The following is a 144,179-nucleotide window of genomic DNA, read 5'->3' as shown; positions in this document are numbered from 1 at the left end:
CAGGTTCAATGTAACAGACAGTCAAGCAAATTCTTCAGTTAAAACAAGAAGGGACGAGCAAGGTTATACGGCGGATATACATGGTGTTTGCAGGCGGTGACTCCATTACTTTCCAGGTCAATGTGGAACCTCTATGCAATCTGTCACTGATGCATGTGCCGTAAGGGTAAAGGTCAGGTCACATGTTGTACTGCTGCAGGATGCACTTTCGTGTGTGCGTTTCTGTGCAAGCAAATGCAGCGTGCTTGTTTGTTTAAGGTAGCACACTTTGATACAATTCTCCCTGGAGTCCTATTTCAAGTCATCCTGTGATCGATTTGTAATAGCTCATTGAAGCGGGGCCAGTGGTCTGTTCACAGCCAAATTGGAATTCTCCACAAGATAAACTTACGCCGCTTAGAAGTAAGGGCAGCTTTCAAAGGCGTATTAAAGATAATAGCGTTGAATACACTGTCACTTGCATTATCAGCACAGATGATGTGTTGTGGGATGCAATGCCTAACTCAGCAAGACATCCCATATTCTGTTGATTTAAGATCATATTTACGTTATGAATGCAACACAGTTTGACATAGATGCATTCTATATGAAATCCTAAACCACAAATCAATTGTAATCATTTATTGAGACGGTTTTAAAATTTGAAAAGGTGCATTTTCTGAAGAGAAATAGTTTGATTGCTGAGAGCAGTATAACACATATGACTACCGTAAATCTGCCTTAAACTGCAAACAAAACTGAATGGAGTTTAATTCTTGGAACACTGAGGTCATTTTCCTCGATTTGACATAATTTCTTAAATTCACCTTTTAAAAGATCAGTTGTAGTAGCCTGCTTAGTTTGATATAAAATCTTTGGCTCATCCTGCTTGATTTTGATAATACCAGCGAAGACTCTTATTAAAGGAATACTTCAACCACAAAATAACCATATGTGTATCAATTTATTATCCTGTGTTACCTTGATTTACTGAAGAAAACATAATTTTTCTCGCATGCCTCCACGGTGAGCGAATTCAAGGTCACAAAATGTGAATAATTGATATGCAAATAGTTATTAGTTGGGTGAAGTATTCCTTTAAGTCATAAGCAGATGTGATGACTAGATTTGTCTTCATTTACAAGCTCTGCATTTGAATACTTATGGCATAATATCACTTTGCATATCCTGAATAGCGTCGTAAAGACCATACGATCTCTTTCATAAAAGGGAATCCACCCCACCATTTTTACTTTGACAGCTATATGGTACATTCCATATTGCATATTGATTTGAACAGTCAATCCAGATGTGTGGACAACAAATCATCCTCCACAAACGGTGGTAGAACTAACATGTTAAAATAATGATATTACCGGTACATAATGTAGTCACTCTACATCTCCGTTTTCACCGACCCTTTGTGTTCATGGCAAATAATTTTAGAGCCGATTGAGCAGACATCCTACACGGTTGGTCATCCCCTTCCACCGTCTCCACCGTCTCCACCGTCTCCACCGTCTCCACCGGGTCACTCCACTACGCCCACTTACCTCTACATGAACTGTCACATTCTCCGGTACAGCGACACCGTGTGATTGTTCACCTCTTCTTTAATTACGTGTGTGCTATGTCAACGTGCAAAAATAATTCCCATATGCTGTTGTCTTTTTCTTTATCTTATTTTGATATGCTTGGCAGGCGATGTTAGGCGAGGGTTCCCATGGTAACTGAATTTGAAACAGGCTCGCCTGATTTCTCTTTGTTAACCATCGTTAGTGGTGACGCTCATCTCTTTGGTGAAATTGATTTAAAAAAATGGAACTGTGCTGCAGGCACAATGTGGTGCCTGTCATTTTCCTGTCATTGTGTTGAAGGCAGAAGCTATGTTTTGTTTTTCTTATTTGACTCTGAAAGCAACGAGGGAAGTGAAGGAATATTCAGTGTGCACACTGTGAGCATGCAGGAGATGCTTTTACTATTGCAATTGGAGAAAGTGGTTGCCCTCGATTTAATTGAGCTTGGCTCTTGTAATAAAGTGTAATAAGCTGGGAGTTGTAGGGCTACATGTCCGTGGATGAATTCAGCTTGATAGACTTATTTTTCTAGTTAATTCCTTATTCAATCCTAATTTATGCAATGCATTGTATTGTGGTCCTCATAATGAACGAGAAACATGGACAATGTACATTTAGGTACTTCCGATACTTTCTTCTTCTGTACTGCTTCCATCTGAAAACATGATGATTACCAGGCTGCTTGAATAGAGAATAACAGCTGCAACTACATGATGTAACACAATAAAGGAAATAGCACTGAAAGAGAAGTAACTCAGATTCTGTTGTGCCAAAGACATGCATGTTCCACTCTATGCTTCAGTGTTAAGGCTGAGAAGTTGTATTATATTGCACTATTTTACTCACTGCACACACTATAGACTGTGTACAAATAAATAGTATGGTATATATAGTCTACAGTCTGCCTTGCTTGTTCATATTGTTGTATTGTTTGTCACAGAGGTTATCAACATGTCAACATGTTTCTGAATCATTGTCATCCAAGACAAGGCAAGGTAAGTTTATTTGTATAGCACACTTCAACAACAAGGCAATTCAAAGTGCTTCACATCCACACTTTTGTCTGTACAGTGATGGTTGCTAGAATAATCATATTTTTGATCGAAAAAATATCGAAATAAGCAATCTAAGTGTACCAATCATGTTCGAGGAAATCAAGTTTCTTCAAGTTGACCTTTAATGCAATGTTCCCAGGCCTTGTTACATATCCTGACACGACCCCTTCAGTAAATAGATGTAAGATTACTTTGTTGTGTAGAATGGAAGAGGTTGGCTTTTCCGCTTGTGTAAACCAATTCATATTTAAGATATTCATCTCATAAATTAAACGATGCATTCTGACAGCTCATTTTGAGAGATTTCACTGCCTGATTTGTTTTAATAAGTGAGGACTAACTCTACAATAACCCCCCTCCTGCTCTAATAATTTTGATATGCACTTTTTTTTTTTACCTTCTATGACTCCAAGCTATAATGGAGCAGACACAGTTTGTAATCACACAATCTGTCTTTTCATATCAGCTCAAGAAGGGGAACTTAGCACTGCAGATGTTGAGGTGTAGAAACTATTTCAACCACTGCAATACCCCTTGCTGTAGTGCAGACCCTTCCCATGAGACAGTGCGTGTACTATGTCGACGCAGATAGCGCAACTTCCTCTGGGCTTGCTTTCTCTTGGGGAGGATGAACTTGCAGCCTCATTGGTTCCCAAGTCGTATCATTTATCTCTGTTGTGGGGTGACATGATTTGCAGCAGACCTAACAGTCGTGCTACGCAATCTGCTTCCAAGACTGCTGAGTGCCAAAGGTTTGGAAAATGTGTGTATGTGGTTTCCCCTAAACAAGGACATCTTGCCACTCCCACTTCCCCAACCCCCACAGTCCTGTACTTGGCTTCCAAGAGCCAGCCTCTGCCCAGCAAACATTGATGGACTGGCTGTGTATTCCATTAGAAGGGAGCACTGATTATAAAGCTGAGATATGGAGAGAGCTGCATGATAAAATGGCAAGGTTCATTGAGAAATGTTCAGTGATTGGCTAATGCAGTGGGTGGCTTCTGTGTATGTCAGTGGACATAACGTCATTTAGCATAATGAAGCTCTAGCGTAAGTTCAGACAGGTAGACGTTACTCTATCACACCTGGGCCTAGAGTTTATTTCTCATACATCTGCCATTCACTCCATATATATGCTCACTCATTATTTCCTTGCTGTTATTGTTCAGGGCCGTCAATCATATCACTGCCCTCATTATATTATACATGTATAGGGTTGGATTACAAATGCAAGTCATTGTATCAGTCGAAACAGCATACAATATTGTATTAACAAGAGTCTACAGCCATACTATGTGTGGCTGTAGGATGTTTCGTGCTAACTTCAGCATACTAACATGCTAATGTCTTCTGGGCTGTGAGCACTGTGGATGTTTGTACCTAATTTCATGGAAATCCATTCTGTAGACAAACAAAAAAGTAAATTCTATAGTGAAGCTAGAGGAAATATCAAGGGATCGCCAAAATCAATAGGATTCATCTTTTGCTAGAGACAAACCTTCCAGTAGTCCAAGAGATATTTCAGTCTGGACTAAAATAGTTGCCCAAATAGACAACCAGTATGGCAATCCTTAGAGCAAGTGTAGCTACTAAATGTACACAATTAGGGTTCAGATAAAACAAAACAAACAATCCCCCATTAGTGGGATTATTAGACATCGTAAAATCAATGTATCAATTTGTGCTTCTCAAAGGGCACCATGGAGAGAGATTAACCTCCAAAAAGTGATATGAATCAATTAGTGCGGCCAACCTGTCTAGTTAACACAAAACATCAAGGATACTTTTACACTTGGCACATAATGAGGAGTCCTCAATCCATATTTATTGTTGATGAGACATATCTCTTCAAACGTTCTGAAAACAGACAGATGGTTTAGTAGGAGCAAACTGTCTTTGTTTCCTCGGGAAAGTAATATCCCTTTAAATCTCAAAATTAATGAACAGCCTAATTAACAGGACTACAGTTTGGATTATGCTCAGTTAATTTTTGTGAATGATGTAGTCTCAAAAGACGTTCTGGTAAAGGAAGAACACTGCCTGGAGATCACAGGAAGCACATTATCTGTGGGCCCTTGTCTGCAGCAGATTACACAGCACTTCTACTACTGCTACCACTACCACTACTTTGGAACACTTTTGTTACAAGATTAGTGTTTTTTCCATATTAGCACTAAATAAAAACAAAGAAAAAGCTTGAATGAGCAAATATTGATGATACAAAATATATTGATATATATTGATAAAAAGCTTTTCTTTACAAATGAGCATTAAATGTGTTATTATAATCCACAACCTACTCTTGTCAGTGAATCTGTTCATACACTGATGCACCTTTATGTAAAAAGCCCTTAAATGTAGTGGACTTAAAATCTATCAAGCTGAGCAAAATCAGTGTCTTTATTAATGGGTCAGTTAACTATAATAACAAAACAACAACAAAACATTACACCATTATCACAACAACACACCCTCATGGCATCTAGCCATGCAGCTTCTCTGTAGCCATATTTTATACCAGTAGCCTCTAAATGGGGATTTTTTTTCTGTAATGTAAGGTAAATTGGCCCTTTAAGCATCATTGTTTTTTTTCTTTCTTATAATAAACGCACTTGGGGAAGCTGCTGGAATCACCAGTTTGTATGAACATGCTTATTGCATTTGCAAATAAGATTAGCAAGTGGAAATAGAAGTAATAATGCAGTGCAGGAAACTAAAACTCTTGGGGGATGTTCTGAGAAATGCTTGAGGGGATAATGCTTTTTTTTACAATAACAGCACATAGCTGTCAAGAAAAGAGTACAAATAGGCTTTGATAAAGCAAGCAGGTCTCACCTATGGCGTTAAAAGCTGCACTTTGATCTAAAAGCTGTAAAATATAGTAATCAGTGGCTACCACAGTGAGAGGGAGAAGGCTTCCTCGCTGATGAGAGCTCTTAAACCTGACACAAAATGTTTGAAAGATATTTTTTTAATCTCGATGGGGTATCATTTAAAGATAACACCGGTTTTCTACCTGAATATAGGCTGGTTTAGAATTGGGATTTATTGTGATACTACCTGCATGTTTAAAACCACTAAACATGGTTACTTCAGATGACAGAATGATCTTGACTTTCCAGATTTTCATCTTTGTGTGAAACCACTTTTCTTACAAAGCTTTAATATTGTGACCAGAGGATGTGCTGATGACACTGTGATTCCTGCTTTCGTCATAGTTTCGCTCTCACACAGTAGACCAGACTTCCTTTCTTCTCCAGTAGGCTGGACCAGTGCCAATTGGTGCGGATTGCCTCCTGTGTTGCTGCTTGCAGCTTTGTCGAGGAGCTCTCATCCAAACAACTTCACACTCAACACTGAGCTTCCCTGGGTCTTGAGCAGTACACCAAGAATGAACAGTTGTTGAGAAAATCTAAGGACATACATACACATATATAGAAAACATACACACACACACACACACACACACATACATACATACATACATACATACATACATAATACATACATACATACATACCTACATACATTGCTAGCACATGTACAATTGGCTGACACCACCCTGTGTTTGCCTGTTGGCAACTGACGCCCACTTGAAGACAGACTCTTTGTTTTAGAGACAGCATGAAAACATATGGGCGGAACTTCGCAATGAATGGTGCATTATGGGCATCAGTTTTCCCTAGATGATCAACCATCATGACTGTTACTATCTGGCAATTTATCTGCGCGGCCCCGCTGCAGACTGCGAGTGTTTTCAGGGGTCACATTGTCTGCATTTTGCTTCCTTTTGTTGAAGAGGCATTGGCGTTCTGCAGTTTGATACCTCTTTCCTCTTGCAGTTGATCCATGCTTACATCAGGACAGCAGAGATGCTCAGTAATCATTACTGTGTATCTGGACTCTGGAAATGTAGAAAGCAGAGAAAATCCTCTCCAGCGACAGAGTGACACGGCGAGGCTGATAGAGTCCTGAATGAGCCGACTCAGTGATAGGGAAGTATATGTGCACCTGTGTGTGGGTTTCATGCAACAAAGAAATTAGGCTGAATCTTGCATATATCTGTGTCTTATCTTAAACTATGTTCACTAGTAGATCAGCTAAACACAGCTAATCGTTTTGATGCCTGTAGTGTTTTGTAACACTCTTGAATCGGCAACACTTCTTATGGAAACAAAGCCCATTAATTTGATTTGAAGATACGATCTGTTCCTTTTGACAGTCGGAGATGCCGCACATCATAGACATTCGATGTATCATCTTTGACAGTAAATATTTCAAACAAAGTGCTATGTGATGAAACATGTTTGAAATATGGAAGTGAAAAAATTGTCGTGGAAGAATACAACTTTGCAGATGTCTCATATTTGAACACAGTATTGGACCATCTGTACACTCTTCTGTGCTTTGACAGTCAGGAGTAAATGACTCATTGCTCCCCCCCATAAAGAATGAATTGCAGGGTTGATGCAGGGGAATTTGCTTAATGTTAAGATGCAGCAAAAAAGATCATGTTGTTTCCACTCTACTCCAGTGGGACCGGTGGGTGCTGGGGTTTTATGCTGCACATGGGGAGACTTAAAGGCAGAACAGTTGAATTTTTTTTTTTTTTAAATGTCTGGTCAAATCTTCAAGGCAATGGAAGGACATGGTATTTGAAAAATCTTCATGTAATGAACATTGTTGAGATCGTCAAAGAGATTCTTCATTTCAGTGGTGATTTATGAGGTGCAATGCAGTCTGACAGTCGACAACTGACTCAGTCAAGATAAAATCATACTGTAGAAGCCTTTAAGCCTCTGAACTCTCACACAGGCGTTTCTATTTGATCTGGCTGATGAGACATCTTCTCAGGACTGTGCGGGCATGTGTAGACTCATTTATTGACATCCTCCTGAGTCCCCTGTGGGCTTTGTTGCACCTGTAAGGGCAGGATAAACTACAAAGTTATCATTCGTATTGGAAAATGGAGATTTGTGACCTCCAAAGTTCCAATCAAAGGTGAGGCCCACCTTCATCCTGAGAAGCAATATGTATTGCAGTTATTCATATCATTGTGCCCTTGCACAATTTCATTTATTGGGATTGAACATTACATAATTTAAGATATTTATGAAGTTGTTCCTGTGTTGGGCAGGGTCAGGAGTAGATCAAACTACCTAAAAACTTGGTTTTGCATTTTAAAGTGGTTACAAGCAATATGTTTTCGTAACAATGAGTCAAATGATAAATGTGTAATGTGATAAGGATGGCTCATAGTGACTAACCCATAGAGAATTGCATTCTACTTTGCAGCTCACCCCATCTCTTCAGAGCTTCTTTCAGTTCATTTTTCGTTTTCCTGTCTGAACTGTGTGGGTTGATCTGATTTGTCTAACAGTGACATCTCCCTGGCAACATAAGCAAACCATCCCACAGCTTCTCAATTCTGATTGGTGCATGTGTGCATGCACATATGAGATATTGCCTCTTTCCAACAGTGCCTCGGCCACTTCTGAACTTCAGAACAGCAAAATATGTGAAGTGAAATGGTTAACATCCTTGTAACTTCAGTTAAAGAGGTTCTCAGGACCTTTAACATAGTTTTTGTGGTCATTCAAACAGTGAGAATTGGCTGCAAAGCTTCCCCTGTTTTTCTATCAATATCACATCGACTCCTTTGTCTTTATGTCTTATGCAATTACCATCATTGATAGTTTGGGACTGATGCGACCTTTGGTTAGTTGTAAATGCAATCCGTTTTCATCAGAACGGAAAAACATTTAAAGCTCACCAGACACACACACACACACACATACACACACACACACACACACACACACACACACACACACACACACACACACACACACACACACACACACACACACGTACAGCACAGTGCCCACACAGACACAAGTAGAGAGGAAGCTGTCTGGGATTATTATGGTTATTTATTACTCAAGCAAATGTTCAAACATGTTGTCGAGGATCACAGTTTTGTTGAGTGTTATGATATTCATCAAATAGATAACCATCCACTATATAAGCGCTGACACTGTTTCCATTTGGGCCATACACTTCTGAAGTATAAATAAAAAGTATTAATAAAAATGTATTTCTGTCTCATAAGCCAACTCATGCAACTATTTTCGGAGGCCTTCAACCCTGCACATAGTTTTCAGAGCATCATCAAACCCGGATGCTGTCATACTTCACAAAGACTTTCCTTAACGTTTGCTCTTTGAAGTTCAAGAACCAAAGGGCCCCAGATGAATTTGTGGAGAAAGACCTTTAATGGAAGTCTGTTTGAAGACAGTGACTGAATGTTGAGTATAAGCAGCCGAAGCAACTCATACTTCTTAGTCTCCATCATCTCCTTCATACAGATGATTAGGTGTGCGGAGACCAGAACTGATGTGAAGCAGGAGTGATTGAATCACAAATTGACCCAAATGAAAGAATTGATCGGCTTCACTATGATGTGTGTGAAAAGAGCGTCCAAACGTGTGTGTGTGTGTGTGTTTGTGGGGTGGGGGGGTTGACATGTGCACTGATATTATAGTGGGCAGATCTGATTTCACAAAAGCAGAATTAAGAAATCCATGATAACAGAACAAGCTATGCTTGACTTAGTCTTGATAAGTGCATCCTTAATTTATACATTTCACGTTGGTCCAGCCAGGTTAGGTTGATGTAAGTAATTCAGATACGTGCCCATTCACAACTTTCTTCAACAGATCACAGAGCTGTACCTGTGTTTTTTTTAATGCTGGTTAATGATTAGGGAAGATTATCCTGCGGAACTGGAAGAGCCCACATACACCCACCCTCACAGAATGGCTTAAACTCATGGCAGAGACAGCTGCCTTTGAAAATATGATCGCCAGGGTAAAAAACAGTTCAAGCCAAACTGACCAAGCATGGAAAAATCAAATGGCTTTTTTAACAAATTAGAGGAATGGCCAAGTAGTCGGATGTATGTACTCGGGAAAATGCAGGTATGCAAATTTACAGGTAAAAGATAATAAAGGGGTGTCGAGGTGATCGTATTCTTATTTTATTTTTTGTTTTGTTATGTCTGTTTGTCTGATGTGTTGTTTTCTTCTTTATTTTCTTTTCTTTTTTCTCTGTGCTTTATTGTTGTTTGACAAACCTCATTTTTGTATTTGTGTGTATTGATAATATATTGAAATGATTAAAAAAGTTAAGTGAAAACAAAAATGCTGGTTAATAAAAATAAGACAAAGTACATACTTAAGCATTCATTATTATTATTATTATTCATCATTTATTAAATAACTTTATTTATTTTTTTAGACTATTTTCATCAATTTCTAATCGTAATTTCTCTTGAAAAATGTATTTTGAAAACAGAATTTTATAAAACAATGCCATTACATTATCATAGCAATACTAAACGATTCCACAAAATGTCGATAATATTTAATATTTTCCCAGCTCTAATGAAATGTGCAGTTTCATTATTGTTCAATGAGTCAACTGGTTCAGTCATCGGGAAGCTCCATGCAGCTTTAAAGTTTAGTTTCACATCTTTTCTGCCTCTTCTGTATCGTATATATGCATTAATGTAAATTGTCTGCGTCCCTTTTCTGACTTTGACATCGTCTCATTGCATAACCGTGAGTTGTATGTATTTTACACATAGAAATCCGCTTTGGAAAATGTAGAAACCTTAATTAGATTTTTTCCACTTAAATAATATACAACCATAATGAGAACATCTTTTGAAATCAATATACGTAATTCTTCATTAATTAGATTAATCAAACAACCCCCAAGCCCTTCAAAGGTGTGGAGGAACACTGTACAGTGTGAGTGTGACATCTGCAGCCTCACTCGTGCCAGACAGCTCGCCTCTTTGATCCAGCTTCCTTATGCAGAGGGAGGCTGACCGATCATGAAAGCTGAGATATGCTGTGCTCCAGCCTCCCAGATTGTAAATACAGTATGTAGTCAAACAGCTGGTTGAGAAAGAAATACCATAATTAGGACCTCTTCTTCGGGGAAATGGAAAAATACCATCATATCTCTTTCTGGTTTACAAACACTTCACTGGCCATTATTTGAACACATTAAGTTTCTGTTTTGCTCCTTCCTAATGACAGTTTTCCCTGGAAGCTTTGTATTTTTTTATTCATTAGGGCTGCATGTTCGTCCTCACTAATTCCTTCTTCTCATTAACTAATATGCTGTTTTTCTAATATTCAGGCTTTAGGGTGTATTATACAAACACCGTCACAGTAAGTGTGATAAGGTAGATATTTAGAGCAGTTGATATATTTTCATTTTGAAATCAACAATGTTATAGTGTAGTTTATATAACAGTTTACTTTGAAGTGAAAAGCTCTTCATGGCTTAAGCCATTTTACATATAGTTAGTCATTAATGAGGCTTTAAATAATATTACACATGCCTTAGGCGGACAAATTTCTTGGAGTTACTTGAGAAGAATTTTTTACATTATACATGTAGAGTTTGAGCGCAACGTTTCTCTTGAGGCTGAAACATGTAGGTCTAAACATTATACTTGAGGAAAGTAACACCTTTTAAAATGTGGTTATTGCCAACGTAAACTTTTGGCTAGGAACATAAAACACACATACAACTCTGAACCACAATCCAGTCCCTCTCAAAATGGTTTGAGTGTAACATTTAAATATCCTATATGTATATAAATATAAAATTCAGTTGACATATAAGGAATATTAAACCTGTGACCTTGAGAGCTCACTTCTCAAAATAAAGCTACTCCCGGATCATTTGTGTCTCTTAGCTTTCCCACCTAATCTGAATGTCAGCTAGTGCACTGTCACCCGCAGAAAGAGCAAAGGGCAGGAGTCCAGCTCGAGTATTAGCAGTGACAAGGCTCATCCAGATACTATATCAGCCTTGTTGTATGTCTCACTCTCCTTTCCCTGGTGTCTCTCTATAACCTCTGGCTTTAATTCAGTTCTACTCATTCTGTCTGCCCCCCCTTCTCCCCTTCCTCTCTCATTCTCTACCCCGGTGTGTCTGCTGTCTTGTGCCATGCCGCAGGGCTCTCTGACTGGTTTAATTTATGCTATCTACTTTGCTAGTGTGAGAGGAGGGCATCATGAAGCCAGCACTCTGCATGAAGAGTGCTCCTATGGGAGTCTGTGAGCCAGCACCGACTGAGCTACCCTCTCTTTCTCTTTCACCATCTCTCCATGCACAGTGCAATTACCATGCGTGTGAAAAAGACATTCAATCTGTATGGCAGTACAGGATAATTACAGATACCACATAGCAGATGTCAGCTGCAAAGAAATATTGCATGTGATAACACAGTTTATTTTATATAGCCCAAAATCACAAATACAAATTTGCCTCAGAGGGCTTTATAATCTGTACACATAACATCCCTGTCCCGGGACCTCACATCGGATCAGGAAAAACTCCCCCAAATAAAGATAGTAAAAACACTTTCACAGGGATAAAAAGGGAAAAAACCTGAGGGAGAGCAACAGAGGAGGATCCCTCTTGCCGTATGGACAGAAGCAATATATGTTACAGCACATTCAATGAATATGACAGAAATTATTAATATAATGAGTAGTATTACATTGCGGTATGCTAACAGGTTAGCGCAGCAACTTAGCCCATAACAGAGCTGCTGCAGCCGGTGAACTGCTGCTGCTGTCATGCGTGTAGCGTCCACACAGACAGCATTGCTACTGTGAGCCCTCAACAGTATCATAATTTGCATTGTCTATTTTTGCTGAGAAAGACCACGCAAGACACATTTCTAGATGAGCAGCTTGCAACTTAAATAAGCATCACGCTCACGGTTCTTGTGTCTGCAAAGATGCATGTGTATCAGAAGTACTGAGCAGACAACTCATATACCACAAGAGTTGTGTGAGAATTTGCAAATGGATATTTTGATGTGGTTTTGCTGTTCATAATTTTCTTCAATAATTCAAAACTCACAGGCTGGGTAATTGATAAACAAATGGTCATTTTTTTGGGATGAAGTGTTCCTTTAAATAAAGATATTGGATTCTGTGTACATTTGCCAATGCTTAGACTGGATTTATGGCAGCAATAAACACTCAACAGGGTTTTTTGTAGCAGGAAAATAGTTGATGTTGACTGAATATGTTTATGTGTGGTTGCAGGACAGCAATACATTTCTATGACAACCGAGACAGCTTTGGCGGGGGAACTGAAGAGCGAAATGGAAGGGGACGCCATGAGAACCAATCAGGTGGGAGTGCTGTTAAACTCACAGCAGCTGTAGATCACTTCACTCAGGCCTTTCAATCACGCAGGGGCATTCAGCATGTTTGATATGCAAGGCAGCTAGTTTCCTCTGCCTGTGCCAGCAACTTAACATTTCAGCATCTTAGAGCAGCAGCTCATACTACATCATGCATTTGATAATTGCCTCACATGATCAAAGATTTGGGATTTAAATCACTTTGAAAAACAAGTACATAATGCCTGTTGAGACTCAGAATTCATACATTTGAATAAAAGTAAAAGCACAGTGTTGAAGTTTACACACTTAGAGGAAGGATTTTCTCTCTCCAAGGTTCCAGAGGACCAGGGGGACATGGATGATAGCTCAGAGAAGACCCCCAGCAAAGCCTCCAAATCCCCCCAGAAAATCACCAAACGGCCCAAGACCGTCCCAATCAAAGTCACTCTACTTGACGGATCCGACTACGAAGCTGGAGTTGAGGTACGCTACTCGCTTTTCATCAGCAAAGGATGGAGAACGTGGCTGATCAATCCATGTGAAAACATGCTGATTATGTGTTTTAAGACAACAAAGGCCTGAAATATATTTATATAATTTTAGCAGTAATATTAACAACAGACCGGCGAGGCATGAGCAGTCAGACAATCGGAGAGGTTTGGACCAAAACAACAGATAAATAATACGTAATAATGTTACCCAAATGTTTTACAGGCTGACTTCCTTGTCCAATTTTGACTCTCAGTACTTGCCGTAGTTGTACTACCACACATATTCATGAGCAATGAGGGATTATTATCAAAATGTTTTATCCTTATAAGTGCATTTCTAACAGCACCTGTATTTTATGCACATTTTTAATTGTTGCATCAGAAAACCTTAGTGGAAAATTAAAAAAGATTGCTAACAATTTTTGCAGTAACTTCAGATGAAATAGTTGATTTGAAGAAAATACAGACTTAAAGATGGAAACAGACTTTGTGACTATATATCATGACATCAATAAAGCCTGCATCACTCAAGCCTTTTTATTGAAGAGATGAAAAATAGCAACAGATGAAAAAATGAAAACTGTAGCTAACGTTCATCAAATGAACACATGAAACAAACTGAAACACCATATTTCCATCATGTTTCCTACATTGTATTCACTGGTTGCAGGTTTGAATGGCGCTCTTTACTTGTGAGGTTTTGTGGCGCCCTCCTCTGTTACAGAAGATGAATTAAGGGTGACTGTGGTTCAGTGGTAGAGCAAGGTCGTCCTTCAATCAGAGGATCGGTGGTTCGATCCTCGTCTCCGCTAGTCCATGTTGATGTCCTTGGGCAAGACACAAATTGCTCAGGCTGTGCCTGCAGTGTATGAATTGTCCTGGTAGGCAGGTGCCTTGCATGGTAGTCCCTGCCCTCAGTGTCTGAATGGGTGTGAATGATGACATGTGTAGTTATAAAAGCACTTTCAGTGTTCGGAAACTAGAAAAGTAAAGTCCATTTACCATTTTATGGAAAATGTGTGCACCAATTGTTTATCTTGACACAGCTGCTAATATTATCATAAAGCAGAGGGATGGAAATGCTTTAATTAGCTTTATTTTTCTTTAAGAAAATATTTGCTCCACCTATGGATGGCACTTTACTACTTAAACGTTTACCACCAGATAAAATGGTTAGATGATCTTGCTGAACTGCTTACTTGTAACCCCGACTCAGGATTTGTATAGTAGCATAATTCACAGATGTGCATGGCTATCTCCAGAAACTCCGGGTATAATGTTAAAAAGAAATCTTTCTTAGCAAACTATAAATTGGGGGAAAAACATCCAGATTGAATTCTGCAGACATAATTACAAATAACAATGTGATAATGTTGTTTTGCAGCGCTATTAAAACACAGTTTGGCTCTTTCTCCACACTAAAATGCACACCGGCTTAAATTTCATATCTCCCTGTGCAGGGTGACCAGGAATATATAAGAAGCTGGTGTACATCGCCCCCATTCAAATAGAGCCCTTGACTCACCACACCGTGGTGTACCTCAGTGGGATTTAGTCTCCCTCGGTAATGCATGCTACTCTGTTGCTATTCTCACAGAGAGGGCGAGTGACGGGCGGAACGAGGTAAGACGAGCTCTGCATTGTGGGGGATGGAAGGCTCAGATGAGCAATCCCCAGCTTTCATAAATCATGACTTTGTAGCCTTTTGTGTTTGTAAACAGATGGGCGTAGCTTTTGGTTTATTTGAATTTCACAGAAGAATTAGATCGTAGAGAATTAATCTGGGGTGGAATGAGGTAGATTTGTGGTTTCACACCAGAGGGATATCCTGGTCAGGATTTACAGAGCAGCGGTGAATCCCATTAAAGCCAACACTGAAACTCCATTGGCTGCTGCTGCTGATGGAGTGTGATGTGTGACAGGAATGATCTTGTTGGCTCAACCTCATTCATGTCACTATTCCTTTTACGGCTTTCTGCCTCTCACGTGACCTCACATATTTTACTTCTGAGTGGAGAAATATGTCATGAGTGACCGAGGCATCACACACACATTCTCCTTCAACTCGACCCCCTGCTCTCTCTCTGTCTTGATTATATGCGGGCATACACGCGCACACATTTCTTGATGTCACCTGGGCAGTGACACTAGAGGTATTGGGCTTTGACAGGAAATCCATACGGTTGACAGATGAGTGCTCTTATGTTTGACCAGGGAGAAAATAGAATGGGAGAAGGAAAGCGGAGGAGGGAAAGATGAAGAAAGTGGGGTAGGGTGAGGATGAGGAGGAGGAGAGAGAGATGGAGCCCTTGCTCGGAGTATGTATGCGACTGTGTATATCATCGTTTGTGCAATGGAGAAACAGAGCGGGGACACGTTGATGAATGCAGTGAAATCATTGCTTTAATGACGGTCATGATGTTCAGCGAGCGAGCGTGCAATGATGATAAAAACACTGAGAAGCAGCCGGAGCCTCCTATTGATGTTTGGCTCACAACATTATAGATATTGATCGAGCTCAGTGCATTTGTCCAGTACTTAACCTAATGCCATACTTTAAAGAAAGATCTTAAGCACCGTGCTTACAAACTCTAGCTATTACTTTTCCTAAAAGACGTCTTGAATGAAACATTTGGCATCTTAATAAATTCCTGAGGAAACCATTGAACCAATATTTTAACTACTTAAACTTTGGCTGAACGTAATTTTCTTTGCAGGTCTATAAATTGCTAATGCTCATTTCCACTCTTCATTTTTTTTCTGCTGGTTAACCACATGACCATGTTTCCACTTTACTGGAGAGGCATGGCTGTTTGGGGTCTGCAAAGCATTCTGGGCCAACAGTTTTTAAGAGCTCAGCTGCTGATGCTGACCAGCTTAGCTATTTAAGAAGTGATTTTTTCACACAGTAATGGTAATAATATATATCTTGTTCTGGCACTGGTAAACTGGTAAGCTGATAAGTTGCTTTTCTTTTGGGATGCAGCAGTAGCAATACACATGCAGTATAAAGTGGGACCACATCTACTGCATGCAAGCACAGAATAAAAGCATTAAACCTTCAGTCCAGAGTGCTCATCATTCTTACATTCAAAGTGTCTCCTGGGAGAAAACCACCAGCTCCATAAATGTGAAGTTATTGTGGTTCACGAGTTAAAGATTCATGACTCTGGGACTAAGCTCGGCCTCCTTAAAGAATGATAACATTACTTTATCTCCAAGATATTCTGTAATCATTTCTCCATTTAGTAGCACCCATCCAACATGTTTCCCTGTAGCATTTAGCTCTCATGCCGTTCATAGCCAACTGCAGACCCGAGCCTCTGAAGGTGAGTGCAGTCTCTCGAACAGGACTTTTATTGTTTCTTTAAAACAAATCTAATATATTTTTGAGGCTTTCTTTTCAAAGTGCTCATGAGCCAATCTTGGTGAACGAGTCATTAAAGCTTTTAATAAAATTACTCTGGAACCAGAATATATTTTGTCCCTCCGACTTCAATACAATTTAAATGTTTATTGCGTTCACATGTTTTTCCACCACAGTAGCCTTGGATGTATTGCTGCTAGATGTAGGCAGTGTGAGGTCTGCAACACTGTTTGCTTACTTCAACTGAAATGTTGCTCTGATGCTTTATTGATTAGTCTTTGTCTGACAAAGTAATTCTAAATCACTATACTCCTCGAACTGCTGAAATTGTTCTGAACAAAGCTGTTGCATCATAAAAGCCACACCGACTCAGACTCACAACATCTTTACAGTTTTGATTTCTAACCCTCTGCTTGCATTTCTTCAAGTGACTTAGTTCAACAGATGTATTTCACGAACACACACGGTCTCTCCTCATCTTGTTTGCATGGGCGAGGCGATCAGCAAAATGGACTTCTAAGATTACACCAATTGGCTTCTAACACAATCAGCGCACAGAAACTAGCTAAATAAATGTGATTGGAGCCAATTGGAGTGACGACTAAATCTCATCAGCAGCTCCGTGCGTGAACTGGTTGTCATGCTTGGGGGACCACCTGAGATGTGTGTTACAATTCAATTTTGTAAGGAAATCCAATACATGCGCTGCAACCCAAAACACAGCTGCATTATTCTCTCACTGCATCAGTGTATACATTATTGAAAGATAGATCACTACATAATGGTTCATTAATTAGTCTTTCTTACATATTTAGAAGGTATGCTGACTGTGGTGGCCTTGTGGTACCCAGAGACGGAGAAAGTGAGAGAGCGCACGCACATACAGAAGGGACCCATTACTTCTGTTTCCATGGTAACAGCTGCTTGGTTGCTTTGTCGCCATAGGAGCCAGGTTTCCCTAGGAGATGAATCTGGCGTGTGTGTTCCTCTACGTGTGTGTCTGTGCATGCGTCTGTGGAGATAGCATTTGGCCAAGGCCGTCTGTGCGTCCCACGGAGGTCTTGTTTTCTGCCCCGAAGGGCTGGATAGAAAATAGGTGTGGTCTGTTGAAACGCCACTGATGCGAGATGCATTTCCTCCCCTTATATGGGCATGCAACGGAGTAGCTCCTCCTGCTCGACAGGGGAGAGGACAGGCTGGAAGCTTCTCTCAGACCACATTTGGGGTGGATTTTTATGTCACAGATTTATTATGTTTTGACCTTTTTATGTTATGAAATATGATTGAAGACTACTAAAATAATAGTAATATATATATATATATATATATATATATATATATATATATATAATAATTTTACTGGATAATTACCACATAATTATAAACCATTTTATTATAAACCATTTGACAAATCTTTACTTTCTCCAAGATTTGCAGCTTGCTAATATGGAGAGCTCTATCTCTCTCTCTTTCTCTCTCTCTCTCTCTCTCTCTCTCTCTCTCTCTCTCTCTCTCTCTCTCTCTCTCTCTCTCGGACGAGGCTCTTGTCCTATACATGCTTATTGACTTGCATTATTACACTCTATCCTCTTCTTGTGGTCTTTTACAGTACATGTTCAGACAAAATACACCTGCACTGTGTCACCTGCCCACTTGCTGTGTGTTCTTATGTTCGTGTGTGTATATGTCTCTGTGTGTGTGTGTGTGTGTGTGTGTGTGTGTGTGTGTGTGTGTGTGTGTGTGTGTGTGTGTGTGTGTGTGTGTAACAGAAATTTGCCAAAGGCCAGACCCTGCTGGACATGGTGTGTGGCCATCTGAACCTGCTGGAGAGGGACTACTTTAGCCTGACTTTCCAGGACACGGACAACGCCAAGGTCAGACACAGAAACACAAAGACACACACACACACACACACACACACACACACACACACACACACACACACACACACACACACATGCAATAAGATATCTTACTTGAGGAAGGTAAATATAATCATCTAAACCTCTGTAGCTCAAGGCAAAATGCAGCTACAATTAAAACAGACACAGGAAACCAATTTTGTACTATCCTGAATCGGCTCGTGTGAATTTACAAATGCGGCTTACAAAAGAGCTCGCACATAGACACAGAGAATGTGCATGCGTGCACTAGGTGTTTATGACATGAAGTTCTTACCCATAAAATTAAAAAAAAATAAAACCCAAAGAATTCTCCTCTATGGTTTACTGGACTGGCAGAGAAGGATACTGTCGAGCATGCATTTTTATTGGTTAACAGTGTGTTTTGTATCCATTATGGTTTGCAGGCATGCTTGTTAATTGTGTAACATTGTATAAAGTGACTTCAGACTTTAGTGCTGATCATCTGTTTAAACGTTTCTTTTGTTCGGGGCTGATCACTCATAATGTTTGGGGGAATTTAGTTCCTTCCGTGGAGAATAGCTTTGTAGAATCCAAGGCCAAATCCATGTGTGGACATTACATTTGCCCTGTTTCTTTATACTTGCTTCTATAGTTTATTTACTACTTTTTGGTCACTGATTTCAGAGCAAATATCCTTTCAGTCAAGCAGCCCATTTAACCAGACTGTTTTTCCAGGTGTCATGAAGCAGTGAGTCTCCAGTTGCCCTTTTCACCGTACTTAACCACTCACAGTCTGAAAGTGGCATACGTGACCTTTAACCTTTTAAAATGTGATTAGACAGTATGGCCTTTTAAAAATGGTGCACAGGGTCTTCAGTGAACCATGAAAGCTCGGGTGACATTAAGCGCAGGGAGCTGGCATTCATAGCCTCAATATTGATGCGTTCAGCATTTATAGAAGCCTTTATCCATTTTCTTGTAGTATAAATATATTTGGCTTTCAACTAGGGAATAGATATAAAAAGATATATAAAAAGAGAAGAGCAGCCACTGCTTTAAAGTTCTTAAAGGGGCACGTAAAATGTGAATATGGATGATTTTGCTGATGTTGAAGTTCTCTAAGGGGATTGTCTCTTTCTTTCGTTATCAGCATTGGTTGGATCCCTCAAAAGAGATTAAGAAGCAAATTCGGGGTAAGTGCAACACGCACATGCACCCACATCCACAAACACACATCCACAAACACAGAGCAGTCCACAAAACAACCTTTCTGGGGATTTGTCCACAGTTGGTTCCTGGATCTTTGGATTTTCTGTCAAGTTCTACCCCCCAGATCCATCTGTGCTAATGGAAGACATCACCAGGTAGGTGTGAATATTATAACAACAACAACAACAACAACAACAACAACACATCTCACAATTGTCTGAAGCTATTGAATTGACTTGTTTTGATGATATTTTTGTTTTGGTTGGATTTATAGAAGGAACATAATCTTTGGATGCAATTGTGCTAGCAACATATTAGCCCTGTGTAATTGCAGAACAACTAAATTAACAAATCACAAAACAACAATCACAATCACAAAAATCTATGATAGATCTATGATGTTAGTTATGTATTTTAGGAGTAGATGAAAGATGCAGTGCAAAATGAGCATGGTGTCATTTCTGATAAGAGGCAGCTTTGTCAGTTAAAATAGCTGCAGGGAGCTGCAGGGAGGATGTTTTTATTTAGGCCAACCCAGAAGTTAGTGTCGCACTGGTTAAAAAGCCAATGGGTTTTTTCCATTGTCTAACGTTATAAATTTAAATTATATTAAAATTTCAGTAACTGAAAAAAAAACAGCACAGACTTCAGTTAATCTTGAACTCGGATATTAGCTAGAGAGAACAAAACCAGTTTTTTTGTACCAGGCTGTAAACGTATTTGTTTCTGCTGTAAAGTTGGGTATTTTAACGTGAGGGTCTATGGAGATTGATTTGCTTTTGGTGCCAGCCTCAAGTGGCCCTTCCGTGAGCTGCAGTTCTTGGCACTTCTTGTTCTTGTCAGTCGATAGTAAGCACACAGGAAGCAGAATTAGGCGCCATCATTTTGCACAGAGATAGGCCGATACACAGTAAATTTGTCAAAGTAAATTTAAATCAAATTGAAAAAAAATGACTCTAGAAAAACATAACATTTGGTCCCAGTCTAAATAGAGTAAAATCTACTCTTGCCTCAGAGTTTTTACTCTATTTAGTGTTCATATTTAACTCTAAATTCAATATAGAATTGGACTCAACTCCTTTCAGCTTTCTATCCCATAAACTGTCAGCTCATTCCAGCATAGCGAGAGGTTTCGTGGTGGGCGTGGTCACGCTGTTTTACTCCAATAGATTTTACTCTGAATATTTGCTCCTACTCTACTGGCTACGGCTAGTAATAATTATGCCTTTAATTACACCTTTAAAAATAATAGTAACTCCGAAAAAAAATACTCCTGTGTGTGCGTATATAGGCTTAATGTCTATTTTCAAGCAGTTATCATTCCCAAAGTGTCAGACAACACAGCTTGGTCATTGCTTCTTGCCGTCTAACACAGAAGCTCATTTACCGTAACAGTACGGAGTTACGCTTGATAATCCACCTTGATTAGATTTCTCTCTATGAAACTGATGTTTTGCAGTTTGTATTTGGGCCCATTTTTATGATGAACATAGAATTCCTTACATCTCTCAGTGAATACGATCTTGAAACCTCAACAAATAACAAATGGAGTAAGAAAAAAACAAACACATTTGGATATTTAAATTAACTACTTTTTATTGTAGGATAGACCAAGATGTAGATTAATTGGCTGGATCTTTGTCCCATGTTACAGATCATCCATCTAATAAATGCATATAATACTTAAGCATGAGGATGACAGGAATGTCATACGATTTTCTGATCTGTTGTGACGCTAAATTAATGTCAAACAGGCTCAGACATTGGCGTCCAAGAGCCGTACCACTGGCATTGCTAAAAACTTGAGTCAACACCAAAAAGGGCTGTGACAGAAACATCTAGCAGTGCTTCTTCCAGATGTTTCCCAGTGATGTAGATGCTTGAAATGTCAGCATCATTTTTGCCTCCACCTCACTCCTTTCCTCAGGTACTACCTGTGCTTGCAGCTGAGGGACGACATCCTGTCCGGCCGTCTGCCCTGCTCATTTGTCACCCACGCTCTTCTGGGCTCCTACACTGTCCAGGCCGAGCTGGGAGACTACGAGCCCGAGGAACATGGCCCAGACTACGTCAACGACTTCCGCTTTGCACCCAACCAGACACGTGAGCTGGAGGAGAGAGTGATGGAGTTGCACCGTAACTACAGGTCGGAGAAAATATGACTCCATTAATGTAATTGAAGGCCATGACGATAATGGCAAATGCTGGTATTCTTGATTTGTTGCACAAATATGAAAGAAGGGACACATTGTGGATGGTATTTTGCCTCGTAGGGGAATGAGTCCAGCAGAGGCAGAGGTGAACTTTCTTGAAAATGGCAAGAAGCTCTCAATGTATGGAGTGGACCTGCATCATGCTAAGGTACAGAGCTAAAACTCCTGTTCATATGGCTGCACACTTTGGTCTGAGTTTTTTTTTTAATGCTCAATGCCTGTGTCAACCAGGATTCAGAAGGAATTGACATAATGCTCGGCGTGAGCGCCAACGGTCTGCTCATCTACCGAGACCGTCTAAGGATCAACCGATTCGCCTGGCCAAAAATCCTCAAGATCTCCTACAAGAGAAGCAACTTCTACATCAAGATCCGCCCAGGAGAGGTAAATCAAATCTCTCCTTATCTTGTCTTTTTCACCTTGCTTGGCGTTCACTGCGCAGTAACTGTCAACATATTCCCACTAGAATAGCTCATGACAGTCATTCTGAAAGAGCAGTGGCAACAGAAATGAGGGATCATTTTTTTCTATTGCATGGTTTCACAGTTGTTAAAATTACATAAGTGTCTCTATTGACTCGACCCAAACTGCATAAATAGTCATTTCATGGTTTGATAAAAGTGTTACTTCTGAGAGTTATCTGCAGCAAACCATGTGACTACTGTCAAGGACATTATTTATAGCCCTCACAGATACTGTTCTTAAAGATTAGGCTGATGGGTCATGTTTTTGTTCCTCTCCTCCTTCTCTCTTCCGCTATGGTGTGATTAGCCAGTCAAGAGGATTTGCACTTCCATCAAGGATTTTACTCGCAAACGTTGGAGCCACATTATGCTCGCTCTGGTTTTCAACTCCTTAAATTATTATAATTTTCTGTTTCCTTCATTCTTTGGCCTTTGGGGTATCTGCAATGTGTTTTACATTTACTGTTAAACTGACATTGACGTCTTTAGTGAATACCAAGGCCATTCTGTGCACACGCTTTGTTCTGCAGATCTATCCTCTTAAGTCAGCTCTCAATTCAAATTGGCCTGGAGGGTTGTCATTGTGTTATAAAACCCTTTGATTCTAAACTGTCCCTACAGATTTTTTTTTTGTCAATGTTTAGAGACCTGTTATATTGCTAATAACCTATTGATTTGAATGCGTCTTCATCTGCTCACACCACTGAACATCTGATGGAGTGAGTGCATGAACGACTAATTTGTAGGTCGGTTAGAGAAGAATCTACCTGACCTGGTTCAAGTTAGAAAAACATCATTGATTCGTCTATTGCTGCGGAGTAAACACAATTCACCATCTTTCCCCGCACTCGCTCCCATCACTCTCTCCTTTTCTTCTTCACCCACCTTCCTCCTCCTCCTCCTCCACACCGACATCACTCCCTTCCCTCACTACTCAGTATGAACAGTTTGAGAGCACCATAGGCTTCAAACTTCCAAACCATCGGGCCTCCAAGCGATTGTGGAAGGTCTGCATTGAGCACCACACCTTCTTCAGGTAGGACCTGATAGTCACAGATACTCAGACAGACACACTTTTCCTGCACCGTGGTCGTTGCACCCTGCATGAACTGTTCAGACTTGGCAAAATAGAGAAATCCTTCAAGTGCAACTCGTTACATACATCTGTGGAGTCCTTTTTACGGTAAAACCTTTTTCTGTATAATTTTCTTGCATAAAACCGACATGATATGTTACTGTAAATCCATAGGAAGGTTGCTGATTCTTGGTAATTTGTTTCTAATTATGGGTTAAATGGGGACAGAGATCAGTTGGTACACTTCTAATGAATTAATTCCTATTAAATCCTATTGTAAGCTAGAGAGGATCTTAGTGCACAGCAGATCAGCTGAACTTGCAAACATGTTGAATTTGTCTCTAGGCAAGCACACAATTCAGCACTTAGTGTAAAAGATTCCAATAATAATGGATTATTTCCTGTATTTCTCCGCTGACGATCTCACATTGACAACAAAACTCAAGGTTGAGGCATTTTGTTTCCATTGAGCAGAACCCAACTAAATGCTCTTTGTCTGTATTGTTCCTATATTTACTACCAAAACACAGAGTGTAATTCTTCTCAGGAAATTATCAGAAATGTATTACCAGTAGAATAGCCTCAAAGACTCTAAACTGTGTAAACAGGTAAAAGATGTCTACAAGGGGCAGAATCTGAGCTCTCAGGTCGATTTACACAACCTATACCTTCCTGCAGGCTGGTTTCCCCAGAGCCGCCTCCCAAGGGCTTTCTAGTGATTGGCTCCAAGTTCCGCTACAGCGGGAGGACCCAAGCCCAGACCAGACAGGCCAGTGCTCTGATTGACCGGCCTGGCCCACAGTTTGACCGGTCTGTTAGCAAGAGGTACCTGCTGCCCCGAAGCATTGATGGAGGTAAGAACCCAGATGAGTTCACCTTCCACACGGAGGGTCACCTATATATCCTGGATTATGTTGTGAGGGGGAAACAGAAATAAAAGCATCTTTCAACTTGTGTATCATGTCAGAACACAGCCTAATGATCTATACATGGCCCTAAGGTGGATCTGCTGTAGATTATGTCATGTAAAAGCTTTATCACTTGAGTCCACACTGCAAAAAAGGAATTTCAAGAAAGTAAAAAAAGCCTTGTATCAAGAAAATAAGTCATATTTGCCCCAAAAAAAAGAATATTAATCTTGTCAAGCATGTTTTGATTAGAAAAAATATCTAATTTTAGGAAAGTATGCCTTACTTTTCTTGATTTTTGGCTTATTTTAAGAAATCTTGTCAAGCAAAAAAATCTGCCAATGGGGTAAGTTTTTTTTGCTTTGATATAGAATGATTTGATTGAATATAAGAATGTTTTGCTTCTTTCTAGAAGGGCTGTTTTTGCAGTGCAGGTGGTTGATGTTTACCTCTCATTGCACTTCACCAGCCTCAGCTCTAGGCTACAGTATGGACCAGCTGTCTCAGCGGAGCTCCAGTGAACGCACACAGTTCATGTCCAGAGAAGACCTGGACCAAGAGGGCAGCCTTGACCTGGACCACGATCAGTACCCTTATCAGGACCAAGACCAGGACCAGTACACGGAGCAGGAGCTGGAGCAGCATGATGGTCAGGACCAAGATCAGGTTCAGAGGCAAACCTGGGGTTCCCACATCTCAACGACCACCAAGACTTTGGAGCTCAAGGTACAAGATAAGAGGATACATTAAAATACACACACACCTGCCTTCATTTAAGCCTCCGCTACCTCAACAATCTATAGCTGTTAAAAGAGGTATGCTAAAAGTTAGTAATGTTAATCAACAAAGTAAATAAAATAAAAATACATATTTTCTCCAAAGAAAAACTACATGGCTTTGCACCAACTCTGAAAAATCCCTCATTCAACTTCTGACTAACAATCCTCATCCTTCCTCTCTCACATTCCTTTTCATTTAAGAGTGTAATCACCATCCTTATTTTTCTCTCCTTGGCCCAATTTTGTCTATTTTCTGCCCCTCTGCGGACTTATAAGACTTCTTAGTATGAGTTTGCTCTCCTCTCCATTTCTTCAGCTGCCCCCCAACACCTAACATGACCTCTTTGCTGACGTTGATATTTTTGTTTTACCCAGAATCCTGCTTCTAACATATCTTCTCTTCTCCCTGCTGCAATGTAACACACTCTGCTATCCTCTGCTCTGCTCCCTGTCGTCCACCTCTTCCTCTCCCGCAGGGTGAGGAGGAAGGCTCGCCTATAGACTCAAAACCAGAGGTATTTTGGCCTTGGACCTTAGTGTCTGTAGTTTTGGTTGTTGTAGGTCATGCACGTGTACTTTGTGTTTGTTAAACACAACCCGTCATTGGTCTTGTTTGTTTGTCTCTGGGGGAAATGTTATTTATTTTCATTCCATGACTTCAAGGATTCCACTGAGTATAATCCATGAAAACTGCATGAATCAACCTTCAGCTGAATAGACATGAAATGTTTAATATGGATTCATTCAGGCTCTGTATTTCCTTTTTTTGCTTCTCTGCCCACTGAATCCAGAGTGACTGAAACATTTGTCAACACATATTTAACAGTATCCCTGTGTGAAATTACAGGGATTGATATTGTTATTAGCAAAATAAACAGATTGTCCTCCAGCTCTGTTGAATTTTCCGTGAATCAGTGGGTCCTTAGTTGACAAATCTCCTGGTACTTCAGCTGAGATGTGTAAAAATTGAATAATTTGTTTTTATTGCTCAAGCCAATCAAGGTTGTGCAGGTAGTAACAAGCGACAAGTAATCCACAAGCGATAGTTCCACCCGGAAACTTTTAACTGTACACCATTAGTGACCGGTTGTGAGGTTTGCACAAGTGGATGGGCCTGTGAGTTAGTCAAATGTAGCGGAGGAGCTGGAAGACCTTCTACGGGTTCCCAGTCAGCTACAAGAGCAACAGTAAAGAGGGAGTTGGCTGACGGTATGTCAGAGTTGCTCCTCCATCGCAGGGTGAATGGAAATGCATCAAACACAGTGACCGTGTTAGTTTTTTTTTCTTCTAGTGTTTGTTCAGTAAGGATATCATACTTTTTCAAGATAACATGTTTTGCTTTTTTCACTGCACAACCTGAATACAAGTAAAGATAAAATAAAAATCACCAGCACCCATGCGCTATTTAATTAATAATGAATTAAATACATTATTTTAATGCAAAATTGGCTTTTGTATGTATACTACTTATTGATATAACTGTTGGTGTTATTCCTGCAGGAATACGTTTGTTAGTGTTTTAACTACTGCAGGAAATATTGGCATTGCATTTGTCACTAAAGGGTCTGCTCTGTCGTGGTTTTTGTAATGCCACCCCACCAAATCTTTGGATGAAGAAGTATGGGAATGATCCCTCCACACTTATGCTCTGTCAATATGTGACTGCATTAATTACCAATTGGCTGACACTGAAATGGATTGTCCCTGTCTTCTTGGCATAACATTAAATGGCTTAACAGTCTTTGTCAAAAGCCCTGGTGGTGTCAACTGTTTGTCTGGCTGTCTGGCCGCCTGCCTTTTTGACTCACCTGCAGCACTTTACCTCTTTGTCTCTGCACGCATCTGTTCTCCACCCCCCCCTCCCCCCCCACCCCCAATCGGCAACCTCCTGCTTTGCTCAAAACCCTTCACTCCATCTCACTTGCCCTACTTCGGATTTGGCCACAAGGATGTGGCCACCCATCGGCACAAACAGGAGGTACTGCTTGTCTCTTTTTGGCATGTGCCGTGTGTGACCCTCACCAGGTGTTTTCTTATCTATAACTATACTTCTCACTTACTGCTGGAACACAGCCAACGGCAACAGCAATGGAGTGTGCATAGTCGTTTGGTGCACCATTTCCTTAAATGCAATAACATGGTTTTTGCATGTCAGTTTCATATTTTCAAAGTATTTGTTGTTATCTGTCCAACCTTTGATCAGTAAATAATTACAAATCTCATGTGCGGGGCTTTGTGCTCGATCTTCCAAAGATTGCCAGGTATTCACTAAGGCAGTGATTCTCAACTGGTGGGCCTTTGCCGCCGCAAAAATAAAAATAATCCAGTGGTTTTATTTCGAAGGGACTTTTTTATGTAGCGGAGTGTCGTTTTTTTGCCGGCTCTGGTTTCAACTTGTTTTGCAGTTGTCCCTCCATGTTTTCAGCAGCGTGTGCCAGGTTGGGTCAAACCATCCTGATATAGGAGGGACTCTGGGTTTTTAGGATAATTAAATTAAACAGCTTACTGAATATAAAATTCACAACTGATGGTGCTGCCTGCATGACAGGAAAAAACTCAGGGGTCGTGAGGAGAATTGAGTGCTGTTTAATTTTCTGTAAAGCACAATGTTTTTCAGTATTTACCTACTGATGAGGTAATCACAAGAAAAGTTAATTTTGTATATATGAATCATTTTAAATTGCACTTGTTTAATTAATTTTGAATTTGTGGAAACGCTGCTCCTCAAGACAGTGACTTGTTCCATAGTAAAGTGTTGGTCATAGAATCAGTGAGTATGTATTCTCAGTTAAAGTTATGTAATTTGAGTCTTTGAAACTACTTCTTAGTTGTTGGACTTTTTTTTGTTTGTGCATGAAAGCTGTTGAGTCTGTTTTAAAAATGGCTGAAGATTCTGAATTGTTATGCATGTTGTAATACCTCGTGTCCTGAAGATGCACTTTTTGTTTTTCAATTCAAATGCAGCTAATTGAGTGTAAAAGGGAATAGTTCCCTCTCTAGCATCGCCATCAGCTGGTCGTTTTAGTTTATCATTAAACTTGTTTTTGTGTTGGCATACATATTCTGTACTATCTCAGGTTCAAACTGGTTCAAACTGCACCATGTTTTCATTAAATTAATTTGAGAAGTTGAGACTGTTCCTCGATTTGGGTTGCGGCTTGTCATTCAGGGGTGATGGTGGGTCCCGGAGCCATACCAGTTGAGAACCACTGCACTAAGGCATTATACCAGGGTATTTTGTTAAGTGCAGCAACAGAAAAATACAATGAGGTCTATGTAGTCATTAAGACCTCTTTTGTCCAACCATCTGTGACAGCCTGTAATTCATCCTACAGCACACAGTCATGCCCTTTTTTTTTTTTTTCCAAACCTCCAGGTTCATTTTCAACTTAAATCTACATTTAGATCAGCTGTTAGAAAGGCTTGTTCTCAAATCTCCAGATCTAGGATTTTAATTTCTATTAATTTGTGTTCCCGATGTGCCCTTTACTGTGTAAGCAGCAATTCTTGGATAAGCCCGAAGATGTTCTTCAAAAGCACCAGGCCAGCATCAATGAGCTGAAGAGGGCTTTGAGGCAGCCGAACAGCAAGATGGCCCAGAGGGAGAAACGCCTCTCCTCAGCTACTCCTCCTGGAGGAACCCCCGAGCGGAAACCAGTAAGAATGGGATCCTATTCCCAAGTTATAATACAATTACTTTCCAACATATTTCGATTTTCTAAATGTTTTTAAGTTTGTCAGATCTTTCCATTCTCTATCAAAAAGAAAGCATCTTGAAATGCATCAAAGTTTGAGGTCCCCCCAGTTAATCACTGTTTTTCTTCCCTAATCACTTCCAGTAATTATGTGGGGTAACAATGCTATCACAAGTGGAAGAGCAGTGTATCGAGCTAGGCTAATGCAACTGTCTACTCTATGTCAACATAGGCGACCGGTGATGGCAAATTGATTGACAAGCAGGATGCTTATGAAGGAGAACTGAATACTTACACTAAAGTGGAAAAGAGTAAGCCCTCTTCTTTGGGAAGAGACATGTTGTCTGTGGCACCTTGGACTGAATCAAAGATAAACAACTGTCAAACAGCAAGGGAGTCATTCAAAAGTCGTCCTGGAACGTCTCCAAATCAAGAAACAGACTTTAGGGCAACTGGACTGATGGATTTGAACCCCGGGGATGATACAGTGGCAACAAATGGACATCACAATTCTATATTAGTGAGGAATGCCATTCAAGAAAATGGATATGGATCTCCACATGACAAACAGAGGAGTGGAATGATCAGCAGAGATATGAAGCATTGCCAATTTGAGCACAACATTCATCAAGAGAGACCAAAGAAATTTGAAACTCCAGCAGCGGTGGAGTCTCTCCCAAAAGGCAACATAGGCGATATTGAGAGTGACGCAAGACATTTTGAGACCTGGGGGAAAAAAGCCCTAAGCCCCATGGGAGAGCAAGATTGCAATAAAACAGGGGACTCGCACTCAGAAGTCAAAATAGTTCCTCTCAAGCCACAAAGGTCAAAGAAGTCTTTGAATAAGGAGAACACAGGTGCTGTAAACACACAAAGTCGGTCTGATAGAGGCAGCTTTGGTGCAACTGCTGATGTGCAGATGACAAAATCAAAAGACGGCTCCTGTGACGCAGGAAGGAGAGAGGATGACAATGCTGTTCTGCAGTCGCCTGCAGATGTTTTTAAGGAAAACACAGGAGCCTCCAAATACCACAGCGAAGCTGCAATGTCATATCAACAGCAAACTCTACTTCATCAACAAATTAAGAAGGAGTCGTTTGGACAGCAGGAGCTCAGAGACTGCAGAGGCACTACAGGACAAAGTCTGTGGACAAGAGGAGGACAGGAGGACCATTTTCAAAACAACTCTGAGTTAAAAGATAATTTCTTCTCAAGCTCCAAATTTCCAACAGCTCCCCCCCGAACTCTCCCACTGAAAATGCAATGGTCCCGAGACAGACCGAGCAACGTGGACAGCAGCCATATCCACTACAGGACGCTCGGCCAAGAAACAGCCAAGTGGAAGCAAGCGGTAAACCCATCTGCCCCCTAAACTGTTTGTCAATCATGGGGAAGTACAGCATTGCATGAGCTTCAGGCGATGTCGTGCAAATCTTGTTTTTACCATCTAAAAACAAAATCACACATACTTCAGAACTCATGTGGCTGTGTATGAGAAAGCAAAAGTTCACGTTCCTTGGCATCGCATCATTGATCGACTCAGTTCAAGTCCATGGTCCAGGAGCATATTGCTTTCCCTTGTTCCCCTTTGCAAAGCAATACATCTGCTTGGCCATTTTAGAATGCCGCGGGCCTTTAAGCAAAGTTCCCTATGCTTAAGCTTTATCCAGCCTTAACTTTTCACGTTCACACCTGGTCTTTCCTTCCAACACCCTCACAGAATAAAGGTGGCTGCTGTTGCAAGGAGCGCAAGACCTTTCCACCATTTTCCTTTGAAAAACTCTTTTTCACATACTTTAAATCCTTTTTGTTAATGGCTGTGAAGGACATTTAAAACAAATGTTTTGCCTTGGCACCTCTGTGGCAGCAGCAGAAAAAGAATCAGGCGATTAGATGTTAAATCAAGCTGCAGAGCTGCCAAACCTCTTCAGGGCTAAGGCATTCATATGCTGCATTTACGATTATGAATACCTCTTTCCTGAAAGGGATTTTTTCAAAATCTAACCTTTCAGTGCATGGCATTACCATTGCACTTGCGGTCATTTCTGATGAACCTGTGAAATATACCCTGTGTGCATGCTTTTGACAATAGCAGTAAGCTTTACAATCTGTTAGAATGATCATATGTGTGTTTATTGTGTAAGTTTAACATAAGCCCTGAAGTTGGTGAATGAGTTAAGTATTTCCATTTTTTTTTTAATGCAAAGAACTATACCTCGTACAAAAACAATTACCTTAAAAGCTGTAAATAGAGAACATTGCAAACATGATTTCTCTAAATATGATAATTAATGCTGTGTGTCGTGCCAAGAATCATGTCAATGCAGTGAAAAACAAAGTCTCTGTTTCAGCTTTCTCCTCTTTTGATGCAATGACAATTGTATCGGTACCATGATTTGTTATTGTCATTTCTATGGCTTGAAGATGTTTTATTCGTTTCATGTTAACATTTTCTTGTTTGTTTTTCCTCTATAGGATACACCTCCCACGCCTGCTATTCATGAAGAACCTTTCAACGAATTTTCAGTGAGTCGTTGCTCAGCTCCACCAGTATATATATATATATATATATATATATATATATATATATATATATATATTTTTTTTTTTTTTTTTTTTTTAAATTAACAGGGAAATCACACCACCACAATTCAAAACACATGATTTAAACTGCTAAAGTTAGACAGTAACTACATCTAATTTATATATTATCGGTAACTATTGGAAAAAGTCTGCAGAGCAACACAAAAATGCATTTTGTCGTTAGCTCATATTCTTTGGTTAAATAAGTAGATGTATTTGTAGTTGACAAGTCTTCTCTGCAGAGGGAACCGTGGGAGAGACGTCTGGGCTCCGTCTCAGAGGATGAACAGGACCCCGAGATCCTGTACCTGAAGGAGACCCACCTGGGCATTGAGCGCAAATGTTCCAGCATCACGGTCAGCTCCACGTCCAGCTTGGAGGCCGAAGTAGATTTCACCATCCTCACGGACCTGCACACGGGCATGGAGGAGTTCTCCAAGGGCATGACGGAGCTTGGGGAGAGGAGTGTGTCACCCGATGTGGGTCTGTGCTTTAGCATGGACTTGCTCCAGCAGCAGGGCCCCTCAGAACATCCTCCATTGGTGTCAGCCCCCCTGTCCAGAGGAGCCAGCAGCAGCCCTCCAGCCAAACACATCCAGGCTGAAGAGGTCCGACCAGAGGTCAAACGGTCCGATGTGCAGGTAGACCAAAGTTTTCACATCAAGTCTGTTTGTTGCTCCTCCTATTTGAGTTTGATTTGCTCAGGCATGTAAGAAGAACCATGCTATTTTTAGGCACCTAAAATGATGTGTCCTCTTTCAATCAAACTGCAGTGCAGTTGAGTATGAACATGAAGGATTTAGAAATGGCCACAAATCATAAAAGTGTTTTATAACTATATCTCCATGTGTTTTTTGTTTTTTAACAAGAACTAAATAAAAAATAATCAGGCACGTGTTTTGCCAAAACAACATGAAGTTGGACTGGATTTCCATCCTTCCCAACCGCCCTCCTCTAAAACCACCATATCCTGTTTTTAGTGCCACCCAAGTTTCCAGCAAAGGGTGATGGCAGGCCATCACATTGGGCTGTTGTTGAGTTGGTGCTAGTTTTGTTTACAAGCCTGTGCTTGGGAAAAAAACAACCCCTGCTGTTACCACACCTGAAGTCTATGTCTGGCTGGGTTTTTATGTTTTGTCAAAAAGCTGTAACATAATAGTCTAAAGTGTGGAAATGTCTTTTGAATATGCATTAACGCTTATAATGCACTGGAATCTATAGCAGATGAAGGACACAGTAATTGGCTGTAATTAAATGTGTTTTGAGTTGAATGCTCTTTATGACGGGTAATGAAGAAAGACCCTTCATTTTATCCTCCCTCTTTTTCTTTCTTTTATCTGAGCACAAAATATATTCATCTTGTTTTACATTACAGCCATTCATGTATGTCTTTCAGCCTGTAGTACCCAAAAAACCCAAAAGGTCCGTGCCGGTGTCATCAGTGGACAGAGAGTCGCACAGAGAAGCCAGCCGCATCACTGCCGTCACGCCGTTGAGCCGAGAGGTCAGCGATGTCATGCCCACACCGACGGTGAGGAAGACGGACGTCCGGACAGAGACTCAGCCCAATGGGTCAGAGGTCACCACGACCATCATGGAGTTCACAGATCAGGTTTGTTTCATATTAAAGCGAGACAAATTGTAGATTAAAAAGAATATTCGGTGCAACTATAAATAAAGTATTACAAGTCACACAATGAATTTGTCTGTTTCAGGATCACTGTATCACGGGCCTCAGTGAAGTTTCTTATTCTTCGAGACAGAGTGTGTCCCCTGTGAGTACAAAGAGAGGGACCTCTCCAATTTTAACTCGACCTGCAGCACTCCCTTCTGCTCTCTCGGGTTTAAACCTACTTACTGTACAAAGACAAAAATAAATACATTCATGAATATAAGCCTGACTGGATGTCCTATCAAAACATATTGAATTCTAATCTGTAATGATTTGTACACATAGCGTGTGTGTTTCAAGTATTTGCTAATGCCACCAGCTGTCTTACTTTCTCAGGTGCATATGAGCAGTTTTGGAAGAGAGATGTCGGGGTCGCCCATCCTCGTCACCGAAAATGTTACCTCAGCAACCACTCACGTCACCAAGGTAAGGAAGGAGAACTATAGGCCCATTTTCAAAATTCATACATGATTGCTGTTGTCAAGACCGCCGAGACCAAGACAAGACCAGGACCAGTGTATCGAGACAAGACCAGGACCAGAGTGTATCGAGACCAAGACCAGAGTGGATCGAGACCAAGACCAGAGTGGATCGAAACCAGGCATTTGAGGGGTTGAGACCTAGACCAGACCAGTGCGAGTCCAACACTGCATGACACACCCACCATGAAATGGGGAACAAATGTGGAACAAATGGGGATTTTGCAAAGGCCCTCTTTTGATCTGAAATTGATCTGAAAGGTCCACATTCCCATAAAAACATCCACAGAAAAGATTCTCCCAATGAGTCCTCTTCACTCACTTCTTTCATTGCCATATGTACTGTCTATGTGTGCATGCATAAGTGTATTGTCAGAACTGTTTTGATAAAATAATCAAAAGGGAAATTTCCTTGTATTGTTTAATGAGCAATCAGTGGAAATCAGGATAGCTGAATACATTTAGACAATGCAAAGACAATTGAGTGACATCCCCAAAGTTGTGGTCTTAAAATCCTCTTTGTCTGAGGACCGATCCGGACTACTACAACACTGCATAACACTCCAAAAATATGAATAAACATTAACAACTACCAAATCCCAAAACTAGTGTGCTAAAACTAAAATGTGTGATGTCATCAAGTATAAAGCGTTGAACCGCTTCATAGACGATAGACCGGATAAGGCATTATAACACCAGAGAACCAAGGGGAATGTTCTGAGTAGATAAGGACATTTTCTATTTCAGAACTGAGAACAATACAAGAGAATAAAGCTCATTTGGGTATAGCAAAGAAAAACAAATATTCTATAATATATTATTCTCTATTCATTGTCTCTGGAGCAGCTCCAGACTTTATACTTTATTACTTGATGAAACAGCATTGACTTCTTTGGTTTCTTGCTTGGCTCATGTTCACAAATATTGACTATTGAAATATTGAATAACTCTCCTTGGCCATGGAAATACATATAGAAAATACAATTCTTAATTCAGGTGTTTCCCTCTTAGAACTTACAAAGTGCGAAATGTAATGTATCATTGTGATAAAGTGGGTCCATCTCTTATGTCTGAATACAGTTAAATAGCTCTACTTCTGAAGGATATTAAAAGAAAAGCCATTGTGTGTTGTAGACGGTGAAAGGAGGATATTCGGAGACCAGGATTGAGAAGAGGATCATAATCACAGGAGACGATGACGTAGACCAGGAGCAGGTGAGCTGACATTAACCGTCTCATCAAAAGAGCCACGTGCATTGTGGTTACTGGTTGTTAGCTTTGGGTGTTTGTAGATGCTGCATATTTCCAGGTATGAAATGCTGTACATTTCTAATTGTCTATTCTGATTATTATTATTATTTATAACCTGTATTTATGGAAGCACTTAATAACCTTTTAAATGTAATCTTCCACCGAGTACATCATCCAGATATACAAGCTTATTTAAATTATTTCATAGATTGAACAAACAATACTACAGGACAAAGAAAAGCATCAGATCCTCACATTTGAGAGGCTGAAACGAGACAATGTTTGGCATTTGTTCACTATTATTGCATGAAAAATGTAGCTCTATTTGCAAGCATAAATATATCTGAAATTGTCTTTCCTAATGTGGAAAAATCACTGTTTCTTGAACTGAATTTGTTTTGTGGGAATTTCAGTTCTATTCTATTATTGAATAAGAAATGTAATAAATCTCTTTCCAAAAGTTATACATTTGTTCCTGTTGTAATTGCATTGTTGCATTGTTGCATCCTTGCAGGCTCTGGCTATTGCGATACAGGAAGCCAAGCAGCAGCATCCAGACATGCAGGTGACCAAGGCAGTTGTTGTCAGGGAAACGGAATCGTCCAGTGAGGATCGACACTGCGCATCAGAGGTACGGTGCCGTCTTGACTCCAAACGATAAGATCTAGCCAGGATTTGGCCTCACGACCATCCATTGAGATTAAGGGATTTAAGGTTGATGATCTCTTCTTTCTTCACCTGCAGTCCTGATTTCTCGAGATGAGAGCACCCCCGTGTGGACAGAAAGCATCAGTGCCCGACCTAAAATTGCCACCTGCCATCCCTTCTGATGGACTACTGCCCGTGGCGCTGAAATGGAGACCCTTGCACACATTCACAAACACACAAAGCTGAAACAAGACTCCTTTTAAATCCTTATGTTTTATCGTTATTCAAGCATTTCACGATTGAAATCATACATCTTCAGCAACGTGATTTGGCAGTCATGCTGGGGGGAAAAAAACAAGAAAAAAAACATAAACATCACTCATGGTCCTTGATTGGTAGACAGTATGCCGCCAGAATTCCAAAAATTTGGAACAATTTAAGATATTGGATCTGAATCCAACTAAATTCCCTGCAAACTTCTCAGGGCCTTTATATTTAAACCACTTGCTTCAGTATTTCTCAAAGGTCAAAGGGACTCTGTGCACTCGTTCACACTGTGGAAGAACACAAGGCCTGGTGCAATGTTGGTACCCATCCCATGCAGAAAGTATTATTTGGAAATAGAGAAAAAAAGATGGTTGTGCACCTAGGAGTGTCCTTTACATGTCTGTGCTGCTGTACTGAATAACAAAAAAATATCAGATTCCTGTTGTAAGTGCTGAAAAAACCTATTGTGTGTGTGTAATTACTCTTAAAAAGAAAAATAATCAATTTCATCTAGCTCCAGGACCGTTAAAGTATCCATTGAAGCAGGGTTTACTGAGAGCAGAGCAAATCCTGCTTTGAGCTTTCACTCTTGCGTAGCCAGTCTAATAAATTAGCTTTGTCCCTCCCCATCTCACCGGCTGATGACAGGCACCGAGTAGAACGGATCATGTCGAGTCAACAAGGTCCTCTGGTGCTGCTTATTCAAGAGTCTGTTACGGACCAAAGCCAGAGCTATAGTTTGATCACTATTCTTCCCTCTGTCTGTGTCACCTTCTGTAGAATGTATTTGACGATGATGTGTGAGTTGCTGCATCATGAGGGACGTTGATTGGACTTTTGGATGATTTTTTGCATCAGTGTCTGGACATTAGAAGCTGTTAATACGCACCAGTTGTATTTATTCCAATGATGACGATGTAGTTTCTGAGCATGCTGATGTTTCAGAATGAGCCCAGTTTCTCCCCTGTACCAGCTTTTAGATATGCTTTCAGAATTCAGCTGGATATAATACCACTTTGGCTATTTTGTGTAATCAATACATAGAGTAGGCTGTTCTGGTTTAACTGATGTGGTTCTGTTCAGTACGTCACAGAACGGGTTGCTGCACCAGTAAAACCAATATCTGAGATAATGTTTGCATGATGATTTTTTTTTTGCATTATTGGATTGTAATTGAGTAATATGGATATTAACTCATAAGAAGGATGGGTCATGATGATCAAGATATCAAGGCCAAATTAATCACAATTGGAAGTTGAATCTGAATTGAAAAAGGAAATTAAGCTTCCCGACAGGAAATGGAGAGTATTCATAAGAAATAGTCGGAAATATCAAACACAATACATTCAGTTTTGTTATTCCCAAAAATGTAATCGCAGCACAGTGACTACAGTTTCTTCCTTCAGTTGCAACCCTTTAGCAGTTTCATCTAATTCAAGCCACTGGTGCTGTTATGTATCTTTATTCCACATATCACTGCTTCTGATTTAATCTCCCCGTAGGAAACATTAAGTAGTGGTGACTGATATTATTTACAGCTATTTATTGTACAACACATATTCATCATCTTTCAACATACTCTGTAGAAATGGTATTATTCATCAACTCTTTTAAGCAAAGTACAGTGTTATGAATAAATATACAATAGGAGCAGAATCTTTGAACTTTTAGTTCTGTGTTATTTGGTACATGAATGTTAGAGGGATGCCAAAGGCATGTAGGGTTCCAGTTAAGGTAGCAGTTAAATTGTACAAACTCTGATTTTATATGACAATATTTGTATGAACAAGCTACTTTTAATTACAGAGATGCTAGGGGGTCAAATGCATAAAATTGACATTGCAATGTTTCCCTTTAAGGTGTCTTTTACATTAGCTGCATCATTTCTCTTTTCTGGCAAGAGTCACATGTCATGTGTAAGTCAATGCAGGCAGCATCACAAGTCATTCAGCAAAATAATGTTTAACTGTCATGTCAGGTTTATGAGGGTGTTATTGCTTTTCAGACATGTAGTGTACTTCCCATTGTATTTCATATTTTGGTTCGAAATCCTTGAAAGTGATGAATCATCATGAATGTGGGTGTCAAACTGGAAGGTGAAAAAAATGCAGCCATGCATACTTTGTACTGTATAGTTGGTGCTGTTTGGTGGATTGTTAAGATGTAAAGTAGTTAATGGCCGTGGGCTTGATTTACACTAGGGGGCACCAGTTACCAAAAAAAAGAGCTTTGCAAAAACATAAAGCATATCCATCGGAAATCCTTCTAAGGGGCAGAATAATCTAAATCATACTTGGATCAACCTGCAAGGTCAAACTTATCTCCCTCTGTCCAGGAAAGACCTGCCCATGGACGTCTGACAAGTAATAACTAGACCATGATTAATCAGACACATCCCAGTGCCAAAGTCTGATTGGACGACCTCTGGCTGACCCTTAAACCGCCCCCTCTCCTCCCCATGCCTCTCCTCAGCAGCTTCACCTCTCCTGCTCTTCGTTGCTTGGTGCCGTATCTTTGCCGTACATTGTACTTGCATTCCTTCGAAATGAATAAAGAACGGAGAAAAAGAGAACAAGATGAGCAGGGAATCCCTGTTTGATCTCCTCCACATGTGTTTCTTTTATTACAGCTGGTGTCCTCTAGGCCCAATGATGATGAACTGCAGCTGCTGAATTCAACCAGGAAATAGTGCAGCTGGGTTTGTTTAAGAAAAACATTCATTTGTTGTACACTTAAGATGCCACATGTTCTAATGGGATTTGTGTTAATTTATTGCTGAATTTAGATTCTTTGAAAGAAGAGGTGGAATTTGAATGTCAAATGTTGGAGCGGCACAGTTATTAGTACAGCAACAAATCCTCTAAAGGGCCAAGGTAGAACAAAACACAGCCATGTTTTCATAATTTTGATAATTAACAAATGGATGAAATGTTATTGACCCACCTCACGGGGGGAAAAAGCAGAATAAAACCACTCTGGAGATGTTGACATTTCCCACCTATTGCTGGATTTAGTTCAAACTGCCCTGATATCTGCCATACACCTCAAAGCACTATGAATATCAAACATATTTATTATAAAACTAGAACCTAGAGGCTTTTTAATACAAAGTTTTCAGACATTTTACACAGACACAGTAAAGCAAAATGTGTAAATATGGTTATCACAAGATGCCTCATGGTAAAATCAAACAGAGCATATATGTTCTCACAGAACGTAGTACTGGACACAGATTCACTGGTATTTATATCATTTGTATTCATTTAATTGGAGCTTTCTGTTGACGTAAGAGTAGTACATTTCTGCAGGATTGGTCACTTTACATGCACATTTTTAAATTGGTGGTAGAGCACCAATAGTCCCAATATAATGACTCTATGCAGGTGAAACACGCTGCTGTCTGTAAACATGTCACTAAACCTGAAGGGTTTCTGGTGACCTGATGAGTGGAATTAGACCGCTGTAGGAGAGTACAAACTCTTGAACTCTTGTGCTGTATTGTATCCCCTGAAGACCTGTTACATGCTCCATAGTGCAGGAGGAAGCATTGAGCATCCTAGTTTATTATGAAATGTACCTCCTCTCTCTTTGTACACAATTTAATCCGTTTGAACCTTTGGGTTTTGTAACATTTGTGTAGCTCTGATGCTACCTTCAGGCCAAACTTCATCACTACTTTATTTTTTTAAATAGCAATATTTTTTTCTCTCTTTTTCCATTAAGTGATCTGTATTCCATATTATTCTAATTTTTTTAAATTCATATTATACCTTTACCACCAGCTGTAGTTTTATTACATGTAATGTTTGTCTTTCAAATTCAAAGCAATGCTTAATGAAATATTGATTCACTGGTTAGCATAGCACGGTAGCAGACTATGCCTTTGAAATTAATTTAAATGAATCTGTGTGCATATGTGTTGAAGGCCTCAGTGCGCTCTCCCTCTCCTCTGAAGCGTTTACAACCTGTCCAAAGTGTTCATCTTCTCAGAACTCATGAATATGTGGGAACGCTTTAACTGGATTGGCTTTTAAAAAGATCTGTTCTTTGCGCTACAAGTCATCCAGATGACTCAGTGTGCATGTTGGTGGAAGAGGTTTGAGCAGCATTGTAGCCACTGTCGGCATTTTTATGACACCTGCGACCGATTCACTGTTTTAAAATCCAAACACATTTTTCTCACTTTTTTGGGAACAGAAAATCCAATATCCCCAAAATCTAAATGTCTATAGTGTTTATGTTGACATTGCTTGTTAAATACACTGAAAATTAGACTCCAGGAAGTCGATGATTTTGACTAAGAAATAGTCCAGCACATAACCCTCATACAACCGCAACTTCTTGCTTTTTTTTTTTTTTTTTGCACAAATTACATTTTAATTGGTGAACTTTAAAGGTCTTGGTTGCATCAATGCATCAATTTACCTTCATGCACGGTGTTCAAGCACTCATGGGGTCCCAAGGCGGGGTTTTGTAATCCGTTGCAGTTGATGATGGAGGAGTGGAGTGTAACAGATGTCTTGGCCACTCGAGGCCATTTGGGGTGCGAGTGATTGATGTAGAAGAGGCCAAATCGTTCTGTAAAGCCAGAGGCCCACGTTGTCCATCAGGGACCATGCTGTGGAACCCCGGATCCCACGTTATCTAGCAAGTAAGCTCGGAGGAGATAATGAACACCTTTTAGGATTGCATATACAGGATATTCAGTATCTTTGTTTGAACAATTATTCAGTGAAAGCCGATCAGCAATTGCTCTTGCACCCCTGAGATCAAATCAGAGAAATGGTCTCAGTTTACAAAAATGAAGGTACATCGTCAGCGTGTAAGCCTTGCTTCTCCCACTTGGTTCCTGTAGGTATGTTTGTACTTTCTCACCTATCGGCATCATAGTGCTGAAGGTTTACATATTTCACAGGGAACGCCAGGACAGTGGTGTAATGGTTGCACCCAAAATAATCATAGGTTCCACTAATGCTCAATTAAGTTACAACAGTGCCTCCTACTGGTTTTAATCCACCACTGTTTCTAGTCTGATTGCTTTCAAAGACCAACATATTCTTTTTCTCCCCTCTTCCGTGTCTCCACCGTCAATCACATGTGCTTGACTGACCTCAACTTATTATAGCCCATGTAGTCCTGCAATAATAGCCCTCCTTTCCTCTTCATATTTCCTACATGAAATTAGGATTTGCTTTGTCTAATTTTCTTGACACTGTTAAAATGACCAGCAGTGTACTATTCGATTAGCTGTGTTTAATTCTTAATCTACTTCTTATAATTTGTATTTCATTTTCAAGTTGTTTTTTTGTCGCACTATCCCAATACTGTTACCACCGTTTCTTCTAAGCTTCTTTGGAGGGGTTTGATGCTTTCTCTGAGACATGTGATCATCTTTGTTTCTTGAGAGCTTTCCTCTCGCTCAAAGAGCTTCGACTTGCGACTGCTGGTTCTTTTTCCTTCCGTCTGCAGTATCCCAAAACAGCCAGTCGATCCCCAGGATGGCAGGTACTCTCTAAACTGAGCATCTGTCATGAGGTGTATGACACTGGAATCAATATACAATGAAGGAATACTTTATTAATTGTAAGTGCATTCAATTGTAACAGTGAACAACCTACATAAGCAGCACCAGATATTTACAAAGCTCCTCTAAACCTTTTTTAATTTTTATTTTATGTTTTAGTGGTAACTGATTATTTCCCTTCAAACACATTCCCCCTCTGATTTTGAAAGTTTAATATTTACTGCCACATATTATCTAGTGATGGCCTCCTTCGCTAACTTTCCCCAAACTGGTTAAATAAATTAGTAAACACTATTTTGTATAGGCTTTCTAGGTCTTGATTTCTGCCTGATCCTATTTTACAGTCTGACTCTGAGTCACGAAGAACAGTATTTCACGAGTTGCCACATCTTCCAACTTCTCTAGTGCTCACCGAACTGGATACACACAGCATACACAAATACTCAAATAATCTGTTATTCTTCTATTGACCCAAGTCTGGTGACTGCTGTGATCATTGGAGGGGGAGTTGAAATGGGACCGTGAGCGTTAGGGCAGGAGAAAGAGTACCAAACGAAGCTCAAGAAGGCAACACATTCACATTTACAGGTAAATATTGTGCAGATATTGATTGCACTTTTGAGTATCTGTTTTTAAATCATTGATCAGGAGCATCCATTTTGGCAGAACACAGAAGAAACCCTGCTCCTTTTCTCTCTAGCTTGTGTGATTTGAAGGTGTTGGGACATTTGGGACACAAGAAAAGTGCTTAAAGAGATTCAAATTTAAATTTTGAATTTACCAAGTCCTGATCTTTAATTGAATGGAATACTGAAGCGTGACCTGAAGTGAGCACTTCATTCAATAAACCCCAAACTTAACAAAGAATTTAATTAGTTATTAAGAGGAGAAATGGGCCGAAAGGATTTTGCATGTCTGAAACATAGCTACAGGATATGTTTGGTTCAAGTCAGTACTCCAGTCTATATTTTCTCTTCTCACCCCAAACTGTGAATGCTTTGTGAATATTCCACACAGGTATGTAACAACTATTATTTCCTTTGTTGAGATTGCACTTAGTTGGTCTGTTATCAGAAAACTGGGCCATGTTGAGTTATTCTCGGGGTTTTACTGACTTCGTTTTACAAATTGTGAATCCGATTAGTAGAAGTTGTTGTAAAGGTTTATGTGCAGTCATACAAACTGAGAGGAACTGTACTTTATGTGTATTTTTGTGTTCATTTTATCATCAAATGTAACCACTCTTTAAAGTATGGTCTTTATGTCAAAGCAATGCAACTGAAAAATCTTACCTCAAAGTCCACTTACTAGCATTTTTTTCAAGCAAACTCTGTCTTCTAAGTAAGACCAAAATAGCTTTACTCTACATAGCATGGCCTGATAAAGCACAGCCTTTCTGTCTCTTTTGGCTGCTTTTGACAGCAAAGAAAGAAATAGGGAAAATGGCATTATGTTTATTAAAAGCAGGTTGATCCATTCAGACATCCTAAGCAACGTAGGTACGTACACTGACCAATCTCATGCCGAACAGCAGCTAAACAGTATTTTACTAGATAGTAAAATACCATCCCTACTTTTTAATAAGCTACATTAGAAAAGTCAGTAATCACTGCCACGTGTACTGTATTACAATGCGCATCATGAAGATTTAGGAGAAAGGCATGTTGTTTCTGAGCCCAAAACGCCCAAAAATATAATCTAAAAAGTAACAAAAGTGAAAAAATCTCAACAAAGCCTACAGCAAGGTCAGTTATTCATCAATTATAGCATGAGTGAGCCAAAATACAATGCAAATAAATAGGAGGAAAATAAATAAAACTCTTTTCAACCATAATAATGTGGATAATAATCATAAGACTTAAGGCTCATTTGGGACCTGAGGATTGCATACATACAGTGAACAACAATGCGGCTCAAAATGCTTAGCGTGCCAGACTTATCATGGATGAGGGAGGAAGGTCAGACATCAATTCATCAACACAAGGCTGCTGTTTATAATGGAAGCCATATTGGGAGTGGAGGCGCTGCATTTCCTCACAAACAACACAACAGGTGGTGTTGAACCAAGTCGGCTTTACCTTTGGTTACAGTCAGTTTCATGGCAACTCTGAGGTTTCGATTTAATGTGGTATAACATAAAAGCCTGAATAAAATCCAGGTAAAGTTACAAAGGTCCCAAATTCTGGTTTGTCATAAAGCAATGAGGTTTAGGTCCCGGCATTTGGCAGGGATTAGTAACAGTTGGTATCCCTTCTTAGACAGGCCAGGAAGCTTTCCAAAGACTATAGTCTCCAGAGAGGGATAAATTCTTCCATTGCTCATCTTAAACCGAACATAAATATAACTTCACTCACATAAATATGAGCCATGTCAGGTCTCCTCCAACCCCAGTTCAGATAAAATCCCAGCATCCAAGAAAAGTCCAGAGGTACATACAATATCTGTTTAAAAGAACCTGCAGAGTCCCACAGAGGAACACATATACACATCCTATTGTGCATCACACATCGCTGGGCCTCCAAGGTTAAAACCATGGGAGAATATCCACTGGTCAGAAGGGAGCAAAGAAAGAAACCTCTTCAAATAGACTGCAGTCGAGTCACGGTGTCCTTTAACTTCTGAAAGAGCCAGTTCCTTTCAGTAACTCTTAGAAAGATGGAGGGACAGATTCTTCCTCACAAAGAGATCTTTGTAGTAGAAAAAAACAGGAAAGACACAGTAGGATAGGGAAGGGAGCAGGTTGAAATGTGGCTGCCAGCCTCTTGTTGTCTCTGACCTGCTGTTTCTCCTTTTACTGTAATGAGCAGCTTTAGTGCCGCCTGGTTGATGCAGATGTTTGTCATAATACAGTCCGGGCTGTGAGGATTAACGCTGCAAGGTTGACCAAGGGAAATGCAGAAGACTTTGGGGCTGCTCCTTTAGCTATGGAGCCTGGAATACAAAAACAAATCAAAATTAATACAAATATTGCTCTTTAAATGTGGTTTAAGTATGAACACTTGACGTAAAGGAAAAATGAAAGAAATATAGCAGGCAAAATATGAAATGTATTCACTACAAAGAACTATAGTGTTGTGTGAGTACACAGATATGTCAATAGATGGCACTGGTACGCTGCTCTCAATTATGGCTCCCAAGAAGATGGCTGTAGCTGCTGCCAATATTCTTTGCATGTCTCAACCCATTTTGTTGTTGATGGCATGAGTATTTCTCAGTCTCTGGATAAGAGACTGTTATTTTACAGCCGAGACAACTGTAAACAAAACATTCATACTTGGCTTCAAAGATAAAAGGCGTATTTGAAGACTCACCATTTTGCACCAACATTTAATGGTTGGGGAAAATACATCATTGAAGTGTCACCGATACCAATTTATCTAAAGACAAGCCGCCTAAAAAGACCATAATGCAATGCAACGACAGAACATGCCGTTTACAGTGCATATTTTTACACTCGCAGTGTAAAAAAGTGATCCGTTTCATTCTGAAAAGTCAGCTTTTTCAAAACTAACATGGCTCAGTTCAAAATTCTGTTTCAAAACAAAACTCCTCATCTCTTCTCTGATTTTGACATCAGATGATTTGCTACCACCGGTCTTTCGATGTAGATAGTAGACAAAATAACCCATAAACTGATGTTTTGAGCATGCGATATATTATTTAGCGTGCTCAAAACACCAGGTTGCAGTTTTTGCAGATAGATTTTTCATGAGACTCAAAACTAACACCTCACAAACGGACACAGGGTTCATTTTCATGTTTCATGTCTCAGCGCTGTCCCAACCTGCTATCTTGGGGATGGTAATCTGGCGGCTGCTGCTGCCTTCCCCTCCCTCACTGAAGGGTTTAATCTGGATAACGTAGTCCTGGTTGACTGGTAGTGACAACTCCAAGGAGGTGGTGTTGGTCTCCACCACACTAGGGTGGCTGTGTTTGTCCTGGCTGTACATCACCTGCAGGAAGCAGAGAGGTACAGATGATGACAGTGTGAGGCATGCCATGAAACCACTTCAGAGACGATGAATCATATGAGGGGTGTCAGAGGAGCGTCCTTGTTGGTGCACTGACAAGAAAATCAAAGTTCCAGCTTGTGTTTCTTTAAGACAGCTCTGTGAGATGTAATGCGCAACCACTGAAACTAACAAGATGAATCTTACTGTAGATAGCTGCGCATGGCTGTGATGGACCACCAGAGTAGAGGGTGCAGCAAAGATAAGGAGAATGTGGAGATGCATCAATCCAGTCAGCTGCAGCTTGACTCTGGGCTGGGGATGGATCTACCCATTTTATATACAGTAAGCCCCACTCTCAGGAGACCCCTTTTATGTAGTGAGAATAATGTGCAGCGACCGCAGGTGACAACATCAATATCATAGTTTGATATTCTCAACCCATGAGACTACAAATTTATGTCTGAACTTTCTTTTTTGGATTGATAAACCAAATGGCACTTCAGGAGAATTCATAACCTCAAATGTAATTTCTGAAGTAATCATTAATATTAGGCATATCATAGTGCCATGGCAAATCAAATGTCCCAATCTGGGAAGATGGCAGTCCATCGACTGTGAATAAAGCACATTTCCTGCAATGACTCCCCTCTTGAGAAACAATTAGAAAAGTTGTGGATCTTTGTCTGTTGCTGAAATCATGTGGCAAAAAAATTATATGATGTGGGCGTTGTGGCTATCAGGGGATTGTTGTTTTTGGAGAGGAGGCAATTTGCGAAGGTCTTCAAAAATTAAATGAATACGCAGCACCCCAACTAACTTTGGTATAAAATAGTTAGAGGCTTGCTGCACTTCCAATGCAGTTAACTTTGCAGTGAGAAGTTTAGATGCCTCCTTAGTTATCAGCAAAATCAAAGTATAGTATCCATAAATGAGTGCAGTCAAAACTGGAAATGGGAAAACAAAAATAAGTGTACTCCTCACATTGCATACATTGAGAAAGTGACTCTTCTGTCATTCTCTTTTATGTTACAATCTATAATACTAGTCACTTGTAAGTCCAAGACTCAAGTCCAGTTAGAGTGCTCTCCAGTGGAGACGTGGAAAACTCTCCACTTCTTACCTTATATCCTGTCACTTCTGACTCATTCTCCAGAGCGTGTACTTGGTCCCACCTCAGGATGACCTTGGAGTTGGAAGTGTTCCACATAATTTTGACCGGGGCTTGACTGGGCGCTGGAGGAGGACGAGAGGAAGAGGAGGATGAGAGGAAGATGAGGGAGTAAAACGACATGCCCTCCCGGTCGATAAACAGTAAAGTCCAGAATCAACTCAGCATGAAGGAGTTTTCTCATTATCAGTCGATCATCTCACTGTTAGGAGTGAGCAGAAACTCTAGGAATATGTGTGTGGGATTGAGTGAGGAGAATGAAGAAGAGACATGCGAGTGTGAAACAAATGAAACTGTGATATTAAATCATTAACCTATATGAAGATATGGTGCTCATCTGTCAGAGCTCTGCTCTGCAAGCACGTGCACAGGTGTACGCTCATTGACATGCAGATGACTAGTGTGAAACAATATAAAGAGGAGATAATTAATGCTTATAGGAAACCTGTCAGCGGAAAACAACATAATTTTCCAGCGAGGCCTGCATGTCAAATCACACAGTGTGACCGGAAATTAAACAGGCACTTACATCAAAGATTTGCCATGTCAATCAAATGACAAGTGAGTGCTACATGATGTCCCTCAGTTTCCCATTGTTCATGTTTGTAAGACGTGTGTGGAGAGAGAGAGAAAGAGAGAGAGAGAGAGAGAGAGAGAGAGGCGTATGACATGCAACACTGGGTTCCACGACTCGATCCGTGGGGTGAGGCAGTAAAATAAATAATGCACTTTATGGTGCTCTTGTGTGGTGACTATTCTCTACTTTCACTCCAATTGGTAAAACATTATTGCTGAAATGAAATATATATATACCACATGGACCGTGCGCCTTTAGCCCGAGGTAAAAAAAACATGCACAAAAAGACAGTCAGTCCCCACACTGTGCTGAGAGCCCTTACGTGGTTTCTTGGTTGTGACATTGACTATGATGCTCTGTGGACCCACTCCAGCGCTGTTATAGGCCCGCAGGGACATGTGATAGGTACTGCTGCCCTCCAGATCCCTGACGAGTACAGACGTTTTATTCCCCACTGTCCTGATCACGCTGGCTGTGTCCTGCTTCTTCCTCTCGCCCCAGTACTGCAACTAAAACCCACACACCAATACACAGAGTATACTTTAACAGCGTGCATCTGATTTGTTACTCAATACTTCCATCTGTAACTGCACCAGTGTGTTCATGAAGCCTTGGGGGCTTCGTAATGCTCATCTACTGTGGTTGACTTCATGCACGAACAATCATATAGACACTAATTCATAAAGGTTATTGTATTGTTATCCAAGATATGCCACTAACTGTTGGCACTATCCACTACATTTAAACAATTCCTATTGTGTGGGTGAATGTTGGTTTGACCTCATAGCCCAGGATGCGTCTGCGGTTGTTGCTCCAAGCCAGCGGCTTCCAGGTCACCTCTACCTCAGACGCTGATACACTCTTTGCCCTCAGCCTGCCTGGAGCTCTGCTGGGCTCTGAAAGGCACGTGTGCAGGATAGTTAGGATAAGGAAGAAGACACAGATTCACTCCACCCACATCTAAGGAATGACTTAAATTGAATATACTATAGCTCCATCCAATCTATCCATATCCCTGTGTGAGTCTGAATACAACATTATAGCCCCTAAAAACTCTTAGTCTTCAAGTATCTCTCAACAGAGAAATCTCATGTGTTTCTCTGTAACATTACATTTTCATGAATAAATGCACAACAATGTAACTGTAAATTCAGAAAAAAAACATAATTTGTTATCATCTAATAAGAGTTTACGTGGTTTGATCAGATTAGATCAAATGTCAATCAGTGAATCCTAATTGGTGCATGAAAATGTGTGACATCACCTTTTTTCATCTGAGCCCAGCCCACTTCAAACCAGTGAAAATAGATCAAACAAAAACACAATGTGAAATAACCCAAATACTAACTTAGGCAGAAATGTTTTATGATCATGTGGAACCACATCAATCACATTATGAAACTGTATGAGGAAATATGTTTTCTTATCCTTTCAAGTTGTTAGAAAACAGGATTTTATGTTACATAGAACATTTTCCATTTGAAATTGATGAATGTTAACTTGACAGTTGTTGGTCCACTTGCTCTAACACATAGTCGGCTGTAAAGTTGTCATCGTACACACCTTCCTCTGCTGAGTGGATGGTGGTCACTGCACTAAAAGGGCCTTCTCCCTTGTTGTTGTAAACCCCGACTTTGACTTGGTAAGGGGAAAAGGGAGGGATGCTCTCATTCTTGAAGACATATCTCGAAGCATCCGGAGATGTGACAGCAGCCTGCATCCAGCCTTGCGCCCCAAGTGGGCGGAACGCCACCACATAGCCGAAACCCGGACCACTCTGCAGCTCCTCTGGAACAGGCTAAGGAGGGATGAGTCAGAGGGATGACTCAGGATGACTGATCTCACAGATAGAACATTAATACCTAAAAGAAATGCAGCTATGCACGGATTAGTGAAGCAATACTGCTGAGGGCGGTACTGTTCTTGCAAGCCTTGCATGAACTCATCTCTCTGTCTAGTTAAGTGGTTTTATACTGAGGAAAAATAAAATAAATCCATTACTGCATGTTTCAATTTCACGTGAAAAGAAATCAATGTAAGAAATATACAAACATTAAGTCTATTATCGTAATGTTTAATAAGTGTGTGTGTTTGTTTGTGTAAATATATATATATATATATATATATATATATATATATATATATATATATATATATATATATATATATATATATATATATATCTCAATACAAGTTTACCTCCCAAGTGATGACCAGCTCTGAACGTCCCCCACCGCCCCCGTTCACTCTGGACGGAGTTACCCTGGGAACTAACAGATCAACCACAGTGTTAGAAGGACCAGTTTGTATATTCAATTACCTGAAATTAGAAATGACAATATGGAGTATTCTGCTGCTCACCAATAAATAAATAACATGAGTGAGGTATTGATGCATGTTCGACATTTTCAAGAATTAGACCTTTCTTAAATTCAGACTGCTCCATCTTTGAGCTTTCAGCTTCAATCAGAGATGAGGAGTGGGCTCCAAAGGTCCGGTGATCTCACTTCTTTCAAATTTCACAACAACATTTATTTTTTCTATAAAAACGCATAGTCTTTAGCCCCAACCAATTGTGCACAGTGACATTACTTAAGGCAATATAATAGATTTAGTGCAGCCTCTGGACCCACAAAACGGTTTATACTTTTTGTTCTTACCTATAGAGTAGAACTCTACAAATCCAGTTAACAGACTATGTGTACAATTTGAATTTGCCTTTTTATGAGCAGCACAGTGGATACAACAACTTAAAATCCAAACATCTTATGAAGCCATAAAGTACTGCCCTGCTCTCAGTTAGAGGGTATTTGTATTGGTTGGTCATTATAAGACAATATATTGCTGTATGTGTGTATATTTATCCATAGAAGTGTTTGTATATGTGTACTTATCTATGCATCTCTATATGTAGGTGTATGCACCTGCAGTTATGTATACAAACTCTGTATGTATGGTTACTAATTTACAAATTCAGGGTGATTAATTTAATTGTATTTTTTTTAATTTGAAAATATCTTCTTAATCTACTCTATTGTCTAGATTTGATTCATTTTGGTTCTCAACCAAATATACTGTATCTATTAGTATTGTATATGCACTGCCCGCTCTCCACACAGACATGGATGAAACTGTGGGACGAGAGCTGCCAGCAGTGGTGGATTGGCCATAGGGAGTACCAGTAGTTTTCCCGGTGGGCCGGTCAGTAATGGGCCGGCAGTGGCTGACCTTTTTTTTTTTTTTTGTATGTAAAGACGCATAAGAGGCCCAGTGGCCCTATGATAGGCCCAGTAGTCCCGCCCACGCATTTTCCAGACCCCCCCCCAATCACCTTTAATGATGAGCTAATGACACATCATTAGCAATCTGTGAGAGAGAAGAGAAAGCAAAAATGGAGAAAAAACGAAAAGGCGGTGCAGAAAAACTGAGGGAAAAGAGAGAAAAAAAGCTCTCGCAACTGATGCTGCTAAGAAAAAATAAATAATAAATAAAATAAACATGTTTGCTGCTGCGGGGGCCGGCGGCGGTGGCGGAGCCTCCGGCTCCGGGGCTTTGGCTGCGCCGGGTCCCTCTCAGGTGTCGTCGGACAGTGAAAGTGAGGCTCCCGCTGCCATGGTGGCACAGTGTAATGAAGTGGAGCTTCTAATGAGCACCAAGACAAGTCTGGTATGAACGACTCACTTTACTGGTGAACTGCAGTATTACAACTGTTAAAGCATTGAGAACGCGTTCTTGCACCCGACATGTATATATTTTCCACACGTAACATCAACATTAGTTAGCGTCAACAAGCACGTATCATTGTACTTTCTGCCTTCAAAGTAAAAGCACTTCCTGTTTCCATCAATGTACTTTCTGCCTTCAAAGTAAAAGCACGTCCTGTTTCCATCATTGTACTTTCTGCCTTCAAAGTAAAAGCACGTCCTGTTTCTATGCTCTTCACAATAAGAGTAAATAATGTAATAAAACAAGTTACAACATACAGGAGGGGGAGGAGGAGATTGGTGGTGGTGATAGCAGGTGAGTGTGCTAGCTAACATGTTGATGTTGTGGATAAACACTCATTCACTAAATGTTCAGAAACGTTGTCTATGAACTTTACTTGACATAATAGATAGCGTGTGGTGTAAATCTAGTTCTAAAATGTTGGAAAATGATATACTGTCCTGATTAATTAACCACTATTTTATGGTGCTGTAGTTTGAGCATGCATATCTGCTTTTTCACAATTTTTATAATTAGAAATCAGGTCACCAGAGTTAAAGTGTTTTAAGTATCAATATACTTTCTCTAAGCTCCAATTTGTTCAAATATGCTTTACCTATTTTTTTCTGTCAGTGTTTATGGTTTATTGTCCATGCTTTTCTTTTTTTTTGAACACTTATTTATGGAAATTTTCAGATTAAATTACATCAAATAAGAGACAAGGAGACAATGACCCATTTCAGTATAGTAGTGTTATTAAGGGCTTGTGTGATTATATGTACAGTACATCAACGGACCGAGTTGGCACAGTATCTGCGCGCGGATTGTGGTGGGTCAGTCTGGACCAAAAAGTCCAGGGCCGAATTTTTGTCCCAGTCCAGGCCTGGCTGCCAGGCATCAACATATTTATTATGTACTTAATTCATTCATGTGTTGTGAGCCCTGAAGAAGCGGAGAATGGTACAATAAAGTTCTTTGAAGGAATCTAATTGCTGTCCTGGGCATAATTTGCCAACAAGTTGTGCCACTGTTGGCAGCAGAGGAAATGTAAGGAGCTTCTGATACGTACGCATGTCTTTGGTGCGGGCCTTTTTGGACGGTTTGCTGGGCTCTCCTGTTCCTATGCCGTTTGTTGCCAGGACTCTGAACTCGTACTCCACCCATGGACTCAAGTCAATGACAGAGGATGACAGCTGCTTCCCCCCGAGCAACTCAGGAACTGAGAGACATCACAGAAATAACCTTTCATCAAAACCCTGCAAGATCTGTCTTTGAAAGTTAGCCAAGCTGATGATGTGTTATTTACCCACTTCATGTGTGGCGTTTGAAAAGGATACCAGTCACATCCCCTTCCCCCTTTTTATCTAATAACTTCACATTCACTCAACCCACAGTCAGACTGTCAGATGAAACCAGCCTACCGGTGGTAACGGTTTGCCACCCGAGAGAGAAGGGAGTTCTGGCCTGGATGGTGTAGCTGGTTATGGGGCTGTGATTGTCCATCCCGGGTCCCCAGGACAGAGAGGCAGTGGTCTCTGTCACCTCAGTCACCTGGCAGCCAACAGGGGGGCCCGGCGGACCTGGAAGGATAATTGGTTAGAGTTTATTTACACGGTAAGATATATACTGTAGAGATTAATGAAGACAAGAGGCGGAACCGAGATACATGGTTGGTGAGCCATAATTAGAGCAGATGTTACAAACTGATTAGAGAAAGTATGTATGTATTAGGAAAGCTGTAAGTGCAGTACTGAACTACCACCAGTCCAAAAATGACATTGTTTACACTAGTAGCAGAAAACAACAAAAAAGGGGAACAAAAGAACACCATTTTTTATTGTAATACAATTAAGGAAATCAAAAAGATCATAGCATGCACTATGGCAGGGGTTCCCCACGTGACTGTTTGCAAGGTGACTCAGAGAGGGTTATCAGGATATGAAGAAAGAAAGAAAATACCTGAACATCATATATTTAAAAGAAATCTCTTTTCTTTGCTTCTTTGTGAATGACTAGATGGTTTAACTTTTTCTGATTAAAAGGAAATAATTGAAGGTTACTGCAAGGGAAAATCACAGATTCACAACTCCTGAACATATGTCAACTTTGATGAGGGGTCATATATGAACCAAAAAGGCCACAGGTTTATGTGGGAGAGAGAAGTTGAATCTTACTGTGTGTCTGCATCGCCGTGCATGGTGCTCCCGCAAACTTTGCCTCATGGGAAATATATGTACAGGCCATATCGTGCTACAACTATATATCACACAGTGACGTTGTTCTTTTGTTCACTTTGTGATATACAGAAAAGTGTTAAAGTGAAGGTTTGTTTGTTTCACTAAGAGACTACTACCATTCAGTTACTCTGACAGATGGTGATATTCTTGGCTACCAGAGGGTTTGTAGTAGAAATCGATTCGCTAAATGTAGCTACATGTAGCGATGTTGCGTGTAAATACTGTGGTTGTGCCATCATCAACACAGAACAACAAATCTGACTTTCAGGTTTGATTTTTTTATTTTTATGTTTGAGTTTGGAGGGCATCCTTACCTCTGACTACCACATCAGTGGCAATAGACACACTGTCCACCTTGGTCTGAACAGCACACGTATATTTCCCAGCATGCCTCAGTTGAATGTTCCGGATCATGATGTCACCAGCCGAGCGCTGTCAGTTAGGAAAAAAGATGACAAAAACAGTAAGAGTAAAGTCAGGGACAGCAGTAACAAGTGCAATGTCACAGTGATTTCTTTTGGCATTCAATGTATTACATTATGGAAGGAGAGAAAGGCAAAGCACAAGTCCAGGGACACAGAAAATGATTGAGTGAAGTTTGTTTTGATCATTTATGAGGATAGCTTTTTGCTGGAAATTAAAAAGCTCTTCTTTCTTCTTTCAGCTCTTTACATTTTATTCCTTCTGATTCAATTTAATCTACAGACAACCATTCAATGCCAAATGCATTATTAGCTTTGAACTTGAACGTTCATTGATGGCTTATCTATGAAAGTAAGGGACTGTGAAACAATATGAGAATCGATAATTACTTTGATGTATCATCAGGGATATTTTATGAATATAAAAATGCAGTTGTTGCAAGCCATTCACTCTTTGAAACTCCCTGCCATCATTAAAATAATATAACTGGAGATGGAGCGGGTCACAGATCTCTCAATTGTAGATGCAGCAGGGGGAAAATAACCTTGAAGCTTACTTATTAAATTAAGTGAGACAGTAAAAAGTCCTGCAAAATACAGTAAATATGTTGTGTGGCTTCTAGACATAGAATAAAAAAGGTAAGTGGCTTTCTCTTTCCATTGCAGGTAAAGTATGTATCTACAAGGCAGTGCTATTGCTATCTGTCAATGCTGACATAATATATTGAATGTTGTAGAAAAACACAGATAATTACAAAGATGTACAGTAACTTTCAGTTTTTTTTAATATTTTTCAACTCAATACTGAAATGGACTGTGTTTCACTGGGGTCTCCCAATGCATCCTTCAGTCAGCCTGGTCGCCTCCCTTTCATTTTAATTAAGTAATATAATCTCATATCAGACCAAAAAAATCTTATTTCTGCTGGAAAGTACACTTCAGTTTTTTCTATACTGCTGTTCTTAAAAATGTCTTCCAATTCCAGATGGACCTTTTTTTCTGAATAGACACCATGAGTCCCATCATGGTATCAATCACAGCCACTGCAGTAGTGTGACTGCAGCTCTGGCAGCAGCAATAAGGTCTACAACATGTGAGGAGCACATCTCTATTTGGAACTGCAAAATGCTGGAGGCAAATCATTTTCATATTCAACACTTGCAGGATACAGTACATTTTCTACCAGCAGACTTCAATTAGGTTGTTGCAGGCTTACTTCAACGTTACTACTCTACTACTATTAATCTTAATAGTAAATTTGAAAATAACATTAGCCCATAATATGTAATTGTGCAAAATATGTTTCAATTTCTGAGCCATCAAGTTTGTTGTGTGATGTTTTCTGAAGGTATGACTCACTCACCTTCTTAAAATTAATATTCTTCAGTTTACTCTGTGTTTGATAGAGAAGGCATATTTCATCTGTTGCAAAGGTTGTAAAAAGTCAATACTGGGATTCATATCTTTAGGGAGCAGACACTTAGATCTTACATTTGCTCCATCGATAATGTCTCCTCACATATAAGCCAATGACTCACTGCTATTGTATGTTCCAAGCTTTAATCTCCTTGAGTTCGCAGCAGACTATCAATCGTGAAAAACATGCCATAGTCTGCTTCAAAAGAAAGTATCTGTACAATGCTGTATTGCCCGCAGCGTTTCCTTATAGATCAGAAACCTTAAAGTAATGTGACCTTATACTATCAATATCTCAATAGTTTCCCTACCTCAACATGTCGACATGGATTTAATGCAAAAGAGTCAAGTGTTTAGATGAACTGCGGGGCTAAATGCAACTATAAAGCTCTTGTTGGCATTATCTTGCCAAATGCAAAAAACAAAAAAAACAAGAGGTGATAAAGAAGCAAAGACCTCATAATTGCTTCTACTAATTAAAAGACAAGAAATATTTGGTGTTCGATGATAAAATGTAATGCATGGCTGGGCATTGCATAATTAATTCCTTGGTTGCTGCATTTGTCAATGGAGGAAGTGTTATTAACAAGCAAAATAGGCAATCGTAGAGACTTCTTGCTCAGTCAAAGAGAAAAATCTAATCTGTATGATTCATCATGAAGTGTTCAATACTTTGCCTCTTAAAAGATGAAGCTGGAATTAAACTGTAGAGGAATGAGACATAAATGTGTTAGCGATTATTTGAATGGAGTTCAAATAGCTTATTTCCTTATGAGTCACTTTAAACCAGGGGGTGTAAAAAATAAGGCCCAAAGGCCAGAACTAGCCCACCAAAAGGTCCAATCTGGCCCACTGAATGACTTTGCAAAGTGTGACAATTGCAGAGGAGTCCGATATTTGTTCACTGGGTGTCCTAATAAGAGTAGCAGGCCCTATCTTAGATACCACATGCTTACATACAGGCTATGTAACGCAACACTGTCAAGACTAGGCATACACAGGCACAGCATATTTCAAAGCTCAAGAATCTAATATTCTGTGCCATTATCAGACTCATGACGAGAAGTACAAGAACTTGCGGGGATAAATGAGTACAAAGAAAGTAGATTAATCGCTGTCAGGTTTAGAGTAACAGCCGTCTGTTGTTAGTCGAAGCCGAGGGATCAGCGAGACATCTCAGGTTGCTCATCATCTGTTTTGCTAATGGATTGTTTATTAATTATGAATGTGATTAGAATATACTTGTACTTTTTAAAACTAAAAGAAAGTGAAACATTTGGAGGGGTTGCTGCATTATGGGTTTTAATGCAATGGTTTTACTGGTTTTACAGCCCAGCTTAGGATCAAACTGGGATGTATGTGGCCCATGAACTGAAATTACTTTGACACCCTGATTTAAACAACTGTATATATGTACAATTTCATCCTGAATAGCATAGTGGGTTGGTAGAGAATTACATTCTGAGTATTGTTCAGGATGTAACTGTTTGTATATGGCTTTTCTTTAAGCCTACCTTCAGATGCTGGAAGCTTTTTTTAAGTCATGAGCAAAGAGTCACCACGCTCAAATAGAAAGCAGAAAGATTGTCAAGACAATAAAGAAGTGTGTGTGTTTTTTATGTGGCCAACACAAGTGTCTGGTGCTTCAAAAGTAATTTTTAATTCTGCCATAATGAAGTGTTCAAAGATAATTCAAACAACTCAATAAAACATATGTATTTAGCTCACAGTTCTCTTGCAACATACCACATTTCCTCTCATATTTTCTTCACCACAACAACATTATTGCACTTACTCCACCAACTTTTTCAAAATACGCCCAGTGGCTTCCAAAGTGGATGAGCTGCTCGTTGAAGAACCAGGTGAACTTGAGGTCCAGCGTGGGGTCATGAGACACCTGGCAGGGCAGCACGATGCTCTCCCCCACGGTCACGTCCAGATGACCTGCTGGACTGGTGATCCCCGTTGGCTCTGAAAACGGAGAGCACCGAGTTAGAAAGGTGGGCTTGTAACAGCGTAGATATCCCTTTTTCAGACTGTCTAGACTGTGTTCTGTATGTAGACTAATGCACTTTTTTTTCAGCGAGCTTGTTCCATACTGCTTTATGTTCCCTGAACATTGAGAAATAATTGCAAAAAAATGCTGCACTCAAAAACAAATCCTGCCCTTTGTTAAATCCTGTCCTGGATGTTAAAATAAACAAGATAAATTACTTTTCAGTCTGCCAGTCAGCCGATATTGCATGTCTTTCTTTGAGTTTAATAAATCAGAGTATGGTCTGATGTACCACTGAACAACGACAGTGAAATAAACAAACAAAAGGAAAAACTCAACCATTACGGCAGGTCAGAGCCGAGTCTATAATTTGGCTCTTTGTGCCGAGACAAAAAGCCATCCTATTTCATCCTCAGCGTGGAGCGCATCAACATAATCTTTGGTCCATCTCGGCTGTATGTCTCATTCAACAGCGGCGCGGTGCACAGAATAGAGCACAGGCTGAGAGGCCCATACACTAGTCCACTGTGAATTATGCATGCATGTCATAAGCAACTAATGGACAGGAAAGCCAATGCAGCTTGTCAGAGGGAGTAAAGGTCTATATTCAGCTCTGTCAAAACAAGCCAGCTTGTTTATCTCACACCCCCAAAGGAGAACCGACTGGTCATGGCAGTGCATTCCAGGTGAGTCTTAAGGAAGTTTGGCACCAGATGCAAAATGAGAGGGGGGAAAACTTTCTGCTTCCGATTGCTAAGCTGTCATGGTCATTTCGTGCTATGACTGGAAGGAAAATCACAAATTGGTGCCCTCATTACCTTCAGTGTATTCCAAGCATGGCCACGTTTTTTATTGTATGGATGGATACATGCAGGATTTTTTAATATTTCCAATTGAATTAGCATATGCATTTCTGGAATGTGTTGCTATGCCCATATACCTGAAATATATGAAATACTTGATTAAAATTGAATCGTAAAAAAAGTAAAAGAATGAAACAATTGAACTTATTCATCTTCAATGGACATACATTTTTCTCAATAATTTGGTTGGTTGATAATAAAACGTTTCAATGTAATATATAATTTTAGATTTTAAAACATGTACTGCTTCCTGCTTATCTAACTTGAGAAATGCCTGATTTAGTCCGTTTCATTGGACGTTGAGGACATTTTATAGACTAAACAATTCAACAATTAATTGAAAAAGAATCCTCAGAGTAATCAAGAATGAAAATATTCTGTAGTTGTAGCCCTAATCGTTTCCTGTCATTAATAATTAACATTATGGATACACTGACATGTAAGCAGAAGGTAACATAATGGTGGCTAGATCAAACTCACAATGACTAACATTTCAGGAGTGTCTTTCTTACAAAGTAATATGCTTTTGCAGTTCCTTGAATTCATACTTAAGTACAGTATTTTAATAAATAATAATTTACCATTCAACTCTAACAATACTATTTATAGATATACATACAAATATACAGTACACTGTATAACAGTACAGTGTACAATGTACATTAAAGCCTCTTTACATGGGATTTTTTTCTTCTATGCAGACCAATTTGCAATTCAAAAAACTTGTGAAGAGGAATCACCAAAAGGCATTTTAATAGAGCACTGTTGTTGACTCTGCTCTTTAGAAAGACCTAGAAAAATGCTTTGCTCTGCAGAAGTGTGTGATTTGAATGGATTGAACTCTTAAACAAACCGAGCATGGCTATGAGCCATGGTGCAAAAAGTATGAATTAAACATAGAGGCGCATGAGCGCAATGAGCTTCATGTCTCGCTTCCTCCAGCCACTGCCAATCAACTAATTGGACTGTATATCTGTCAGTTACGAAGAGGGGAGTCTTTACAGCAACTCTCTTCTTCTGTGTGTGTACATCGAGTGTGCCGTAAGGGTCAGTGCTGGTTCATCTTGAATGCAGCACTGGGCGGTTGTGTCTCACCGCTCTTGTGCAGACGGCCACATCTTTTGTTCAGTGTCCCCCCAAAATACTGGCAAACGTAAATGATGTGTGTGGTGGCGGGGCGGGGTTACGCTCAGCTGCAGAGGGGATTGAGTGAGGGTGTGGTTCAACAGGTGCCGTGATGAGGAAATCAGCCTCAGCTGGGGGCAATTGTGTGTGTGTGTGTGTGTGTGTGTGTGTGTGTGTGTGTGTCCGTTAAAACAGGAGTAGCGTCTGATGAACGGGGAGAGAGCGGGAGCAGAGGCGACGTAGCCAAAACAGCGGAGTCCACGGGACAGAGACAAGCAGGCGGGTGCGCTCAGGTGCGAGGCCGAGAGCGCACACCAGACAGCTGACCAGAACCAATAAAGCATCTTACTAACCGCAAAACAGCAGCGTGTTGCCTTTGTGCCGCCCGAGACTCACGGGGTTAACGCAAAGTCGCTACAGATGTTTTAGTTTATTAAACAGGCTCGATAATAAACCTGCTGTTTCGTATAATAGCAATATTGTCTTAATAGATGGAGATTCTTGTTGTATTATTTACTGTCTCTGAAGTGTAAGAGCAGTTGTTACCAAGGAAACAGCTATTGGGGATAACAAACAATTAACAAGCAATATCTAGCTGCCATTTACAGTAAACCAACAAAGGCAGATATTTGAAACCAAAGTAAAAAAAAAATATATATATATATATTTTACCTTTAACCAAAAGGCTGCCAGCACTGCTCGCCACTCCAAACTGGTTTCTGGCTACACACGTGTAGAGTCCAGCGTCCATTTTAGAAACATTGGAAATCCGTAAGCTGCCATTATCCAACACAGTAACTCTGTGGGTAAAAAAACAAACATATATATATATATATAAACATATATATTACTGTATCAGGCCAACTGATAGTCCACAAGTATTGGGTTGATATATCATTTTATTTTATCCCCTCAAAATGCACAACAAATCTATCTAAAAGAGAGAGTCCTGGTTCTAAAGCATTTCCACTTTGGCCTAAATTTATCTAAGTGAATTTGAATTGGCGTGCTTTAGCGTGACACAAGGAGAAACTCTGTGTGAAGAAGTTACAGTTGGATTTCTCAGCACCGAGTTGACAACAGTGCGGGCTCACTTTGTGGGCGGAAAGTCTCTTTTTGAGTTCAAGGGGATGTCAAGGGGGATTCTAAAAAACTGAATGTTATAGATGTACTCATGCTGTATAAGTGTTACATGTTACATTGCTTCAGCAAATATAAATACACTAAAATGCAATGGAAACATTTCAATGCAATGAGGCTGCTACCTAAGAAACGCTGGTTGTCACATATGCTGTACTTCATGCAAAGGTGTTCATTTGAATACAGTTTCTCCAGCTTTACTGGTGAAATGATGGTGAAGACACCTTACCCGAAATACACCGTTCAGAAAAGAGGTAGCTGCAGCATAATACCCAGTAAAAACAACATTTAACAGAGTTGCAGCCCAAAACAAGACAATTAAACCTTGACTTTTTAAGAAGCAATATACAAAAAATTTAGTTCATACTATTGTTAGGTTCATACATCATGACATGCAATGACCGCTAAAAGGTCACAAGCTGTTAATTTCGAACCTGAACAAGAAAAAAAAGAATGCAAACAAGTACCACTACTAAGATCAACCCAAACAGTTCTTGGATTTAAACCAATAGAGTCTTTCATGTCAGTCAAATTTCCCCAGCAGAGCAACAAGCTTAACCTGCTTGGTTGTGTGGTTATTAGTTGAACCGCTCTTACAGATTGCACCAGACTCTCATTTCATCTATTGGTGTAATCAGTGAAGCCTGACAGATTTCCTCCGACATTGAGAGCACTGCTTCTGCTCACCAGCCAACAAGGTGCTTGAGCGACGAAAAGCCATATGTGAAAGATAGGTCAGCGACAAGGCACTGCTTGAACAAAGTGCTTATGCTTCCAGTCTTTCATGTTTAGATTTCATCTGAAGACTATTATTTCATCTCAGAGCATCAAGCAAATTCATACATGAGTGTAGTTTATTTTCTCCTTTCACTCACTTGAACATAATCACACATTTGAGCTGAAATACTAAACTTTGCAAATGATGATGGCCGCCGTTGAACATTTGGAGGCGGATGAATCCTTAAAAGCGTATCAGCAAGGCCTTGAATAAAGTGCGTACAAAAGAACGTGCGAAGAATACGTAAGGAAAATTACATGACATTAATTTTGCCCTTTTTTAGTACAATCTGAGCCGAGTCAAGGACGGAGGATAAAAGAAGAACATCAGTAAAGCGGAAGTAGTTTGGTGGGAGCCACACACACCTAGTTTATAAAAGGGAAATGAATAGCAGGGCCACAGGTGGAAAACATGCTTTGATTAATTCTATTTACTGTAATGCCAAAAAGCATTCCCTCGCTTTAGTGGAAAACTGGGCACAGCTGTCACGCTGCACATAATGCTTCGATTAAAAGCTAAAAGGATTTATTCAAGCAACAGATCCATTCATTTTGAACCCTTATTCCATCAAGTGATGATCAGATACAAATGATATTAGCTGGTCGTAATGTATCACAAAAGGATTTATCTTTGATACCTGCTCAGGTTTGATCCTTTTGTCTCTCTTGTTATCAAAGCATTTCTGCTCGTTTAGAAAACATGTTATCCTTGTTCTTTCTCTTTTTGTCTCTGTAATTACTGGATGTAATCTATCTCATCCCTTTAAGTTTTTGCTTACATCCTACACTCTCCTCCCGGTGCTTCTATCTGGCTTTGTTGTGGCAGTAATCATTGCATTTCCCATTATCTTGTTCGTCAAAGTAAACAGTCTGAAATAAATACTGACTTAATATGTTTGTCCTGATAAAGAGGTGTCATGATCAAGCTACATATGCTTTGTTAACTGTATTAATTATAGCCGAGGTAGCTGTCTTAATGTGGCTTATCTGTCAACCTGAAAGGGGGTTGATATATAGAAGAAAGGTCCTATAATGCAGTGGTTCTTAATGGGGGTATGTGAAGGCACTCCAGGGGGTACGGGAGATTTTTTTAAATATATATTTAAAATGAGCATCCATTCAAAAATCCTTTAAAAATATCTATTTAATAAATATTCAATAAAATATAAGTGTAAGTTCATAAACTGAATTGTATATATTCTATATTAAATCAGACACTGATGGTACAGTGCTGTGTATTACACCTTTCTCAACCAAGAATGCTTTGCACTGGTCAAGGGGTACTCGGCTGAAAACAAATTTCACAGGCGGTACATGACTGAAAAAAGGGTGAGAACCACCGCTATAATGTAATCAAAGAGAAAGTTGTCCGTTATCTATTTGTTTAAAAACACCAACTTTGGGGATAGCCTGGAGAAAATCTGACACAAGTTAGAAATAAGATGACTTAAGTACAGAACTAAACTGTACTCGCAGCAGTGCGCTGACAACACATTGGAGCCAGTCACCCTCACTGATTACCACAGATTATCTGTTGTAAATCTCTAGAGAATATCAAGAATTAGAGAGGCAGGAGAGGCTAGTTGTTACAGAGCTCATCCTCCAGTTGTCACAATGAAGTCAAGAATCTGCCTTGCCGAGATGTCCTAAAGCAACACGGAGCCTTTACCAGCTCTTTATCTCCCCAGAGGAGGCGGGCATGAGGGAAGTTCCCTTCAGGGATCCTGGAATATCACAGTGTTCACAATTAATTCCCTGGAGCTAACAGGACAGCCACTGCTTGTTAAGCTCATAATTAATTTGGCCTTGTGTTATCAAAGTTATTACAAACAAGCAATAACCATTAAGCCTAATTTGCACAGATATTTCATGATGGGAAACAGTTGTGACAGACTTGCATTGTGATGCCAGACAAACAACTGTTTAACAGACAAAGGGAAGATATTCATTGCCGTATGATTTCTGTCTTGAAGCGCTGGGTAAACATTTAATGCTTGTGGGAGAAATGTGTTATTGACTTTTTTTGATGGATGCAAAGCACAAAGAGCTTTACCTCTTTTACAAAGTCGAGTCACGATAGAAAATCTATCTGCAGTTAATTTATTTGATCAGAAAAGTTGTGCCAGTTGATCGAATTGTATTCCACCAATCTTTGATACTGTCCATCAATCGAGGTTGGACAGTGGAACAATTTCCTGACCACATTGGACTCCTAAGATTTAATTACCTACTTGATAAATGCCTTGCCCTGCAAATCCTCACTAAAAGCTCCCATCTCATCTTCTGAACTGCACAACAGTGTAATGAGATTCAGCCGGTGTTTCAAACATAACTGGTTTGAAAGTAGAACTTAAACCCTTTTTTTTCCAAAAGATCCCTTGAAGACAGCCCCTGGACCTCCCAAAATGATCAGTAATGACCTACATCGCCTTAAAAGGCTGGAAGAATTAAATATACCCCCTGTGGAGCTGGGGTATATTCTCCTAACTGAACGGAGGGCCTTCCTTTGTAATGGGCTATAACAAAGAGTTATGGATATGAGATATCACAGGGATAAGACTTGCCATTAAACTGTGAGGTAGCCTATGTCAAGCTTCCTCCTCACCAAAGCAAAAAATGGGACAGAGCAAGATAAAGATATAAGGTGCATTATCTGTCTGAAATGCTATCACTTTGTTCCCTCTTCTTTCAAAGGCTGCCCTGGAGCAATTAAGATATTGGGGGAATTTGTGGGCTGCATTAAACTAGTAGCAGTGTGAAAACAAGCACTTTACCTCAACCTTATTGGCCGGTGTTAAAGTGAGCTATTGGCTGTAATCTAAAAGCCTTCTCTGCCTCTCTATGGTGTAACAAAAAACTAAGAGGCCTGGCTGTAAATGAAAAAAAAAAATGTAACCACTTAAGAGGGATTGCATAATTATATTACTAGGAACTGCTTATTTCATTCGCTAGCAATGCACGTTCTGTATTGGCAACACATCCAGAAGGCGATTGCTGTTTTAGTAGCAGGATTAGAAATTGATTCACATTACATGATGAAGCAATACATACTGTTCAGCGTAACAATCTTCAACACAGTGGTTCAATCTAAAGGTAATATTCCTGAGAGCTCTTTCCTATATCCGTTTTACAATTGCTGGCATCGGTCAGCAGATAAATTAAATTATGGTAAGCGCTTTATCATTAACCTCATAGCTCCCTGCATAAGTGCACAGCAACCCTGTAATAAGGCAATCTTGTTATACCTGCCCGGTATATAAGCTGATATAGGTATCACCGCAACGAGATTTCATTAACTAATCAGATCCTGCTTTGTTCTTAGTTGATTTGTTCTCCCCCTGCTCCAGATCCTTGCAAACATTATCTCTGGAAGATTAGAAGGAATTATGGGTATTTTCGTTGAGCCAGTGGGGATGGATTAGTGTTGTGCCACCGCTTTAATACCTTTGGTAGCAGCCGCATTTCGATATGGAGGGAAGTAAATGCTAACGAGCCAGGAACAGGGGAATAGGTTTGTGAGAGATGCTGCAATAATGTCAAAGTCTAACATCTTGTATGCAGCTCAGCCACTTCAGGGAAGGGCTGTAACGTTAAATCTCAAATGGGAAATCTCACCTTTATGAGTGCGATTGATATCGCACATTGCGGTCTGGATGCGTTTTCCTTTCAATAGTTAAGAGGATGATAAATCTCCGAGATGTGCCCAACATTTAGCAGGCGTTTGCAACACACAGTATTCATGCTGATTCCGCCTCAAGAAAACCTCTCTCTCCTGTAACCAAATAGTCTCGGTCTGGCACCTTTACTAACAATCATATCGCACCTTTAGTTTCCCAAACATAGTGTTTGACAGGTGGAGTTTAGACAAAACTAAACCTGCTGGAGTCCCACTGTGTTGGTGACGGATATCCCAGAGGTTAGGTGTGAAAAAGCTGCTGAGCCAGTTGAACAATTAATCCCATATCAAATGAGAAATCTGAACCCCCACTACTCACCACATGTGCCCGCAGGTGGGCTTTGCCCCCTGCTGGCACATTCCTGCACAAAATAAAGACGTTATCAAACAGAATATGGAAATGCATCATTGAGTGATTTGGGAAAACAACACTGTGTTTTATACAAAGGATAGAATTTGAAAGCACACCAGAAAGTTAAAGCTATCCCTAAAAAGGTTTTCCTGATAGAGCAACAACTAAAAGTGCAAAAGCACATCGGGGCATTTTGGCTCTTCCAGTTTAAACTTGTTGAATGTTTCAAGCTTGTGAGAACTGCAACAGTGCAAATATCATCAAACGGCGACAATTCAGAAAATGGCGACACAGAGGTATGCAGTCTATTTTCTGTAATTGGTTGTTTGTGCAGTTGACTGTGCATTTGAAGCTGAGCAAACATATATGTCCAATTCACTTCCAGCAATGCTAAAGATATGAAGGAGATGTTGTTTGAAGGTGCATTCTATCGTCACTGCGTATTTCCCAGATTGCCGCCATGTGAGAAGAAACAGCATGAATCCTGATCAATCACTGACATCCTCCTGGTGCTTTGACCAGCATTGTATCTTCGGGGTGGTGGGGGGTAGGGGAAGGTTTTCCTTGTCTGATTATCATTTGTTTTTCCTTTTTCTTCTCCTCTCCAATGCACAGAGGCATTGCATTGGTCTGCACTTAACCTGATTTCTAAATAAACAAGGTGTCCAGCTAGTTCCCCTGGTGTCACCACTACTATCACACGAGAATGTATGTTGTTCCGCGACTGGCCATTGATCAGTCCTTTTTGGGATTTCACCTGTTTCTTCCTTGTCTCTATGGTAGCCTGGATCATCGACTGCCTTGCGCTCTAATGACCCTCCAGGTCTTACATGTGGCTAATGAGCTGATGGATCAGTGCATTGATCCAAGTCCCGCATTCTAGGAACGGTCAATTACCTCAAGTAAACAGCACCGAAACCAGCTCTGAGCACAGCCAGGAGAGAAAAGGACAATGGAGGGAACAGATGTAGATAGCAGGAGCAAAGTGGTGGAGTGCAGAACGTGTTATGCAATTCAAATTGTAATGTGTCACACTGTGGTTCTGTTTTTTGCCGTTGGTCGCCATGAATACAAAGTAGGGAAAAATAAAAATAACAAGTCAATGAAATACGAGTCTGCAAGTAAAGCAGACAAAACTAAACAATTGTGGTCCCACACACACACTTACTGCTCTACACAAAGAGACATGGTACCTGTGGCTCTCTCTCAGGGCTTCCTTCCCCTTTCTCCAAGAAATGACACCCCGAGGAGACATCCTGGGCTTGCATTCTATCAGAACGTCGCCACCCTGTCGGGCCAGAGTTTGGGCCTTCAACAAGTTCTGGGAGAAGTCTGGAGCGATGGCTGATAGGAAGAGTGGAAAGAGATGAGTGGAAGTACAGAGAGGGAGACAGGAGAAGAGGAAAACACAACTGAGCTGAGGTTTAAGTTACTGTCGAAGGGGACAGAGGAGCAAAGAGGCTCGAGCTTTAGAGGAAATTAGCCTGAAAGAGCATCCTAAAAACATATAGGTCACTCCATCCATTAGGTAGGTCAGCTCTCACATCCTCTTCTTTCTCCACACATGTGCACATGTTTGCACACACACAGACATTCACCAATGATTGCAGGAGAACACACATGGTACATCATTTTTAGGATGACATTTTATTTGAAAGACAGTGTTTTTTTTTTATTCCATGAATTTTCCTTAGAAGGACATTATCCATTAAGAATTAAGACGTGGGGCTCCGAGGCAGAAATGAGAGAATGTAAAACAAGAGGGAGGCTTTGTTGCTGCTCCTCTAGGCCTTAATTACTAAGGCGCTGCCGCCTGGAGCTGTTTTGTATGCGTACCGACTCAGCAGAAAGCTCTTTAAAGTGAACACACAGCCTGGCGCCAGTGACATGGCTGAGCACCTGCCAACACATCCGAATGCACGTCAGTACACAGCAATACACACCATGATACATATGTAATAGTACACACATGGCATCTGACAATTATTTCCTGACACTAAGTGTGAAATGCCAGGGTTTTCCTCTAACCCTAGTTCTCATAACATATCAGTGGAATTTATATGAACTCATATTTTAAAGCAGACTTGGAGTTGTAGTTTCAATAAGATGTGTTTCTCCTCATGTATATTACATGAATGTGGCACGTTATAAACAGATCCTCTAGTCTGTAGGGGGTCATGTGAACAAAGTAAAACATTTATACATGTATTCTTTTTGATTTATGTTTTCATGAATGTATACACCCAGGTTTCATGATGGTGACATATACGAGGATGGAAATTGCAATCCTTTGGCAACACTAAAGCTATTAAGGACTCCTGGTCAAGATGTCACCTTGGGCTCTGACTAATTGTAATGGGCATATTTCACAATTTTGAAAGGGTAATTATGAAACACACTTTAAAACACTGCTTTGGTCTTAATCTCTAGCAGGTAGATTTCTAATACAGGACAGAATATAATTGTGAGGAGGTAAACATTTAGTAAATCATGATCACTAGAGTGAAGTGGCTTTGACAGACTTCTAATACTTTCCATTATGCAAAACTGCCACAGCAAAGTGTGTATACAAGGATATAAAACAAAGTAGTTTTTTTCATTACCTGGTACAAAATACCTCAGAAACTGTTTGCAAATATGTAGAAGCTAGTGCCTAAATGAAATGAGTGACATATAGACTCAACTCACAACTCTTCTTCAGATAGTTGTAGTATCCTAGTCTTCCATGTTACCTGTTTGTCTGACTACATGTTATCTGTTTGCCAATTCTTAAGTCTGAAACTACTTTGACTGGAATTCTACATTCTGTGTGCTGACAATACATTTTGAGTCCCACTTGCCCCATCTACAAGGTGATCTGAATGACTTTGCTTCTACAGCTAGTAACTCTAAAATAAATAGACACTTGAAAATATAGGAGCTTTGCTGGAGATTTCTTGGTGCCATTCTGGATCCATTAAGTTTCATAACAAAAGTTGTATATGCAAATTAAAACTAATGGTATCTAAAATCTATGAACTGAAAGTTATTAGATGCCCCTAACTGATTACGAGAGTAGTACTAGGGCACACTTCTTCTCAGTCGGCTCAACAAAGAGGCATGAGGAGAAACAAACTTTGCTCAGTTTTTTTTTGGTGGGCAAAATTACGAAAGTGATTAGCATTAAAAGTATGATGTAACTGTACAATTATCTTGGTGATCCAACTCACAAAATTGCAGACAAAAAGAAGAACATGTGTCGCAAATGATCTGCCAATATGACTGTCGGTGTAGAAGGTATGGCCTTGAAATGGGACCTTTAATTATAGCACCACACCAGGCTGACAGCTTTTGCACATTAATCATCTTGACAAATTTAATTATCATGCACCATCTAACAGCCATTTAAGAGATGGCATGAGGTGAACTCCACTGCATGTATTTAGAGATATCTACAACACATTGGTCTTACCTATGACTCGGAGCTCCGCGTTGGTGAAGATTCGGCCATGCTTGTTCTCTGCCACACACTGGTACATGCCGATGTCAGCCAGATTCAAGCTACTGATCATCAGCACTCCATTATTCGCCTGAACCCTGTCCTGCTAAAGACACACACACACACACACACACACACACACACACACACACACACACACACACACACACACACACACATTTAACACCACGATTGAAAATGGAAAATGGAGCTTAGCGGTAGTTCAGGAAGGAAGACCCTACACTACGGGTCGTTCATATATCGCAGTCTATTTCTTCATTACGGTAGCAGCTGATCAGGGGGGGCGTCCACTTGTAAGCAACCAGCCGAAGGCGTCATGGTGTCTCTAAGCCAATCAGATCGTTGCTGTCAAACTTTAAAGGTGTGCTCTACTCTGTGCTGTCAGTTGTCATTTCAGTGTGGAAATTAATGCGACCCAAGTCTCTCCTGATTGAACTGCTGTGCTAACCTGTCAACAAACACTAAACAGGCTTAGACAAGCTGAAGAGTCAGCAGGGGGCTTGAGTGGTTGCCTTCAAGTACAGCACCACCCACCTTACATGCAGTCATTGGATCCATTGCTATCATAAACATATTGATTAGTGGAGCTAAGGCAGGAGTTTAATCAGCCTCTGTAGAAAAGGGAAGATAATACCATCAGAGCTTCTACGCAAACAGCATAATACCAGTTACAGTAACCAGCCTCAGATTCACATAAGCCATTCTGGCCCTTAAAATGCTGCCTGAGAGACCTCAGTGGATGATCCTTTAGCAAAACTGACATTAATTCCTAAAAGGACTGACACCTGTTCATACAACATTCCCATTAAATAAACAGAACACATAGTACAAGTCTACTAAATAAATAAGGGTTATAATAAAGGTTTTCTGATATATAAAAGCATTTCAATTATACAAGCCAATTATCTGTATGTAATATGTATAATATGTAACTCCTTCAAATTATGTCTAAAGCCTGGAAATGTCAATATAATGAATGAATGAATATATACTTTATTAATACAATTTTGTGTCGCTAAACTAAATGAACGAAACATTTAGCTGTTCAAATTTCTTATTGGTAAACATTTAGGATGATGATAGTTTCCAGCAATTACATAGCAATTACAGTGGTGTTGCAAAGATTGACTCGTTATATGTTTGCCCTTTGTAAAAAAGAAAAAAAAGCCCTCAGCAAAACCGCAATATTACTAAACTTTAAAAAAAAAATTGTTCTATTGTTTTCTACAAAGTTCTACAAGGGTTACTTACATAAGGTAAAAAAGGTGACCGTAAACACTATTACTTGGATTCTCGAGATGTCAGGAGATCAACTGCTGAATCAAAGATCACACGAAAATCTTTTCCAGCTTTACCAGAGCAGCCTCCTGTGAGGAGCTATAGACAGCTACAGGCTTTGGCGTGTGTGACGACACAGAGGCGACCAACAATGGTGCTTCTGAAGAGGTAAACGTACATGCTGCTATAGCATCGGTTATACCAGATTGAAAGAAGAGCAAAGAACAACCATGAAGGCTTTTCTCCATGAAAACGATGTTTTTACTCTTCTCCCGACTTCCTTTTGGTTTATTTAATAATCTGCCTTAAAAGTACCTGTCCTTTTTCTCCAATGACAACTTCTCAGATGGTTCTGCGGGTCAGGCTAGTATTACATGAGCTTTTTCATATGTCTAGTTTGGAACAGCATCTGTAGCATTTACCTTAATTTAGACCAAACTAAAAGTCACGGTTAATCTAGTACTTTTGAGTCAACAACCATTAAACATAGCATCAACATATCTCTCTCTCTTACCTCTAACTTTATATAAACATATGCTTATAAACACTGCAATTAGTGTTATAACAGTATCATATACTAGGTGCAAATATGACATATGCTGGACTAAAAAACCTTTGAGGTGGGTAATTAGTGCTATATATGGACATGTTAAGTACCACGATGCCAGCTGCGTTCATTCTGATGGATGACCTGATCTAATTCAAGCTTTAGCCACACTTTTTCCTCTCAAGGGGCTTGATAATTGAAACACTGCTAATTTTCTGTGGTCTTAATAGCCCCGCAGTGACTAGATGTAACCACCCTCTGCTTAACATAGCACGAAGACATTATCAAACGGTGGTTGAAATCAAACCTCAGAGGGATTAGTTTGGAATAAGGTGCAGCAAGCTGCTTGGTTTTACTCCAGCAAGTCTCATGGAGTGTTCGGAAAAATAGATTCTGCATGAGATGGTGTTTGTTTAAAAATAAATGCATACAAATTTGAAAAAGCCTACAAAGAGTACAAGTAATAATTATACCCGAACAAAGTATTTTTCTACCCACTGCTTCTTTCTACCTTTACAAGGATTGGCACTACTCTCTGCTCCCTTTTTATAGTTGTGTCAATGTAAGTGTGGCAGCACTCATTGTTCTTGCCCTTGATCTTTTCCATTGAGTGTAGCCAGACCTTTTAATGTCACTGACAAAGTAGTCCAGAGGGTCCTGCCGCCAGTCTTTCAGCCGTGTGGAATCATTACAGCACTGCCACTTAAAAAGACAAGGACTGTCCCTTAACATCAGTCAGAGACACTGTTGAGGATCTTCAAATAGGGCTCTCTCTGAGGCCCAGACACACGATGGACACATGGCTGACCTGGCGCTAAACCCACCGCCAGAGGGGGTCCTGGGTGAAGATGTATGCAGCAGCTTCCAAGTGGAACACAACAAGTCCTTAGGTTTTTACTGGATGCGTATGTGTTCAATGGGATTACAGAAAGAAAGATAGAGAGAGACATAGCAACTTTGAATAGATGATAGATGGTTCTTTTTAGGTTACGCAGTGCAAGGGCCCAGGGGGGAGATGAAAGAGATCTGTGTAAGTGCATGGGCTGGTGCCACACTACGCTGCTCTGTATCCAGTGCCCTGTTAAAAAGCCCTCACAAACTCAGCGGTGGCTCTATCACAATCTCTTTATCACTGGAGACAAATGGTGGCATTTGTCTGCTTTATGGCATCATTAATTATCCTTGACTTTTCTCTGATACCAGCACTGTTTCAAGTTGAGCTGTGAAAAGGCAAATCACAGGCTTTGTTGTATGCAGGTGATGTAATGATCCTATTCCTGATTGCAGGTGCACTGAATCTGCGCTACAACAACAGTGACTTCTCAGGAGGCAGCTCCCTGACTTTGGAGGTCAAATGTAGAAAAAAATCTCAAAAAACACACACATGTATGAAACTGAAAGGGGAGATGGTGGTTTAGAGTGGAAAAATACAAGCGTGAGTGGCTCCTTGTTTCACCGATATGACATTTTGAAGTGACAGCCCTCCTCTGCGCCATTTAATTCCATTGGAGGTGGCCCAAAATGAGTTGGAGAGAGAGGGAAAAGAGGAAGAAAAAAAGGTTGAAAGAGAGTGTAAGAAAAAAAAGAGAGCACCAGAGATGTTGAGAGAGAGAGAGAGAGAGAGAGAGAGAGAGAGAGAGAGAGAGAGAGAGAGAGAGAGGACTGATCCATTCTAATGAGGAATAACAAATGGCCCCCTTGGCCTTCCTCTCCTTCTCTCTACATCGCTGACCTTTGGGTTTGGAAATTGATTTACTGTTGCCGCTGTTGATGGTGGCATTTTGAAAATGGTAACACCCCACCTCATTAATATAGCCACATGTACAGAGAAAATGTTCCCTTGGCCAACCACCAAAGGAACTTTTACAATGTTATTTACAAATCAATACTTGAGCTGCACAGGTGGAGTAATATGGGATTCCTGTGGTTCAGTGTGTGTGGCAAAGAAAAAATGCCACACATGACAGAGAGGAAATGTTTCATGACAATGAGGCTGATTTGTACGGATTCAAATTTCACTTGCTGCATAGACGGGATTTATAGATTACTATTTATGTGCCATATTGGCAAATTCTGCAATCTTCTTCAGTGTGTGAATTGTGATTCAGTTCTATAATTGAAGTGCCCTAAGCTTCAAATATTATCTCAGCTTTAAATTCAAGTAACAGAAAACTAAACCCACCTTCCCCCATTAAAAGACATGTCAGCAAGTGAAGCAGCAACAGTCTGGTTTTTGGCTCATTGCCCACACTGACAATATTAGATTCACGGGAGATGTTCTTTTTAGGCAAAAAGTACCATCACTACAGCAGCACAATATCACAAAACAAGGCAAATTGCCTGAATATGAAATGTATTTTGGAGGATAAGGCATTTTCACCATCCCCAGAGAGAAGAGACTTGATGACAAAATTGAGAGAAGCAGATAGGAGGGATTGAGCGCTAAATTGTTGAGTCCCTGGTTGATGACAGGCAGAAAATGGCATCAGTTTGGCTTCTTTGCAAAACACATACAAATCCTCCCCCAACACACATGCACACTTTTAATGCCAAATTTAGTCCCAAGTAAATACAACCATTTCAAAGTAGCATGTTCATGCCAAGTATAAACCTGTGAGTTGTGACCATTACGTGTTTCTCAGCAAAAATAATCCAGCAAACATGCAGTCACACTGCATCCTTTAAGTAAAATGCTGCTGAGTCTACTGTCATCTTATCATCTACGCATTATGTTTATCTACATCCACTCAACTGCCTAAGGGCTGCTGTAATGAAAACAAATACTGACACTCAGTTAATAATTACAATATTAAAACAGGCCTGTCAGACTGAGCTTTGCAGATTTCAGCAACTTGAGCTTGTTTGCTGTCAAAAGAAGGTTAGAAACTGGGTGTTGATTAAAGTTGTAGAGCACAAATTAATACTTTTTGCATCTGTTTTTATACTAAGCACCTCCCTCATGGAACTAGATGTAAGATATCTTAAAGGTAGACGCGTTTGTCTGGGAAATAACACGGTGTCTTAAATGTGGAAAAGAACAATAAAAGAATAAACATATAAACTATGTTTAGTAGGGCCTGCAGTTCAAACATAGTAGGACAGTGAAGTTTTGGCAGAGGTGAAGCTTTGGCTGCAGGTGATTTCCACAACCTTCATTTGAAGTAGTTGTCTGGTTTGAAAATATAGTCAATACTTCATTATTGTACCAGACATACTTCATTATCTGGTGCTACAAAATGAAAGAGTGGGGAATGTTCTTGACTGATTATCTTTCTTTCCCTGTTGTGCAAGTTTTGTGTGTGTGTGTGTGTGTGTGTGTGTGTGTGTGTGTGTGTGTGTGTGTGTGTGTGTGTGTGTGTGTGTGTGTGTGTGTGTGTGTGTGTGTGTGTGTGTGTGTGCGTGCGTGCGTGCGTGCGTGCGTGCGTGCGTGTGTGTACAGCTGCATGGTAGGGGGAACTGTGGATCATTCCCACATTCATATTGTATAGATTTTAGTTTTTGTCATTAAAAGCATTTTTTTTTTTTGACTCTGATTGAGAAAAATTACTTACCTCCATGGGGTCCAGAGGCTCTCCATTCTTCAGCCAGCGGTATGAGGGTTTGGGCTTCGCACTGGCTTTGCAGTCCCACACCAGAGTATCATCAATGGTCTTCTGAACATCTTGAGGCTTCTCAGTCAAGTGAGGTGCAGCTGTGAGGTCACATACCACATACTGTAAATGAACACGTTCATGCTACAAGTATGCTTGAGTATTTCCAGTACGTAGCAGTTTTAGAAAAAAATCAATGAACCAACCAAGCAGACAATTAGTTCATTAAAGAGGCATCCAAGGGTACAAATCATAAATCCACTTCCAATTAACCCAAAGCTCACCTCCAGTTGAAAAATATATCAATTAAAAAAACTGCATAAACTTAACACGTGGAAGGATCAATAGGTTAGTTGAAGCCCTTCACTGTAAGCTAAAATATATCTATTGGATTTACTACAACCTGCTTGAATAAGTTACACTGATGAAGATATTTTACAAGAATCGGGTTTACTGATTCATACAGTACAATGGAAGGGTTGTATTTGTTTTAGCAGTGCTGGTAATAAAAGAGATTATATTCCATTTTTGTCTTTTGAAACATCTGAAATATATAGAGAAAATGCTTCTTTATTTATGATAGCAGTCCTGTGGCACATAAATGACTCGCACCGTATCGCTAGCGATAGAGTCAGAAGATTTATGGCCCTTGTGAATCACCCACATAAATACAAGACACCGTGCAGGGTCAAGGGTAACATGGTAGTTAAATCTGTCTGTCTGCTTGCCTAGCAGTGCTACTTGATGATGATAATAACAATAATAATAATAATAATAATAATAATAATAACAATCATCATCGTAATAATGATGATAATAATGTAAAATAAATATTGCTTGAAATAGCCTTTCATCTTATCTCTCTCCAAGGATATGAAAGTACAGTTACAGCTGGAACAGTATCCGTGTTGCATTCAGTGTAGAAGACCTTTTAGTACTCTACTCTACTACCCCCATCCATCCATCCATCCATTATCAGCCGCTTATCCGGGGTCGGGTCGCGGTGGCAGCAGGTTCAGCAGGCCGACCCAGGCTTCCCTCTCACCCGCAACACTTTCCAGCTCATTCTGGGGGATCCCGAGGCGTTCCAAGGCCAGCCGGGAGATATAATCCTTCCAGCGTGTCCTGGGTCTTCCCCGGGGTCTCCTACCAGTTGGACGTGCCTGGAAAACCTCTAATGGGAGGCGTCCAGGAGGCATCCTGATTAGATGCCCGAACCACCTCAGCTGACTCCTTTCGACACGAAGGAGCAGCGACTCGACTCCAAGCTCCCTCCTGATGTCCGAGCTCCTTACCCTATCTCTAAGGCCGAGCCCGGCCACCCTGCGGAGGAAGCTCATTTCGGCCGCTTGTATTCGAGATCTCGTTCTTTCGGTCGCCTTCCGGCTCAGCTCCTTCTTCACCCTCTACTACCCTCTACTACCCCCCACACAGGGTATTGAACCAAGGGGTCCCATGCAAAATACAGTCTCTCCCATCACTAGGTCATGTTGTGGCTGGTCAGCTGTGTTTAAATCAATCCCGATGTGCTCTGTGGGCTCCTGAAGAAGATTGACAGTTTGTTTTGGGGGACTGCTGTATCCAGGGTTCTCATTTATAACTCATTCATAACTCATGTATAACCGCTGCATGCGCACAAAACGGCTCCTGTATGTCACTTCCCACGCAAAGGTTTGGATTTATAAAATCAAACTAAAACGGGAGCATGGTCACACCTCTGCCAAAACTCTAACCAATCATATAATGATGCCTCTCACACATTTAATTTCACTTAATATCAAATGTTAATTATAGATCCACGTTATCATAAACATTTATATTCAACTTAAATCTTAAATGTGCTTTCTCAAAATCACATCCCCATCGGCAAACCGGAGTGCAGAAGAGTTACCATCATCAGTTGTAGAAATTCAAGACAACATCCAATAGAGTTAAAGAATTTCAGTACAAAGAAACAGTAGTTTTTAATCATATATTTTAATACTGTGCATATACCACCAAGTACAATTCCAGTTTTCATAGTTTTTTAGTGTAAAACCGCTGCACTGAGACACCACTACATTGAGACACCACTACGCCACACACACTCTCCCATCTCTAGTCACCTCACCTGGCACATCCTCACCACCTACACATATGGATCGGGTAAATTAGCTGCTGGGTTTTTTCCTGTGACAGACAGTATCTTACTGTTTTTTTCTGAGAAACCGCAACTATGCCATGGTACCTATATTGTTGAGGACCACAAAAAGGGCAGTGTTGAGGGGGAAATTGATTGGATGAGTGGTTGCAAGCAACAAGTGAAGTATATAGCCTGTTCTGTACAACCTTGGTCTCATCTTCGATCAAACAATCTCCATCGAACATCATGACAACAAGTCTTCTATCATCTCAAAAATAATCTCCCTCTCCTCCTCCTCAGCTTCTGAAACACTCATCTACACCTTCATCATCTCACAACTTGACTACTGCAATAGCATCCTGCACGGCACATCCAACAAAATCCTGAACAAGTCCCAATACAACCAAAACTCAGCTGCCCGTCGCTCACCAGAGATCACCTCAGTCCATCCAAACCTCCATTGCCTGCCCATTCAGCAAATTATCCAGTTCAAAATGCTCCTCATGTTCACACGTTTCTACCTTTCTGATTTCTTGTACCGGCACACTCCCTCCCACAACCTCAGATCCGCAGACGCCAACCTACTTCCCCCTCTCACCAGGTCCAAGCATTGGACCTGGGGGGATAGTGCCTTCTCCATTGCTTCCCCAACCGCTGGATCTCTCTCCCCCAACACATCCGACAACCAAGTTAACATTCAGGGTTTCAGATCTTCAGAATCCAAATTGCAATGTAAGGTGCTCCATAGGCTTCATCTGTGCAGGAGTAGGTTGGCTAGAACGTACCAGTGGTGGGCCGTTAGGGCCTGCTAAGCCTTCTCTGCTGGCCTAAACAGAATCACAAAGTTATAGCTATTTTATAATTGAATTGTTTTTCACAAATACACTACATGTATTATATACTTTTTTCCATATCATCTTATTTTCTCCTTGCACAGCTCCCATCTTCCTCTGTTGCTCTGCCTTCAGCCAGCAGCACTACTTTTCAGTGCAGCAGGCTTTCATCCAATCACATTTGTTCTCTTCTGTGTCTCTATATCAGCAAAGCAGTTTAAGCAGGCCTTTGCAGATTAAAGTACACAGGGAGTGGACATTGTGGTTGATTGTCATGGTCTTCAACAAATCAGATCTTTAGTTTGACAAGCTGGGTGTATTCTTTGACGTGCTGCGCCTGCGAAATGGCATGGACGTGTGGTTGGTCAGTGGCCCAGCATGACCATTAACATGTGCTGTGATTGGTCAGTGTGTCAACAGGGCGGCACTCAGTGGGAGCTGGAATGGTTTGGGCTGAAGCGAGAGAAGTTGTGACATGTTAAGGGTTTCGCTTGTTTTGGCGCTCGGTAGCTGGAGGAGGAGAATCGGACTTGGTGGCGGATTCGGATGTTTGCGGATATTTTCTGCCCTAGAACGGGTGAAGGCGTGTTTTCCGGGGGCTCGGCTGGGAGGCTCAGCTGTCATGGCCACCTGTTGCTGGAACTGAAGCGCACCGATAAACTGTACAACCGCGTTGCTGAACTTTTTGTTAACAAAGAGAAGCGAATGGACTTTGGCTTTAAGTGAACAGCATCTGGTAAGTTGCCTGCTTTTTGTGTTTTTTCTTTTGCGGTGGCATTTTGTTGATGTGTCTATGGTGCTGTTTTTTTTTATCATCGATTGTTTTGTCATGTTATAACTAAGTGTGGTTCTTGTTGATGCAGGGAAATCCCCGGTGGGCCGACGGGATTGGGCTGGTCAGGTGGGTCCGACCGAGAGGCGCTGCGTATATGCGCGTTGCTCGGCAGGAGTGGCCGCTGTCTCTCTCTTTTTTTCTCAAAGTGGTGGAGCAGCTCCGCGGGTCGGTCCCCACGCCCCGTGTGACCTCCCTCCATGCTCGTGGTGGTGCTGTGTGGCGTCTGCTGTCCACACATGGTGGTCTGTATGAACGTGCCGTGTATTGAGTGTCTGACAGCAACTACGTGACACTCTCTCCTCCTATTTTTCAACAGTATTGGCTTGATGACTAATTATTTTTGATTGTAAGAATGCAGCGCCACCGTCTCATAAATGCAGGCTGGAGAAGGTAATGTCATATCTCAAACTTGAGCACCTTAAACACATCATCCAGGGCTCATCTTTAAAGTTCTTCAAGGTCTGGCAGCCATTTCTTTTTAATTTTGAACAAAAATTCCTTCCTTCTTAGTATTTGAAAAAGAAACAGCCAACATAGAGGAAGTGTTTGGCAGCCCCATATGCGAAGTGAGATAATATTTTGTATTAAAAACCCACATAATACGTTTGGAAATGAGCAAGCTGTCCTGAATTGAAAATACATCACTATACAGAAACAAACACTATTGTGCATGACACCCAGTTAACAATATTACAAATGAGACTGTCAGAGATAACATAATGGAAGGGAAGACATGATGCAAGAGGCTTCTACACAAAGTCAATCTGATCGTGTCTAAGCTCATTCAAATGCATTCATCTGCTAAACCACGATCTAATTTCATAAATCCCCTGGAACTACAGAAGGACAATTAAGTGGGAAATCGAAAGAGAGGCCACCCCTTATTGTTCCTGTGCCCGCATTGGTTGGGTGTTGCAAACACCACATCCCCATATTGATTCTCCCTTTCTTCTATAGAGTTGATGGATGTCCCACAAGCTCCTGTCTATGGGAGTTTAAAATGAGATTACAGATTTTTATCACCTGGCGGCTGGCCAGTCTGCGAGGCTTTGAGATGAGATGGGCCTTAAATCTTACAAGGAGAAACATGACTGCCACACAACTACAGCAAAGAAAATGTGCAGAGGCAATGCAACACAGCGCCAAGACAGTGATAGCTACAGGCTGTGGAGAACTTATGACCTTGTTTACAAAATGACCTTAACATGATCAGATCATGTCATTTTCCATTGTTTTAGAGCCTCTAAGTCATCACGATCCAGTGGTGTCATCCTACACTGCTCTATGAATAGGCATATCACTTTAAAGCAAAACATGTTTAATTCTGAGTCGACCTACAGGTACTGTGAGCATTTCATCTTTCCCACAGGTGCCGGAAAAGACTCCATACTACTGCATTATCATATCAAAGGCCCCCTTCTTCACAGGAAAGACAAATCTGGATTTGATGATTTCACTCAAGCACATCCCTACAGTGCCTTGTGGGCAGACATCATCAATGCATAAACTGCAAAATAATGGAGAGAGAAACCATAAAATCCTTCATCAAGGGCCATTAAAAGCTTTCTCAGAATATGGGCTATAAGTCCAGTGTTGGTGGGGGGAAAAATCACCTCTCCCTGAAAGGTAGTATAAATCTGTGTGCGCAACGGGCCCGTATTGGCCGCTGGCACAATAAAGAGCTTGTCAGAAATGAACTACCGGTAATAGGTTAATTTATTACTACATCTCACTATATGATGCGTTATATATGGGTTCTAATAAAAGCTACAGATTGCGTGACAACAAGTAAAACTTTTTTGGTTCAACTCACACCAAAGCTATACTTTAATCCTGCAAGATTTTCAATCAGGTTCAGCTGCAGTGAAGCTTTGAGGGTATTGATCAATAGGTAGAAGATTTAGTGAAAGTGTATAAATGCACATGATATGTTAGGAAGAAGACTGAGAGGTTGAGGGCATAAGATATTATTTGTTCAAGACAAGAGGTGTGAAGTAAAATCAGTTTTAGATCAAAGTCAGCGAAATCATCCTCCTACTCACCATAGAAAGAGAGCTTTCCTTTTGCGGAGTTTCTTCCTCTGCTGTTTTCAGCCACACATTCATATATTCCTGCATCCTCCTGCTGGAAGTAAGGGATTTCTAATACTCCGCTGGCTTTATTTATGTCCACCTTCCTGCCAAAAGAGGCTCCATCCACTCTTCTCCAGCTGATGGTTGGCACTGGGCTAAAGGCATGAAAAAAATAACACACAGCAAGACCACAAAATGAAAAATACTCCTAAAGATAATATTATCGACAAATTTAGCTAAGGCTCATACACATATATGACAGCAGCGAATACTTAAAAACACGTATAAAGCATGTCAATGTTTAATCAATCTGAAACATTAACTGGTGAATGTTTCTTCTGCGTATTCTGGGTGAACAGCACAAGAAGGACTCATTCAAATGCGAAATTGTCTGCTCTCAAAATCACTTCCGAGGCTCCTCACACATTAGGATGCAGCCTCGAATGATTCAGTAAACAACAAATGTCTGTGGTATAATAACACACAGTGGGACGTACTTTCCAAGTGCAAAACATTCCAGTTTGACAGTTGAGCTCTTAGCAACAGGGACAACTTCAGGGAACTGCACTTCGATCTTTGGCTCATATTCACCCATCACACCTGGAGTTAAAAAGAGAAACAGAGAAATAATGTCATGTATGCCTGAAGGAAATTATTTCAGCTCAAGGCATGAAAAATGTTGTTCCCTCACAACTGTCTTTGCCAAAATAAATGAAAGCTCTTTCTTTGGACACTAAACTGTGTCCAACAGCTGAGTTAAGTATATCTAAAAGAGATTCAGACATATTACATACATTTATTGCATTTTTGCACTTTCCTATATATTACATAAATGTATTGCATTTTTGCACTTTCCTACTGTTTGTTGTAGTTATTTTTATTTTTATTTACACCTTAATATGCACATACATACTTGCACTCTTGCACTTCTACTGTCTAAGTTTAAGTCAATTTAATTTAATTCCTAAATTAATACTCTGTTATTCTTTCTTTCATCCAGCTATTTTATTGTTGTTGTTATTTTTATCTTTATTCTATTAGTATTATTATTGCAAATATCTTTCATCCCTGTTGTTTTTATATCTTATCTTATCATATTTTCTGTGTAAATGGCTGCTACGCGACACAAAATTTCCCCTTGGGGATTAATAAAGTATATATTCATTCATTCATTCTTCTGACCAGTGGCCATCATTGCAATTATGTACTATAAATCACACACCCTTCCTGTAAAAGTGGTCTAGAGATCATCAAACATCTACAAATCATAATTACAAACCTGTCTTGTTTGAACATGAGACGAATCAGATGAAATGATGCAGTGAGGTTGACACAGTCCTCTTTTTCCAAACCAATCAGTTGGATACTTCAAATAAAGCTTTGACGATGTGATTGGCTAGATTGTTTAACCACGAGACTTACCTCTCTTATGGAAGTATTGAACAGAACCACACCACCATAATTATATTTCGTGGTGTGGTTGGCCAGCAGCCGGCAAAATACATTTTTCCCAGCAAAAAACTCTCACCTCTTAAAATGTGTTAAGTTGCCAGGCTATTACTAAATTCAGCAATTTCAAAGTTGCACTCAAAGTTACGTCTCAAAATTAGATTTCCTACTTTGTACTCTAATCATAGTAAGTGAAGTAAAACTGTCATACCATCAACCCGCAGCACTAGGGGAGTCGGTGGTCCTTGAACGCTGCTTTTGGTGACTGTGTTGGTGACTACACACGTGTAGTTGCCCACATCAGAGGGTTCCACTTTGGCAATGTAGAGGTTGCCGGTCTTCTGGGACACAAATCGTCGTGTGTCCTGGATGACAAACGATGGGTACTCATTGAAGATCCATGTGAAGGTAAGTTCTGAGAACAAAGTCAGACACATAGAGCACAAGTCAAAAACACATACTGTATTTATGCATCATCTATACCCATGTAAAGATAATGTGTACTGCATCAGCAGTCTCATAACTTCAGTGTGAGTGGGTGCCTTCAGGGATAAAGTAATTAGTGGATGAGACTGAGTGCCAGCATTCTATGATTAAAAACACAATGTATAATGGAGGAGCAATTACTCTTACTCACTGTCAGATAAATGCTCTTAATATGATAAAAGTTTAACAGGTTCACGATGTTGAACTGATGGTGCCAAGGATATGAATGATTGACTTCTCGGTGAAGTACATATTTACATTCCCTGCAGAAGTGTTGAGGTATTTCGCGGAGGCACGCCTGAGTTAAGAGTGTGGTGGTGATTTAATGACTAACAACCAACAGGTTACCCTCGTCAAAGGCATTTAAGTCCCAACTGTCCAGTATTGCCGCTCAGTGACATCCGGCATAATGCCATGTTCAAACTGACCGCACATCCATTTCAATGGGACTACTACCTTCATACAGTCACGGTCCAGCAAAATAAAAACACAAGGTTGTCTGAAATAATTGAACCTGGCTGAACTTCTGATGTCACACATTATCCAGCAAATGCACTGCAGTCAAGCACGGACGTGATTGCATGAACAATTATCGCAATGGAGGAAACTTTGATTTCGACAACTTTCCATAATTGTAAAAGACTTTCCAGTTTTGGAATCTGGTGAGCCTTCCATCACTTGGATGTAATGCTAAAATCAGAATTCCTGGATCATGTTTCATCGTCTGTCTGGTACCTGAAGACAGCTAAAGGCTGCGGTGGTTCTGGGAGCATTTCCAGGTAATTGTGAGGAGAATGTTATACTTGTACAAAGCAAACTCACCTAGTGTACATTAAACCTGACATTGTATGTCTATTATTGTATTACCACTGCATCTTTATGCATAATAATAAATATAATGCCCTGTTTTATTTAATTTCATATATGTAGTTTCCTCTACTTTAAATTTGTCCTTATCTGTTCTTGGAATTTATTCCATAATATGAATATATGTTAAAAAGACAGAGACAGTAGTTGTACATAAAAAACAACAACAAGCATCTCCCTTTGTGGCTGTCATGTAGCAACAGAGGACCTTAAATCAACCCTAAAGCTGCAGATCCTTCATGAGAAACTATATAGTGCCCAATAAAACCAATATATTACAGATCATGTTATTCAGTATAGTACCACCTGGTCTACTATTCATCATCCTTGATAACAAACTTCTGTGAAAGACTCCCGGTACTACCAACCAAATGGAGTGCAGTCAGAAAGGCTTTGTACTAACAATGAGCCGCATTTAAAAAAGGAATGATGATGTTTTGACACATTGACACAAGGATAGATTGCTCTGGACCATATTGCATCCCTGTCCCAAAAGCAATCTTGGCCCTTGGTAAAAAACTTGTTTAAGCGATGACTCTGCACTATGGTACAGGGAATAATTGAGAGATGAGTTGGACATCATCCACTGACTCAGTGTACTTCATGTTGGCTCTTTCGGGGCAAGAGGATGTGTGGGCTTTGACATATCACTGCAAACCTTGCAAATTACGACGTGGCATGGAATCTTGAGATCTCGTGATTCACATATTAAGAAAATGCTCCTTTTCAACAAGTACAAATACAGAGTGGGTGTTATTATATGGGTTGGACTGGTAGAGGTGACCTTGAGATCATCCCCAAAACACAACATGCGATTCAAACTTGGACCACTCAGTGTAATCACATCTGTCTGTCTGTTTCGTGCCAATGTTGTTTTCTGCTTTCCAATGTGCCACATTTTGAAAGTTTGTATGTGTATAATAACTGCTCGGTACATAAAATCTAACGCTGCTGTTAGCTTCATATGTCTGCTCAACTAGCTTTTGGCTGGAAGCAGTAACTTCCTTGGGGGTTGTTGTCACCATGAGGTTACCAGGCATCCTGCTGAAAATGTTTTCAGAATACGTTTTTTTTCTTTGACTTTAGCCATTGTACAATTTTAACAAACAAAACAAAAAAAATATTTCTTTAAAAATATATATATATATATATATATATATATATATATATATATATATATATATATATATATATATATATATATATATATATATTGTCTCTTTGGATAGAGCCAGACTGTTTCCCATCTTTATGCTGAGCTAAGCTAACAGTCTCCTGGTTTTAACAAATTGAGAGTTGTATCGATCTTGTCCTCTAATTCTCTGCAAGAAGGCGAATATGTGTTTCCTTTAATGACTTACATGGACTGATATGAGACATGTAATAAGAGGAGTGGCATTTCAAATACAATGTTCATCGCTTGTGGTTTTCTACTGCTTTGCAGTTAATTCGAGCCTCCGTCATTTGTATCAACCATAACCTCTTGGTTCGATCCATCCAACCCACAGAGAGAACCGCTGTAATATCCTCTCCCCTGAATAATATATCCAAGCTCTCATCCTCACAAGGTCATTTATTTTTAATGTCTGCTTTTGAAACAACATCTTTTAAAAGGTACAGGGCATGATACACTGGAACAACAGCAAATAAGAGGTTACTAATTGTCCAGTTAAAGATTCATGATCAGAAACAGGAAGCAGGAAATAGGAAGAGGAAAGTACCAATGGTTGTATCTGATGATTTTACTTGAGAGCCTCCTGCGGATGGGCGGTAATGGAATAATGCAATCATGACTGACAGTGAGTGGCAGATTTTCATTGTGGTTCCATTTAGCCCTTGTATAATGAACAGGCAGCATAAATTCCCCCTTAATGATCTGGGAGGAGGGAAGAGAAATGCAACATGACAGGCCAAGGACATACTGAATCCAGAGTGGGGTTTTGTACAAGTGTGTATTGTAAGAGTATATGCACAATTTGTGTAAAAGTTGCACTCCCAAGTCTCCTCAGAAAGTAACAGCCATTAACCAGGGCTACCTATCTGTATTCATAACACACAACAAGTTCACTCTATGAAAAGGCTTAGGTCACGCACATGGGTAAAAATCCCTCCAAGCTATGTGTGTTACTGGCCAGCGAGCAGCCTCTGTTTTGAGGTATATGCACTGCAAATAGAGAACAAGTGATTTCAGCCTTGAGTAAATCTAAAAGGCCTGTTTCCATTAGCGAAAGGAGGTCAGATGCATTAAGTCCTGGACTACCACAGTCATTCAGACCCTCTCAAAGCAGATCATGACACAGACTGACAACGAAGGCACATACAGTGCATTGCAGTGGAACAACACCGCTGGAGCTCCTCTTGGCAAGTGACAATATTTTGGTCAGTCTTTAAGGGCAACTTCACACTGCCTTACAGTTTCAAAGCATCCTGGCTGCACCAAACTACTTCCTGCAGCTGTCTTGAGGGTTTTGAAGCATCGTTAAAATTAAATAATGGCTTCCTGAATCATGCATGGGATACTGAAATCCTTTAAATGGGAGATGTGCATTGTTACGCTGATCAGGAATTGTGTCACACTTTATTTTATGAGAGCATGTTTCTCACTTTTCCAACACTGTGAGTCTATTCAAATGACAGTCAGGCTTTTCTGTGTTTCATATGTACAACGGTACATTAATAGTGCTGTAAATAGAGTAATGCATATGTCATGTATTTGCCACAGGTTTCTTATGTTTCCATATTTCTTTCATGAATGTATAAAAAGACAAAACGTATAGCAGTATAGCCATTAATATTTGTAGTCTGAGAACAGAGCTTTAGGACAGTATAATGTGATTGTAAAGAGTGTTGGTATTTGTATGAATATGTGAGCATGTTACTAAAACTAGACGTGTTATAATATTACATAACAGATGGTCAAGCTAGCCTTCCAGCAAAGATGTTACAAAATTTGAGATAATTCATCCTACTGCACATCTCAGCATCCACAACATCGCCATCAATAAGCATTATCTACGATGAAAGCCGCCAAAAATGTTGTCAGAAAATGGATCATTGCAAGCACTATGCAGGGTCTCCAGAGAAGAACTATGATCCACAAGAAGGAAGTGAGGGGTGCTCGGTATAAACAAAAGCAGTCTGTACGTCACTGGTCGGTCAGACATGCTCTGTATGTGTTCATTTGTTATGAAAAAAGCAGCAGGGGAGCAAACTGACCTCGTTTGACTGAATTTGACCAAGATTAGCAATTAATCCCCCCCAACCACCAAAGAAAAGAATACTTGTTGACAGTCTGATAGCATTGATAATGCATAATGAATCCCCCTTATAAAGAACTAGCACTCTGCTGTCTGTGATGTAACCTTTTCATCGTTGCCGGTAACTGATGAGTCTAGGTTGCCTGTAGTGTGGATGCGAGCGTGATTGGTTGTCTGTCTATATGTGTTGGCCCTGTGGTAGCCTGGCGATCAGTCCAAGGTGTACTATGCCTTTGCCCAAAGTCAGCTGATGATGGCAAATCATTGAACAATTCAACAGATTTTATACTATCGTTCCTTTTTAAGAGCAGGTAGTGGCTCTGTATGAGACTGGGTGTGACAGATATGGGCCAGGTGCAATCTAACAGTGTTGGTTACTGACAACAGCCCCTCCAGTACTCGAGTCCCAAATGATCAGTGTCATATAGGAGGGAGGTCCAGAGGGAGTTTGGAGTCTAAATAAAAAGTAACACAATTTTGTAACAAACGACAGACAAGATGAACATGAATTATTGAAGAGAATTATTGAATAAGTCTATTAACATTTCCCTGCAGACAAAAACATCAAGACCCAGATAACATATCTCCAATGATCCAGTCACATTTTTACCCAAACACACTGTGGCATACATCTTAGTAAACATCAGTGAAGTGTGATGCTGTCAAATATGCAAGAACGCAGTCAAAACAAAGCAGCTGGAGTTCTTGAGCAAAGTACAAACATCAGAAGCTCAGGGAGTCTCCTGAATGTCGTGAAAATGAGTTTATAAAGAGAGACGTTACATTTGTAATGCTAATTTAAATAAAATGGTGTCCTGATATCCCCTTATTGCATGAAAGTATACCAATAAAATAAATACTCCCGCTGGTTGAACCATCTGTTAGTTAAAAGGTCAAACTATACATTTCATCACCGATGAAGGAAAAAAGTAAGAAGCTGTGCCATTGACAAAGTAATACACTACATGTGTGGGGGGAGGTGATTAGAGGAGGTGAGTTTCAAAGGTGTGATGTTTCTCACAGGGGTGAAGCTCCCACCTGCTGTTAACATGAATCAAATGAGATTCATCATCAGATGATATGAAAGGTGGGGTTTTTACTCATCCGACACTTCCAGTTCTTTGCAGAGCCGAGCTGCAGCACTCCTGAATAATTCTTGTGGTTTGAAAGGTGTGAGTGACTCTTGGCCCTGTTCTTCAATGCAATGCAAAATCTTTAAATAAAAACTGAAATGAAATGTGTTGTACTTGTGCCATACTTAGGTACTTAAACGTGAGTTCCCATTAAGTCCTCACGTAAATGTCATCAGCATTTCTCAAACCTTTTGCTCTGAATAGAAACAATTACAAGCAGTAGTCAAGCTTTTACACCTGTAACTCTCATTACGTTTTATACAAACAGTACATAGCAATGAATGAAATGGTAAACCCTACAGTACGCTGACTTCAGCATTCATCCAAACACGCGAACCAGAGACTCACTAAACTGCATTTTCAAGTGAATAATGAATGCTTGGTTACCAAACAACTCCCCCTTTTTCAGACTAGCTTGCAAACAGCGCTTCCAGCCTGTTTGTGTATGTGTGCAAAACATTTTGGAACATATAATGTTTCCAAAGAGAAGTCAGTCAATGTCGAATAATTTCTGCTTTCACCGCTAAAACCCCAAAAAGGCTGTCCAGGGAGTGCTCCCTCTCAATGCAGTCACGTAGAGGGGGCAATCTTCCTCTTCCAGATCACAAACATTACCCCGGTGCGTGCACGATTGCCTTCACAACAGACAGTGCAAGTTTCTAAAAATAATTTAGCATAATGGGACATTGCCACGACTAATCTTGTGCAGTTTCCCTACGAATAATGAATAAAATGCTGAATTGAAATTGTTATTGCCAAAATCTTTCCAAAATATTTTTGGACACCTTCATGACACTGCTATTACAGCCCAACACTGACAATGCTGCGGTTTTGTTTTTAGCTGGCTGGAGTGCCTGTTGGCATTTGGACACCTTCCACTGTGGGATGTCTAAAAAGCCACTACACTACGAAGCTGCCAAAAGTGAGCATGTGGCTCATTGTCCCGGCTTTTCTTGTCAACACAAGGTGAGATGTCTCTTTATAACATATATAGAACAAAGCACTACAAATGTGAGCCTACACTTAGGTTTGCAAGTGACTGTGTGATAATGATAAAAAAACATCTCATCCTTTTGTCAAACAAACAGCATTAGTTTTGCACAGTAGTACACAGTATGAACTGGTGGAATAAAGTTTCCCTCAACGACACCAACAATAATTTGTTTATGTTATGTACTTGTTTTAAGGCATGCCCTTATTGGCCTGGGCATATGCAAAAATCAACATCATAGCATTAAAGGTACATTTGACATTCATAGTATTAATAGAGCAGCAAACAACTATTTGCTGTGGAAAGACATAATAGAGTAAACATAGCCTGTCCGGCTGTGTGTGCATGTGAGTCCCAGTGGGTGCCCTACTGGCTAACTAATCGCTGACAACACCATCCTAAATATGAATGTATGAAGAGAACTGGATGCAGCGTTAGTCCCATTCATGACAGTAAATAAAAAGTCAGACTTCCAAGAGTAAAATTCAGCAATTAGTGCATTTTAAAACTTTTATAACTTTATGATTTAAAATCTAAATTTTCAATTCAAAATCAAATAAAATTGTCATGATAGGAGTGCACCAAGCTAATATTGAATAATGTCCCAGCCTTAATAATAGTATATAAATAATAGTTACCACTGCTTCTTGACACAACAAATATCACATAAGGAGTTTTAACATCATTTCCTTTTCACATCCCATAAGAGATTGCCACAAAATATATAAAAGTCACTGCTTTTAAAAGAAAAAAGAAAAATGTAATTAGTCATTTGGACTGAGCCACTGTACACTATCACTAAAATATCCAACACTGAATCTTTAGAAATAACGGCTGAAGCCCCCCCCACCCCATCCAGATTTGATAATAGTGGAGAATTTCCTTCAGCCTTGCTCGCTGGTAGAATTGCCCATCTCCAGACCCCTGTGTAGGAGTTAATAGCACCGGATGCTAACTCCCAATGATAATGTCATGGACGCAAAGGGCTGATGTGAAGCACATGAAGCACCTTCAGAGAGAAGCTCTATTACTCAGCCTGGCAGGGCCCCAGTCACAGACAGCCTCTCCAGTCTTCAAGCTAAAGTTTTTCCTCGCCCCCATTGAGAATCAAACTGACAGGTCAGAGTGTCCCAAAGTAAAAATGACTCACTCCACTGACCTCAACAACACAAACAAACAGCCAGAAGATCTGAGGGGGTGAGCTCAAATGTACGTGACTTCCACTTTGTCCAGATTAACAAGAAGTAGATCAGTCCTCACTGATGCCAAGTTGTGGTAGAGCCGCAGCACAAATGATTGAATGTGTCAGGTAGTAAATAAAATGAAAACCGTGACAAGATAAAGAACTTGGAGATAAGGCCGTCTTACCTCCAGAGTGGTGCGGTGGGCCGCACAGGAGGACCACTCCTTGACCTTCACGAACCCTCACTGGACTTCTCCTCTGGGTCTTGAAGTTCTCCAAGTCTGTTAACCACAACACAAAAGCAATAAAGCAAAAAAAAATCAATTCCTTCTTCTCAAAAGCCATAAGCACACAAGGCATGCAAAGTTGTTTACAGAGGTAAAAATGCACTACAGGTCATATCCGTGGCTGCTCAATAATTTCACATCTGGTTAGAGCACAGCTACAGACCAGAGTTCAACAGTGCCATATGATGCAGAACTTTTGCACATTTCCATAAAGCACGATATATGTTTGCATAAATGCAGACAAAGTGCTGTAAAGACCTAAACACTTCTGACTGGAGCAGAAAGCAATTTCTCAAGTATAAGTCACACATGAGTGAATTTAATTGGAACTGTGAATTGTTATCACTTTCTGTGTTTCATCCACTGCACACAGACCAGTAACAATTAAATGACTAAGACTGAAACATCATTTGTATGGAGACCGATTACTTGTTGACAACCTGCTGAGAAAAAGCAAATAGAGACAGCAATCCTTGAACATTCTGCCTTTTCTTGCCTACTGTGGCTCTTGGAGATATCGCAAGCAGTGGAGCCAAATATGTGGCTGCCATATAATGACAAAATCAAGACTGAATACAAAAACAGGGAGAAAGAATGCAAAACTGACACCTCCTGTGTGTAAGCACAGCAGGATGAGCCGCTGCATAATAAAGTACGTGATCTTTGCAGACCTTGTGAGTAATGGAAAACTGCATTCGGCAGAACAGCGAGTACATTCGAAATTGAAAGCACTTTTTTTGGGGGGGGTTCACAAATGATTTAGCGGAAAGCTTCTGTATGACTTCGCAAATAAACAAGTAGATCATTAAGTTATTTTCATATTTGGTGCAGACAGATTGTGCGGATGCTTCAGTGGCCAATTCTAAATCTATGGCTGATCCATGGGTAACAATAGCATGAAGCCACTCAGTGGATGAACAGATTGAGCACAGTCGGGTCCCCCCGGACCAGCCACCCATCTTTAACTGCAGATTCCTCTAATAAACTCTAATAAAGTGAATGTGAGAAATGTATTAATTTATCATTAAATATTAATTTATCAAAACATTCGTCAATTTTAATTGTATACTTTGTATGTGGGAAATGTTAATAAAAGCAATACTTTTCAGGCCTCTGCGGATATTCATGTTCATCATGTAACATTAACGAGTAAACCACTATAAAACATATTTGTAAATTAAAATGTTTAATTTAATCTTGCTTTCAACTTCAAATTGAACTCAATTTGAAGCGGACACTGTCCAACACTTATTAAAAGCCATTGCTCGCAGATATTTACAACCAGCATTGGAATCCCAGAGCGGCAGAGATAACATTGTCTTTCTGTTGGCTGATCAAAACATTTAAGTTTCATCTCATTTAATCTGTTTTATTGTAATATATTTAGACTAACAAACAGGTTATAAACAATACTAACAGCCACGCCAGCTGCTATGTGATGCTGCACTTTGAGTGCTTTGTGCTAAATGCTAATATGCTGATGTTTAGTGGGTATAATGTTTACCACCTTCATTGTCTTGGTACTAACCCCATGCCCCGTAGAAGTCAGTTGCACACTAGTGAGAAGCTATATTATAGTTTCAGCAGTTCTATTATCTATTCCATTACTTCAGCACAATAGACCTGTAGTCATACTTGTGTTATTGTGTTATTATTTACTAGCATAAGTCATTTCAGTGTACATGTTTTTCATTCAAATGCATTATATTGGTTATTTGTTCAATTTCAATCAACCAATTTGCATGAACTCCCGGGTAATCCATATTACCTGCTCATCATGGGTCCCTAAATACCTTTAACAATCATACTTATATATAGCACACATGCAAAATATCAGGGCCCTGAAACGGAGGCAGCTGCATGGAATCAAGCCATCATTCATTTGAGTATTTAAATCTGTGTTTTTCTTACTGTGATGTGATGTTGTTTGGACATTTCACTCAAAACCACAAATGTCAACCTGCATGTGGTGCTGGAGAAAAAGACAAAGGATCGGTAAAGTCTGAAGGATTCATCCTCTGGGGACCATGAATGTCATAACAATCCAATTCAATGGTGGAACGGCCCAAATGACTGACACACTGACATTGCCATAGATCTGTGCGTCTCAAAATGAGGCAGTCTTTTTAAGTTTAGCGCCACTTTTTCCCCTACCTCAACATACTCGTTTGCTTTGTAAGGAGGCAAACAGACTACCTGATAACATATTAAACTATAGCTGCTCTGGCAGGGCCACTACCTGCTGAGTCAGACAGTATGTCCCAGCAGCTGCAGGAGCACTGCCTCTGAATGGTTTGATGTCATGAATCGTTTGGTTTGAGTTAATATTCTGCACACTGTTGTCATCTGAATGCTGATAAGAAATAATACACTATCCACTGTTGGTCGTCCGTGGTTTCACATTTGCTGCAAAAAAATGATATGTTACATTTTGTGTGTACAGTATGTGTGGTTCCTGAGACGGAAAATAGGTCTGTGTTTGTCTTTTGGCTTCAGGAGTCTGCAGAGTCTATGTTTTTTATAAAAACATAATAAATTAGCAATAACAAAGTGCTTTACAAAAGGCCGGCACAAAGCAAGATAATAATTAAAGTGAAAAGAGTGAAAAAGTTTGATCAAACAAAAAAGTAAGAACGAGGGACGAAATAAAATATTGTATATGTACACATACATTCCCACACATAACAATACTGAGTACTAGTCTCGCAATACCAGACAATCGCCTACTTTATGTCCACTGATCTCTAAATGCAAAGTTGTTGCAAGACTGGAAACCATATTTACATATTACATGTGCATTAGAACTATTTTAATTCATGAATAAAATGTAATTAATTAACTTAATTTAACGTCAGTTTACCAACTGCAGTTAAAGAAGGTTCTCAGCTTTGAAAAAAGAACAGACTTCATTCACAGATGAAACTGTCTTCTCTGATTAAACTGTTTGCATGATTACCATGCAACAACTCCTCTTATCCACTCTTTACCACAAAGTGAAACAGCTCACATGAGCCATCTGCTCCAAACAGGCATCTGTGTGTGTGTGTGTGTGTGTGTGTGTGTGTGTGTGTGTGTGTGTGTGTGTGTGTGTGTGTGTGTGTGTGTGTGTGTGTGTGTGTGTAAGCACAACATTGTGTTTACAAACAGTGTATCAAATCAAATATTTTACCAGAAATACAGAGAAAAAACGGGCCAGTTATCGGGTGCCTTTTTGCTCGCCATGCCGTGTCCATCAGGAGGCACAGGACCAGATTTAACTCCTTTCTAGAAATCAGACTTATACAATAGAACATAGCAGAGTTGCCCCACTCACACTGAGAGTAAAGCCCTCCTGATCAATATTCCTTTGGAGTATGGTGGAGCGTAAATGAGCTAGACACACTAAAAGCCAACAACGCCTGACAACCCAAGCTGTTCTGTACCCCGTGGATCATCTTATCAAGCCCATCACGGCTCTGCACCTCCATGTGCTTCTCCGTGGCAGGGTTCAGGCTATTTTGAGTGCTTTCAGATCCATGAAATTGGATGTGAATTTGCATTTTTGTGCTAGCTTCATCAATGTGACCCACTGTAATGAATGAGAGGTGATTGTAGAGAAGAAAAATTTAAGCCATTCTGTTGGAGTGTGAGCTCGAGGGCAATTTGAGATATGGTTACATTTGTCACCTAACCATTGGACAAAAGGCATAAAGAGTTTTTAAAACTTTCCAAAATGGGCTTTATTTGAATTTCTCTAGCTATGGTATAATTTTCCTCTATTCAAGGGTTATTCCGTATTCCTGATGTGAGCTGACCAGTTTGGATAATATTATATACACAAAGCTAAATAAATAATAATAATTAATTGCAAACTCTTATGCCGCGTTCACGTGCGAGTAGGTTACATGTTAAGTCAATGCACAGACGTGCATGGTTGCGAAAAATAATTTTTCACCGGGCGGCGCGAATGAGGCGAAGAAGCGTTGCGAATATTCGCTTTTCCGCTTTTCGAAATATTTGTATATTTGCTTTTAGGAATATTTCAACTCTGGCGAAAAATTCGCCCGACGCTGATTTCAGACACTCGTCCTGGAGGAGTCGGAGCTGTGTGCGACTACGGATAATATTATGAACCCAGACACGGCGGCGTTTGGTGTTCCGACGTTCGTGGGACTTCCACAAGTATAAAGCAGAACTATTGCGAAAAAGCGAATCAACCACATAAAGTCGAGCGACTAAAGTCAGGCGAAAAGGCTCTTTTGGTGTGAAGGCGGCATTAGGCTTTCATCCTTTTTTCAAGTAAAGATGTTGTTTACATGGACGGCCAACTAACATTGCTATCCTTACAGTAATGAATAAAAGAAAATTACATAAAAATAGACAAAGAAATGCCAAAAACATGGTAGGATGGTAACATAGCAACTTCCCTTTTGCTATCACTAGATTTTATGTTGGATTTTATGCTTGTTTATAGTTATTTGTTGTTGTTTTTATCACCTTTGGATGGTTTATATATGCAGATGTTTTAATGATGTGATTGTCTTTTAATGTCATCTCCCTACACTGGGAAGCTATTTGTGCACTTTGCTTGAAAAGTAATGTCATCATAATCATGACTAGATCCCTTTTTTGGTCTTTTTTATTAGGCTAGATCATGATTTATGCAAATTCTGCAAGATTTTGCTGAACTTCATTCATCTCTGAAATTTCTACTTTCTCATTGAAACAAATTCACATTAAATGTGTCGTTAAACATGTAACATCAAAGACAGAATGTAGTTTGGGGGAGAACAACAAAATAATGTTCATTCAGTCCTAATAGAAAACTCTGACGCGCAGTCAAGTACAATAGCTGAGTCAAAAGCTTTTGTAATTTCGTGAGAATAAAAAGTAAAAAACACTTGTATAATAAAACTGACTGTGGTTGTAGAGTGAAGAGGGAAGGGTTACTAATCACTAAGTAAAGCTGTGTACACTTAATTACAGCTGATATAAATAATTAAAGTAAAATGCAAGTCACCAAAAATCTGCAATGACCAACTTGTCATATGTTGTAATCATAAAGGTAAACTAAATAAATGGATAATGTAATCTATGTCTGCTTCACATCTTCCCTCAGCTCACCTCTCCTCTGTTGTCAGAGAAGCATCAAGCAGTGAACGGTGAGTGACGCATGGCATTTGACGAGTGATAAACATCAAAGGAGCCTAATTCTTACAGAGCGCTACCGCTGATGTCTCCTGACAATTACAACGCTGTTGTGAAGTGCTGCATTCAGAATGTGCCCACTGCCACCCTCCCTGAAAGAGGTTTTGAAGCCCAGATTGAGCACCTAGCATCACAGTGCTGACGATAAATACCATTGTCCCTTCCTCAGATGAGCTCTCCGGCTCAAAACAAACTTCATTTTTCGCCCACGGCAAAAGCAATGAATAAAGAGCACAGAGCTAATGGAAATGAGAGAGGCCAGACAGAAAAAAAACAATAACAAGCGATAGAAATCTTGCAAAGTAATTACAGAGATAAGGCAGTTAGGTTAGACTGGAGCCAGTAAGAAAAGAATGCAAATTATGTGCAATTACAGAACTGAATTTGATAGGAGAAATCATGAGAACCGAGATACGAGGGAGTCCCATCCTGCATTGCTTTCATAAATACAGCTATTTCACCCTCCATTAAACACTCCGTTACACTTGTGGCTCTATAAGCAGCACAGGATTTAGGCTGTAGCATGTTCCCTCTTCAGGTCAGGCGTCCTTTACACTTTGCCTATATTGCAGACCTTGGGATCTGTTGTATAATGTTGCATCTTGCGTCAGTAAAAATCCTTACACTTACACCAAAAATATCCCTTGGAGATTAGGAAATTCAATCTGGCTCAATAACCAACTAGATTATTCCTTCCAGCACTCCCAGCAGGCGAGCAGAACCTTTTAAACATTTAATTCTGTATTGTCAACAGGATCAAGAACCTTTATACTTTTAGAGCTTTAAACTCCTACCAGATGGCAACCGACACTGTTATATCATCCATCCTCCAGAGGATTAAACATGTAGGCAATGCACTACACTTCCATGCAATACAAATCTGATGATATGTGACATCATTAGTTTGTAACATTGATCTCATTCGCCATATCAGCAAGGACCCCCATGAATAAACCTCTTAATACAGATAACTCTGTTTGATAATGAGCATGCTGTAATCACTTTTCTACATTAGTTTTTTGCAGCAGTGCCCAAAAGCCTTGGCTTTAGACTACCAGACCTAATGAGATTAACCTCTACATATTATTGTGGATCCTTGTGTTTAGTTTATTAATGGCCTTTGCTTTGTTCTTTGTCTCACAGAGTGAGTGGTGCAAGCCTCTTAGTGTTTGAAAGAGCATATTGAGCTACTCTGAGTCAGAGTCTGTTACAAATGACACAGTACTGACTCTCATAACAGGCTTGACCCGAGACCCGCTCAATCATGGAGCAGAATTAATTAAGTCAAGAGCAATAAATAAGACGCATGACACATGGGCACTGATGTTTGTCCTCATCTGTTGACAAAAGCAGCGAGCCTCAGGTCAGGCCCAGGAAATGGATGAGACCAATCAAAATTACATACAGTTCAGGTGAGGCCTTGAAATTTGAAAGGAAATGTGAATATGATCAACAGCTTGCTGGCAACTCAGAGTACCGATTTGCACGATATGCCGAAGATTTAATGCTGCTTCGTGACAAAGAAGCACCAAATCGCGGTGAGATGGATACCTCTGTGCTCTCCCTGCCAAGGATCATCTCTGCGTCCGCTATGGCAGAGAAACAGACATCAGAATTCAATCTAGCTGCGCCATCTGTTCACAGATATCAGGGCTGTCATTTGATATGGGCTGCCCATCAAGAGTGGAGGCCTCAAGTTCACCTTGCCATCAGAGATGCCTTAGACTCTGTTCTTATAAAAAGTGATGGATGAGGTTGTAAAGCATCAACCATACTGGCCTGTCGAGGCCCACCACACAATCATCACAGGGGTGTGAGAGGTTTAATAGAGTAAAGACCAGCACTGGAGCCTTAATCGGGGTGAAAGAATAAAAGCATGATAGGAGCATCGCCAGTTAATGTGTGTTTTCTCATTAGTAACTTTAACAGTATCGGCCTACTGCAAGAGTCTCTAGTTGCTGGTTGTTTTTTTGTCAGAGAAGATCCGGTCTGACAACAAACAATTTCCAGAGAATCCTACTGGGTCATTATACTTTCAGTGAACCAGAACTTCTGATGTTTAATGAAACCTTTACTTTCCAAGGCAAACAAAGACTCAATTGATCTCAAAAGAACTGCAGTTGAATTAAGGTGAACTAAACCCTGCTGAAGTGAAATAACAAAACTGAAAATAACACAAATTGCTCAAGACAATCAAACAAAACTATTATAATGTTGCATTTTTGCTTTTGGTTATTAAAAAGAATGGCCGCATAATCGCATGGGCAAAGTGGGAACTTGGCAAGGGCCTTGAGGGTCCCATAATTGGCCTTATGATTAATTATTATCTTTTTTATGTAAAGTATTTTTGTTTTTAAGATATTGGAGCAAACATTATTTTTTAAATGTGGTATGACAATGAAATAGCTTGATTTTTTTGTAAATTAGCCGATTAACTTGATTAATGACGTAGAGAGGACTAGATCAATGACTTGTCTTCAAAAAAGGCCAGAAGAAAGCCAGTGGTCTTCTTCACTGCGGTCTGTTGCGTCGGTTTCATTTAAATTAAGGTGTCTTTTTTCACATGTTGACGCAAATGGCAAGAATTGAACATTTCACATTAATAAATACAATTTCAAAGTAAAATACAGGCTACTTTGAGGTTGTGGGTGGCATGTTGCTATTGTACAACCAAACTCTGCTCGGGGAGAACACACATGGTGATTTTGTGCCTTGGGCCTGTGGTCATGGTCATCCGTTCAATTTGAAAATCCTTTTTGAAATGACACATTGTTTGGTGAAAAATAATATGGACTTACATGCAATGTGCAGACTGGCCTCCCTGCTGACGATGGTGCCAAAAGAGTTTGATGCCAGGCACTGATAGATGCCAACATCTTCCTCTTTATTCAGGTGGCTGATGTGTAAGTTTCCTCCCATGAGAGAGAAACGTGACCCTGGCCTGGGCAGGATGAAAGAGTCATTGAGCTTCCACCTGTGAATGTAAGCATGAGATACACAACAATAAATCCTTAATACAGAGAGTAAAGATAACCTGTGTTTTGTTTTACCTATTGTTTAGATTAACTGATGTTGCAAAAAGTCCAATTAATGTCAAATAGAGAAACCCAGTAGCCCAAGCTGTGACCAAACAGTCCTATTCTCGATAAAGCAGACAGAAATAACACAGACGGATGTGTGTTGCAACCAAACCAAAATTAATAGAACTAAAAAGGATAAGCAATCAGCAAAAGTCATTTCAAAAGACTGTTTATTTGTTTTCAGGCATTTTCTAACTACAAAGACATCTCTTACTCACCAATCAAATGCTCTACATTCCTCTGACATTTCCTTTTTTCAGCCTGTTTGTCCATAAATGACAACCACATGAGAGAGGCCCTTTCACCATGAATCAAAATCCTCCCCTCCAATAATAGTGATTATCAGACAGGGGGGGCCAGGCACCATGGGCCAGATTCATCCAACTCTGTGCAGATTCACGTGCGCACAAAGACAGAAATGTTCATTTGCGTTCTTTTCATCAGATTCATAAAGCTGCATGATTCTGCATTATAAATCTCAATCATTGTGGAACTGGGTGCACTTTCAAAAACCATGAAGGCATAAATGGATGTAGAAACACTCATTTGCGTATCGATAATTAGACCTGTCGGTGCGAAATACGGGAAAGAAAGTGCAATTTCACCGACTGTGTCGCATTGCCGAGTTTCTGCAATAGCCAATTACACACGGCTCAGGCTATTTGTTGCGTCAATACTGCTTCAATCACATTTCTACAAACCATCATTGTAGTAAATTCTCAGTTATAAGTATTATGAAATGTCTAGGAGGATCAATGGTTTATTAATAGCGCTCATATTGAAAACAGACTTTACTAATTGCATCATTATTAAAAAATAACAACCATTAACAGGGAGATGATGGCTCAAATGTAAATAAATAGAATGAATGAAACTCATCTCTCATAAATAGTTTTAAATGTTTGTAAATGCACCTTTGATTGACTTTTTCGAGAATGCTGCATAGCCTGCAAAAATATACACGCAATCTGTGAATTTGTTTAAACAAATTATATTCAATCTCCTCCTCCTCATCATATCACCCACTGCTATCTCAGCTATACCTTGTTGATGTCTGGTCTGAAGTAGTCTTCCCTTATAAACACCTGTTTGTGTGGGGGGAATGGTTGGTTTTGTGTGTACGCAGTGTTATACATCCGTCACAAGGAAGAACTGCTAAACTAAATGGCCACATATAGCACAGCATAATGGTGCTTTTTGATTAAACCTCTTGTTTTGAATAATATGGGACTCCAGCAAGTGTGTGAGGGAGAGAGAAAGAGAAAGAGAGAGAGAGAGAGAGAGAGAAAGAAAGAGAGAGAGAGAGAGAGAGAGAGAGAGAGAGAGAGAGCGAGAGAACAGCAAGATGCAATTCCCAGCAATCAGTTTTTAACTGTACAAGAAGTCTGTGTGGCTTGATTTAGGAGATTTAATGTTGTTCACTTTGCATAATTAAAGCTTATGGTCTCAGAAAACCTGCTGATGCAGCATGTGATCATATTAACCTCCTCACTGATTATGGAGACACAAGACTGTTACAGACTATACAACAACAGAAAAACACAAAAGAATTAGACCACTTATGCAGAAAACTTTCTAAATGTGTTCAGATATATTTCCTCAATTTAATAGATTGTTGAAATTGTCTGTATTGTACCCAGGAAAATGGCTAAAGGCACTTTCTGTCACAGTTCAGCTCCACGCCCTCCTCACGCTGTTTGTCAGTCACACCCTCCTCGTCATCCCTCACGCCCATCTCACCTGCATTCCCTCGTTAGTCCCTCACTATTTATGTCCCCTCACTTGCACTTGTCCTCTGCCAGATTGTCTTGTGTTTTCCATGCCAAACTCTCCAGCACCCATCCACGGACTGATTTCCTGTTGCCGACCCTGCCTGTCCCTGTTTGGCCCGCTATTCCTGGCTCCCGTTAAACCTACTTGCCTTCCTCTTACTGATTCCGTTATACTCTGAATGTCTGTTTCCAGAGATTGCATTAAAAGGTCTAAGATCCCTGGAGTTATGCGTGTTGCTCTTGGGTCCAGATATGACCCTGTTACACTTTCCTTCTTAAACCAAATCAGTAAATGGGAAAGAAAATGAGGAGAAAAACAAAGAGTAAACAAAGACAAACAAAAAAAGTGACACTTGCAAAAGGAGACTCTCGAGGAGAAAAAAGCTTTTCTTTGGAGGAAATAAGGCAGACATTAAGTTGAATGTTAGCTCCTTGGCCTTGATTAGATTTCAAAGCTTTTTGAGAAAAAGGAGGCTTGGCGTTTTCTATTTCTGACCTTTTTCCTTCTTCTCCTTTAGTGGGTAGGATTAAGACAAAGACAGCGACAGGCAGGGTTGAAGGGAGGGAATGGAGGGACATGCAGCAGAGCGGTGCTCAACGACAGATTGGCTGATTAGATTGATTTAGTGATTTGGTGTTGCAGCTGGAACTGGTCCAAGAACTCCAGATGAGCCAAATCAAAGGTGCATGGTGACAACTTAGAGTGGGGGCTTTATGTGGTAGGAGTCATTGGGTAGTCTTGGGTAAATTAATTTGTCCTTGGCGACCCTGAAATAGACCTGCCTTCAAACGCAGCAGTGAAGAGCAACTCAGCAGATGGTGTCCTGCTGCTGAACCTCACAAAGGCCCTCCCTCAACTTCTTTCCAAATCTGGCAGAAGTGACCTTTGGTTAGAAAAGGGAAATTGCAAAGGCGATGACAGCCTCTATGATGTATGCTGACTGAACTAACAACACAGCATTATGTCCATCTGAATATCAGGCCCATCATTAAAGCTTGTGATCAATCTGAAAAGCCCTTCCTAATGTGCTTTATCAGCTGCCACAGTTGGTGGCACTGCAGTAATTAAAGAGCTCATTAAAGCAAAATTTGATTTGATATGGAGTCGGACAAGCTTTCAGAACTTGAACTCAGGGCAAAAAAGCTTGCAGATATGAACTCATGAACTGGTTTTCACTTTAAAAAAGTAGGACTAACCAGATGGTGAAATAGCGACTGATTGCTTAATAAGTATTCCAGTCGATCCTAGTGATAAGATTGTGAACATTCATTTCAATTTGTGCCCATTAGGCATAACACCAAGGATCTTCAAGCTACATTAACGGCTGCATATGCTGATATTATGAAGGATCGTTTCAACCTATTACACATTAAATGCTTGGCTTTGCAATTTGCATTTAATTACACTGACAGGAGTACAACAGCTATGTGGCCTCATTTGATAGATTATAAATTAATAGCTTATTCGCTTGATACACTTTAAAGCAAATCATTGTTTGTCATTTGTTTTCATTTGTTATCATTTTAGCAGCAGAGGAAGTGGGTGACAACTTGCCGCTCAACCTCATAGGGCCAGACTACCGGGCAAGCACAAAGACAAGCGTCAGTTTCTGTGCACCTTAGTCCATCAACTGATTTGAATCGTGTGTAGAGATAACCTCATCAGCGTCATCAGATGCCCTTTGGCAATGCAGCCGTGGGCAGTGATGCTGCACATAAAATGTAACTATAGCTGTCCCGAGGCTGTGATATGGCAGGGCATCTTCTGCCCCATCATCTCAGTTATGTGAAATACACTCCACTAGTGTTTTCCTCCACACTCAATCTCTGTCGAGACAGCAGCAGAGTTTGGGTGCATGATTCTCTTGGGTCACTTGATCTTTCCAATGGTCAGATACTGATGACAGGAAGCTCTAAAAGGGAATTCTACAGCGGATCAATGTCCCCCCTGCCAAGGCGAATATACAATAGACGAACAACTGAACCCAATTAATTCATCATTCTCAAATTAACCATGACTGACAGGGACGCCAAGTGCTGCAGGCAGTGAGCAGCAGCGAGCCATGAGGTCGACAAATCTCCAGTTTTCCCAGGGCAATAAATCTAATCTCACTTGTTTTTTAGTAAAAAAAATCTGCACTTGGAAGCTCTGAGAAAATGATGCGTAACAAAAACCTGTGTGCATAAAGCAATGCCTGGAGATGTTACCTGTAGAAGGGTGGCGGGTGTCCCTGGGCCTCACAGCTAAACACCACCTCTCTGCGATTCTCACCAGGTTGAAGGGGAAAGACCACACTGCCGGGTTGTTTGGTGAACACAGGCCTCAGCAAGACTCCGCTTCCTGGGTGGAGAACCAACAAAACTACATCAGCTTTGATGTCCTGGTGAGCATGAAAAACATTTTTTTCACATTTTTCTGCTGGCGATTAGATATCGCAGGCTTGGACAGGAAGGAAGCAAGCGGAAAAACTGTGCGGCACAAGGGAAGGTTGAATCACTACAAAATCTCTATAGCGGGGATCCATGTGCGCAGAGCCCGTGAGCATTTTTCATATTAGTCGTAAAAAGCTTTGAGATCCCCCAAGAACTGCATAATCAGCTGGAAACCTTCATAAAACTTTAATGCAAACATCTTAATGTAGAGACTTGTCAAAGGCACACAACGCTGTCACCGCACTTCAGCACAATTTCATTTAGACCCTTCATACTTATCACCATCTTCCCAGAGGATGTCATTCAAGAGGACATTTGAAATACCACAACAAATGCTGAGAGTCAAATGGTCTTGTTTAAAATCGGCCCCTCTCATTTGAGCCATGAGCCTTGACTCAGATGGAGAAAACAGCTAATAATTACCAAAATTGGAGAAAAATACTTAAGAGAAGGGTTGTTATTCTTCGTAAAATACAAAATCAAAACCAATGATTGTACCCTTTCCAAGTAGTTTGTATTCCACTTATTATTTGTAATATACATCTATGACGCTCATGTCTATAATGCAATAGAAATACTTATAGTACATTATAATCTCAGAGGATTTTTTTTTGGAAGGATCATATATTATATTTCCCACAGTTGTATATGCAATATAATGATTACAATCTGATTATGACTCACTATGAGAGGATATTTTATGCAAAATGTAAAGCCAACATTTTTATGTGTTCTTGAATAGATTTAATTTTACTTAAACGAAACAATGATGACTTTTAATCCGACGCATTAAAACAGTGAAATTATTATAATGTATTAAATCTATGGGATGATCAGTGAGTGACCAGCAATTAGGGCGTATTATGATACTTTACCTAATAATAAGTCATCACAAAATGTTTTCTAATATGTTTTTTATTATTATTCAGTATACATTATAATGTTTATAATGCATTACAAACATGGTTTGCAATTTTACAACAAATCACCAGTGCAGCTTGCAAATATCTTTTAATGATACTTAAACTGTATTTCTGCATGTATGCCATTAGTTATTATTATCCTTAATCGTCATCAAGTGGTGTTCTACAAGGAAGAAATACTTGTATACAATATAGCAAATACATTAGTACCATAACTCCAAATGTGAGGGATGTATAGCATTGTCTTTGTAAGAACCAAACAAACCAAAACAACAAAGACAGCAGCATGTCTAGTTTGACATTTGTTTCCTTGTTAATTGCCAAGGCTCAATAGAGAATGCATGTTGTGAAAGCAAAGCCCACAGTAACAGTGACCCATGGGGTACTCAACTCTTCACAGAAGTAAACATTTCTTTCTGAGAGGGAAGATAATTAATTTGTGTTTGTCAGAATACATTTGCATGTCTGTAATGACAAAGAAGTAGGAAGATTCTGTAGGTAGGGTAACTAATTTATCTGAGAGGCAGGTATCCTTTTCAAGTCTCTGGCGCCATGGGATTACAAGTTTATCCTCACGACTCAAAATAACTCTCTGAAAGGGTGGGGATGTTTGACAAGGGACCTTGTACGCTGATTGTTCCTCTCCACAAGGATAAACCTCTCCGAAAGTTACACAGAATAAAAGGCCGCCTAATTATAATCTTTGTTAGATGAAGCGTGTCCCTCGAAACAGCTTTGAGAGATGATTGATTACCAGAAGACATCTCTTCCATACTCAAACACAAATCTTCACACTTGTTGTACACAAACTGGGAAGGATGATAACGCCTGCAATAAACATGAGATGAATCACTGTGCCCGATAACATTGATAAATGAGTCCAGTTAACAAGTCACAAACATTTGCCTTCGGCATCATTTTTTAAACATGCTTGAATTCAGTTGGGAGCCCCAAAACATTATCCAGTCCTTTAGTTATGAATTAACACTTTAAGTCACATCAATTCAAAAGGCAGAACCCAAAGACAAATCGTGAGATTTAAAATGTATATTTCATATCCCAAATGAATTGTAGAGTTTTTAACTAATCATATTAACTAATTAATTTTCCACGAACAGAACAGTATGTTTGTGTTTGTTCCATCTCGTGAGTTTGTTCTCCCACGCTGCATTCCATATAGGAGTAAGTAATTACGTATAGTAGTGTTTACTACACATAATGTCAGAGACGGATAATGTCACAAACCCAATGAAAGGTATTCTGTCATACATTTGAAGGACTTAATTGTACTTTTACTCTATATACTGTATGGCACAATTGTTGAAATGTACTGTTCAAGTTCATGTTTTTTTTTCTATTCTAAACAATTGCCATGCTTTGTTTTTTTTTATGGCCAGTTGCTTTATTATTCAGAGTTCCTATTTTGTGAGTGCCAACAACTCAATGAATGCATGGAAACTGTAAAATGCCTCGCTCTGGCTCATCCTCAACGTATTTTCATGACCACCTGATTAGGAATGTGGCTAAAATGGTGTTTGAGAACAGTGAGCGATTCATGGTGCGTATTTAATGTGTTGGACCTCGCACTTATCTCTTGCGCCCTGCTGTTGCTATACTTAAAACACAAACAACCGTTCAACGGAACCACTTGCATCAGTCCTTCTGGCCCCACAAGCAAACACCCTAATCGTGCTGAACCATGTCTGTCAGAACAGTTTTGCCTTGGTGTGCATTGCACTAACAATCAATCCCTAAAACGACTGCAATGCAAAAACCTAACTCAATATTCAACGAGAAAGGTGCAGTCAGAGTGCAGATCTCCACCAGGTGAGTCACCCCAACCACGAGAGGTTCATGAGCATGCAGCCATAACAGGCCATTCAAAATATTGTGCAGCTTGTGGACGGACATAAAAGATGCACGCTCGCTCAGACACATACAACACACATAACCTCTCCCCAGGCTGTAATACAAATTTAATCAACGTGCATATTCGGTTGCAGCCTGTACTCCTGGTTATAGCAGCACTGAACTAACCTGGTCTTTGGTAGCGCCATGGCAACTCATAGCCTATAATAATGGTGACTAAGTGTCAGAATAATGAGAAGGGATTGAGCTCCGGAGGCTGTGCCTGGGGGCTCAGCTCAAACTGATGCAAACTCTCTGAAACTCTTTCGTTGCCTTCATAGGAGGCAACGTAGGATGCAGCAGGAAAAAGCTGAATAATTGTCTAGCCTGCTTTCTGGTAATCAAACAGAGGTGCGACACACTACACCAGACTGAGATCTACAGGTATGGGATATTGAGGGATTTTTCTTTTTTTCAGGAAAATCTTAGTAGATGCATACTAGAAAGACAGCTGGTAAACTTTGAACATTTTAAATCAACATGGACACTCCAATTGACAGATTGGAGGGAAGCAAGAAACTATGTTCAAACCAGAATATCATAATCTGATGGCAGGTCCAACACTGAGCACCCCAGAGCACAGGCAGCAAAATAATGAGAGAAAAAAAAACTCTATCAGTGAAGTATACTAATCAAGTATACTAATCAAGAATCCTAACAAGAAGTTGACTGCACAATGCTGCGGGACAGAGATGGAGGTCATTATAAAAAGGGTCTTTTTAAAAAAGTGGGCCGCCTACACTCATATCTGTCACCTGCTGCCAGATGCAGCCGTTTTTTGAAGGCTCTTCAGACAACACAAGAATCAGCATCGAAGCACAAGTGCAAGGCAGAGGGAGCTGTTTAGGAGGCTGAAATAAAAACTAATCTCAAATTCAATACTAGCTGACAGCAAATGAATTCCTCCAGCTTACCTCAGCATGAATAAACAGGCACATGGGGAGTCGGCTGTGGGGGAGGTATCGGTCGTTTGTGAGGTCCCAAATCCATTCGTTTCAGCTCAGGGTTTTATGCATCAAATAAAAAAAAAAGCCAATCTTGCTTTTTAAAGCATCTTTCCCCTCTGTCCAGGCCGATAAGGTATACCTTTAAGGTCTCCAATTCAGGGGCAGCAAATGTTACTCCAGAGCAGAAGGAGAGTTGCAGTTGTTTTGAGCAAAGTATAGATTCAATCCCACTCCTTCAAATATTTTGAATATCAGCCAAACTTCTTTTTTTAAAGCCCTCGAAATATATATATATAACATTGAGATATAAGTAATACAACCATTAATATAACATTTGATCAGTAAATGTAGGTAAAAGGTGAAATAAATATAGGAGATGGACACATGTATGTGATTCCAGTACTAAAGATATATTAGAAACGTACAAAATAAATAGCACAAGAGTCCAACTAATACATAATGTGTATTGACTATCAGCTTGGGTGTACTGTACTGTCGTGCAGACCCTCACTATTAGAATTAATTACATTTTCAGCAACATAGTCTGTAAGGAAAGGAATGCGGCCAACACATTCCCAACCAATATCCAACCGTGTCACACCACTCTCAAGCTAATCAAAGCTAGTGCATCTGAAATTCAATAAGACCCTTGTATCCAAGGTATCCAATGCCATGTTCACTGGGGAAACACAGAATTGATTAGGTCCAACTCCAATTGTGGGAAAGGCAAATTAAAGCTATTTGTTGTTGTTGTTCTCTCTGTTGAATGTCGACATAAACCCATAAACATATTGCTTCTGAGAATGCCATTCGTCTAATTTTAGTAATATTGCAACCATTTCCTCCTCAAGATTGGCGAGAAGGTTATTTGTCACTTACCTACTGCAACAATCGGCACTAATGGGAACATTCATCATGGTTCAGACCTGTAACAGGTCTCCTGACATACAAAATGCTTGTTTTGACCATTAATGGTTCCTTTCTTGAAGATGCTGTTTGGATTCTTGTACTACTGAGTGAGTGAGGGATTAGGGTGATGCTGAAAATAAATGTGTAATGCTTTCTGATGGATATAAATCTCGTGATAAGAGCATAATTACTGAGTGTCTTGTTCCTGCATACATAAAATAACACAGGTATAATGTTGTAATCCTTACAGATTAGTAACGTCAGCATCAGAAGACACTGACATACAGGGTTTGTCAGTAAAAGCATCTCACAGCAGTTTTCCAGGCTATTGGGATGTAGCCTGACACTAATACTGTATACACTGCTGTTTAATTGATAGTCATATGAAAATACACAGTAAAGATAAATTATAGATCTATAATTAAAAGCATTTAAATTGGAGGATTTTTCAACCCTGGGTGCAGTGAAAATCCAGCCAGCTATGAGAGGAAGATTCACTGGGGAATATTCCACATCTTCACATAAACAGAACTTCAAAGACGCAGTAAAATCCTTGCTTAAGGATTCCTAAAAGGCTTTGCCATATTCTGATGAATCAATGAGGTAAGTAAATATTTGAAACTCTAGCCGTCTCCAGGATGCACACAGAGCAAAGTAAAAGTAGTTCCAGGAGATTATTAAACTGGCCAGAAGCCTCCCTTCATTTAAATGAACAGTGGGTTGGCACAATTCTAAGTCATGTGTAGTCAGTATTTATTTGGGGTGACCTCACATTTATATAAGTCAGTCCTAAAACACTATACAGATTTTGGTCTCTGTGATTGTCGCTCCTAAAAAAATCATCCTGCTGTTCATACTGGCTGTGAAAAGATCCCTGACAAATGCAATTTCAATGAGTTTCAAATTGATGGGGGACAAAATGCTCAGGTCCTCTTTTCCACCATTTAGCCAACGCTTATGAGGGTACACCACTTGCAATTTGACAAATCAAGGAAGTATCTTGCAAAGCTCTTTTCTGTAACAGTGCCTTCCTGCATCTCAGCACGGAAACACTGCCTGGGGACAGTTGCACTAAAAGCAGCCCAACTAGACTACTGAAGGCTCATATGAGCTTCAAAATATATTGTAAATCAGAACAAAAACTTAACATTTTGTCCTCCAATCATTTATATTACTTTAATTAAGGGAATTAATGATGTGTAAATCATAGGTTTAGCCTGATTTATTTTAGAACTACTAAGGGTTAGTTCAGACTAACCCTTCCACATGATGCAAAAGGAATCAGTAATAATAATTTGGTTTTGTCCCATGTGTTGTCAATTGCAAAGATATCTCACAACCAGTAAGGACACTTATTGTAGAGAGTGACTCATAACGCATATAATGTACATGTAGACATGTCAGTATTGTATTAAGGTAGAATTATAAAATGTGAACAGATGTTTCTCGGACTGCACTCCTGCAGATGCTTTTAAATTCAGTGAACTTTTTTGCAATAAATTATTTAATTTTTTGTTGTAAAAGGGAATATGTAGAGCAAGCTTAAGAGCAAAGGCTTACTTTTTCTTAATGAACAAATTGCAGTAAGATGTCTCTTTATATATATATATATATATATATATATATATATATATATATATATATATATATATATATATATATATATACACACACAATTTCTCTTTTTTCTTCATTAATATAGCAGTGTCAATTGAACATACATCCCACTTCCTCTCTCCAGTCGTTAAAGACAATGAGTTACTTTCTAAGAATATAAGGAGCCTTCTCGGTTATACACCTTCGAAAGCAAGCTTAGACTAACCGGGTTGACAAAACCACTTCTGTCAGGGGGAGACTGTTGACCCAGTGCTGGAAGTGGCTTTCTGTGTGAAGGTTAGCTGTGTGTGTGTGTACAGGGGGAGGGGGGCAACCGCATCCAGCTGTACCTCAACGCCTCTTCTCTGCTCCCTCGCTCCTTTCTCTTACCCACACATTTATACAAACACACAACCAGAGCACACCCCGGCCTCGGGCCGTGCAGACCCTCTGGGAGCAATGGGGGGGGGGGGGCTGGTTAACTTCACATGAACTCGCTATGGGATAGACTTCCTCTTGGCCCCATTGCTCTCCTACACAGCCAATGCCTACTGAAAAAAACAGGCTTCTACGTCTGGATGAATAAACTAGAACCACCTATCTAACTTCCTCACACAAGCTCTCTCTCCCCAGCATTGCAGGGCTGCATACTAAAATGCTTATCAAGAACACAGAGGCTTTGGAGGTCTATCGTTATATTGCGCCATACTTGTCTTGCAAGCAGAGCATATGTAATGTAACCCCTTACTGAATATTAATGCTAAGTTACTGTTTTATACCAACTGCGAGTGAGCCTCAAGAGTGAGGCAAGGGCTGTGCAACACATTGCTTTTCAGAAACCATTTAACCTCCGCTCCTTTGTTAAGCACTAATTTGCCTTGAATAACTAACCCTGAGTGCGGGTTTTTTTCACCTCGTGGTTGCAGAGCAGGGTAGAAAATTTACATATTTTTTAGGGGGCAATTTTTGCCCCCACCGTCTGAAATCCAGGGGCATTTCAATAAAAATTGGGGGCATTTTTTTAAACTTCTGAAATAACATTTAACCTTTGTTCAACATAATAAATATACTTATTTAGGCTTACAGTATATGAGCAATTGTCATCAAATGACAACAATAAGACTATTAGACAGTAGTCTACAGATTTAAAGTGTTTTCTTAGATTTTTTTTTAACAAAAGTACAAACAGAAAACATAAATCAGGCAATCATATTAAATTGTATTCTTATTTCTTTGTGGTAATTCATTGTTATTACATTTTTTAAACAACTATAAACAATTATAACTTTTTCTTTCATTTTTTATAATTCAAAATTACATTTATTGATTTATTTGTTACCTTAATCACATTGTACTTACTAGGGGTGGGAATCACCAGAGGTCCCACGATTCGATTTTATACTGCGATATATTGAGTATTGCGATTTATTCCTTTTTTTCCACCGCAAATTGTCCCCAAAGGAAAACTCCGTTAACATATTGTATCTAAGAAGATCAAGTTTCATCTCACTTCAATCATTTTTATTGCAGCAAAATGTGATTGTCAAGCAGACAAACTGACCAACATGTCATCAATGTTGTCATTTGGCTTATCTCTGTGCACAGTTTTCATTTACGCCTTCCACCATGGAAATAACCACTCTTTCTGCTTTATACTTGTTGTGGAAATCCCAAAAATATCGGAACGTCAAACGCCCTCGTGTCTGGGTTTATAATATTACCCGTAGCCACACAGCTAGGTGGATGTCACGCGAGGAAGTGCGTCTGAATGACGGCCGCTTCCAGCGCTGCTCGAGGACCAGCAGCCAGTTTGATGCTTTTTCTAAAGTCTTTGACCAGCGCAGTGTCACACATGTTGTCCTGTGTGCTGCGCAACAGCTGTGCGAGCAGCAGCGCTACGAGTGACAGGAAGTCCAGACAGTTGATTTAAACGCGGACGGCGCATTTCTAATTTCTAAGTTCATTTAATTTCTAATTAAATTATCATAATTATTAGAGGAAATTATGGGGGCATTTTTTGCCCCTCTCCTAGTGATACCAGGGGCAAAATTATATTTCTTAGGGGCAGTTTTGCCCTTTGCTCTCATGTATTTCCGACGCTGTTGCAGAGTATGTTTTGTGGCTGGGATCTATGGTACAGACTGCAGACTTGAATTGTGTCTTTGAAGCTGCCTGTTTGAGATCAAAACAGGCAGGTTTATGGCGGGATTTCCACCGATGTTGAAGACATTCTCTTGTCTGTACATTCTATATTTAACAGAATGCTTACATTGGACAATATTTGTGATCAGACTTTAGTTTCTAACCATATATGAGGCACAGTTCCCTGAGGAAAGCCGCGTTAGACATCCACTGATGTGAATTGGATTTAGTGATAAGTGATGCTAATTGCCATGTCTAGTATACACACACACACACACACACACACACACACACACACACACACACACACACACACACACACACACACACACACACACACACACACACACACACACACACACTAATTATTTTAGGTCCCAGCTGTAAGGAGGGGCTGCTGATTTGGAGCATGGCAACATGAAAGGTTACTCATTCCTCAAGATACTGTGCTCATGCGACAAAGCCCTGATTCATCTCATTCTCATCTTCAGGCTTTGACATTCTGAAGAGAACAAGAATTTGACCCTGAACACTTTCTAAGAGAGGAAAATTAGGTCTCATTAAAAGCAAGATCAATGAGAAGATTTCTGCACTACTGCCAGTGCAATCTCAATTAAAGTAACAATTGAGGTTCTCTTTAAAATGATGGACTACACATTCAACTGCTAGATAGGGACCGTCTTTCAGAGACAGGAACCTGCCTTATTCTTCTTCCAACAGGATGAAAAAAAAAAAAAAAGAGATAGCTGCTATGCAAAACTGAAGAAATGTTAATTGGTTGCCTTTAGCTGAAAACAAGGTGAATCTTTCATACCGATTGTAAAATTAGAGGAAATCTTTGGGCACTCTTTGCCATACAATATGTTTGTTTTCCATGTCACTTTTCAGTGCCATCACAAAATAAAAATCTATAAATAACAATTCATAACCCCTAACAACATAAAAAGTGCATGTTTAGGAGGCTTACCTGCCAGACACTTCACCAATGAGAGCAGAAGTATAAGTTTCCATAGCAACTCCATTTTAATAGTCTCAGGTCAATACAAGCTCACAGGTGTGTAGAATCCTGGCTTTGTCTTTTCCAGCACTTTCACCGTTCTTCTGTCAAATGAAAAGAAAGGGAGGGGGAAGCCATTAGACACGACAGTTGTGGACAGTAATTGTCAATGTTTGCTCGGCAATTACTTGTTTGATATGAAACACAAGAGGATGGAAAAAGAAAAAGAAAGATCGTATCTAATAACAATTAATCTTTGCAAACACTTTTCAGGTCAGGGTGACAGTTGACAATAGCAGCTCTATTTTGAATGATAGTCATGGGTGCAATCTGTATTTGTAAGAATAATTAAGGCACCGCTTTGTCTCCCGCAAACACATGAAATAATTTGTCCAAGCAAAGCACTTACAAAACACTTGTGCAGTAGCACTTGCTTAAGTGTGCTTACCATTGCATAAGAGGGATCATGTCTGCAAGAGAAACATAAAGGGATTGCTTGTACTCAAACCTGCTGAGACAAAACAAAAAGCAAGCTGCTTGTCAGACACTTGCCTGGCATGTAATAAAGCACTGTCCTGGCTCCTCGAATTCATCTGAGCTGGAGGGATTATGTATTTCTGACATGAAGAGATGACTGTAGGCAGGGCAAACCCATTTTCAGTCCCCCGGGAGACTCACACAATTGATTTTCTCAAGGACTAAAGCGTAATTTATCCCTGCTTAGGCTCAATGAAGTCCCGAAAAAAAGTTGTGAAAATGATAATGAGACGGATTCCTCCTGTCACTGATAAACAGTGATGTATTTATTTGTCTAAATCCCCGACATGTTGATAGCTATGATCCTTTCTGATAAAGCAGCAGATAAATGTTTGCATATGAAAGGCTGGTTATGGAGGGAGACAGGGTGAAGAGAGGAAATTAGCCATCGTCTTTGCTCAAACTGACACTGGTACATTTAACTGACTGATGGCACGGTTTCCTCTGACTACACACCATCAGCATGCGGAAATTAATGAGGAAAGAATTACTCACAACATACAGTATAGTCTATCAAAAGGCAAGTGCCAAAAAAAAAGCAGAGACAACTGACAGATTACACTTTCATAGTTTCCCAGTTATCTTTACGCCTCTTATCTTTGCACCACTGAAAGGCTTCACAGAGCATACTGATGCTTATGTGAACATATCAACTGCGTCGCTGACACGTTCGCCAACACTCCTCTTCCTTTTGCGTGTCCTAAACCATAAAAAGGAAACACTTTTCCCCTATAAATCTCACCATGGAGATTGGGTTCATGGTGTCATCTTAGTTACCAATTTTTCTTGCCGTTATTAGGACGCAAATGCCATGAGTAAGCGTTAGCTTTTAATAATAAAAAACAGAGTGACTTCTAATCCCTTCTTGTGCTCCTAGATATTTTTGGAGAGTTCCTCCTTTGAGGAATTCATTGTGAATAAATTACTCCGCAAAATGACTAACAGAAAAAAGAGGAGCCTGAAAATTCAACAAAGGTTTCTGTTCCAACTTCACACGTATACCATGTTATTTAATTGCATGGTTGATGTCTAACATTTCTATGACACTAAAAGTTTTAATTTGACTAAAATAGAAGCTGCAGATTGCTGCAATGTAACACTCACTGCTTCATGTTTTCAAAAACTGCTCAGTCCTTAAGTTGTCTGAATTGACATTTTATAGTTAACCTAATTAATAATTGTGCGCTAACTATACTAATATTTACTGCAATTACATGACTTGCCTAAACTCTGTTATTTTCAGCTTTAAGAACTTAAAAACATTGAGTTACTTTACTTAAACAAATTTAAGGCAATTGGTTTCCTGACTTTTTTCAGTTTTTAGTTGGTAGTCTAGAAAGTGTCCGAGGCACTCTGATCGTGTGTTAATCTTTTATTGACACATGGATAACCAAAAACATACTTTAATTCAACACCACCAACACTAAGTTTCTTGACTCGGTGATGCACTCCCTATTTTTTTCTTCATAATTGTTTTCTCAATCACAGTAATGTTTGACTATCAGGTCATCTAACATGAATCAGTTTTGACAGCAGCACAAGCGAACATATGAACCCCTGAGACGCCCCCAAAGCAGGTGTCTGTTGGCCTGTAACAGCGCTCTCTTGATCTCTATTACTCAGCAAAACCTGAGACACGAGACATCAGACAACGGGTTAGTAAGGGTTAAAGACCTCCTTTTGATCCAGAGAAACGTAGCACTCAGATGATGGCTGGGGGAGCCGGGGAGTGTCCATGGCCGTATTTGACTTCCTCTTCAGTACAAATTAATTACCCTTGCGACCTTAAGTGGTAGTGACAAGGCCAACGACTTACTTTCATCCCAAATTGATTCTCTCATTTGTTTGCTGTATAAGATGAAAGTTAATGATAGGGATGGCGTTCAAACTTAGCCTTTCAAGTTCCACTCTCTTTCATGTCTCTGGAAAAAGCCAGCAGTTGAAAAATGAAATAAGATCAAGGCTATATGACAGTCCTGGCCCAAACATTTCCTGTCCCAATTTGCACAAACTCATCTGCATTTAAATTCAGCCTCTCATTTCACAAATGCACATGACATATCACAATGCAATAAATGATACACGTTTACTTTCTCCGGTGTAGTGATTTAACCACTGCTTACCGTGTGATTGGCATGCTGCGTACAGCATCATCCCTGTCAAGTGCCTCATCTATATTCCTACCTATGAAACTGACATTTCAGCTCGAGTACTTACACAAATGTGTCAATTTCTGGAGGAAATATAAATGTTATCTGGCCAATTCGAAAGCTTTGACGCTTGTTTTCTGAAAACGAGCCAGACCGCTGGTGATTGCTGTTGGGAGAGCGATACATATTAATTAGAAGCAAGTCGTGATGATGAGCGGAGATCTGCAACATGTCAGGTGCAGCTCAGATGTCATCTCTGACTTCATCATCTGGGTGTGAAATTTCCTATAACAATCATTATGTAAAATGCCCAAATGTCACATTACCATAATAACCAACATCCCAGGTGATGTCTCGTCTTAAATGAAGACATCAACATTGCAGCACATTTTCCTCAATTTTGATGAGGAATTGATCATTTAAGTTATTTATCAAGCTGTCAAAATGCCAGGTATACTCTCATTCAGGCTCGTCAAATGTGAGGATTTGTGGCTTTTCTCGTTTTAATTTTATTGTAAATTGAATACGTTTCAGATTTGGACTGTTGGTCAGACAAATCAAGCAGTAAAAGGACCTCACTTTAGGTTACCCTTGCTTTGGGAAATTGTGAAGTGCTTTTTTTCACAATTTTCAGAAATGTCGTACTCAATTAGGGCTGCAACAACGAATCGATAAAATCGATAAAAATCGATTATCAAAAGTGTTGGCAACGAATTTCATTATCGATTCGTTGTGTGATTATTACGCCGGGCAATAAGTCGCGGAGAAGAAAAAAAAGAACGGAGCAGAGCAACTAGCCGGCCAGCGTTTCTGAGATTGGAGTGAGACACGAGAAAAGCTGAGGTTGTGATGTTCTCAAAAATAGAAGATCTTTGACAAGTCGAGTCTTGCCCAATCAGCGTTTTCATGTTCCTCAAACTTGTTTTTAATGGAAGCTAGTCAGCTTGCTATCGCGTTAGCTAACGTGTTTGGGTTGTGTATTGTCGTTAAAGTTACGTTATGTTCCGTTACAGTTCAGTCTTGCTTGTAAAAAAACGTAACGTGATAAAACATGCCGTCACCCCCCCGGTCTGGTTCAGTTCACGCTGTCACTCGTTAACGTTAAACCGGGACACCGGCGGATCTGGCTGCAGGTTTGTTTTTTTTTTACTCAAAGTAGAGTGACGTCGTGGTCATAAAAGAGACCCAGAATGAAAGAGTTTAAGGAAGAGGACGCTCTATATGTAGCAGTACAGCTTCCCTCTGTCCCAATATTTCATACATATTGATAAAGCAGGGTATGTAAATGCAGCCTCTGGAGGGATCAATTACAGTAAAAAGGGCTCACATTTGGCAGATGTAAAGCATACATGTGTATGTTTTTAGTGTTAGTCCATTTTATTGTTTTAATTAACAGCTCAGGGATGTTCAAGGAGCAACCTGTTTGTGCACTTTCTGAAGATGTTTTGCAGTGTCACTTCTGTTTTTGAATAAAGGGTTGGAAATGATAAATGTTAATAAAACATTTTTTTATCTGATTCATCGATTAATCGAAAAAATAATCAACCGATTAATCGATTATTAAAATAATCGTTAGTTGCAGCCCTATACTCAATAATTTATTGATTAATCAGTTCCTTGTAGCATTCGCTGTATTTCAGAGAGGCAGTCAGGGTTCATTCCTCAGTGCACGACTTGGACACATTCACATCGAATCAATGCCATGTATTGGAACGGCAGAAAGCTGGGATATAAAACATGATTTGACTTTTGAGGAAATGCAGCTGCTTTGAGGGTAGCCTCAGATTTGTGGAAACAAAGCGCTCCTCCAAATTTCAGTGTTGTCAAAGTGACACCGCTTTTCCTCTTCTTCTCTGACAGCAGCAGCTGGAGTTGATAAACCACAGATTGTAGTTCAGTCAGCCAGAGAAGCTGACAGTGATGTCAGCCGATTCAACCCTCTCCTCTACACCCGATCCCTCCGCTGCCATCAATTTTTCAGGGCTCAAAAAACGTATTAATAGAGGGGTACTCCAGGTCCCTTTGGTCAAAGAATCCAGATGAAGATAAAACTCACACTAAAATACATGAGCCACACACACACACACACACACACACACACACACACACACACACCCCCGAGCTCTGAATCATGAATGAGACCAGACTCTCACACTCTGCAGGAACGAGACAAGAGCAGGAAAAGTAGCATACAATGCTGCATCTTTAATCACCTGAGCTGTGACTTCACTTGATCTGCAGACAGCAGCTCGATCAGTGTTTTACTGCATGCGAAGCTCATCTCACAGCTTTGAGTGCCTCCAGATATTTAAAATTCATTTTCTGCTGGGGCTCGAATTGAGACTCGTAGTAGTAGGGAACGTGACATTTCTTCCTAATCCTGCACACTTTGATTCACCACACACATGAATCAAAGATTTACCAAGCAGTTCTGTGGAGGAGTGGCGGTTGTAATGATATTGAGTCTTCATCAAATAATTGTAGTTTTTTTTTACCCTAAATATTCTTTGACTGTGGGAGTTATTTATGAAGTGACCGAGGCTATACTGCTTTTCTTTTGAAGGTGTGCAAATGTTTTAATTTGTCCTTATCAAACTGGCATGGTCCTTGCTATGTGTGTGTTATATCTGTTCAACCCAAAACAGCTTCCTGCACAACTTTAACAAGAAAAATAAGACAGTACCTCCAAAGGTATTTTTAAAAAGGTGTATATTTTTTCTTGGGCTGAATGTTAACATTGAACTCACGGAACTTTAAAAGTTACACAGATGTGGAAAAAGCCACAAAACAACCTAAACTTCCCTCCGCCAGTCTCGCTCTTCAAGAATCTATGAGCATATAACCAACAAGCTCAAAGCTTTCTCGAAGCTTTTATGCGTGCCAAACCAAGTTTTTTTCCCCTCTCAAATGGCACACCACGGGAGTCAAGGAAGCGCCAACATATTCCCTCGCCAAGATTCTACCTCAAATAGTGGCACAAGACAAAGAGACTAATGGTGTTTTGATCTAAGCACACAAGCCGCAGGCATGACATAACACATGCCAGCTTCTTGATTTCTCCAGACCACACCAGGGGCGCTCCACGAAAGCGCTCATCCCAATCTCCCCTGTGACACGAGCCACTGAGCACGTTGAAAGGTTCTCCCTGCTTGCACGCATGCTCTAAACCCAAGTTTTAACATAATGAGCACAGTGTATGGTAATATTTGTCACACCATTATAGAGCTATGCGTCAAACTTCAGTTAAAGTTTCTGAGCATCCTTTACTCAAGTATTGTTTAGTGAATGGTTAAACCTCAAGCAATGCACTCATTGTAAATACACTAAAATATGTAATAGATGTAAGTGAACTGATAAATCACTGTGCCGTTTTATTTGATTGAAAATAAACTAAATGTGAGTGGAGTGGCCTCAATTCTAATCACTCTAATTAGGCACCTGCAGCAAACATATTGCGTATAAATGATCTTACAATTGATGCTAGCTCTGACTGAAAGTGGTTGACAATTCCAGTGCACCTGTCTTTATGCAGCTACTAATTAAGAATCCCATTAGGATATAAGAGCCTGCCAAATTAACAGTTCCTTAAATACACAGATTTAGGTCTTTGGTCAAACACTTTGGTTGGTGGAAGCCAGCATTTCTCATGGGAAGCATGACCAAGAAAGGGTATTCTGTTATTGCTGTGAGGAATGAAAGATCCTCTTATTGACAAAAACTGGGAGAACGCTGATCACGAAAGAATCTCAAGGTTGATAAGGAGACACACCTAGTGTATATGGTCTAATGTTGACGTGACATGTTTTTGGCAGTTACAACACAAGAAGCTAATTATGTGTCTTTTTTGTGTGAAAAAAAAAATACCAGATGTGCATATCAATCAAACTGCATATACACATTTTGTGAGTAGAGGGAACATTTTTTTCTGTGAATACATGATATTTACCTTCCAGCAAAAAATTATGTTTATGGGTGGTCTGTAGATATCACTAACTCAAAAAGTGGAGGACATTGGAATGTGGACTTTATATACTTTATACTACCCCACTGAGCTGGTCTGCAGGAGAATAGGCAAAATAAATAGCAACACTAGCAAAAGATTGAGTACAGACTGATATCTGGTGCAAGGAAAGGGGTCTGCAGTCAGATTGGTACAAATTGGAGTTTTAACATTTAAAAAGGTAATAAAGCAATAGTTGTGTTACATAATGTATATAATTACTGTAAAGAGTCCCAAAAGACACGTTAAAATGCTGGAAACCCTACTTCCACCTCTCAGAATGCACATAATGTTGCCTGCATCAACCTTCGTCAGTCTTCGTTCCGTTTTTCTACTTCTTATGCAGACCAGGCTCCGCTCAGTGGGGCACGATGAACTTCATGTTCCACCCTCCTCCTCTTTCTGAGCCAGTGACATCATCAGAAACGTGTTCAACCATAAGCACACTTCCCCAAGGAGACCTGTAGTAGATCTACTATTCCAACCACTTGGATACTAAAAGGTAAGGAGAGTAACTGCACTCCAAAGTGGTGTTTGTGTTGAGAATTGAACCACAGCTTTTGGTAGAAACTGTTTGCAGGGCACATCCAGCTGGCATTAGTATGTCAACATGAAACAAAAGGAAGTGCTCACAACACAGAGACTTTCCCGGGAACAAAGGGGAGAATGACACAAACTGTAAACATTTTGAAAGAGAGAGGAGTAACTTGTCAGAAGAACCCTCTCCTGAGCCACCTCTAATTTACTAAACAGCAGTCATGATGTACAAGGCAGGTCCCTCTCTAACATATGGACACTTGATTGCAAGTCCCACGCCATAAGAGTTTAGACAATCTGAACTGCTATCAGGCTCAGCTGGATGCAATCAAAGAAAGGCAGAGGTGATGAGACTGGACTGAGTCCAATCCCTGTTGAACGCTCACAACAAATGAGTGCTGCCAGAGTTTTTAAATTAGGAAGAATTAATAGGTGGATTCGTGCCCCTCTTACAGAAAACATGCATGGTATAAATGATGGTCATGGCCATTAGAGGACACAGAAAACATGTTATTATCTCTAATGGGTTGTGTGAAAATTGTGTAATTTAATTGGGAATTGTTATGTCAAAGCTGTTAGTCTTCTAATTGGCAGGTTGGACACAGTATATGGCTTGACGTGCAATTTCACAGCCCATAGTATAGGCAGCGCACACATATTACAGCATGTCCAGGATGTGAGAAATACAAAATAAATGAGCATTGTCTGATATTTCTCAGTAAATGTCTCGAAGATTAGGTTGTACACATGTTTTACTTATTTATCTTCGACGCCAGAAGTGGAAGTTTCTGGAGGCTGAAGGCTGAGAGCAGCCTGAGGCTTGCGCTGACCGAAAAAAAAAAAGGGCAGTATATTGTGTTATGAATATTGAAAATGAGAGTTTACGCAGAAAATAGAGAAAAAGCAAATCGCTGTAGTTATTTACCTGAGTGGGCTTCGTTCCCTGCGGTGTTCTCTGCTGTTTGCCCCGTCTCGGACATCCATGTTACACCGCGCATCCATTCACTCCTTCAGCCCAGCAGCTCTCGGCAGCGAGTCGACGACGACAGTGAAGTTGCTCTCTTCAACGTGCGGATTTTGTGCTCTCGTAGAAATGGACCCACAAAACTCTGCTCGTCTCGCCTCTTCGGGGGCAGGTTCCCCTGCACGCTGGCGGTCCCTCCTTCCACCCTCAGTGCCTTCGGTGTTTCGTTTCTTTTTAGAGTCCGAGTAGTTGCTCGCAGCCCGGACCCGGTCCTCAGCTCTCCACAGTCCCGCGTCGAGGGCACCAGCCTAAAACGAACTAAAAAACCCGCAACTGTGGCTTCCGACAAGGAGGTTTGCAGTGTGGAGGTTTTTCAGATGACGGTGTGTGAATTTAATTTTAGGAGCAGAAAGTGTTGCGCGTCGGGTTGGTCCATCGGACGGGGGCTGGAGTGTCAGTTGCCTGCGCGTGGTGTGGCGGCAGTGGCACATCGGGCACCAGAGAGTGGTACACAGTGTGAGCCTAGTAGGCTACCGTAGGTGTTCTGCAGGTTCACAGTACGTTCTCCTCCATGTCCCTTAATGGGTTTTTTTGTTTAGCTTTTTCTTCCTCAGGATTTAAAATATGTTAAAACATGTTTCATTTTAGAGTATTGGGATGTGTTTACCTGAAGTGGAAATACCAATGTGGATAAATATATTCCAAGTAAAAGCCATGCATTGAAAATATTTACTCACATGGAAGGTAAAATAATACATCAATATTATTATAAAATGTAAAAAAAAGTTATTGCCTCCACACCCATAGTCCACACACAGGTGTTTTCACTCATGTTGTATAATTAGAGCTCTTCTCAGGACTGTGTTGGCAGTACAAATGTACTTGATTTACACATTCCTCTCCCTTGTTGTACTGTATCTGGACCAAGTTATCCGTTATCTTCAGTTTAGTGACATAATGTGACCCAACAACATACCCCTGGCAAGGATTGATCAGCCAAAGTGATTTAAAAGCACCTTTGTAAGTGTGCAGCACCTTTAATTGGTAATTACAGCTGTCAAGCAAATGCCACAGAGTTAGAAGTAGTAGGCATATAGAACATGGAAATACCTAAAGTACAGGTATACCTCAACATTTTACTCAGTACTTGATCTTTTGTGACTGATCAGTCAGTCACAATCCACTGTCAAAGACCTACAATTGTAACAACTCTGCCGTCTGGTAGTAGTAGCATCTTTACACTATGCACCATATTGTTGTGACGGAAAGTAACTAAGTACAAGAAGCCTCCTTTATTTGAGTAAAGACATTTACTGGTACTTTTGAGGTACTTGCACTCTTTACTTCTCATCCACTATACTTGACAGCTATAGTTTTTAGTTACTCAAGTTACATTTTGTCTGGTGGCCTATTTCTTGCATTTTTTAGTAGATAACAGCCTCTTTGCAGCTCTGCTAATTTCCCTCATGCTGCTTTGAAAGTAACACAAAAAAGTGATGATTAAGATATTGCACTTTAAACAACCTGTACCTTTGTAGCACAAATTATTCACAGCAATGTGAATAAGGCGCATGTGATATGGCATAGTACCACACAATTAGGAAGAAACAGATCTGGAAATGGGTGTTCATGATCATGCATTTGTTTCTATCATTTTCTACTTCTACTCAACAAAACTGCCAGCTCATGAAGTTTAAACAGTCAGAACTTGTTATGTGCACTTATGCCTGTGGCTCATAATCCACTCATAATGTTGAGTGGGATTTAGGAGAATCTACTTCTGTTTGAGCCAATGGGAGAGTGATAATTACAGCGGAAATCACTGAACGCCCCGCTGAGCCTTGGAAAGGCAAAGGGGGGGAAAACGTCTTTGGATTAATTTACTGAATGAACATTTAGTATAGTCACCCAAACACACAGCTAATAATGGCACATCAAAGCTCCAAGGAACACTTAATAGTACAGCCATCCTAAACACAAATAACTGCCACTGGGTTTGAATATTTCATGAATTCATTAATGCTCAAGACTGGAGGAAAATTTTCTTATCATTTTACTGTGATTATTTCTAGCAAAAGAAAAGCTAACCAAATTTTACCTCATGCAGCTTTACTCATTTCCCCTGCTCTGCAGAGACTGTGTGCGACCATCCCAATGCGACAATGAGCTTTTCATTGTTGTTTGGAAGATGTCATTTAAATACATGAATTACGTTTGTCCTGGGGCTGTAAATGCGATGCTGAAATGAGCAACTTGTCAACACCGCCCGGAGTCAGAAAGACAAGCATGTCTCTCTGAAAGCGAGAGAGGGCAGATTATTCTCTGCAGAGGTATCACACTGCCTCACGCTCTTTCAGACCCATTTAAACCGATGATCTTAAATAAAATATTGTCTTTAATCTCAGACATTTTCCCTAACTTTTTCGTGTTATGCTGTTGTATGTCAGGCTCCTTTTAACTTAGCCTTTGACGAAGGCTCCAGTTACGTAGATCTATAATTATAACTAATAGGTATAAGATAAATATATAATTCATAATCCTCTATTTATCTATCTCTTATGTAATTGTCAACTCAAAAATAGACTGACTCATTTCAGAATAAGTGTCAGTCTTTGTGGAGGCTTATTTTGGAAGCAGGAACTTGTCTTTAACCAAAAAGCTAAGTATTGCCTGCAAATACCAGGTTCTTGACTCACTGGTTGCTTCTCCAGAGTATCGCAGCTGAATTTAAATTTGGAAGATTACGCTCATATTCTGTAGCACAGTAAAATAAAACCTTGTTTCCACTTCTGAATTTTACATTTTTTCTTTCTGCATTTTCGATGGTACTGGTCTAATTGGTGCTAGTGAGAAGCGACTGAGGTGAAGAGGGTAATAAACTGGACCTGAACGGCCTGTTAGAGCAAAGTTTTTTTTGGCACAGATGGTAGCCTGGGTGTGCATCGACTGAGTTAGGGCAATCCTCCCTGCCCTTGTCTCTGCATGGTGTCATTCTGTTTTAATCAAATGAAGGACAGTCAACAGCTCAGTAGCCTGCTCAGCAATGCAGACAGCACACTGGAGCTTATCCTGAGGACAGGAGGATGTGCTGTGAAACCAGCGGCTGCTGCCTGTGGTGAGTATACTTTACTGACCTGCAAAGCTGGACCAGAAATGACATCAATATGTTTGAGCTGCAGTGGGCAGGACATCCACTACTTGATCTTTCGTTTTGGCTTTTGATTTACATATTTCACGTTCATTTAATGCTGCTGATGACAGCCAACATGTCAAACGTGCAGTAAAACTGGGACTTGGTTAATTAAAGCCTCACTTGGTTTAAGCTGTTAATATAAATACATATAGGAAAAATCACATGAGATTGAGATTCCCTTTTGCACTAAACCACTAATTTCAATGATTACACTGATGGATTCCTGTCTACCGAATATGTCAAAGCAAGAAAAAACAAACAAAGCCAAATTGAAAGTGCCATGTCCTGCCATGTTTTATGGCTGACATTAAAATGAATCCATGTAATGGACTAAGGAGGAGTAGGAGGAATATGTTTACATCCACAGAACCCATTTGATATCAAAGTGGGGCAGACATGTCACCAAGGTCCGGGTGCTGAAATGATTTGTCGATTAATTGATTAGTTGCTCGCTCCATCTTCTGAAATGTGGTTATTTGCCGCTTTATAGCAGTTTTATAGCATTGTAAATTCAATGCCTTGGGGTTTTGGGCTGCTGGTTGGACCGCATACGCAAGCTAAAGACATCATCTCGGGCCCTGGGAGCTTGTGATGATCATTTTTCTCTGTTTGTCGACATTTTATAGACTCACTGATTAGTTAATTAATCAAAATAACAATTCAGTAATCGTTAGTTGCAAATCTACAGTCCCTATGGAGTGAATTCTCTTCTCCGAAGTTTACATACAAGCATGTTCATCTTCAAGGGTGTTGAGTGATAGATTTTAGGAGCTGAAGCTCACAAGACAAGTGTTGTTCATAAACTGAAGAAGCTTGATGGACACGTTAGGACGTACAATCACAGATGTTCAGTGTGTGTACACTCTTGTGCTTGAAGCCGCGGATTTGACAGGTAGCTGCCTCAGGCTGTCACGAAGTCCAATATCCACCCACTCATTGAGGGAGCAGTGTCGAGCTGCGACACATTGCCGTGTGACAGGTCCAGGATAATAGTGTTGAAAGCAGAGGTGATGATTGTCTAAGAATACAAAGCAGATATTAGAAATGTAAATGTAGATCATGCCATCACCAAATATATTTGAAGGAAGCTCAAGCGCTGTTTAGGTTCATTGGAGGTATTAAGTTATAAAGAGGTGAAGTTACCAGACCTCAAACACACAGATCGCCAACCAAACTGTCGGCGGTCATGTTGCATGACATGGAATACAAATGGTGTCATCTTTTGTTCTGCTGCATCGATTTCATCGATTCACTTTACATTATGAGTTCAACAAGGGGATAGTGTTGAAAAAACATTCAGTAGGAACATCTTTTGGTAGCAGCATGTGTGTTCTACTGCAAATGTTTCCTCATTATGTTGACAATAAACATAATCTGGGTGGCAGTACATTTCCTATAGACCACATCTGCTGTAGAAGTTTGTTATTTTCAGGAGACAGGGTTAAAAATGTGGGTCAGCCACTACTCTCAATGTTTTTTTTTGTTTTAAAGAGTCTTACCTTCCCAAATTAGAGCACCATTAAAATGCGAATAAAAAAAGAGACACATCATGGATATATGCACACCTTCAATACTCTAGAGCCAAATAGTCAAATTGACGTAATAGATTTGAGCATTTTTTTATTGCATTTTTTATGATGTTCTCATATCTGCAGGGAATTTTCTTAAATTTAGTAAGAGTTGAGACTAACAGATCTCCCTCGCCCACCCTCCCACTATTTAGTCAGTATCAGATGGCTTCTGCCTTTAATATTTGGATAAGATTAAACTTTTTGTAAAAAGAAAATCTCCTGCGATCAATATCAGTTTTCACGAATGCAGCTTGACTGACATGAGCTTAATTAAGCAAAAGTATTTTGACAGAGATACCCGTTATCTAACGACACACGTGTAATACCAAGGAAGCTCTCGGAAATACTTCCACGAGAAGACTCAACTACTTTCTTCTAATTACTCATGTTAGTTTGAAATAATCGTAACATCAGGGCTTTGATATTGACTTGCGACTACTGGCTCCATGGGCAAAATTATCTGTGTCGGAGATATCTCACAGAAAATCAAGAGTTTTTTCTCTTTCCACAAGCCTTTGCTTGCTGCACACTAATGACAGTCTAGCCAAAGCATTTAACCTTGAGCCAATCTGTCTTCTCACTTAGAAAAGCTGAGTTCTTGAACCATGAAATGGAAGTGCTTGTCCCTCTGAAAGGAGGTTACAACCCAGACTACTTCAAGATGAATCAATTATTGCTATTGAAGTAGTCATTTTTCAGAATTGTGTTATTTCAATCAACTTTTTATGTGAAGTGTAACAATAAATTCCCAACATATCATTTTAAAACACTGGACACACGACACATGGGCGTTATTCAAATAAGTCAGGGTGGTATACCTGTCCAAACAAAGCATATGTGATGACAAATATTCAGAATGAATTTGTCAAACTCATCCTGATCCAAAGTATGTCTCAATGCAACCAGAGATCAATGTGAAAGGGGACGAAGGGACGTGGCAAATCATCCACTGAACACAATCAAAGCAAAACCTGCATGAAGAAAGTCCCTCTGAGTTTTGATTTGTGAGTTTGTGTGTATTTGCACCTATGCAAATTAAAAACATTCTGAAACACGTCACACTTCTGAAAGAGAATCTGAAATACAGATTTCTATGATACATATCCCCTGGAGTCTTTCGTCACTATGGTATTTACATTTCAGATTTGAAGTGACAGCTACTTCTTCAAAGAACAAACTGACAGACAAAATGATAACCTTTCTCGTGCATTAAAATCAGAAAAGGCTGTGTATTTGTGTGTGTGTGTGTGTGTGTGTGTGTGTGTGTGTGTGTGTGTGTGTGTGTGTGTGTGTGTGTGTGTGTGTGTGTGTGTGTGTGTGTTTGCAAATGTATGAGTAAATGCCCTTTAGGGGCTTTCACTAATTTGTATATGAGAGGTGTATGGGAGGTTTGCTATTATTCTGCTATATTTTTCATATATTGTTGTGAATGTATATTTCTTGGAGCCTACAAAGGCCACCTACTTACAGGCACATTTTGTTTGACAACATGATTAACATATTAATATATTTAGCATGAACTTGATGAGCTTGGATAATTAAAAAATTAATGTCAAAACATTCTTCTACTTTTGTGACGATCAGTGATGAATATGCCTTTCATTAAATTCCTCGCTTTCATTTCAGAGCTTGAAAAGAAGTTATTCTCTGAGTGAAATGCAAATTGAAATTTATTGTAATAACACCTACATTCAGTGAAAAATCCTTCACGAACATGTGGACAATGGAGGAAATTTGGGGATATTTTGCACCTCCAAATTCATGAATTACCAACGCTTGCTGAAAGTAAGGACAGAACCAGCAGAACCTTGGATATGTTGCCGAACTGAACATTGACCTAACAGCTAGGGCAACTTCCCTTCCCCACCAGTTATATAGTGTTTGTTGCCGATGGGTCACGCACACTGCAGTTCCTTACATAAAGATGGTTTGAAGCCTCACACGCTTAAACAACTCTGCGTGCGTCAGAGACTTAATTGTTAGAAATGATTCATGTGAAAATCATGTTATGCTTGTGGTTGCCTGTCCACTTTTTTCCCTGTCCACATTATGTGTACAGTGGCTATAATTACACATTAGCAAACCAGAAAGAGCTGCAAGCCTGCCACAGGAAAGGCCTTTGCCCTTTTTTCCATTTCCTACAGGTTTACGTTACCATCAGAGGCTGTGTTGTACCTGCTCCAACAGAGGAGGCGAGAGAAAGCTAAACACCGGGAATTGCAGCTCTTGTGCTCTGAGATTTAGGGAGTGATATGGTGAAGCTTTCATATTCTTTGTCTCCAGTACACCTCTGCAGTGGCAGCAATTGTGTCTCTCCTGTCTAATGAATAATGCACACTAAGACATCCTGAGTTATCCAAAACCAAGTCCCTCTTATCTCTGTTTGAGTGCATTGATTTCCTAGCTCTCACCAGCATCTGCAGAGGCTCAAAAGCTGCTCCCGTGCATGTGGTAGGGGGATAAAAGAATAACAACAAGGCGAGCATCAAGTTTGTAGTGCACTCGTGGATACCCTGGAGTTCACTACCTGGCGCTCAGATGAAAGCAGAGGCCACGTACGTCATCACGGTGCTTATGATATCTGTAATTAGATATTCCGTTGAACCTGATCTGCAGAGACTGTGTCAACTTTACTGTGATCACCTACAAAAAAGGTAGCTGACACCTGTGCCTGATGATGCATACATTATTTCAAGGCAAGGGCTTGCAGTAAATCCTTTGTAATTATCTAATGGCACAAGGAGATAGTTTTTAATGAGCTGCGGACGAGGATGCTGAAACAGCCTCTGTACTACAGTTGCACCAACCAATTCCTATTTTTCACAATCGGTAGCATCACTCACCCAAGAGAAATGATTATATGAAACATCTATTGTAATCATAACAGCATATTAGTGAGGATGAGAGCAGCAATGGTTTATTAATTTGTAAAATATTACAGTGAGGAAAACAACATGTATTCACACAGATATTTATTTTAGATCATTAAGTCGTACACCTTTTACTGTGGTCCCCTGGGTGCAGGCAGATTATCTTATTATAGTACATTTTGCAGGAGAAGCATAGATGTTTTCCAGTTTCAATGTTGCGTGACAAATTACTGGTCTCAGTGTAAAGAGGTACGAGAGGTGTACAACAATAGTTATTTCTCACTACAGTTTTGCTTAGAACATGCTTTAGTCTCCAGATGCCACGTCTTTATGCAGAAAAGAAGACAGGCACACACACAAAACAGTATATTATAGACAACGGTTTAGAATTCAAGGTCTTTCTACTGTCACCATCTTTCTCATATTTAACAATTTCAGATTAAATCAATATTAATCTTCTGCTGACCAAAAGGGACTTCACTCTCATTTAAATAAACCAATTCAATTTGATAAGGAGCCAGACTATTTGGATAAGCATGGTGAGCAAATCAGTATCAGATACTTCCTTGGAGATTGTCTATTTTCTCCCCTTCCTTGATTGCTTAAAGGATTTAGCGCACTGGAAAGTAAGTTTAGTGGAGTTTCATCACTGCTAGGGACAAGTGGTTTCACAAAGGCTTGCAGAATACTCAAATAACTCAACCATCAACCATTGAAAGGCCACCGGAGCAAAGAATATGCTATAATCTCACCTCTTGAATCAAAATATAGGAATCAGAGAAATGAACGCCCCATATAATCCAACTCAAGGGAACATTTTTCACTGTTCCAAAATGCATAGAAATCAATATTTAATCTGCACCAAATATTGGAAAATGCACAACAGAGCCCAAGATACTGAAAGCTACACTGTCAATGGAATGACTAATCTTTGAGAATTGATTAGAAATAAACTTTGGAAAAGCATCACTGTTGCATTAAATAGACTTTAGAATGTAACACCGTGTGTTTACAGTCGAACCCAACAACCTCAGGGGGCAAAATAAGTTTACCCTTGACAGTCACTGTCAATTGATGAATAAGTGTTTGCAGAGGATAAGAAATGCATTTCGTGGCTAGAACAAAGCGTCACCGTTAGACACAGACTTGTTGTCTTGTTGAAGGTGACCTCGGCATTAGACAGAACAATACGTTTGCATGACATTGCGGCTGCTGTGGGTATGATCAAGATGGTAATTCATGCCTGCGTTGTACAATGTCTTGTCTGTCTGAAAAGTGTATGTGTGTGTGTGTGTGTGTGTGTGTCTGTGTGTGTGTGTGTGTGTGTGTGTTCACAGTCTGAGGGATATGTCTCATGCTTGTTCTAATAGGCTTTGCTCCAGTGAGTCCCGGGCTTACAGGTGTATTGCTTCCTACACACACGCACACACACACACGCACACACACACACGGAAACATAAGATTTCAGGAGTCCTCTCACCTTTCTACTTTGCATGCCGCTTTGTCCCTGCCTCTAACGGGAAGCTGTTTTCACATTACTAATCCGCTATACTTTATTTTACAATGCAGCTACTTTTCAGGAACTATACGAAAACATGCTTCATATTGTTTGTGATTTCACTGAAGTGATGCCACTCATCACATTTCATATAATTTAGTGTAATGACTATTTTGGAGGAAAATCAATGAGCTGAATTGAATAAAAGCCAAAATTAGCACATTGTGCGGAGCGGTCAGAAAACACAGACACAACCAGCCAATTGCATTAGTTACTACTGACCCATTCAAATCTGCATCCACACTTTAATGGCTGCTTCAGCATTTGCTTGAAAATAGTCTTTGTGACATCTCTGGGCCTGAGCACATGGAAGCCTGGCCACCAACTGGGACACCTGGCAATCCACCTGTCACGAATGTGTCACACACCTCTTGGACTCGATAACAGAGAGGACACACGATCCCAGAGCACGGAGCTAGCACCGCCCTGCAGGGGCTCCCATCTCCGACAATAGGTACATCTGTTCCTCGTGCTTTGTCCCAGAAAGGACCAGCAGAACCACAACATTCAATGGCACTAACAAAGTAGTTACAACGTCAGCATAAACAAGAATATGCTTCAGAGGGGTCTCAATTTTCTTGCGGTTCTTTTTAATTTAATCGTGCCACAAAGATATTATCATAATAACTTTAAGACTTCATTAGAAAAAAAAAGAATGTGTTGGCAACATTTCCAGGCCTGTCTCTTAAAGAGAAGGGCCCAGTGAGAGACGGACAGCCGGCCTCACAGTTGGCCACTGTATCATCTTGCCAAGGTTAGGAAAGGTCAAAGTCACCACATGCCTCCTAACCAGAGCCATATCACTGATGTTCCTCTATTAGAAGCATAAACAAAAAGAAGAAGAACATGTTGTGTTGCTCGTTGTTGAGACCTAATATAAACTTCATGTCTGGAGTTTTAGCAACAATAGTTGTGATGCCAGAATTACACGTGTAGTAATGTGTTACAAATCATCAAGGTAATAATAGGTTTAGCATACAAAAACACTCGACCCGTGGACATGTCTGACTTTTCCTGACAGCTTAGTAGGATGACAAATTCACAAAAGACGCAAAGCGTTAATACTTGAAACAGTCTGCAGGAGACTTGCTGCGAGCACAGCTCTGTCCTGATGAACACTAAAGCCCCCAACAGACTCTGTGACAGCATGTCGCTAATAGACCATGGATTAATATTTCATGCATATTTGGGCCCTGAAATTATAAAGACTCTGTAATTTACATTAAGCAGAACGCAAACATAATTTTTGGGGATTGAGTTAACATAGTATGTAAATACACTAGTTATTGCCTCTCCATTAAAATAATATTAGAATATGTTTAAAAAAAATCTTTTTATTTCAATAATAAAAAGGCAGTTCATCCACTAGTTTATGAAATCACCAAAATTGCAGAGACCAGATTGGTCGAAGATGAACGAGCAGCAGCTCCACAAGGTGTTGTAATCATCAAAGCTTTGAGTCCACATAATGTAATGCTTACTCACTAAATCCTCCTTTCTGCTGGCATTAAGTCTCCACCATACACATCAGCAAGACATGCCACTGCCCATCATCTATTGACAAATATGTGTAGTTCAAAATTATGTATTAATTCATAATCGTAATTCGTAATTAGCCTACTTTGCATAAGTAGAGCTTTGAGCTGCATCCCAAAAGTACCAATCCTCCCATTCCTCTTGATTCACAGGTATTCTGGCATCAATGCCCTGCTGTAAATGTAAAATGTAAACTATTTCTCAGTTGTTTAAATCCCTGTGCAGTGCCTTTCTAAAAATGTAAAAGGAAAGAAACAATAATTGATTTTTTTATATTTTTTTCACTTCCCAGCAATTAGTTGTGTGAGTGTCACCAGAGCCTCACCAACTTCTAATAAAAATAAAGGCTCCATGATGTCTTCTTGCCCCAAATATCATCCAGCTAATGCATATACTGTTCTGAAAAGTAGAGTGGACGTGGAAGGGAATCGGGTGTGTGATTCACTGGAGCTGACGTTCAAACTGCGAGCATGCAAACACGGGTCAGCACATAGATCCACTCAGGAGAAGAGCCCCCCGCAGGCTACAACATGCAGCTAAAGGTAGAGCGCTCATTGAAGAACATTATAATGATGTTTGTCACTGCCAATGATTCTGCTTGAGTAGAGAAGAAGAGGGCTTTGTACCCAATGGAGCAGAAGAATAGCTGAGAGAGGTGGGGATGATGGTGGGGGTTGATAAAATAGGGCGGTACACTGAGCCGGCCAACGCTGGCTGTAAAGTGGGATTATGTGGTGAGAGAAGGTAAGTATTATGCAGTAGCATCGCTGCTGATGACCTCATTATATGAACATCAGCGAATTATTTAAGGGTATGCAATTAAACAGATGTTTGTGATTGTATCGCACATTAGTTGGAGGCTCCAGTGATGCTGTGGCATACTGGTGGTCACTGGGATCTATTTGTGTAGCTGTGGGGAATGCCAGATGCATCCTATTATGTTTCCTGTTCAGCTGCAGCCACAGAGTAGCCATAGGTCACACTACAGTGCAGACAAAAGGCCGAAGCTTGACTTTGATTTGGTGTTCATCCCAATAACCTCACTTTTTGACCCCATTCAGTCCCATCAACTGTCAGCTAACCCAGACTTGGGGATGGATAGCCCCAAGTCATTGTTGTGGGTCAGTGGCTTGACCTAATAATATCATAGTGAACAATACTTTTTCTGACCCACTGTAAATCCTCTGACCACACGTTAGACCTAAACCCTAAACACAAAGTAACCGACACAATGAGCTGAAAGCCACTGTAAAGCTCTAGAAAGCCAAGGGGAGCTGCAGGTTCATCACTACAAACAACCCCTTTCACATTGACATTTGATACATTATTATAAAAATATAGATTACAGCCGCCCTAACCTAGCAACAAATTATCTGACGTATAAACTCTCGTGAAATAGGTTCTCAGATAGAAGTAAGAGGAAAAAGGTGTCTTGCATGTCAGTGTAACTGCTGCAGTAGGCAGCCACACAATTTCAAAGAGGAAAAATTGGATTGCTGATTTGATGTTTTCAGCCCCATAGTGTGAAAAAGCAGAATAATTTGTCGCATATGATTGTGGTGTTGGTGAGAAAAGAAAAGAGTGATTGGAGGGCTGTTGTGTTAGCTACTCTGAAGTTGTTGCACCTGGCCACTTGAATTGGCCGGGCTTGAGGGGTAGAGAAGGAAAGTAGGATCAAACACTGAATTATAAAAACATCACAGAAGGTTGTGGAGGTGCTCCCTTGAGAGGTTAGTGAGGTGGATGTGTGCGTGTGCGTGTGCATGTGTGTGTTGTCCAAGAGTCTGTGCGCTTGTATGTGTGTCTTGTTGTGAATCATCATCACACCTCACCAGCTGTTTTGGTGTCATTCAGGTTTACTTGCCTCCAACATCTCGACACAACAGCTCCATTAGTTTCCAAATGGAAAGCTGTTGGACACATGTTGTTTTGCCGTTCGCCACAGATTGACCAGTGTTTCTCTTGAAAATGACTTTATAGCAGTGCGACTCAGTTTCCATCTGTTCCGCTGTGCGGTTAAAATCAGTGAAGCATGACTAATGCCGAATTTGATTTGAATTTACATTTGTTCTTCTGCAGGCAATAATTGTGGGTGTTACCGTTGACTAAATGAGGTGAAGCTCACTTGTTAAGGTGAAATGAGTAATTCTGGGACTTTACCTTTGTCTGGCTCCACCATCAGCTTAATCAAGAATAATTTGGCAGAACAATCCTCATGCGTAAAACACATGTGAGTAGATTTCATTGTGTTCAATTGCAGATAAAGACAATTGCTTCTTTTCAACAGACGTGGAGCCAAAGTCGATTTATTTGACTCATGTTGACCAGAATGCTCCTCACACTGTGGTGCATTCTGGGACTGGAGGTGGCAACAACGTGTTCTACTTTCATGTTACGTTTTAGTGTTTCCTTGTTGTCCTTCCTTAATTTATGCAATTCCATGACAAATGGGGATGTTGCAATAAATGTGTTTTAGCTGTTAATATCCACGCAATTAGCTATTAATTAGAAATCAATTTGTATTTGAATACATTGAACACATTTAACTGGGAATCAGACAGTAGCAGAATTACAACATATTGTGGCATTATAGTGGAAATTGCTAGTTTGTTAAATTAATGAATATTTGATACTGAATTTTTTTTTGTTTGTCTTGCTTATAGTGTATTTATGCTACGCACTTATGACCTTTGCTGCATATGCTGCTTTGTAAATGAGCATTGCAGTATCAATTGCTTTTTAATTCAGTGGAAAATCTAAGTAAAACAAAGTTAGAAGTAAAGCAACATAACATAATTATGGGGTTTCCTGTGAGCAGTTATTTACTCAATAGAACGGTAACTACTCCCAAATTAAATAGTTCATAATTGTCAATTGTCCTATTTAACTCTGAGGTATAACAGACTTTTGGGCTATAAAGACAGCGGCAAACAATGCCATACAATTTGACAAACTGCTATTGTCTTATCTTTGCATGTCTGGAGGCCCAGTCAACACTAGGTTTATCTTTTTTACACATATTAGTTTCCCAACAGTTTTCTGCCTTTTGGATTGGTGAGGCCTTTGCTACAGTTTTAGATTGCAGAACCCACTAAAGCTCTCCATAGAAAATCGAATTAATTCTCAAGACAGCGTGACCATTTCTGAAGATGCCCGATCACAAATGTTCAGCCAGTCCCAGGGTCTACCGGGGTCTGGCCAATCTGACGTGTGTGTGAATGACAAGGAATGTATTGTTTATCAGAAGAAATAAGAGGGGAAATGTCGAAAGACGGTATATTCTACAGACTCATCTACATCAGCTTCAGGTCACTCAAATAATGTTTCTATGAAAACTTTTTTGGGGAGTTCCAACATTGTTTACTATCAACATTATTTAAATATCTGTATGTGGAAACTTAAACACAAGACATGGATAGTGTTAGGTAACTACAACCTGTCTGTTAAGGTAGGAGAGATATGTGTGTATAGAATGGACATTTCTTTCATTCCATACAATTAAAATAAAAAAGTATTTGTGATGACTAAGTGAAGCTAATTTTCTCCCTTTATTATTCTGTGTTAAATCTCTAAACTCTTAAATGATATGATGAGACACAAGAGTGGGCTGCCTGCTTTGAAAGTAAATGCTTATTGGCCCTTGCACCACCTTGACCTTCGCACCCTTATTTTCACCGCACTACTTCCTACATTGGGTTTGACAGCTGCCGCTGAACATAAATAACTAATGTAAAATAGCTGCATATTTGAAGTGTGGTGGTACCTTCATACTCGACAAGTTGCTTGCTTTTTTGTTTCTGACTGTACATTTAGTTTTCTCTGGGGAGGACTCAAATGCATATAAACAGAGAAGCAAACAGTAAACAAAAGCAAGATTCATTCTTGAAATATACTTATTGCCTTTAATACAAGCACCTATCAATTTAAATTTGCTATATTTGTGCAAGGAAATCATTTAGGCTTATTGCTGATGTCAATTTAAATTCTATTTGGAAGGATGCATGTGGATGGGGGCCTGGCATACACAAATAACTCCCTACATGCCCTTTTGAAAGACTTCTATGGAGACAGAGAAGCAGTTTATTTTTCCTCCTAGATTACTGGGACAGATGGTAAGTCAGGGAAAGCATCTGTGTGCAGGTCACAAAGAAAGTACTGACAGAAATAAAAAAGGAAGGAAGCATTAGTCAGACATGCACCCATAGGCAATATTACAGAGACTCAGCAGTGATGTTTCCAACCGAGCTTGGAAGGGCTAAATTGCTCCATACATAGAGGTGATACCAATGCACTGCAAGTTCCAAAAGTCATCTTGGCCTGTCAGAGTTAGGATTTGTCAAAGTCACAACCACTGAGGAGCCACATGGTCCTGTAATGCTCCTTATAACTGAGTGCTGATACTTCAGATAGCATTACAGATCCATTTACAGGGCTAGAATTATTCTAAGCCTAATACTGGCTCAAAAAAGCACCTTTGAAGCTGTACAAAAGTCAAGTGTCTAATCACAGTACTACTAAAAACTACCGCCATGATATCATACACATTACAATGCATGTGGCCAGTATACCACTCCTAAGCCAAGTTTCCACCAAAATGTACAACTGTTATGGAAATATTTCGGAAGTTGGAAGAAGACGACCGCACATTGAGAAACTTTGAGACAAATTTAGCTTCTTAGATACACCAACTTTTTCACCTCACTAAGTCTTTTTGCTGTTGCAATATTTCAACTTTTTGTTGACTTTGCCCACTAAGCACAAATTAAAAATGATGTCTTTGCAAGGTAGACGTGCATAACAAATTAGACTTTTATAGTAGGGCCCTCTCTAGTTGTAGTTGACAGCTGTTGTAGCAGCATTCTTTCAGAGAACTGCAAAGCATGGCCTTTTCAAGTAAAAAATATATTCTGCAATCAGCAGAAATATTGCCAACATATTAATATTTTAATTGATTTGCGTTGACAAAATGGCTGATAAAAACTATGTGTTTAGAAAAGAAGTTCTAACCAAAATATCTGAGGACATTTTTTAAAACTTTGGGTATATCAGCTTCGTACTAACAAAATGTCAACTTCTCTATTTGTATTTATATTCTTTTGACTGAAAACAAACAATAAACTGACACCATACAGTTGTTACCTTCACATCTATATGATCACTTGCACCATATAACTGTATATGTGCAGAGGGCTCTTAGATCCCTCTGATATGATTCACCAGAGTCTGCTTCACATAGACTTCAGTGTATTCCCAGCACAGACCTGGCAGTGCCGGAGAAAGCCTTGTGATGTGTGTCAGGTTCCTGACGTGTTGCTTTGATACTGATAGACCCTCATGAGTGGCACCGGAGGAGTCCTCCTACCACCCACAACAAACAAACTAGCAAAAGCATCGCAAATGACAGAAGTGACATAATGAGGACAATGAGAGCACGTCTCTTACAGCTGAACCACTGAATGCCGTCTGTGTCCATGAGACGTGGTCGGAGTGTTTGGATTTCATCCCTCATCTTTGTAGCGAAGGAAACAAAACAAAGTGTATTGACAGAATCCTGGCTCAGATCTTTATATAAAATCGAATCAAGTTCAACTTAACCATGATGGATAATGGCATCCTGGACCTGCTCCAATGCCAATTAAATTACCATTTGTGTGGACAATGACTACATTAAGGGGCTGCCTCAGCGGTCCTGTCTGCTGTTGTGAAATAGGATTCCTGTGGTATAAACCCAAAACATTCCACAACTCTATAAAGTCAGACATTCATAGTCTGGGGAACAGCTCCTGTGTGTGTGTGTGTGTGTGTGTGTGTGTGTGTGTGTGTGTGTGTGTGTGTGTGTGTGCGTGTGTGTGTGTGTGTGTGTGTGTGTGTGTGTGTGTGTGTCGTATCAATCATCTGTCCTGTTTGGTTCTATCTAGCGTCTGAAAAATATCGTCATGTTCACGAGTTTAAAGCTGTCCACAATAATTGGAAAAACATACTGCATGTAAATTTTCATGACAATCCTTTTCTTGTTTGAAATATCTTTCGGTATATGTAATGTCTACTGTGATATAATAATATAAATCAAATGCACCTCTCTCAGACTGCAAAGTTGTGTTTGTACACAATGGTTCATTTTTAGGCAGCATATTAGTAGAGCATATACAGAGTTATATTGAAACCAATGCTATTTTAGCTCTCTTATTAGAATATTTTATGTAGTGACAAAATAAAATATACTCAGCACAGCTTTCAATCAGCTACTCAAAGGCTAAAAAAATTGAAGTGATCAAGGGCAACAATGTATGAATCAAACAACTAAGCCTTTATTCAAATTGATTGAGTAATAATGATGCTGAGCAAAAATGAGTAGGGACCTGGTCACACATTCAGAGAATCCATTGTTCAGCGGACAGTCGTCTCCCACACGGGCGCCCTATCATCACGATTCACTCGCCAACCCAGCCAGCCTCGGTCACATTAGACTGGGTCAGAAGGCAGTGAAGGGCTAAATCTTAACTTTTTTATATTCAAGCAAAATGGGCAACATGTGTATCAATTAAAGGATAATTGCAAACAATGGGCAAATTTATGAAAATAAGTTTCAGGTTGTATAAATTACCACAATAAATTACCTTGTTTTTGCAGACCACTAGTTTAACTTGTCACCTTGCTGCTGCGATGTAAAGGGATACTCCAGAGTGTGGTAAAAGGGGAACCTTTAGCAAGTTAGTGTATATATGTATATATACACACACACACACACATATATATATATGTATATATGTATATATACACACACACACATATATATATATATGTATATATATATATGTGTGTGTGTGTATATATATATATATATATATATATATATATATATATATATATATATATATATATACATATATATATATATGTATATATATATATATATATATATATTTCTTTGCTGAAATGTGGAAAGGACAAACGAAATAAAGAAAGAACAAAAAACGAAGTACAGCCTTTACAATATAAACAATGAACGTATTCCACTGTCTAAACCACTCTTTGTGAAAACACCCTTAATGACAGCACAGCAGATTGTATTTGACGGATGTCTGTTAGTTCAGTTGAATGCAAATGTAAATCTTACATTTCCAAGACAAAATAATGCAAGATACTAAATATTGAGAAAATCTTACTGTAATACAAATATAATGAAACAATCTATTCACCATGAGACGTTTTACTCCTTGAAATTGAAAATTGCCTGTCTTTTCTGAACTATTGTAAAAATAAAATGAGGCAGGATCTGGCAGTGGTATGGAGGAGTAAAACACTCATCCAACCATGACTGGGTCCTCTCAAACGTATATCCTTGCACCAAGCATCAAGTGTTTGTGACCTTATGAATTGTGATTTTACAAGGCAGAGCGGCAGATGGAATTGCACTGTTTTGGGCTAAAGCTCAATAAGGCAGTGTCTCATGAGGGGTTACAGGAGGGAGATGGGAGCGCAGCAGTGTGAAAGTTATGTTGTCAGAGGGGAGAACAATTGGAAAGGACAGGGGAGGCACAGAAGATAAGAAGCACAACAAAAAGCCCCACCTGTTTGTCAGGAGGCCTCGCCGTAACGCTCCACTAAAATGTATTGGTTTTTCTCATGTTTCATTTCTGGGTGCAGAAGTAAGGCAGCAGAGCGGGAGGGCCAAATAGAGCAACACCCGTGTGTGGTGTTGACACCTCCAAAGAATTTTTTCTCTCTGTATTGACATCTGTGATTTTATCATGGAACACTCCCAGAGGTGCAGCAAAAAACACCCATGAGCTGCAACATATACATTTATGCTGCTTATTATAATTACACCCTCACTTTATTAAAAATGTATCTACAATCATGCAGCTTTCTGATTTAGTACCCAACTCAACCTAATCTTTATCCACAACTGCCATCATTAAAACCTCCAACCGAGACCACATGAGACCACTTGATTGGATTGAAGTGGTGATGTCAGTTTTGGTTTCAAGGGAGGATGTCTCGACTTTGTGTAGGGCAAATTGATGTCAGGGACGGTGGAAGGAGGGGGCAGTGGTGGAGAGGTCTCCTGGTGCATGCTAAAGTGCCAGTGAGTGGACTGGCATCTATTATTTATCTCCCCCACCCACCATCAAGCCTGTAATGAGCTGGTTTGATTCACTGGGCAAACAGGCTTACAGCAGTCATGTATCAATAAATGTTAATTATCCTGGCTCCTGGTCACGTCTCGGAGTGCCCCAACGCTGCAGTCCTGGTCTGATTGCTCCAGCATGGAATCCAATATGTTAGATGTCAAATGAGGAATGTGGTGTGTGTTGTTGAGACAATTAGGGCTCCCCTCCCTAGTCCTTGGTTTATAATAATGAAGCAAGCTCTCTATTGCTACGGCAATGCTGGCTCATCTGGATTCTCTTTCAGAAAGGCTCTTGATCTGGTGGTAGATCAGTGTCCAGTCATTGTCATTATGCGCTGAATTATGGATCAGGTATTTTTAATACCATACTGTCACAACTGGGTGTGAGAAGCAGAGACTCAGGAGCAGAGGAAACAGACAGGAGGCCAGGTGGGACGAGAAATCAAAAAGTACTTTACTTGCTCAAAGTTGCAAAACAAAGGGAAAAGACTGGTATGGGAAATAAACACAAGAAAACCATGGCTTTTAGGCGATCCAACATGCGGGTCGACAAAGAAGACAATCCTGACACTGACAAGGGAAAAACACAGATTAAATACACAGGGGAAGACAGACGGGCACACAATGAGGCCCGAGGCTTTACACTCTCACAGGGGGAAGGCACACGAGGAGGGAGGAGTCTGGAACGAGAACAGGTGAAGGGAATAAACAATCAGGAAACACTGGGAAGACACACACATAGAAAACACTAGGTGTTACACCATACTGCGAATCCATGAATCACTGGTGAAAAATTGTTAAAAACTCACATTTTTAAGAAGTTTAGTTTCTAAAAAAGTAATTTATAGGCAGTGCACTTGAGCATTTATTGGCCTCTAGTAGTGATGTTGCAGATTGCATCCAACTGAATACGCCTCCGCTCACTCCTCCCTCTCCAAGTGTTTAGAACACTACGGCGGTCTTCAGGAAGCATACAAACACAAAAGGTTCTCTCTAGAGCCGGTGGTTGGTTTGTCCGCTCTGGGCTACTGTAGAAACGTGGTGGTGCAACAGGGCGGACCCCATGAAGTGGACTTATGAAAACATAGTCACCCTTAAATCCAACACACCAGTCCTTTTAAGATCCTTTTTCGTTTACAGTATGATGATCTATGACATAAACAGGGTGGATTACAATACAATTATCCGCATCATGTTCTCATATGGTGTTCAGTTCATGTATGAATTAATCTTCAAACTGAACTCACTATTCTGAAACACTATTGACACTTACTGAATCAATATCTTTTAGCCTTGGAGCTCCCCTCTGCTAAAATAAGCTAACCATCTGCTGGCTGAAGCCTGTAGCCTCATATTACAGCAGACAGATATACAACATGTACAGATCCTCTAATCTCACTTTTGACAAGAAAGTGAAATTACACATTTTTCCAAAATGTTGAACTATTTCTTAATTGTGTACGTTTTTTGTTTCATTGAGAGTTGAATATTGCAATGACTCTTACGTCTTAATCTGATCATGTAAACAAGTAGAGAATCCCTCATTTGTTTCCCTCCATAAAACCGCACAGTAGGAAAACAATAAATCTAACTCTCAGCAGTCCAGTGAGAGAGCTCAGCTCCTGAGTCGGTAAAGATTTACAGCTCAGGCACCCGCAGATCACATGCCTCCGATTTATTCAGCTACATGTCATTTAGTTTAAAAAGAACAGTGCTGTCTACCATCTTTCTCACACTTTGGGTGAAGACTGAATGTAGCAAAGTGTCCCTTCTGAAACAGAATGTGATAAATCTGCGCCCACTTTGCCTCTGTCAGGTTGAATCAGCGAGGGTGGCTGTGAAGAAAAAAACAAACAATGTTTGGGATTAAGAATTACTTCAGAAAGAATAACATTACTAAAAAGGCAAGCATATCCTTTTGGACTAGATTGCCAGTGGCCCAGCATCACAGCACTTTAATCTCTCTCTCTCTCTCTCTCTCTCTCTCTCTCTCGCACTCTCTCTCTCCCTCACACACACGGTTTTCTTAAGGCATGTTTTGGTTCAGCTGATCGTGGCTCTGGTGCATTTTTTCAGTTCAAGTGCAGTTCAGTCCCCTTATCCCCTCACCCTTCCCTGGGGCTCATCCGGTGAGCGACGCGTGACGTGAGTAATAGCCAACAGAGGTGGTTGATGGGAGAAAAGGGAACACAGCATTAGGAGAAATAATAGATGAGGCTAGATGAACAAGTAGAAAGTCAGTCCAGGTGCAAATGTCTCAGTGGATTTGTACGATAACCACTAAGAAATACTTCTAATTCTAGTTTGTTTTAAAATGTGTGACTTTTTACTGTGATAGTTTGGAATAAAGAAATTAATTGTTTTACTCAAAGACGACTGGTTCTTTGAGTGGTTATAATAATAATAATAATAATAATATCTGCACGTAGCAATATGGCAGTCAGGTCTTGGATAGTACTGCTGCATAAGAAATGAGTTGTATGAAGCTATTTGTGGATGCTGTAGTAGCTATATATGCTATCAGTGGTGGGCCTTGGATTTACTACCTGCGCCAGCTGTTCGCGGCTACCATAAAGAGAAACAGAGGTAGTGAAATGTAATTGGACAAGAGCATTAAGCAGAGTGCTTAAGCAGAGTGCTTAAGCAGCGCCAACCTGCACCAGAAGCTGAGGAACAGACAAGACAGGAGCTGGTCAATGAGAAAATAAGCTAATAGGGAAAAAATAATTATAATACATGTAGTGTATTTGTGAGAAAAAAAAAAAAATAATATATATATATATATATATATATATATATATATATATATATATATATCACTTTGTGATTCTGTTTAGGCCAGCAGAGAAGGCTTAGCAGGCCCTGACGGCCCGCCACTGTATGCTATATCTGATAAATGTCTCGGACATCAGCATCAGTTGTGCCTTTAGTACTAAGGGCTCCTATGTTGTCCGCTACTCATCTCTGCTTGAGCTAGCAGCTCAAGGCTACATTAACCACTACTAGCATGGCTGAGTTGTATTGTGGGTAATGTACGCATTAGGTTTTGACAAGAAAGAAGATTGTGTGGATTAAAAAAGACAATATCTCTTTCTGCTGCATCGACTTCGATTCTTCTTCTTTTGTTTAAACTGTCCATCATGAAACAATGCTATACAGTTGCAGTGCAATGCTACATCAGTAAAGTACTCTCCTTATGTGTGGTTAGGGCTCGGCAATTACAACACTCACAGTTGATAAAACCATGATAATGATATGCTGGTCTGTGACGAGAGGTGAACCCCGGTGAGACTACAAGCAGTAGGCGATGGACCCGGATTGGCACTTAGAGTTTGCATTGGATTGTGAGGTGTGGAATAATCCATTATGGACTTCATTCATATGGGGATACAGGGCCGGAGCTGCTGTCGATAAAAGTCTAACGCTGTTTTGTGTTGCACCTGAAAACAACACTGCAGTCTACCTCTCTAACTTCAGGAAATAACATATCCGAGTTCCCCTTACCTGATCAGTAGATGAAAATTAGGTAAAACCAACTCACAAACATGACATCATATCAAATGCCCCATTATCCTCGGTGTAATCTAAACCAGTAGTCACCATATAAAGAGAGACAATTTGTCGACATCTCCAGCACAAATACACAGTATATGCTTTTAATGGAGGATATCTCCTCTGAGAGATAATGAAATGAAAATATTTTTCCCGTGTTTCCTAAAAATAAACCGAATCAAACAACAAGCTGGTGGTGGAAGAGGAGCTACAGGTAATTTCAGTGGTCACCTGTGGAGGATGCACAGTGTTCACACTGACTTGTCACCGTTGTTGCATTATGTGTGTCTGTTTGTGTGGATGTGTGTGTGTGTGTGTGTGTGTTATATGACAGAGCAAAAGGGACAGAGGGAGACAAAATGTGCCCCTCTAGCCTTTGTAATTATCTGCCAATTTTCTCTCCGTCAGTTGCCTTTATCATCCCTTTCAGATCTCACCTAGGGGTCGGAGACTGTCACTCTGTGGCACCTCCATCTCTCAATGTTTGCCGGATGAAATGTAGAAGTCCTCCCATTGACCTCTGCCTGCCAGCTCTCCCCTTATTTGTTTCCTCGTAACAGGAGACATTTGGAGATAAGGATAATTATCAATCAGCAATCTCAGCAGCTATTTATGCAGCCACTGAAAAGGAGGCAGTGGATAGGTGTTACTTTCTGACACCGACTCAAGATGGCATGATAAATTGTCTCTTTTTTTGTCCACAGGTCCTGTCTGAGATTTGGCTATTAGGACCAAGCAGAATAATACGATTGCAGTTTCTTTCCACATGAAGAAAAAAAATTTAATTTAAAATCAATGCCTCACGATTGCCTCCAAACAGTTATGTTGCAGTTTACATCCACTTTTTTCAAGTTGCCATTGGTAACTTGCCGTTTTGCAGGTAGGCTCGTGGGTTCTCCTTAGACACATGCAACATGCCACTTTCTGACAAAAACAAATACCCCACCTGATGGGACATTTGCACAAAAACAAAGAAAGAGAGATGAATTAAGAGCATAAATAATGGGTTAAGCGCAGCTTTCCTTCCCATCGTGCAATTTCTGGTCAAACAAACATTAGGACGCAAAACTCCTATAAGTCTTAATTGTCTGACGTCCCTCATTTTAAAATGTCACAACTTTATTGCGCACAAAACATTTCTGTCAGCCAAAGGGGACATGGCATAATTAGAAAATATGTTCAAGCTCAAGAAAACATGATTGAGTTAAGATGCCTCTCGAGGTTTTCAGCTTCACTTGTTTTCCAAGACACAGTCAGGGAACAATGTCTTTTAAGCTGCAGTTAATTTTGCGGCTAACCCATCTGGTTTATTTAGCTCTTTTTCCCTCTTAAAAACATATTAAAGTTTAATACCATTGAGGATTCATCTTGTCTTAAAGTGAGACAAGTAGTGGTTTTCTTGCTAACAGACATTGACATGCCAATTAGGTCAGCTCCGCTGCATGGTCAACCAAATGTGCCCCAAACGTCCATATTACAACACATTGATTTCTGTTTTGGCTGAATAGAAAGACCAATTGAGCTTAATAGTTTGTTGTTGTTGTTTTCAGACGACAAAGGCAGTAATCCATGTCATATATTAACTGGCCATCAACTCTCTCATGTGGTATAGAGTAAAATATTATATTTAGTCTAATTGCATTCAGCCTAATGCAGATGTCAAGTGATGCTAATATGTTTGGAAAAAGTCTCTTTTTACGAGTGATTCTGGCAATAATATGAAATATATATTCATCACGTTTGAAGTGTCAGGGGCTATCTTGAACGCCTGCCAGTTAATGATGCAGTACCAACAAAGAAATATTCAAATGAAGTGTCACACTTTTAACTATTGTGTTTGGTCATTGTGAACCTCCGTGATCTTCTAACTTTCAAAGACAAGTTGAAGGCCTGAATAGCAGGTTTCAGTGGAAGGGATCATTAAAAGGCTGGCTGCCTTTCAGGTAGAAATGTCTGCCTCTGCACTGAGGCAAGCCAGCAGGGGTTTTGACAGTTTAGATTACAATGGGTTGTGTAGTCCATGCAGAGAGGTGGTATTATTACAACCAATGTTCGAGCCACATCCACCTACTGAATGTCAAGGTAAGGGTGACACACTCCAGACAGCAGAATCATGGGTTTTAATTTACTATAAACAAGTAATCTGTTGAAGGAAAATAGCGACACAACTTTCTATATTAGCAACTTGAGTATGAAACTCAATTATGTCTTCACTTAATTAAAAAGTTAATAATACATCAAGTTTACAATATATTTTTTGTAATTATTAGCCTTTATTTATGCACAGCACTCTCCGATTTATTTGTGTGTATGAATGCTGCTTCTAATTTGGGAAGAGAATCTTTGCTTTTGTCCCATGAACCATGAACATGCATTTTGTGGGTCTATTCCAACACGACGCTGTAACCTGCCGTAGAGCGACAGCATGCAGTTCTCTGTTGCCTCCACATTGTGTCATCGCCATCTGTTTTTACATCTGGAACCCCAATTCCCCATAGAAAAGCTGTCGAACATTATCTTG

The 144,179-nt window shown here is 40.0% G+C and overlaps 2 protein-coding genes across 2 annotated transcripts; one reads left to right on the top strand and one right to left on the bottom strand.

Annotated features, from left to right (window-relative positions):
• Nucleotides 1-12,770: 12,770 nt before the first annotated feature.
• On the top strand, nt 12,771-38,491 carry LOC306743318 (band 4.1-like protein 1; the record flags this gene model as incomplete). Its single annotated transcript, XM_079225822.1, has 23 exons — nt 12,771-12,842; nt 13,170-13,319; nt 18,464-18,568; nt 19,710-19,752; nt 19,848-19,923; nt 21,696-21,914; nt 22,042-22,129; nt 22,213-22,365; nt 23,384-23,481; nt 24,199-24,374; nt 24,898-25,154; nt 25,684-25,722; nt 27,156-27,185; nt 28,709-28,864; nt 29,135-30,253; nt 31,378-31,428; nt 31,728-32,126; nt 32,882-33,097; nt 33,201-33,260; nt 33,494-33,583; nt 34,771-34,851; nt 35,402-35,518; nt 38,432-38,491. The coding sequence occupies 23 exons, from the start codon at nt 12,771-12,773 to the stop codon at nt 38,489-38,491; spliced, it is 3,855 nt and encodes a 1,284-aa protein (XP_079081948.1).
• A 5,674-nt stretch (nt 38,492-44,165) lies between these two features.
• cntn3a.1 (contactin 3a, tandem duplicate 1) lies at nt 44,166-111,090 on the bottom strand (the record flags this gene model as incomplete). Its single annotated transcript, XM_079226556.1, has 22 exons — nt 111,027-111,090; nt 101,410-101,542; nt 97,148-97,323; nt 89,061-89,156; nt 81,170-81,373; nt 80,007-80,109; nt 79,480-79,664; nt 73,609-73,748; nt 68,185-68,317; nt 65,927-66,077; nt 59,461-59,588; nt 56,600-56,775; nt 53,281-53,398; nt 52,151-52,309; nt 51,799-51,948; nt 49,224-49,294; nt 48,588-48,822; nt 47,805-47,920; nt 47,347-47,533; nt 46,400-46,512; nt 45,111-45,279; nt 44,166-44,257 (listed from the first exon to the last, which is right to left on the bottom strand). Exons 1-22 carry the CDS (start codon nt 111,079-111,081, stop codon nt 44,166-44,168), a joined length of 3,090 nt encoding a protein of 1,029 aa, XP_079082682.1. The 5' UTR covers nt 111,082-111,090.
• Nucleotides 111,091-144,179: the final 33,089 nt, after the last annotated feature.

Source organism: Taurulus bubalis, assembly GCF_910589615.1.
Source record: "Taurulus bubalis genome assembly, chromosome: 11".
Taxonomy (NCBI): Eukaryota; Metazoa; Chordata; class Actinopteri; order Perciformes; family Cottidae; genus Taurulus; species Taurulus bubalis.
The sequence above is the reverse complement of the archived record's forward strand: the minus strand, read 5'-3'. Positions and strand labels throughout refer to the sequence as shown.